The sequence below is a fragment of the Ostrinia furnacalis genome, unplaced genomic scaffold (assembly GCF_004193835.3).
Source record: "Ostrinia furnacalis isolate ACB-3 unplaced genomic scaffold, ASM419383v2 OfSCF2967, whole genome shotgun sequence".
NCBI lineage: Eukaryota > Metazoa > Arthropoda > Insecta > Lepidoptera > Crambidae > Ostrinia > Ostrinia furnacalis.
The window spans coordinates 1-117,415 of record NW_021133206.1 but is presented as its reverse complement, the minus strand read 5'-3'; the positions used below and the strand labels follow the sequence as shown (position 1 = coordinate 117,415).

The 117,415-nt window shown below is 39.9% G+C and overlaps 6 protein-coding genes across 6 annotated transcripts; 3 read left to right on the top strand and 3 right to left on the bottom strand.

The window, feature by feature from the left end:
* Window positions 1-2,040: 2,040 nt before the first annotated feature.
* LOC114356833 (inactive tyrosine-protein kinase 7-like) lies at window positions 2,041-8,055 on the top strand (the record flags this gene model as incomplete). Its single annotated transcript, XM_028310192.1, has 5 exons — window positions 2,041-2,215; window positions 5,467-5,578; window positions 6,387-6,482; window positions 7,016-7,141; window positions 7,840-8,055. Coding segments are annotated over 5 exons (647 nt in total), but the record flags the coding sequence as incomplete, so codon positions are not given.
* Window positions 8,056-67,018: 58,963 nt separating this feature from the next.
* Window positions 67,019-76,541, top strand: LOC114356828 (neprilysin-4). The gene is made up of 15 exons (XM_028310188.1): window positions 67,019-67,155; window positions 69,435-69,680; window positions 69,987-70,189; window positions 70,409-70,585; window positions 70,695-70,802; window positions 71,176-71,320; window positions 72,393-72,607; window positions 73,222-73,398; window positions 73,649-73,752; window positions 73,848-73,906; window positions 73,992-74,040; window positions 74,131-74,198; window positions 74,500-74,633; window positions 75,066-75,233; window positions 75,983-76,541. Exons 2-15 carry the CDS (start codon window positions 69,584-69,586, stop codon window positions 76,157-76,159), a joined length of 1,881 nt encoding a protein of 626 aa, XP_028165989.1. The 5' UTR covers window positions 67,019-67,155; window positions 69,435-69,583; the 3' UTR covers window positions 76,160-76,541.
* Window positions 76,542-76,560: 19 nt separating this feature from the next.
* LOC114356831 (probable U3 small nucleolar RNA-associated protein 11) lies at window positions 76,561-77,955 on the bottom strand. The gene is made up of 4 exons (XM_028310191.1): window positions 77,587-77,955; window positions 77,380-77,505; window positions 76,953-77,144; window positions 76,561-76,784 (listed from the first exon to the last, which is right to left on the bottom strand). The coding sequence occupies exons 1-4, from the start codon at window positions 77,815-77,817 to the stop codon at window positions 76,575-76,577; spliced, it is 759 nt and encodes a 252-aa protein (XP_028165992.1). The 5' UTR covers window positions 77,818-77,955; the 3' UTR covers window positions 76,561-76,574.
* Window positions 77,844-83,613, bottom strand: LOC114356829 (sodium channel protein Nach). The gene is made up of 9 exons (XM_028310189.1): window positions 83,473-83,613; window positions 82,150-82,347; window positions 81,372-81,641; window positions 80,765-80,867; window positions 80,372-80,539; window positions 79,490-79,613; window positions 79,086-79,191; window positions 78,481-78,587; window positions 77,844-78,413 (listed from the first exon to the last, which is right to left on the bottom strand). The coding sequence occupies exons 1-9, from the start codon at window positions 83,568-83,570 to the stop codon at window positions 78,262-78,264; spliced, it is 1,326 nt and encodes a 441-aa protein (XP_028165990.1). The 5' UTR covers window positions 83,571-83,613; the 3' UTR covers window positions 77,844-78,261.
* A 1,828-nt stretch (window positions 83,614-85,441) lies between these two features.
* On the bottom strand, window positions 85,442-88,278 carry LOC114356830 (E3 ubiquitin-protein ligase TM129). The gene is made up of 6 exons (XM_028310190.1): window positions 87,762-88,278; window positions 87,546-87,675; window positions 87,215-87,469; window positions 86,616-86,743; window positions 85,760-85,973; window positions 85,442-85,511 (listed from the first exon to the last, which is right to left on the bottom strand). The coding sequence occupies exons 1-5, from the start codon at window positions 88,175-88,177 to the stop codon at window positions 85,793-85,795; spliced, it is 1,110 nt and encodes a 369-aa protein (XP_028165991.1). The 5' UTR covers window positions 88,178-88,278; the 3' UTR covers window positions 85,442-85,511; window positions 85,760-85,792.
* A 296-nt stretch (window positions 88,279-88,574) lies between these two features.
* Window positions 88,575-117,253, top strand: betaCOP (coatomer subunit beta; the record flags this gene model as incomplete). The annotated part of the gene is made up of 18 exons (XM_028310187.1): window positions 88,575-88,723; window positions 89,132-89,223; window positions 89,311-89,540; window positions 90,597-90,766; window positions 92,050-92,257; window positions 93,070-93,207; window positions 94,047-94,245; window positions 96,415-96,560; window positions 97,930-98,070; window positions 99,693-99,848; window positions 100,782-100,879; window positions 109,159-109,343; window positions 111,174-111,259; window positions 111,402-111,497; window positions 112,532-112,664; window positions 113,577-113,723; window positions 115,563-115,724; window positions 117,108-117,253. Coding segments are annotated over exons 2-18 (2,532 nt in total), but the record flags the coding sequence as incomplete, so codon positions are not given.
* Window positions 117,254-117,415: the final 162 nt, after the last annotated feature.

Sequence of the window (117,415 nt, the reverse complement as noted above, 5' to 3'; positions counted from 1 at the left end):
ATTGTTAGTTTTAACCATTAGGTGATCTAGGCAATTTGTGTTTCTAGTAGCAAAGAGATGAGCCGGTAGCATGGAATGCGAAGCCAGTAGATTTAGGTACGAATTTGTGTTCTGATCGACGCAATTCGGAGAAATATTTATATTTATGTCGCCAATAATAGCTATGGTTTTAAAGGGACGCAAAGTTATCAATAAAGAATCTAGTGTGTTTGTAAACTTTTCAATATTTCTGTATGATGGCGAACGATAGATAGCGACGATGACAACACTATTTGAAAGTTCTATGGTCAGACAATTAGCATCCGCTATAATATTTGGTTCAACAACTTTTGCTTGTAAGTTAGCTTTTATGTAAACCACGACCCCATCATTTTGGTTGTTGTGCTTGGTATTATGGGTTATGTAACCCGGTAAATTAGGCAAAAAGGAGCACTTGCTTAACCAACACTCTGATAGCACGATAATATCCAGGTCAAATTTGATTCGTTCTAAGAGAATAAGCAGGTTATCAAAGTTAATAGAGTTTCCTATGCTTCTTATGTTGACATGAAAGACTTTCAGGTAGTGATTCGGATTGGTAAGAAAATCTGATGTTTCTTCGGGTAAGCACAAATATGACCTACTTAAGGAGACACTATCAATCTCAGAGGTTACATATAAGTGATCATCCATAAAATTTGGAGAAAGAATTACAAAATAAACAAGAACAGGAACACAAAACATATTTACATATTACGTATTCCGTCACAGTAGCCAAGTTATTTGGGTGATTTGCAAAAATAGGTGTGGCGATTATGTAGATTAATATTAAGGGTAAAACCTTAACCTGTAATGTTGCTAACGAGATCAGTGTAGATGTGGTATTAGTGAAAGGTACAAGTGTTCTTTCGAATTTAGTGTTTGTGGAAGTGTCCAAAATTGAACATGTTGGTGTGTTTATTTCGATACTATTCATGATTACACTATGTATTATATATGTAATTCCAAAAACAAGCCATAGAAAACAAACAGATAAGTCACAGAGAACAGAAAAATACAATATGTTGTAGAAACCTGTTATATCTAGTCATTTATCTTTGCTGCATTTAGAATATGCTGGAATTAACTAAATTAACACCAATCTAACCATGTTCTTGCAAATAAATGATTTTATTATTATTATTATTATTATTATTAATGGTTGGGAAACGGCTAACACTCAGCATCATCATCATCACCACCTTCATCATCATCATCATCATTGTGAGACCTTTATTGTCCGGACCTGTTTGGATGGAAAATGGCTCACTGACAATTTGTCATCATCATCATCGTCATCATCATTATGGGAACTCCACGTTCGCTAGATATCACCAGCTTGCTCCAAGAAGAGACTATCACCACCATGATCACGAGTCCGAAGAGTATCTATCCCGGGCGGGCACCGCGCACCCGCGGCCCGTGGTCTCTCGGGCCGCGCCGCCGCTGTCCGCGCAGCATCGGGCGTTGCTTGCTGCTCATTTGGCAGCCGCTGCCAGCCGCTTAGCTGGGAAACGACTTACGCACAGGTGAGAGACCAAGATGGTGACGTCATCATCATCATCATAGGGACTGCTCAAACTTGACTAACTGCTCACTCACAGGTGATGCATCATCATCAAGGACTACTCACTCAACCTTCAGTCACCAGTTAGAAAGAGCTCAATCACAGGTCAGTCTCTTTAAGATGGTGGTGATGATGATGATGACGTCATCATCATCAGCATTCTAGACTGTTCATGCTTCACTGCCTGGGTTTCAACATTATTTAGTCATCATCATCACTATCATCATCAATCATCATCACCATCATAAAAGGAGTAAATATTCAACCTGTCAAAGTTGGTTGGGATTGTTGGGAAACGGGATACACAGCCTTAACATCATCATCACCCCTTCATCATCATCACCATCATCATAACAGCAACTCAACATGCCTGGATGTGAAATGGCTCACACCAAAGTCAGTTTAGGTCATCATCATCATTGTCACCATCATCATCACCACCCTACTCCTACTAGAGACCATCAGTCATCATCATGAGTCCGAAGAGTATCTATCCCGGGTGGGCACCGCGCACCCGCGGCCCGCGGTCTCTCGGGCCGCGCCGCCGCTGTCCGCGCAGCATCGGGCGTTGCTTGCTGCTCATTTGGCAGCCGCCGCCAGCCGCTTGGCTGGGAAACGTCTTACGCACAGGTGAGGCACCAAGATAATGAAGATGATGACGTCATCATCTTCATCACCACCACAATAGGGAGACAATTCAACCTTGACTGGATGGATTTCATTGCTTTATCAGGAAAAGGCTTACGCACAGGTCAGTGCTCATCATAGATACTACTTCAGTGGTACTACTTTTCTAACTAGAGGGGTTTCATTGCCTGGCTGGGAAACGACTTACTCACAGGTGAGGCACCAAGATGATGACGTCATCATCATCACCATAGGGACTGCTCAAACTTACAACTTGACTGGATGGATTATATTGCTTTATATTTTCTTGCCAGGAAGGGGCTTACTCACAGGTGAAGCTTCATCATCATCATCATTATAGACTACTCAACCTTCAGCCGGAAAGAGCACACTCACAGGTCAGTCTCTAAGATGATGATGATGACGTCATCATCACCATCATAGAGACTGTTCATGCTTCATTGCCTATATGGGCGATTGCAACATTGTTTAGTCATCATCATCACCACTCATCATCAATCATCATCACCATTATCAAAGGTGTAAGTATCTATAAAAGTTGGTTGAGAAAGTGAATACACTCAGCCTTAACATCATCATCACCCCTTCATCATCATCACCATCATCATAACAACAACTCAACCTGTCTGGATGTGAAATGGCTCACACCAAAGTCAGTTTAGGTCATCACCATCATTGTCACCACCATCATCACCAGCTTACTCCTACTAGAGACCATCAGTCATCATCATGAGTCCGAAGAGTATCTATCCCGGGCGGGCCCCGCGCACCCGCGGCCCGCGGTCTCTCGGGCCGCGCAGCCGCTGTCCGCGCAGCATCGGGCGTTGCTTGCTGCTCATTTGGCAGCCGCCGCCAGCCGCTTGGCTGGGAAACGACTTACGCACAGGTGAGGCGCCTAGATGATGACGTCATCATCATCACCATAGGGACTGCTCAACCTTGGCTGGTTGGGTTTGATTACCCTAACGAGATACGACTTACAGCTGAATTTGCGTCTTCATCATCATCAACAACATAGTTGGGTTAAAGGTGGCTGCGAAGCGACTCTCTTGGGTCAGTTATCATCATCATCACCAAGACCCTTATCATCATCACCATTGTAATTACTCTCAACCTATCTGGATCTGAAACGGCTCACGTACGTGTTAGTTAGGATCATCATCATCATCATCACCATCATAAAAGGAGTAAGTATTGAACCTGTAAAAATTGTTTGGGAAAAGGAATGCCCTCAGCATCATCATCATCATCACCACCTTCATCATCATCATCACCACCTTACTCCTACTAAAGACCATCACCACCATGATCACGGCAACGGCTTACGCACAGGTGAGGCACCAAATGATGATGATGGTGACGTCATAGTCTGCTCAACCCTAACTGCGTGGGTTTCACTACTTGAACAGGAAGCGGCTCATTCACAGGAGGAAAACTACTTACTCACAGATGAGTTTCATCATCATTGTCATCATCGTCACCATCATCAAGGACTGTTCAACCTATCTAGATCTGAAACGACTTACGCACGTGTTAGTTGGGATCATCATCACCACTTTCATCACCAACATCAAAAGGAATATTCAGTCTTCACTGGTTGTGTAAGTTTAGTGATAATGGTGACGTCATAATCATCATCGCCATCACCATCCTATGATAAGTATGATAATAGTCTAGTCCCTATAATCTGCTCATCTAACACTGCTTGGGTTCCATTACCTAGACCAGTCTTTCCCAAAGTGGGCGATAACGCCCCCTTGTGGGCGCTGCAGGCTTAAAGGGGGCGGTAAGACACCCAGAAAAAAAATCGGGACGTTGAGTAGAGGCTTGGGAGGCGTCATCTACTAGGAGGACTCTTAGACATCGACTGAGCTCGACTTCTGACTGCAAAAATGGGGGGCGCTAAAAATAATTTATTCTCAAAGTGGGCAGTAGACTAAATAAGTTTGGGAACCGCTGACCTAGACGAGAAACGCACACGCACAGATTGAATCTTCATCATCATCACATCATCATTGTGACCGATCAACCTTCAATGAGTCGCCAGCCGAAAAGCAGATCACTTATAGGTAAGTCGCGGTCATCGTCTTCATCATCATCACAACTTTTATCATCATCACCAACATCAAAAGGAGTATTGAACCTTCACTGGTTGGGAAACGGATTACATTTAGCATCATTTAGTGAGTTTGGATCATCAGCATAAAGACTACTTCAGAGGCACTCAAACTACCCTAGATGGGTTTTATTGCTTGGCTGAGTAGCGGCTCACTCACAGGTATGTCGGGGTCATCATAATAGTCATCGTCATCTAATAATGATGACGACGTTATCTCTAACACCATCAATTCTTCATCATCAGTAGTACAGTAGAAGCCAAACTGTATTGAACTGTAGATCCAGGCCATAAAGAAGTGCGAAATAGCGGTGGAATTTTTATTTATTACATAGAAATTAGTCAGATATTTATTACATAGAGCAAGCCACGAAGTGAACCGTCAAGGCATTTGAATTTTATAAATGGCCTTATGAATTTAGTATACTTTTCCTTTGATTTCCAAAATCTGTGGCCCAACGTCGCAANTTATTTATTACATAGAAATTAGTCAGATATTTATTACATAGAGCAAGCCACGAAGTGAACCGTCAAGGCATTTGAATTTTATAAATGGCCTTATGAATTTAGTATACTTTTCCTTTGATTTCCAAAATCTGTGGCCCAACGTCGCAAGTCTAAGAAATTTTACTCATCTGGAAAATCGATTGGGCAAGCCTGATATACAGTCTCTCTCAATGATTTACACATCGCTCGGTTAGCGCGTTCTTTCTACCTTTATGACGTCGCTTGTCACTTTGTAGCCTCCACTCAAGAACCTTGCTGCCCCATCGGCTGTCAAGTCAATTCTGCGTACTATGTGCCCTGCCTATTACCACTTCTGTATTAATCTGTCCCAGGTATTAATCTTTCAAATCTTTCAAATAAATCTTTGAACAATTTCACACAGCGCCAGCTAGCCCCAAAGTAAGCAACTCAATGCTTGTGTTATGGGTGCTAGCTTAACGGATATACTACTTATATACTTTTTTTTTATTAAATACATACATATTATACATATTTACACCCAGACCCGTCACAGAAATTAAAATTCATCATTTCAATTTCTGCCCGGCCGGGAATCGAACCTGGCCCGGGAATCGAATAGGTATTAATAAATATTCTGTACCATCCACAGGGATATAGCGGCTCGCAACTGCGTGCTGACTTCCACTCTGACGCTCAAGCTGTCTTACCCGGCGCTCTCAAGGGGACCCGACTCGCACGAGTATTACAAACACCATGAACAGGTAACATTTATACTTAAACTAATTATGCCCGAGACTTCGTACGCGTGAAAATAGTGAATAATTTTTCAAATCGGACCAGTAGTAAAGAAACAAACTCTTCAGCTTTATATTATTAGTATAGATTTTAGGCTGAGTTGCACCACCTAACTTTAACCGTAACTGTAACGATAACCGGTGTTTTTGTAGAGTTTGACAGATTTTTGACGTTTGTTAAGGGTGCAACCCAGCCTTTGCAGAAAATTTTAGTAAAAATACTTTAAAAACTATAAAAGCATTTAAAAAAAATGTTTAAATTTAATTTTAAATTTTACGCTTGATTTCATCCCTCTTGCATAGCTCATAGTTAAGAGGTCGAGATAAGGCAATTGTTTATAATGTCAATTTGTCATGAGCTTTTCTCAAAGCGCTAGTGATGACCCCAAAAATAAGGAGACCCAAAAAATACAGGCTACCATTTTAATTATTTGACCAAATCGTGATTCAAATTGAAAAAAAAAGATAATTGAATTTCTAATCATATTATCTCTAAACATCACTGAATGCTCTATATCAGGGTTTCCCAAATTTTTTTTTGCCAAGGAACCCTAATTGATTATACTTTCCTAGCGGAACCCCCGTACTACTCCGCCCGCACGCCCTGCCCCTCCCTTGTGCGTAAACAAGTCGGTGCGAGCGAACAACGTCGGTCACGAAACGTGGGATAATATTTTTTTACGGAACCCTTGCGGCCTTTCCACGGAACCCCAGGGTTCCGCGGACCACCATTCGGGAACCGCTGCTCTATATTAACCTCACTCTTCCCTCTCAGGTGATCCCACTGCGTTGGTTGCCCTCCGAAGCTGTGTTAGAGGGAGACTACTCCACCAAGTCCGACGTATATATGTTCGCAGCTACGGTCTGGGAGGTAAGATATAAACTTATTTATAAGTTAGCTTACGGGACTATTCCCACCTCTCGTTCCCACCGCTGCAACTCCTGTATAGCCAGGATCTACAGCTTGACCGCCATAAAAACCCAACCAATGAAGGTCAAGTTTGTCCCGGGGAAAGTGTCATTGGACCCGCAACGAAATTAATCAGAAGAACGTAGGAGGAGTTCGAAATTAAGGTTCGTCTTCCCCCCATTGCAAAGCGGATGACAGGTGACAAACAAGGGTTTAAAACCTTTAAGAAAAGATTATGCACACTTATAACTTAGCTTATTTTTAACCTGTTTGTTGAAATTAAAGTAAAAAATCTCAAGTTGCTATTTTTATTTTGGTGGACCCACAGAATCTGAGTTTGGCCATACAACGACTATTCCCACCTCGTTCCCACCGCTGCAACTTCTGTGTAGCCAGCATCTACAGTTCGACCGCCAATAAAAACCATACAAAAGAAAATTACTTTTCCTGTGCTCCAGAATATCAATACATAATATTTTTGTTTCATTTACCAGATCTACACAAAAGCAGAGCTTCCGTTCTGCAAGCTGAACGACAACTCTGTGCTGGAAAGACTTAAGGCGGGCTCGCTGGACTGGCCGATCCCGGAGTCGATGCCCGAAGCGCTCGCCGACTTACTCGTAAGTACAAGTTGAATCGACATTCTTTATTAAACATTTACTTTTTCTACATTCTCCACGATCTAAAATGGGATCGGCACACTCAAACATTAGCGGAAGAATGATGGGGCGCGTCTTCGTGGGTGAAACGATCTATAATGAGTTAACGTCGTCCACTCAACACACATGTCCTCCAAATTATGAAAGTAAACCTAATATACTGACTGCTCTATCAATACACAGCTCAAACCACTGAACAGATTGCTCTGAAGTGTGGCGTTCTGATATGATACACCCACTAAGTAAGAATTTTCTAAAATACGCAACCAAAGGCGGAAACCGCGATCAAAAGCTCGTTCGTCATGAAACATTTTGTCATAAACAATTACTTGCGAGACATAATAATAGAGTGTGACGAATTTACACAAGTTTACCTTGTGACGAGTTGACAATTCTACGTTAGGCTGGTTTTAGAGTCACGCTGACGCACGCTGACCGTCAGCGCTGACAGCCGAAATGTATGAAGCGTCGGCGCCGAGCGATCAGCGTCACTCAGGAACGTTCCCTTCAATTACATACTTGATCTGTCAGCGCCGACGATCAGGGAACGGTCAGCGCGACTCTACATCCCGCCTTAGAACAATGAGATACATATCAAATAAAAAAAGAAGTAAAAAAATAAATCAGATACTTACATATTTTTTTCATTTTTTCCTCAGAAACGTTGCTGGAGCAAGTCACCAGCCGACAGGCCGCAATTCTCCGAAATTTGCGAGGAGACGGCCGCCATATTGCAAAAGATCACTACCGACAGCGCTGCGCAAGCTTCGACGGAAAAAGAAGAAAATGAACAATAGGTATGCATTACAAAGATAGAGACAGATTTAGTATGACAGACTTATGCCCGTTTTCACCATCAATTCATTATTTTTAGGTGACCCCTATGACAGCAAAATTCTTCTTATTTGTTACCATAGGGGTCACTTAAAAATAAGGGATTGATGGTGAAAATGGCCATTAGTTGTTTAATTTTTAGCGTTAAGAGTCGCATCTCAAACTAATTTGAAAATTATGACAGACTTTTTTAAAACTGTATTTAAATTATGGAAGCGAATTAACCGTAGGTATGCATTACAAAGAGAGAGACAAATTTAGTATGACAGCCTTTTTTAAAGCTTAAAAAGGCTATTTAAAACTAAGGAAGCGAATGAACAATAGGTGTGCATTTTAAAGAGACAGATTCAGTATGACATAATTTGTATTTAAAACTACGTAATTATAGGTCGCCCAGCAAGAGGGGAGGTGATCAACATAAGCTAAAATTTGTATCAGTATATTATTATTATTATGTCAACATAAAATTGTGAACTCCGTCAGTTTATAATATCACGCGTGAGATTGTAATCTAACTTGAGATTGTAAGCCACGACAGCCGAACGGTAAAGGGGTCGGACTGGCCGACTCGTAATCCGGTGAACGCGTGGAGTAATTTGTGTTATAACAAATTACTAATAATCTTTAAAAAAAACTATGTCAGATTATCATCTGGCAAAATTCATAATTTTACGGTGACATAATATACTCCCGTCACGTTGACATCGTGCGTAGTCACACTGAAAAGTGCTTTCTGTCTCGCTTGCAGACATTTAGCAAGAGCGAGGTAGCTAGTGTATTCGATGTTTGAACGTGAAATGTTGTGTGTTTTGTATTCAAATATTACATTTCTTTTTTCTTTATTTACATCAGTGTGAGTCTGACTACCGTGTTTGCCTCAACTTTCGTTGTGCGACCTATAAAACTATATCTCAAGCACTGACCGAGTTTATGTATTAGACGTATAGTAAAAGTCGCGGGAAACACAAATTTTTCAAAATGTCTCCATAGATTTTGTAAAGCAAAGGTGACTCAATTGAATAACTTTTATTGATTTAAAAAAAAGTCGTTTAAAGCATTTTATAACGATATTTATGACTTGGAAGTTGAAATTATTGATCATTGAGGTTAGATAACTAATAACTAAAAGTATAATCATAATTATTTATAGTTTAGTTTTAGTGATAGAAATGGATGGTCGCGGTGGCAGCCAGCAGATATACTTATTTAATAGATATGTCAACGTGAAATTTTGAACGCCGTCATTTTTTAATATAACGCGTTAGATTATAATCTAACAGTGGATTAGGTTAAGTTGGATTGTAATCTCACTTCGTCAGATTATAATCTGACGAAATTCACAATTTTACGGTGACAGCTACATTTTCTAAAGTGAAAATGTCTGTATGTAGATTTTATTTGTATTTTATAGTTAGGTTAGTATCTTGTAAAGCGAGTCGAAAGTTAAATTAGTAGATATTTATATTCTGATGATGATTATTTTATGTGTTTTTTAAATACAAAATTCGATTATTTATTACACAAAAAGTAGATTTTAGGCTTGGATATTTTAATAGGTTTTCTGCATTTATAAAATTTATAAATTATGGGCACTTTAATTCGTATTGCTGGTTCAATTGAACATTTATATTAGAATAAGTTAATATAAAGTTATATTTAGACTGACTGCGTATTTCAAAACGTCTTCTGTACTGTGCCAATCATTTTTCCAATCCGGTAGGTTTAATCCGAACCCATTTGCAATGTTTTTAAATTATTATTACATTAATTTAAAAACAATTTAATTCTACGACCTCGTAGATTGGTATTTCCATTTAAATTGTATATTCTTAATAAAAATAGTTTTAGTGAAGTTAGTCTACACTTATACATTAGTCTAAAATTATACTAAGCGAAAACTAAAGCTAAACGATACTGCCATTATGTATATAAATTAGCATCTAAGACTGAATAGCTATTTAGTTAGCAATTATATTATACATTTAGTTTATATTATATGTATAACTTTCGTCCGAAATTGATGTAATATGTACGTCCTGATTGAATCGAAATTTTTAGTATAAGAATGGAATATAAGTAATTGCGTATATCTAATAATTTAGTCTTAGGTCTGTATTATAGTGTAATCTTTAAAACTTTATTTACTCTCAATCTTAGACGTGTCTAGTCGAGAAGTAATAAAGAATTTTAATTGGTTGAATTTAAATATTTAAACTAATCACTAGACAACATCTATTACTAAGATTGAACAAAGTTTTGAGTGTTATTTTGCAAGACAGATCTTAAACTTTATCGAACTTAAATTGATCTTAAAGTTTATGCTTATATTTAGTTTAGAAAACAAGACTACATATTTTGACCAGTGAACAAAACTTTAAAATAGTTTTAGTGCATAGAAACACACGATAGTTTAAACTTTGATAATTTTGAGATTTAATAAGATCTCAATTTGTAATAGAAAATATTGGGAGAATATAACTAATACAGAACCAGATCCTAATACAGAGTAAAAACAATTTTCGATGAAACTTATATAACCTAATAAAATTGAAAATAAATTTCATTTGATTCTATTTAAGCTTATTTTGATATCTTCAAAAATATGTGTATAAATTTAAACTAACTTGTACATTAAATTAGGTGATACCAGACGATGCATTTATAGCTTTTAATTTTATTAATTAACATAGATAAGATAGTGGTTTCTCATTCTACCAAAATATCAATTAGATCGAATTAACAGTTAAACTTCAACCAAACCAACGCGTGCAGTGGGTCTAGACAAAGTGCAAATAATAATCGCAAACCAGTCGAAAAGTGGTCGAAAAGCCCCTTTTTTGTATGGAGTTTTGACGGATTCTATTTTCGATTCGATCAAAAAGTGCGTTTTGTCTAGGGGGGCTGATCACCATCGCCGGCGCGATCAAAGGCCAATGACAGGTCGCGTGAACTGTCATAGGTGTGGTTGAAGCATTAGAGGATTCGTCACACTGGATGCGTTTTACGGCCTGCGATCTTGTCAAAGTGAACGCAGCCCGCATCATGTAGGTATTAACACAGAATAATAATAAGTACTACGTACAGAAGTTTTACTTCGCGAAGGTATTTAAAAAAATGTATGCTCAATGTCATTAACAATATGGTGTAATTTAGCCTGTCTCAAGAGTCAAGCACCATTTTGTTAACAATCGTCAGTGATCGGCACTGCGCCGAAGCTATATGGCTGACTTCGGTAAAATGATGTGACGTGAGGTGCCAAACTGCGGAAAATGGCGGAGGAAATACATGATTTAGCATGAATTATCATGAATAATATTAACTACTTATTTACCTCTCAGTGTCTTGAGGCAACTTAAAAAAGTACATTCTGTGTTTTTATTATTATTTAGGCAGTTAAATACTGCACAGTATTTAGTACACCATTTTCTTTATTTTGTTCCATCATACACAAGAATACGCGTGCGTGAGTCAATGTTCGCTCGTATGTGAGGCCTTGTCGAATAGTATCCTGTAGGTGGGCCATCGTGCGTGTTTTGTTTTCGATGTAAACTCGCGGAGATGAACAGGCCTGGTATTAACAACATTTTCAATCTCTATACATCCTCCTCTGTGGTCTAGTGGTAAGACCACCTGCTTCAGACGCAAGAGGTCCTGGGTTCGATTACCAGTGGGTGCAGATTTTTCTGTTCGGTTTGGTTGGTGGTAGGGCTTGTTCTAAGTCCGCCTGGCTAGCTACCACCATCTTACCTAAGTCGCCATAACAACAATGTTAACAGCATTATTGTGTTCCGGCAGTTAGAGGTGAGATAGCCAGTTCCTCCGTGGTTGAGGATTCCGGGTGAAGCTCGCTTCCACCTTCGGCCTGATCATCACTTACCATCAGGCGAGATACAGGCCAAGAGCTTCCTCGTTGTGAATAAAAAAACATTTTGTATTGATGCGATCATTGGCCTGCCTATCTAGCTAGATTATTAAATAGAGTAATTTTTCAGCACCCTAGATTTTCTCCTTCTAAAATTTGCTGGAATAGGCACGAGAATATTGACAAAATGTTTTTTCAGATTAAACTGATAATTTGGTCAGATGCTAAGAAACCTGTTTAGTTGTAAGTAATCTCAAATGTATTGGAATCTCAGTAAAATCTAAGCTTTGAAAGACTGTTTCAAGTCATTTTTAGATTTATTATTAGTAAAAGGCCTATGGCAGGCTTAAGTAAAATTAGTAAGAAAATCCGCTCTTGCAACAACTGACAGACGAAAATATTATTTTTAATTATAAACAAGTGGTTAAAAACCACAGTAGGTTAGGTTTTTGTATTTCAGCTTAGTGCCAGTTAGTGTTAAATGTAAGACACTTTTGTATTGAAAAGACTTCAGTCAAAATGAGAAAATGTAAAGTTGTGTGTGTGTGTTAAGTGTCTCCAACACTTTGTACGTTTTTTTATCTTAAACTAAAGCCCGGTCCGTGAGCACGTAGAATTTTGTCCAATGACCCCTAGCTACCCATCCTTATCGCTCGCGCGTTATATTGCTGTCGCGACTGTGCGACTGGCACCCGCAGTGAGTGTGCGAGCGCGACAGCAACATAATTACGCGCGAGCGATAAGGATGGATAGCTTGGGGTCATTGGACAAAATTCTACGTGCTCACGCACCAGACTATAGTATTCTTAAAGAGATGTGTGAAAAATGTGTGTACATGATAATGTTAATATTTCGGGCAGCGACAGTTCGGCGACTTACGCCCGTATTCACAGACATTACTATGAGGTGTCACAGTGCGCGTGAACGCACAGGGTGACACACGAACCAATCACAGAGCTCTATTCAACGCTGTGTGTTAGATTTGTTGCTTCACTTAAGCAAGCATCGTTTGTGAATACGGGTGTTAGAAACGACGACCGCGGCCGACAATTTCATATATTTTGTTCAAAGCTTCGCACACTTAGCGTCAGACTCGCGAAGTCACGACAAACTAATATCATACTCGTATAAAATTAGCGGCCGCCCGCGACTTCGTACGCGCGAAATCTCAGAAACTACAAGTGCTAGGAGTCTCAAATTTTGCATGGGGATTCCTTTTAGAACTTAGGTGCTCACTAAAAACGGATTTCAAGAAACTTCACCCCTAATAGGGTTAAGGCTGGTTTTAGTGTCACGTGGACCGTCCGGTGCGGACCCGCTCCGAACGGCCAATCTGTATGAACTTCTAGGGAGCGTTTTGGAGTAATGCGGTCCGGACTCCGGAGGAACCGCTCCGCTCCCTAGCAGTTCATACAAATCGGCAGTCCGTGACAGTCCGCGTGACACTAAAACCAACCTTAACCCTCTTAGGGGTGGAGTTTCTTAAAATCCGTTCTTAGTGATCACCTACGTTCTAAAAGGAACCCCCATGCAAAATTTGAGAGTCCTAGCACTTGTAGTTTCTGAGATTTCGTGATGAGTGAGTCAGTCAATCAGTGACCTTTCGCTTTTATAAATATAGATTGTCTAGTCACCGAACTGTTGCTGTCGCACGCCGCCTAATGTGCGCCGACACTTAAAGGACATTCACATGGCAGTCTGTGTGAATGCACCTTAACTTTATGTCAATTTTGTCAGTGTAAAGCCATACAATTGTCGTGTATTTATTGTTCAATGAGGGTTTTCGCGAATGAAAGATCCGCTAGATGGTGGGACGTGGATGTGGGGTCTGACTGCTGCGTGATTGGTGGATTTTGACATATCTGTCAATGTCATGTCAAAAATAACCAATCATGCAGCATTTGGACCTCGCGTCTACGTATTGCCATCTGGTGGATTTTTCATACGCGAAAACCCTCATTGCTTTACTGTGTGATGTTTAAAACCTATAAAATGTTTAGTGACCGACCGAATATTCGTTTTCGTTTACGTTTTCGGCCATTTTCGGCCAAAAAATGGACATTCGGCCATATTTTCGTTTTCGGCCAAAAACCAGCCGAAGCTTCGGCCAAACCGAATATCAGAAATACGTGAATAAGATGGGGACGTTTATCGTGCCGATATCTTCGGGAGTGAATCTGATGCACTCATGGTTCCAATCAGACTTGAACGGACGCGGTATTGTCACACTCTTTTGAAGTTTTGAAGTGAGGTTACGTTGTAAAGGGTGTCCAGCGAAAATTTTCCAAGTTCAAAATTGAATACAAATAAAACCAAAGAGTTTTTGAAGTTGCAGGAAAATTATTAGCGCGATTTGCTTTCGCATAGTTGCGAATGTAAGGGTCCGGCTGTGAGAGTGCCTATAGTAAAACGGGCATCATTTAAAAGACATTGCCTATAAAAAAATAAATCCGCATTGTTAAACTCCAGTTTGCATTAATAGTAATAAATAATAAAAAAATCATTAATTTATTTGTATGAATCATTTTTGAAAATGAAAAATTCCCACTGGATCCCTTTATTTCTTCTTCACTTCCCAATATTTCAATATACACCGGAAATAATATTCTACTAAGAATTCATAATTCAATTTTTTGTGTTTTAATGCCGGTTTTCTTTAATCAATCCTTATCAAAAACAACTGTCAAACGTCATTATGTTTTTGGTCAAAACATTAACGGTTTTCAAAGTTTTTACATAATTTCAGATTGAAATTTGAGAGTTGAAGGTCATTTTCGTTTTCGTTTTCGTTTTCGGCCGAAAATGAGACTGCAGCCGAAGCTTCGTTTTCGTTTCCGTTTTCGGCTGAAAATCCATATTCGGTCGGACACTAAAAATGTTGCTTGATGATGTGAAAGCAGGACGCAAATATGACTCTCCTTAGTAAGAAAGAGACAGAGAATTCATTTGACATCTGTCATTGCGATCAAGATATTTTGCATGGTATTTCCATTTGGATAATAATGTAAAAATTATAAATAATGTAGATATACTTAACGTTTTAGATCGTAAATTAGTTTTAAACCGCCTAGAACTTGTATTCATTTATTTTGCAATGAGGGTGATATTTTAGTTTTCATACTCAAAATTATGAGTATGAAAAAGTATCCAAACAATTTAAAAATATCCGTTTGTCGCCATTTTTAAAGGACTTGCCACACTGATTGTGTTCTGCGGTCACCGGTCAGAGGGCTTAGAGGCACACCGTTGATTTTTCGTCGGCCGATAGTTGGGCCCGATTTTAATTTGTATGAAGAATCGGCCAAATTGAATCGGCGTAGTGTGCGCACTCCCATACATGCCCATACTGATCAACTGCTCGACTAAACTATCGGCCGACGAAAAATCAACGGTGTGCGCCTACTCTTAGTGTGAGTACATGAAACGTCGTCACTAGCGAGCGCGATAAAAAAATGTATGAAAATTTTAGTTCTTGAAAGTTTCCGCTAGGGGCGCTGTACAATCCTTCATACATTTAATGTCACTTTTTTACGACGTTTGATGTAAACTCACACTAAGCCCACAGGTCGAAAGTGACCGCATCAGGTATGAACATCTTTTATAAACAAGTTACATTTTGTCATATTTCCCATACCTACATAACAAACCAGAGATTAAAAAGTAAACGTTTTTTTTGGAATGGGGCACAAAGCAGTCAACAATATTTTCAAAATCCAAATAACAAATTAAATGCTATAGAATTAAGACTGTATTTGATTTTTACTACGATATTCATAGTCATATGATGTGCTATATTATAGTTAGGTAGTTTATAATCTTAAAACTTTTGTATAAGCTTTATTTTGTACTCTTTTTTTACGTTCCTTATTATTTTATAAGAATTGCAAGTCAAAATATTTTTTAAATTTTCTGCTCAGGAATATCTGTCATTTTACATACTTTTAACAATATCAACGGATTTTTTGAGTAATTTAAAATAATATTATTTTATTAAAAAAAACTACGAACGCCATCTTTTTATATTTTATTCATATTCATTTTGTGATATTGACTGATTTTTATTGAAATTCCTTTAAATTAGTTGTAAGTTTCTACTTTTTATACTGGACAGTAATTATAGCGCATGTATTGAAACGACGGAATGCATTTTCAATTTTGAATAAACATAATTATTAGATAAAGCTGGTTTTATTCAAAATGGAACCCTAAAAAAGTAGCCCATCATAAGAGGCACTTTACATGTCTCCTTATCTTTTGGGCCATCGCTTCGAGACAAACATAATCCTACTAACTAATATTATAAATGCGAAAGTTTGGATTTGAATGTCTGGATGTTTGTTACTCTTTCACACAAAAACTACTGAAAGGATTTTGATGAAACTTTACAGTATGATTGTTTATAACCTAGAATAACATAATATAGGCTATAATTTATAATTATTTTAACGATCTGTGACAAACGACATTTCACGCGAGTGAAACGGCGGGCAAAAGCTAGTATGCCATATTATGGCAAGTGCTGAGAAGAAATGAGATTTTGCTCTTGATTTTTTATGTGTTATTGTCGATTTTCCACAAAGACAATCCGTCATACTTTTTTTTATTTGTGCCTAATAAAATCGTCCCTTTCTTATCTAGTAAAGATAATTTCAACATTTTTGTCCATCCTATTTTGAATCAAATCTAGCTCTAACCACTGGAAGACCAAGAAGGTACATATTCATAAATCAATGAGGACTATTAAATGGGTTACAGTTCCATCTACCCATTTCCGGTTATGTCGACTATGTCGTCTCGTTCTATCGCAAAGAATCGCTATTTGATGAGAGCGAGAGAAAAAACGGAAAAGGGTAGCTGGAACTGTGGCCCACTATACTTATACTATAAGTATAGTAGTACTAATGAATCAACCAACTTAAATAGCTATAAGTCTTATAGCTATTTAAATTGGTTGATTCATTAGTAAATTAACTGTAAGGTAATTAATTATTTTCGTATGAAACACCTATGTATGAAATTTAATTTTATGCTAATAATAAGTATGCTAAATTAAGAAATTCATTAATTTTTAATTAAAGAACTTAAAACTCTAATCATTGCCCCTCGTATGATGTACTAGCTTTCCGCCCGCGGAATTTTGTCTGTCACAGTAAAACTTTATCGCGCGCGTCCCTGTTTCAAAAACCGGGATAAAAACTATCCTATGTCCTTTCCCGGGACTCACACTATCTCTATGCCACATTAAAATCGGTTCAGTGGTTTAGGCGTGAAAGCAAGACGGACAAACAGACAGACAGAGTTACTTTCGCATTTATAATATTAGTATAGATTTTAATACTGTAGTATGAATGTATGTCAGTTTGGTTTTTAAACTATCTAAGCTAAGGTACTTTAACAAAGTTTCGCCTATTTGGAGGCCTTTGTCCAGCAGTGGACGGGATCAGTAGTAGATAATATCTTTATTCATAGTCTTTATTAGTTACTTTTTGTATGGGACCGCCATCATCTCCCAAAAATACTTATCCATACTACAAGATCAACATTATTGTATTAAATACAAGATGCAAGTTCACCACTTGTTTTTTACCACAATCAAAACACCTGCGCGTTCTAATCCACAGACAGCGCCATCTCTCCGTCGCTTACGCAACTAGTTCCACGTTCTTTTCAAACGAGTAAAACCAGAGCGGGTTTCTAGCTACAAATATTTGTTAATTGGACATAATTTAAACAATCTCAACTGCCACCCTTTAATCGATTACAGCAGGTTTAAATACATTAATTTAGCGGTTAGAACACCAGTCATCATGCGCGTGGGCATTCTTGCGCTTTGTGCACAACTCGCATGGATCATCACCGTTGCAGATTCTAGATACGACCGGCAGGATGTGGTAATTCTTCTTCTACGTTAACTCCATTTGTCACCAACCCCTTCTCTTCCCGTGGGTGTCGTAAGAGGCGACTTAGGGACTACAGATCAAACAGAGAACGGGCAGCAGAGCTCTCTGAAAAACATCAATCTTTTAAACTGCGATCTCCAACCCGCCTGCCAATTAAGCGTGGGGATTATGGCAAACCCCTCCACTATAGTGGAGGAGGCTCGTAGTCCAGCAGTGGACTGTAAATGGCTGTTGATGACGTCACGACTGCCACGTACGCAGTTAAATCACCTAAAAAATCTTACTAATCGCCGCCGTCGCCGAGCACATAATTTCGTTCAATGACCCCAAGCTCTATGTGCTCGGCGACCGGACTTTATTAAATGAGTGTTACCTACTTCATTTTCACATAAATGAAAATAATCAAATTTTCAGATTCAGACCGGACCAAGCTTCTCACATGTAAGTTCCTTCATCAATTTCAGGATTTGCAGGTTGTTAAGACCGGGGCTTAATGACCGAGCTAAACTATCTAAAGATCGCTGGATCATTTCAATGAAAAATTAATGTGTTTGTATTTCTGTTTGTATAGTCAGTGATCTCGATGGCTCTACTATAAGTATTTCAGGTTTACTCTCGAATCTTCTTCAACAATTTAAGGTCTTCTTCACTAAGCCCTACTTACCACTTCTTTGACCTATGTAATAAAGTTTTATTTATTATGTTTCAGGTAACAAAAAAGGTATGGAAATAAAGTACTTAAAAATCCAAGAAATACCTGTTTGTTACCATATTATAAAGAGCTGTGGTTTTCTGAATAAAAAAAAAATAAAGTAGGGCAGCGAGGTTCTGGGGTGGAGGCACTTACCGCAAAGCGCAGTGTTGGGGCGTCCACCACAAGGTGGACCGACGAACTCATAAAAGTAAAGTCTGGTCGCCGAGCACGTGGAATTTCGTCCAATGACCCCAAGCTACCTATCCTTATCGCTCGCGCGTAATTATACTGCTGTCGCGCTCGCACGCTCACTGCTGCCGCCCGTCGCACAGTCGCGACAGCAATATAATTACGCGCGAGCGATAAGGATGGGTAGCTTGGGGTCATTGGACGAAATTCTACGTGCTCGGCAACCGGACTTATTGCAGGAAGGTGCTGGACATACCGGAGGATACCGGAACTGGGCGATGTGAAAATCATTGTGGGAGGCTTGTTCAGCAGTGGACGTCTTGTGGCTGAGATAATGATGATGATGAAATTGGAGAGGATGTACAATGGAGACTAAATGACCTAATGATGTGAAATCATACTTATTATTATTTTGCAGCCTTTTTACAACGACGCTAGATTTTGGCAAGCATTAAGACATGGTCGAGTAAGTCCTTAATCTTATTCGGTTAAATCGTTTGAATTTTTAAAAATCCGCTTAGGTATTTCAATACCATGCGCGTATACAGGGTGGAAACGATACATAAATGATCTCACTCGATTATTTCTAAATATTCTAGATGGAAACAGAATTTTCGGATAGATCCAGTTTATTCTGTAACTATTTTTGGTAGGTACATACCGTTTGGTAGATTCATGAATTTTCCCCTAGGAATCAATATTATGTCTCTTTAGAGAGGCATCACAGAAGCCATGCAATTCGACTAGGTACACAACTAACCTCAGTGTGGACCCATCTTGATATTTTAACTGACTCCAACAGGCTAGGTACCTCCCGGCACTCCCGAACCTGGTAAGTAAACCACTCATCCAATATATTTGTCGATACAGCTTCATCCCACTCAATCCCTGCTAACCATAGCTTCTGAATTGGTATTTTTTATTTTATTGTGTTTCTTTACGAGATCGAATCAGAAATGAGGAGATCCGTAAACGAACTAAAGTTGCTGACATAGCCTGACGGAATAGCAAGCTGAAGTGGCAATGGGCAGGGCACGTAGTACGCAGAATTGACGGCTGATGGGGCAGCAAGGTTTTGGAGTGGAGGCCACGTACCTACCGGAAAAAGCAGCGTGAGACGTCCACCCACAAGGTAGACCCACTACATAACGAACGACGAAATGCGCTAGACGCAGGCCGCTACCAACCGGGCAACATGGAAAGCATTGGGGGAGACCTATGTTCAGCAGGGGACGTCCTGCTGAGGCTGAAATGATGATGATGATGCTATTATTATTATTTTTAGTTCCTTCCGCGTTACAAGAAAATGAATAAGGTAGGAAAAAAAATTAATAAGCCGTTAATATTTTAAATAGTTACGTCATTATCTGTTCCTTCCGTTCTCCTCTTCTAACATAAAAATATTATGTCCTTTCTTTTTCTAATGTTAAACTATATTAACTGCGGCTTCGCCCGCGTGGAATTTTGTCTGTCACAGAAAAACATTATCGCGCGCGTCCCTGTTTCAAAAACCGGGATAAAAACTATCCTAGTACTATGTCCTTTCTCGGGACTCAAATTATCGCTAAGTATGCCAAATTTCATCAAAATCGCTTCAGTGGTTTAGGCGTGAAAGCGTGACAGACAGACAGAGTTACTTTCGCATGTATAATAATAGTATAGATAAAGACTAGTATAGATAATAAATAGTAATAAAGACATCAAATCAAATCATCTATTCAGTACTTGACCCTTTCCAGAACGTTTAAATACACGTCCCAAATACAGGGTGTTAGGTAAATGGGTATATGAGCCGACACTAGCCCATGTTAACGTGGTCATATAAATGGTATGGTGAAGTCAGAAAATTGATATCTTCATTTTAATTATTGAAATTTTCGTACAAATCGGAATTTATAAAATTAATTTTGTATGAAAATTAAAAAAAAAAAAATGATGATATCAAATTTCTGACTTCACTATACCATTTATATGACCATGTTAACATGGGCTAGTGTCGGCTCATATACTTGCTCTACCACCACATCGCGACAACATATTATGGGTTGATGCTGAGAAGAAGCGAGACATTTTTAATCTTGATTTTGAATGTTTCTTTTTAAATGATTTAGCAGAAGAAAAGGGTAAGATAAAATCTATTCTCTATTAAATATACTTAATGATATCATCTAACTAAATTGTTATAAAACTCAGCGATTACTGAATAATATGTAATTTTCCCGTTTTTGCAACGTTTTTCTTTACTGCTTCGCCCCTATTGGCATTTTTTTATATCCGACCAGTAAGTAACCAAACCAACTCTTCAGCTTTATATTATACAGGGTGGCACAGACCAGGTGGATATATTTTATTTTTAGAAAGTTGGACTAGGTAGGGACCAATCAGGCCCCGCCAGGAAAAAAATCGCTTCCTATTCGATTACGAGTTATGATTTTTTATTTGAAGACGACATAAAAATATCTCTTTTTTGTTTTCTAATAATAATTTCAGTTTTTTTATTGCATTTTAGACACTGTTTTCTTTCTTAAAAATCAATGCAGCAAGATATTTTGGAAGTGACTTAGTTCGAACTCTATACGGATTTTGTTGAGCTCGATTGATTTATAAAATAAAGTGATTCTTGCTGGGGTCCAATAGGCCCTTAATCAATCCTAGTATTATTTATTATCTGTGATCAAAAGTTCAAAAAAATATATCCGTCTGGTCAGTGTCACCCTGTATTATAGAAAAGTACGGTAAAATTTTATAAACTTTTTAGGGCAATAGAAAACAAAAGACAGGAGAAGATGGACGAGTAAGTTTTTAAATAAGTAGCCACATTTTTAGGTCAGATATTTTGACTTAGCTCATACAAAGTGACTTTGGTTGCCTCCCCAGCCCCCTCCAAAAAACCACCTCAACTTTTGTTCGCGACCTACTTACCTATGTTGATTTCAATCCTCGCCATATTTAGGGAGTTGATTAAGTAGCTTATTCTGAGTAACAAAAATTAAACCGAACTTTAACTTTAGTTAGTCAAAGAAAAATACCTATTACACTACTTCGTGGCTTCCTTCAGTAGGCTATACGACATGATAAGTGAGCGATCCGCGTAGCTCGATGGTGCCGCAGTGTAAACGTATTGAAGTATTGCGAGCCACAGTACAGTTGATGTCGCACGGAAAATATTCGCTAAAAATTCCACTTTCATTTGTAATTTTTTTTGGTGAATAATGCGTTTATATAAGACACTAGCTTTCCGCCCGCGGCTTCGCCCGCGTGGAATTTTGTCTGTCACAGAAAAACTTTATCGCGCGCGTCCCTGTTTCAAAAACCGGGATAAAAACTATCCTATGTTCTTTCCCGGGACTCAAACTATCTCTATGCCAAATTTCATCAAAATCGGTTGCGAGGTTTAAGCGGGAAAGCGTAACAGACAGACAGACAGACAGACAGACAGAGTTACTTTCGCATTTATAATATTAGTTGGGATTGGGATAATAGATCACCTAAATAAATATGGCGAGGATTGAAATCAACACCCTGTACGAGACTATTTTTAGACTATTCAACTGGCAGAGTTTAATACCCCGAAGACTCTCGTCATATTACTTATTCTGTGCTCTCGTAATCTTTGTTTATCAAGCGATATAAAATTATTTTTCACTTTTTCACATTTTAAAGGCTATTATATCCAGCTTCGAAGATCAGGTAAGGCGATTACACACTTGTACCCTGCACAGTACTTATTATTATTCTGTGCTTGTACACGGTTCTGAAGAATCTGAGGTGCAATCAGTCCTGGTTCTGTCAATAGGCAGTATAGGCCGCGGCCTAGGGGCGGCAGATTTCAGTAGGTACGGCTAACATGAAAAACTTTCTAATTAGAATCGTTTGCCTATTCGACAAAATTCGATACTCAATCTTCGAATTAAACGATAACGTGACAATTTTGATTCTCAAAATAAGTTTCGTGCAACCATTTCTCATACTAAGTTCACTTTACGACACGTTCACAAGGGCGCTGTTGTAGTTTTCATACTAAATCTTTTGATGGATGGCGATTCGAATACGCAAACGATTCGAACTCGAAAGTTTTTCGTGCTAGCCGTACAGTACCTCTAGCACGAAAAACTTTCGAGTTCGTTTCGTTGCGTATTCAAAGTGTCATCGAAAAATTTTGTATGAAAAATTAAACAGCGACCCCTAGGGCGGCTATAATATAGGGGGCGCTGTTTAATTTTTCATACAAAATTTTTCGATGACACTTTGAATACGCAACGAAACGAACTCGAAAGTTTTTCCTACTAGAGGTACCGATGACGCTTACCTACTCGATTTCAGAAGATGTTAAATAAAGATCCAAAGTTTGAAGTTTGTTAAAGTCAAAGTAAGATGGTGCAACCCAGCCTAACTTTTTCTAATTAACTATAATTAAATTAATTTACCCAATTATCCCACTTTATTCACTTAGGTTTTAAATTATTTTAACGTTATTTTTTTAGTTTAGGAGTCATAAGTCCTAAGGCACCCCCTGGTACCCCCCAGGATTTTGGGGTTTTACCTACCGATTCGAAGATTGAAAGACAATCGCACCCCTCCTCCCCCCGTACCATGACATAGACCGTAGATTTGCCATGCAGATGCGCCAGTGAGTACTAATCTGCGCGACTTGTGTCACCCCCTGGTGCTTGGCACCCGGGGCGGACCGCCCCCACCGCCCCCCCCTTACGCCGCTACTGTATGGTACCAAGAGATGAGATAGTGTTTTTCCGTTTTTTTTAATATTTAATTGTAGAGTGCCTCATAGATTAAAATGATCGAATGGTCTTGTAGCACAGAATAATAATAAGTACTACGTACAGAAGTTTTACTTCTCGAAGGTCTTTAAAAAGATGTATGCTCAATGTCATTAACAATATGGTGTAATTTAGCCTGTCTAAAGAGTCAAGCACCATTTTGTTGACAAACGTCAGTGATCGGCACTGCGCCGAAGCTATATAGGGCTGACTTCGGTAAAATGATGTGACGTGAGGTGCCAAACTGCGGAAAATGGCGGAGGAAATACATGATTTAGCCTGATTTAGCATGAGTTATCATGAATAATATTAACTACTTATTTACCTCTCAGTGTCTTGAGGCAACTTATAAAAGTACATTCTGTGTTTTTATTATTATTTAGTTAGGCAGTTAAATACTGCACAGTATTTAGTACACCATTTTCTTTATTTTCTTCCATCATACATAAGAATACGCGTGCGTGAGTCAATGTTCGCTCGTATGTGAGGCCTTGTCGAATAGTATCCTGTAGGTGGGCCATCGTGCGTGTTTTGTTTTCGATGTAAACTCGCGGAGATGAACAGGCCTGCTTATAGCTACATTAAACTAATTTGAATTTATAACAAAAATACACGTAATAATATTATGTATGTTAACACAGTTTTTGTGCCATTAGTAATAGCAATAGGTAGTCTATATGACCGATTTTTAATTGGCCGATAGTTGGGTCAGGCTGTTAATCAGTTGTAGGGCCCGCCGTGTAGGCAGGCAATCGCCGGGAGGGGCTGTGGTAGAGAAGGCTTTGTCCGGAAACCTACAGTTTCCTCCCACTTATGGCGAGTGACGGAGCACCGGGGTCTTTTTAGTGGGTATGCCTCGTCCTTCTGACTTGGTGAGCCCCACATAACCTACCCTGTCCCCGCAGGGTAGGTATGCGATTCAACGCATTTTTTCCCCGTAAAAAAAAGGCTGTTAATCAGTATGGAGATGTATGAAAGTGCGCACTTTACATCGATTATTATTGGCTATCGGCCGAATCTTCGTACAAATTAAAATCGGGTCCAACTATCGGCCAACTAAAAGTCGGTGGTCTGCGCCTAGGCTTTTAAACAACATGTTTTTCCTACTTTTAATTATTTTACAGGATATGCATGACGTACGTAAAAATGAATTCTTTTCATAATTTTTACATTTTCTAATATCTCTTAACACCNATTGCAGGAAAGTGCTGGACATACCGGACGATACCGGAACCGGGCGATGTGAAAATCATTGGTGAGGCTTGTTCAGCAGTGGACGTCTTGTGGCTGAGATAATGATGATGATGAAATATGGAGAGGATGTACAATGGAGACTAAATGACCTAATGATGTGAAATTATACTTATTATTATTTTGCAGCCTTTTTACAACGACGCTAGATTGTGGCAAGCATTAAGACATGGTCGAGTAAGTCCTTAATCTTATTTGGTTAAATCGTTTGAAACTTTTAAAATCCGCTCAGGTATTTCAATACCCATGCGCGTATACAGGGTGGAAACGATACATAAATGATCTCACTCGATTATTTCTAAATATTCAAGGTGGAAACATAGAATTTTTGGATAGATCCAGTTTATTCTGTAATTATTATTGGTAGGTAGGTATAAGTACATACCGTTTGGTAGAGCCATGAATTTTCCCCTGGGAATCTATATTATGTCACAGAAGCCATGAAATTCGACTACACAACTAACCTCAGTGTGGACCCATCTTGATATTTTAACTGACTCCAACAGGCTTTGTACCTCCCGGGACTCCCGAACCCGGTAAGTAAACCACTGATCCAATATATTTGTTAATACAGCCATGCCTCCGTCACTCGCCTATGCCGGCCGAGATAATTACCTACAGCGCGCGACAACTTCAAGTTGCAAATCAGTCAGGGCCGCCAATCGCCTGTAAGCAAACGCGTATTTCTATACACGCTCGGTCGATCATCGTCACAATCAAGGTTTATTATTCCAACAGCACTGTTATCCTTCTTTAATGGAAAATCGTAATATTTAGGAATAATAATAACTGTAGTCATTTAAATAATAAAAAAAAACTACAGTTTTTAAATAATTTTGAAATACTTATGACAAAAAACTGTAGCAAAAAAAATATTTTAGCTAATATAAACATTATCTTTACTTCACCGTATCTATTTTCCGACACTACACCTTTTAAAACTTTTTGTCCAATTTCGAATTATCGCAACATTGAAGTTTATTAATATGTAGGTAGGTACTTTAGAGATGGTACGATTATACAAACACCACTAGATTAAAGTTTACCAATCGTAAATACAATAAATGCTTCTTAAAATTAAGTTTTTATTTATTTTACTTTGCTTAAACAACCCTGGCGATTGAGCTGTGAGGTAGATCAATTCTGAACACAAAAAAATGCGCACTTTTGAGCGTAGTAGTAAGGTGCGATTTCGAATGCACCATGTGCGTTGGATATTTTGCATTATTATTATTACCGTTAAAATGTCGGCATCTGATCCTACACAAGGAGTGCAATTTCTATTGCTACTATTATGTATTCTGTGATACAGCTTCTGCTAACCATAGCTTCTGAATTGGTATTTTTGATTTTATGGTGTTTCTTGACGAGATCGAATCAGAAATGAGGAGATCCGTAAACGAACTGAAGTTGCTGACATAGCCTGATGGATTAGCAAGCTGAAGTGGCAATGGACAGGGCACATAGTACGAACTGATGGCTGATGGGGCAGCAAGGTTTTGGAGTGGACCCACGACATAACGAACGACGGAAGGCGCTAGACGCAGGCCGCTACCGACCGGGCAACATGGAAAGCATTGGGGGAGACCTATGTTCCCAGCCCAATGGATCATAGGTCCTACTGTTTAAAATGCAATATGTAGGTAACTTAAATTTTTATTTATTTATATTCATATTATTATTTTTATATTTGTTTTTAGTACCTTCCGCGTTACAAGAAAATGAATAAGGTAGGAAAAAAAATATTTAATTTAGCCATTAATATTTTATAATACGTCATTATCTGTTTCTCCTGTTCTAACATAAAAATATGATGTCCTTTCTTTTTCTAATGTTTAGGTACCTATATTAACTAAGTATGTCCTTTTCCCACTCTGTTGCAGGGATGTTATGGATAAGATCCGTAATCGTCGAAACTTTTGGATATCCGAAATAAAAAAATATTCGAAACCGTAACCGTAACCGATTTAAAAGTTTCGGATAATTTCGGATTTAGGCAGTTTAAATTGTTTTTTGTATAGCATTATAAATGTAAAGGCATAACAGTCTGATTTACCTTTATAATGCCTTTATTACTTTTTATTCGATGTTAAGTGTGCGGCCAATGCGGCCATAAATGAACCGTATTCGACAACTATTGCAAAAAAATTTCATTCTAAAGCACATAACTATATCCGAAAGCATAACCGAAACTTTCGGATATCCGAAATAAAAAATATCCGTAACCGTAACTAAAACTGGTATAATATTATTCCTATATCCGTAACCGTATCCATAACAGAAACTACATAATTATCCATAACATCCCTACTTTCCAGGACGTTTAAATACACGTCCCAAATAGGTATAGCTTGCCCTACCATCGGGACAACATAATGGGCTGATGCTGAGAAGTGAGACATTTTTAATTATGATTTTGAATGTTTCTTTTTAAATGATTTAGCAGAAGAAAAAGGTAAGATAATCTATTCTCTATTAAATCATTAAGTATATCATCTAAATGGCCGTTTTCATCATCAATCCCTAATTTACGTTCGTTTACGTACTTCCCTAGGTGTCACGTAAAAATTAGAGATTGATGGTGTAAACGGGCATCAGAGTCTCAAACTAAATTATAAGTAAGTAGCTGGAAAAACTCGACCTGCCTAAATTGGTTTATTATTAACTTTCTTAGAAGGTACCTAAGTAACTAAAAGGGTTGTGTAGGTAATGAAGGTAAACTATTATCACACACACAAAAGTATATTTTCCAAAATACTTAGTTGTTCTTATAATATGATTGCACGACAAGTAATTTCATTGTAAAGATAGTATTCGGATCAAGACGACCGCGACGCGAGACCGCGACTCGAGACCGCGACCCACTGCTTTATATGAATTAATAGGAAGTGCTGACGGATGCAAGCGACAGAGTCGCGCGACGTGTGGGCGTGGCCTACCGGCTACTTGCGTCGCGCGACTCGGTCGCTCACAAGGCAGTGCCGTGGCGCGACAGACTGATGCAAAATGGCCGTGTTTTCTTCGCACGAAGACGAAATTTTAATAGAATTAGGTAGTAAGTAAAAACGCACCTGTATTCGATACGAGACTTCAAGCTTGTAAAGATAATACTGTGAGAGACAATATTTGGGAAAAAAGCATTGAATAAAACAAGTAAGTTCAAATGATACATATTTTTATTAGAAAAGGTCCTAATTTTTATTGTTTACAGATGGATGGAATACAACCGTTTAGTTTAGTAACTGCAAGCATACTGAGTTTCGTATGGGTCGCACGACTCGTGTCGCGAAGATTCGTAAGTAGCTGTCGCCCTGCGACCTGCGACCGGTTGCCTGTCGCGGTCTCGGGTCGTGGTCTCTCGTCGCGGTCGTCTTGATCCGAATGCTATCTTAAGACTAAAGTCTGGTCGCCGAGCACGTAGAATTTTGTCCAATGATCCCAAGCTACATATCCTTATTATCGCTCACGCACGCGTAATAAATATTGCTGTCGCGCGCGACTGTGCGACGGGCGGCAGCAGGATAGGTAGCTTGGGATCATTGGACAAAATTCTACGTGCTCAGCGACCAGACTATAGCTGTGCCCGCGACTGAATATGTAATTTTCCCGTTTTTACAACCTTTTTCTTTACTGCTTCGCCCCTATTGACCGCAGGGTGAGCTTTAGGCTATTAACATTAGCCTAAAGCCCGATAAATGGGCTATCCAACACAAAATTATATTTTTAAATCCGACCAGTAAAGTAGTTAACCAAACAAACTCTTCAGCTGTATAATATACAGGGTGGTCCAGACCAGATGGATATACATTTTTTAGAAAGTTGGACTAGGGACCAATCAGGCCCCGCCAGGAAAAAAAACGCTTCCTATTCGATTACGAGTTATGATTTTTTATTTGAAGACATGGAAATATTTCTTTTTTGTTTTCTAATAATAATTTCAGGTTTTTTATTGCATTTTAGACACTTTTTCTCTCTTAAAAATCAATGCAGCAAGATATTTTGGAAGTGACTTAGTTAGTTCGAACTCTACGGATTTTGTTGAGCTCAATTAATTTAATGAAATAAAGTGATTCTCAGCTTTTTTCCTGTGTTGTTATTTATTATCTGTGATCAAACGTTCAAAAAATATATCCGTCTTGTCAGTCTCACCCTGCATTATAGAAAAGTACGGTAAAATTTTATAAACTTTTTAGGGCAATAGAAAACAAAAGACAGGAGAAGATGGACGAGTAAGTTTAAATAAGTAGCCAGATTTTTAGGTCAGATATTTTGACTCCAAAAAACCACCTCAACTTTTGTTCGCGGCCTATCTTTATACAGGGTGTTGATTTCAATCCTCGCCATATTTAGGGAGTTGATTAAGTAGCTTATTCTGAGAAAAAAAATTAAAACGTACCTACTTTAACTTTAGTTAGTCAAAGAAAAATACTTATTACACTGCCTACTTTACGTGGCTTCCTTCAACAGGCTATATCCGACATGGTGAGCGATCCGCGTAGCTCGATGGTGCCGCAGTGTGAACGTATTGAAGTATTGCGAGCCACAGTACAGTTGATGTCGCACGGAAAATTCGCTAAAAATTCCACTTTCTTTTGTATTTTTTTTGTGGATAATGCGTTTATATAAGACATAATAGATCACCTAAATAAATATGGCGAGTATTGAAATCAACACCCTGAAACGCTTTGATAAACTGATTTTTATCGTACGTTTTGAACTGTTAAATGAATGCACCTCTATTATGTACCTAGCTGCCAAACGAATAAACATAATTTGAATTTGTTATTGATATGATTTATTTGTGTTAGGTATTTTTAAATTATTATTGAGTACCTACTTATTTAAGGCTGAGTTGCACCACCTAATTTTGACCGTAACTTATAACGATAACGCGTGTATTTTGTATGGAGTTTGACGTTTGTTAAAGTCAAAGTAAGATGGTGCAACCCAGCCTAACTTTTTCTAATTAACTATAATTAAATTAATTTACCCAATTATCCCACTTTATTCACTTAGGTTTTAAATTATTTTAACGTTATTTTTTTAGTTTAGGACATACATAAATGTTTATTTCTCATTTTCTCGTTGGTTATTATGCTAGCTTTATTTAAATAAATATTTACTAAAATTTTGTTTTAGGGATCTTTTAGGAAGATCACATGTATAGGAAATACAGAAGAAGAGTTTTGCCTAGCCGAAGAGGTGGTATGTACTAAGTATTTTTAATATTTTAACTTAAAAATGAGCTAATTCAATACGAGTAGTTAATTCCAAACAAATCAAATTAAAAACTCATTTTAATTTTGCAAGTAGGCTTTTAAAAAGCACTTTTCAACGTCCCAGTATTAACCCCATCACTGCTTTGAGACAATGACAATGGGCTGGTGCTGAGGAAAAGCAGCGCAAGAAATTCTGTTTCAGTTATGCCCAGAACAGACGGTGAAACGCAACTGCAACGAAACTGCAACTTTGTGATGATTCTGATGAATGAAACTGAAACTGAAAGTTTCAAACTGGTCGCGTCATGTGTGGTCTCTCAACGGACGCTATGGCAGAAACTTAGATGCAACTCAAAAGTAACTAGCAGTTGCAGTTTCGTTGCAGTTGCGTTTCACCGTCTATTCTGGGCCTTAAAATAAATCTACATTTAAATGTTTCCCTTTACTTTTCAGGATGCCGAATATGCTCAGGTACCTACCTACTTATTTTTTATTTATTTTTTATTCACAACGAGGAAGCTCTTGGCCTGTATCTCACCTGATGGTAAGTGGCGATCAGGCCGAAGGTGGAAGCGAGCTTCACCCGGAATCCTCAACCACGGAGGAACTGGCTATCTTACCTCTAACTGCCGGAACACAACAATGCTGTTAACATTGTTGTTATGGCGACAGACTTAGGTAAGATGGTGGTAGCAAGCCAGGCGGACTTTAAACGACTTCCGAGGCCCTTAGTAATGCTTCAAGTACCAGCGAATCGAGCGAGACACAATAGAAATCAATTGTTGCCGCGGTCCCATAATAATGCTACCACTATGGTACCAAGAGATGAGAATAGTGTTTTTCCGGTTTTTTTTATATTTACGAGTTACCAATTTAGTATTCGCAAATTGTAGAGTGTCTCATGGATCGAAATGATCGAATGCTTATACCTAGCTAGTTACATTAAACTAATTTGAATTTATAACAAAAATACACGTAATATTATTATGTATGTTAAGGGTCAATCTTGAAATTGGGCGTATTCGGTTGATTCCCTTGGCACTTTTTAAAACTTAAGAGTTTAAACTTTTACTAACAAAAGGCTAAATATTACACCATTGTAAACATATTTCACAAATAGGCATCACTGTCACATGTTTAGATAAAAAGATATATGACTTTTAAATTTTGGTGCCAGGGGAATCAATATAAGATGCCAGGGGAATCAAAATAAAACATTTTGTATAGAATAATCGTTAATTTTAATTAAACTTATCAGACTTTTGGTTTCATTTTATATGATCATTAATCTTATAAGTAATAAAAAAAAACTATATCTCTCTCTAGGAACTATCAATGAACTGTAAAAAACAAATATCTCTCTCTAGGAACTATCAATGAACTGTAACAAATCAACATAATTATCTAAAAACTATCAAATTATTCTAACGTAAACAAATTCTAACACAAGTCAATATTATAGACGCTATTGTATGCATAAAAGTACAACACCTTTTTATGCGGCAACAATGACGCTATATTATGTAACTAACAGGGATGAAGTTTCTCAAAAACGTATGAACCTGAAAAATTAAATTGATATGATTTGCAAATGGACCAACAATAAATTATTCATCAGTAGAATCCGACTCTTCCCCGCCATAGAGAGCAGACGTTACTACTTTACACATAGAATCGGAAATTAAGACTTTATTTTACTGAAGGCACATTAATCCAGAAGCTATCATCAGATGGAATATGATTATCCGATTGAATGCTCTGAACTTCAGTTGCAGCTAGCCCATAATTTGGGTTCGAAGTAGAAAGTTTATCGAAGTAATTTTCTTTTACGGTCTTGTTTGATTTCGCGGTTTCAGATGTACCAGTGCTGTGCACATTTGAACTTTTGATATTATAAAAAATCTATATGTTGACCATGAGGACAATGAATTGGTTCTTCCGATCATTTTTCTAAATGACAGCTAAGACGTCTCATGGCGAGGACTTCGGGAGTTTTATTGATCCATATCACCTGATGAACATCCATGGTGCCCCGGAATTCTCTTAAATCAGAGGGAATTAGCAGATCCTTCTCCAACATACGATTTTTGAACCTCCGCTATCGTAACTCCCGGACATTTATCTTTAAGATAGCTGATAAGGACATCNACGTGCATAAATACTTAAATAAGCTATATTTAACGAAAACATATTATTTAATAACATTTAGTTACAACTTCAAATATTTGTCACGAAAAACTATTTAAATTAGCAATAAATCGTGTAGCAAATTAAATAATAATCAATTTGCAGTTTTGATTTCGTTTGTTTCTCTTGACGCCATGTCGACATGTGCGTTTCTTACGAATGCGAGGCAACACTGGCTGCACGAAGCTAGCGTGGGGTGCGGTACCAGGTGCGCAGGGTACAAGGTGCATCGACCTGGTTTCGCATTGTGAAGACATTTTATTACTTCCGTGCGGTACCAGGTCTAAAAACCTGGTATTAAGGTAGGTACATCATTGGATTCTATTTTAAGAATACATCATAGATATATATTCATCACTTTCCTACACCGGACCCAATTGAAGTTATGCCTTTCGCACGACAAGGAAGACTATAATTTTCTTAGCCGCACGGTAAGCGAAACGTACACAAGGTCTATAGACCTGGTTTCGCACTCAACGTGTTAAAACTAAAAAATTACATTTTACTTATTAACTAACACTGTTTTTATTCATTGAGTTATAATGTACTACGTAGTAATATTACTTCAATGTTTTTATTATATTTAATTTTCAGTTTATTCTGAGGCAAGGCCGGAAGTTACGTCAATACAAACCAATCTGAATTGATCGAAATGCAAAAAAAAAACAAGAAATAAGAAAAAATCATCGGCTGTTTTGTTTGGAAAACGTAATATTGGGTTAAAAAAATAAATCATATGAAAGCTAAACATTAGTATTATTTTGGTCACTGATAAACGTCCAGTTAATTTTTACAAGCTTTCGTTTTAATGCAATTTATATCTTGCAACTTCCTGACAACCATTGAGCTGAAATCTTGCACTAAATAAAAATATTTTCTTTCTTTCTTTCTTTCTTTCTTTCTTTCTTTCTTTCTTTCTTTCTTTCTTTCTTTCTTTCTTTCTCTCTTTCTCTCTTTCATTACCTACCTACATAATAGGGTGAAAGTACCACTAGTTGACCACACTTCAACTTTAGCTAGACCTTTCAACTCCTTATTGACTTACAGCAACCAAATTGCTTCTGGACTGGTTAGTTTTGTCTTGTTAAGGGTATTATGAACTAAAAGCCTGTTTTTCAATTTTTTTTACTATTTTATTGTGAGTAAAAAGTAACGCTGCTTTCACGTCGCGCTCCAGTCGCGCCGTAGTAACTGCGTAGAGGCTTGTCTAAAGTACGGCCAACGAGAAGCGATACCAAATGTTAACAAACCCAATGTCATGGGTGAACCCGTCTTGACTTTGACATATTTTGGCGGGAGAACAAGACATTACGACGACAAATACACAAGATGGGAAGAAACAGAATATATTGTCAACTCGACAGTCATATCGACCTTTTGTATCGCTGCTAGTTGGCCGTACTTTATGTAGGATTAAAATATTCTTCTTTTTTGGTCCGGCATGGGTGTGAATGGTATCTCGTATCCATAACATTCAGTCATATAACTCACAAAGAGACAAAAAGTCTGATTACGTTGCTGAAAAATATTCAAAAGTATTATACAGGGTGGAATTTTCTCAAAGAAAACATTCCTTTATTTTTGAAAAGAAATAGAACTGCATTTAAAGATTTCCAAAAAATGCTTGCTACACCCGGAAATCGAACCAACTAAAATCTGTTAAAAATTACACCCTGTATTTTATTGCATCGATCGTTAGGGTTAAGTATAAGGATGAAATCTCTCTAACAAACTTGATGAATCAAATGAAAGGAAAACCATGAAATTTTAAATTATCTTAATTATTTACAGAAATTTGTATGGTATTGTAGCGAAATTTGAAATTTTCGAAAATTTATGAATACAGTTCTCTTTCTTTTTAAAAATAAAGGAATGTTTTCTTTCAGTAAAATTTTCTATTAACAGTATTAAGAGTAGTTAATTTCCCTCCAGGTGGCATTACAAAATTCCACCCTGTATAGGTCGGTATAGCAATGAGGAACGAGGGTTTGAATCCCGCTGGCGCCAATCGACTTTAGGTAAAAATGGTGAGCCCACTCGTGACATAAGTTATACATTTGCTTAGTAGGTAGGTAGGGCTAACGGGATATTACTAATTTGTAACATTATTTATAAAAAAAAAATTAAGAAAACAAGTAGAGAGAGAGCGCTATGCTTGGTGTTTCTTTACGAGATCGAATCAGAAATATGGAGATCCGTAAACGAACTAGGGTATTTCTCCGGAGGCAAAATTTTCGATGTCTTTGGGTATAGTTCTGTAACCAACTAACAAAATGGCATGCAATATTTTTTTTAGTATAGCTTAGGTTTATCCCTATCTGGCGCAAATTACATTTTTGAAATAATTGCTGTCTTTTTACATAATAAAAATATTTGAACTGTGATTCTCTGATTCATATGGTGTGTCCGTTAGCCATTTTCCGGAACAAAATGGTTGATGTAGCATTTTTCTTTTGATATATCAATATAAATTAAAATTATTTCGAAAGCTAATGAGTTGTCCTTCCACAAAAAAAATGTGTCATAATTTTAATTAAGTTAGTGTGTTCGCAAAAAAATAAACAAGCAGTGTCCGGCGTAAAATACTGATTCATATGGCGTGAGCTGTCCTTGACCATAACTGGTCAGGTTTTAATTATGAGAGTCTGGTTTCTGGCGTGGAGGCGAGCCCATCTTGCAACGGATGAGCTAGAAGGCAGACGTGGAACTGGTTGGCTTAGAACCCGGTGTGACGAAGGCAAATACTTGATTCATCTGTGCTTGGTTCAGGTGGCATGCTGATTACAATGCCTATTTTATAAAATTACATCATTGCATTAAAAATCTAATCTGTCTTTCTTGTGATGCTTTTGGGTTATAGATTCATGTAGAAAAATGACAACACTGTAGTCTGTATGTATGACGATTTTTGCTTGATTTTAGGGAAAAAACTGATTTATCTGTGCGTGATTCATATGGTCAGGGCCCTATATGAATCATAAAATAAATTGGTTTTTGGTCTATCAAGCACCAAAAAAGGGTTTTTTAGCTAAGAATGACATCCCAGACTGCATCTCACTTATGACCAGGTGCGATTGCGGTCTTGTTATGAATAAAAAAAAATATTATCATTTTTATACTAAGAAATGCTTTTAGAAAAGGTGCAAAATAAATGATATCCTTTATGTGTTTAAACAGTAAATAAGTAGTATATCCGTTAAGCTAGCAACCATAACAAGCATATTTGTTGCTTATTTTGTGGCTAAATGGCGCTGTATGAAATTGCCCAACGATTTATATAGCACATAATAATATACTGATGAGCATAGGCCTCCAATGATTTCGAGATTAACTGATTGCCATTACCACAACCTCTATAACCTCATCTCACCTTCTTCACCTTGTAGGTGGACGTCTTAACAACAATAGCTTGGATAAGTGATACAGCTCGGTAGAGTCATCTAAAATACCTTAGTGCCATAAGATGAAAGTCTACATCCAGTGTGTGTTATCAGTAATGACAAATTGTACTGAAAAGCGGCCTCTCATTGTAGGCTTACGAATCACAAAGTTGCATAATGTACTATGGAGTGGACTATGCTTGTTTTTTTTTATGCAATCGAATCTGAAATGAGGAGATCCGTAAACGATCTAAAGTCGCATGGTGGCATAGTCCGATGTTTTAGCAAGCTGAAGTAATAATGGGCAAGACACATAGTAGACAGAAATGATGGCCGATGGGATAGCACGTTTCTAGAGTGGAAGCCACGTGCCGGAAAGCTCACTGTAGAACGTCCTCCCACAGGAAGGCGCAGGATGCAGGCCGCTACAAATCGGACATTATGGAAATCTTTGGGAGAGGCTTATGGTTCAGTTGAAATGATTATGATGATGACAAAATATTATTAATGTACACTGAAGTTTCAAAAAAATCTTTTTTCACGAATTATTGTGGAATCGTTGCTTTTATTAATAACAACAGATCATTATTTTTGTTATAATATGATTATTTTCTTAATTTAGAGCCAATTGTACATAAAGATTATAAATTTTATTTCTATTTTTGATTAATATGTAACAAATTCTGATTCATATGGGCACAAAATATTTGAACGTCGATATCTTGAAAACTCCTTTACAAAAACGAGTCCCTTATCCAAATATATGTTATTGGGTGTACCTATTTTCATATGAGTCTATGTTACAAACCTAAAATTGAATTTGAAATTTGTCCATATGAATCAGCCGAAGAATGCGATTTCGAAGAAGTGCCCACTAACGTCGCTGACATAGCCTGACGGATAAGCAAGCTGAAGTAGCAATGGGCAGGGCACATAATACGCAGAACTGACGGCTGATGGGTCAGCAGGGTACCAGAGTGGAGACCACGTGCCGAAAATATTAAATATCCTTGGTGTATATCTTTTCATAAAGGTTATTAAGTAAGCCTTTGTTTTTATCACGTGTCTTCCGTTTTGCACTGGAGGCAAGTCGAACCCTAACTTCGAACTCCTCCTATGTTCTTCTGATATTTCGATGCGGGTCCAATGACAGTTTTAACTTTCCCCCGGAACAAACTTAACCTTCACCGGTTAGGTTTTTATTGGACAGAAGTTGCAACGGTGCGAATAGTCTTTAGTTCGTTTACGGATCTCCTCATTCGAATTCGTCAAGAAACACCCGAGTTTGAGGCTTAAGATGGAAAAAAAAACTATTAACTAATTACTTACTTCTTCCATTGTTTCTATCTCTATATTGTACTGTAATGTACCTTTTTCATTACTCTGTAAACAGTAATAAATATGTACAAAATCAGCACTTAGGTAATTTAGTAGAAAAGTTTCAAACTTACTTCACAAATGACATAACTTAAAAATGCAAACCAATATACACAGTTTTCTACTATCATCGTGATATTGTTGATCTCTACATAAAGTCAGTTTTTGATTACTAGTAGAAAAACGTCTATCTTTGAAAGTTATGTTTAATTTGGTATTTCATTAAAACTGCATTCTGCGTGGATAGTCAATGAATGTTGGTGAAATCGATTAGTTTCAGTAAGATTATTCGAATCAGAATCCTGACAAAGTCGCATTCTTGATACAAATCGATATATGGGGTTATTAAATCGGCAGAAAATAATAATATAGTAGTCACGAATTATTAATTAATAATACAATTTCATTAAATTAATTAATAAATGTTTTATTGGAATGTAATTTGTCATGTTTGATTTCTCACCTTTTTCGATAATACATAGGTACTTATCCTACCATAACCATTTATAAAGGTACAGGATAAGTACGTATATGAATAAATGTCATTTAAATCAGCAAGACCAGGGTTTACATAATTACTTATTTTACAATTAATAACACTTGATAACCATATCATGTAACCCTGGTCTTCCTGATATAAATAAACAAATAATAACTAGTTAGGTACACAACAGTTGTTCTCGTTTTCTATAGACCAAGCCAAAAAAGCAGCTAATACCATTAAATTCTTTATTAATTAGTGGCCCTTATTTCAGGGTACATAGACGTCCCAAATTGTAAACAATACTGTCGTCGGCTGATTGCAAGAAGTCATTAACTACTTACAAAAAGTCATTAAGTGTCCATACTAGCATGGCGATATTGGCCGCGACTTATACTATATTATGCAAGAATCAGTAAATGGATATCTGCCGTACTTTGGAAGATTTATTTTTGTAAAACTTGATAAATACAGTTTCGTCAATTTTTATAGCATTAAAGTAATTATTGTCCATTAATGATTTTGTGTCGTAACATAGTCGATACACACACTGTTTTGACTAACTGCCAGAACTTAATAAAGATTTATAATGCGCCTATCTTTGTTCATCCCAGCCGTTCCTTAACTGCGTTTGCTGCACCTCTTCTTAAATCTTGCCAACAGAGACAGTGCAGTGTGGATGACATAGAAAAGACAACACATGAGATGTTTTCTTCATGAACATTTTCTACATGGTAGTGTCTGAGGGAGGATTATTTTGTGCTCGTGTATACCGTATTTTTATCTAGCAATTAGCATCGGTTATGTAAGAATTCGTAGCTATGCTGGTACTACTTATGCTAATTTATCTTAAAATTGGTCATTTATGTGAACTTCAAACTCGTGTCATTTAAATTCTAGTGAACGAAACATATACCGAATTTAGGTCATGAGAAACTTAAATAAATGCATTATTTGTTTCATAACTTACATTTAAATTATCTTATATAATTATTTAAAAACCAAGCATCAAAATGTTATCCATAATATCCTTGAATCGGTAGTGTCACGAAATAGGGGACACCCGAAAAATAATATGTACGCTATTTCGTGAGTCAATTAATCGCAATTTTGAAGGAATTCTACGTTGCCATATAACTTTTTTCTAAGCCAAATCAATTGTCAAGGAACACATGAAACCACTATTACAAGTTTTATTTAAATGGACGTTCCTTCGCCTTTTTATAAGCTTAAGAAGTTGGAGCGCTAACCTTACGGTGAGAGCAGTGTTGTTCCTGACAAATTTAGGGTTGCCGTATTCTAATTCTAAAATTGCCGGATTTTTAAGGAAAACTAAGAAAATTGCCGTATTGTATAAAATGTTTATTTGTAACGTTTAAATTTAACAAAATACAAGTAATGTATTATGTACTATGCGTATACTACTTTTAAACTTACTTATTTTATTCTTAACTTTTTAAGGTTTTGAATAATTTAGTCCAGGAACCTACCCGAATNATTGCTAAAACCAAGTGGCAGTGGGCGGGGCACATAGCTCGTAGAGATGATGGCCGTTGGGGCAGAAAAGTTCTCGAGTGGCGACCACGGGCTGGAAGACGTAGCGTGGGCAGGCCTCCTACTAGGTGGACCGACGATCTCGTAAAGGTCGCGGGAAGAGCCTGGATGCGGGCAGCGCAGGACCGTGGCATTGTGGAAAACCTTGGAGGAGGCCTTTGTCCAGCAGTGGACGTCATTTGGCTGAAACGAACTGCTGAAAAGTGAAAGCACATAGTATAGTATAGATACGTGTTGCCTGTAAGGGTAATTTCTAATGTTTTACCTACTGAATAAAATGAGATATCAAAGCAATTTTATATCTTACTTTAATTAGTATTATACTCGTAATATTTAATTGACCAATGGTAATTAATTTTCCAGATTAAAAAACATAATTGAAATTAATTATGCAATAATTTTGTGCAGTGAGAAGTTGATTGAAATGATTGAGTGAAATTGATAATTAACTGATTTCACGCTTAAATTCAATTTTGCCACCACTTTGTCAATTTATGAAAAAGAAGACTAAATTGAAATCATTGTGAGGAGACCATCTGCAAAATGCAGTTGGCTCTGGTGATAGGTTTTGTGCTATTATGCCTTATTATACCAGAAATTTCGAGCAGGCAGCGCAAGGTTAGTAAAATATAATAATTTAAATAACAATAGTTTATAGTAGAAAACTCCTACACCCACTTTTTCGGTGGATCTTATTTTGTGGGGCAAAATACCGGTTTTGGCCATTTTTATTTTTACACAGTTTGTAATACAATTTAAATTTTAACTAATTATACCTAAAGCATTATGAAATCATTTCAATTTTACAGTATTTTTTAAATAAACTTGAAATGGCCAAAAAAATAACAGTGACCACAAAAGGGGTCTTTACCCTAAATGGCGAAAAGGGGTAAAGAAATAAAACATCAGGCGTCCCCAACCCGTCTGGCCAGTGTGGGGACGGGGAGTTCAGTGTAGGCCAAAATATTCTATTTGTTGGTTTTTGGTGTTAAAATACCCCTGTCTTCTTTCAAGTTAAAATGGTATCATTTTTTACATACATTATTATTTCTAATTAAATTAACACATTGCAGGAAAGGGGCGATGTAGTAAGTAAAATGCACATTTGAAATTACTTACCTACGTACTACATTATAATAATCATTATCAAAATCACGTAGACCAGTACCTCTAGCATGAACAATTTTCGTCTTCGATTCGCTTGCGTATCGACAAAATTCGATACTCAATCTTCGAATTAAACGATAACGTGACAGTTTTGATTCTCAAAATAAGTTTCTTGCAACCATTTCTCATAATAAGTTCAGTTTACGACACGTTCACAAGGGCGCTGTTGCAGTTTTCGTACTAAATCTTTTGATGGCGATTCGAATACGCAAACGATTTGAACTCGGAAGTTTATCGTGCTAGCCGTACAGGTATTTTCTTGTGTTAGCGAGCAATGGGTATCTCATTTTCAGACTTCAGACTTGAGAGAAGACTTTCAGGAGAGTCTGTCTGACCAGTAAACCTAGGACTTGCGCCATGATAAACTTTTATCAATGCATTTTATCGATTTTCCGCGATAATCCCTATATTTTATCACGGCGCGAATGCTAGCCCGGGATAGTCTTTGAATATCACAAAATATTTCAATATTTTTATTCACAATAAAATATATTTTTCAGCTTGAAATCGAAGTAAGATCTTTAATTATATTATTAAACATCTTAGAAGACTTTCTGTAATGACTTTTATTTTTAGTTTGTTTGTTAAACTTACAGAGACATAAGTCCTCTTTCTAATTTTTAGTTAATGTACGCCAAAAATATATTTTTTCTTTCTTTCCCTGGCCGAATTTTAATAATCTCGATGGCAGCGACTGGATCTGCCAGAAGAAGTCCCTCTTAGGCTTACCTAGTAACTAGTTCTTCTATTTCCCACATAGTAGCATGAATTGGGGGTTCTCTCAAAGCCCTTGTTACTTACTGTCCTTCGTTCGTTTCATCCAAATGACGTCCACTGCTGGACAAAGGCCTCCCCCAAGGTTTTCTACAATGCAGCCATACTCTTCCCGCGACCTTTACCAGATCGTCGGTACACCTAGTCCTGGACCTAGTCCTAGTAGTCCTTGACAGGACAATAACTCCGCTCCGTTTCATTGGGCTCCGGGGGACACCGTCGGGTTTACGTAAGCTTCGTAGGGCCTTTCGGCCTTTAGTGGGCAGGCCCTAGTGGGGAGTCCCACTTAACCCACTGGTAGTCCCCANACCCGAATTAAAGTGAAGAATTTACCAAAATGAGGAAATAACGATTTTAGACATTAAAATCTCGGAGATAAGGTTGCATTTTTGGCGTTTCTTTTCGTGGCGCTTCTACTTCATCTATGGTTTACAAGTTTTTGCGTTCCATTAGACGAAATATTTATTTTTTGTTTACTAAAACTCATGAAAAACTCATAAAACTCTACTTTACTCAATTGCCGTATATTTTGATACGGTAATCAAAGTGCTGCCGTATACCGTATTTATGGTGCCTAAGATGCCTGAATGCCGTATATTACGGCAATTGCCGTATCAAGAACAACACTGGGTGAGAGCAACCTTTGCAAGCCGCACGGCTGTTTTTGGCTCTCTGAGAGTTTGAAGCTTCGTATTACTCTCATTTTTGGCGCCACAATGTTGGTACTTGGTTTTTTAGATAGCTTAAATAATAGAGTTTTTGCAGTAATGAAGAATTTTTATAAATTATATTCCATTTGCTTATTATTTGAGCTAGAAAAAAAACTTACGAACTTACGTACTATCACGAACTAGTAGCCGTTTACCTTAAGACTTATTTTTATGTATCGGCATTTTCATTGCGGCGCTACCTATTATATATTTTTTTTAAATGGCTTTTTTCTCTCCAAACTTCATTAAGCTATTTCTCGAAATCATGTTTCTGCTAGTTAATGACTTCTTGCAATCAGCCGACGCTGTACTCATGTCGCCCCAGCTTTGTGCAGGTAGTACGTATTAAACCTTCCTCATAAATCACTATAATCTTTGCTGCAAACTGCATTAAAATTAGTTGTGCCACAGATAATTTATTGTACGTTGGGCACAGACAGCGGGACAACTATTCGCAGATAATTAGCAGGCTACGTTCAGAGTGAACAGCCTTCCGAAAGTTTCGAAGTGTAAGTAGGCCAAATCCTCCAAGTGTAAGAATTTTTGAAAGCGGTTTAATAGGTAGGACGGTACTGGTAGTTTCGGAACCTATTCGACAAAGACAAACAAAACAATCAATAATTCTTTCCTCTTTATAAAATGTCAGATGTCATGATGATTTCACTTCTATCCATCCCATTCATTACAATAGATTTGAACAACTTAACCCATTCGCATTCACTGATAGATACGGTAATGTTCTATTGGCTGTAATTTCTAATGTTTTACCTAGGCACTGAATAAAATGAGATATCAAAGCAATTTTATATTTTACTTTAATTCTTATGTAGCTATTATAATATTTAATTGACCAATGATAATTAATTTTCCAGATTAAAAAACATAATTGAAATTAATTAGGCAATAATTTTGTGCAGTGAGAAGTTGATTGAAATGATTGAGTGAAATTGATAATTAACTGATTTCACGCTTAAATTCAATTTTGCCACCACTTTGTCAATTTATGAAAAAGAAGGCTATATTGAAATCATTGTGAGGAGACCATCTGCAAAATGCAGTTGGCTCTGGTGATAGGTTTTGTGCTATTATGCCTTATTATACCAGAAATTTCGAGCAGGCAGCGCAAGGTTAGTAAAATATAATAATTTAAATAACAATAGTTTGTAGTTGAAAACTCCCACACCCACTTTTTCGGTGGATTTTATTTTGTGGGTTACTTTTGGCCACTTTAAATTTAAAGTAATTATACCAAAGCATTAAACCATTTCAATTTTACAGTATTTTTTAAATAAACTTGAAATGGCCAAAAAAATTACAGTGGTAGTCACTAGGGGGTCTTTACCCTAAAATTCTAAATGGCGATTAAGGGTAGGAATAAAACATCAGGCCTCCCCAACCCGTCTGGCCAGTGTGGGGCCAAATCCTGTGTTAAAATACCCCTGTCTTCAAGTTTATGGCACCATTTTTTACATAATTATTATTTCTAATTAAATTAACACATTACAGGAAAGGGGCGATGTAGTAAGTAAAATGCATATTTGAAATTACTTACCTACGTACTACATTAATAATTTTATCAAAATCACGTAGACCAGTATCTCTAGCATGAACAATTTTCGTCTTCGAATCGCTTGCGTATCGACAAAATTCGATACTCAATCTTCGAATTAAACGATAACGTGACAGTTTTGATTCTCAAAATAAGTTTCTTGCAACCATTTCTCATTATAAGTTCAGTTTACGACACGTTCACAAGGGCGCTGTTGCAGTTTTCGTACTAAATCTTTTGATGGCGATTCGAATACGCAAACGATTCGAACTCGGAAGTTTATCGTGCTAGCCGTACAGGTATTTTCTTGTGTTAGCGAGCAATGGGTATCTCATTTTCAGACTTCAGACTTGAAAGAAGACTTTCAGGAGAGTCTGTCTGACCAGTAAACCTAGGACTTGCGCCATGATAAACTTTTATCAATGCATTTTATCGATTTTACGCGATAATCCCAATATTTTATCACGGCGCGAATGCTAGCCCGGGATAGTCTTTGAATATCACAAAATATTTTCAATATTTTTATTCACAATAAAATATATTTTTCAGCTTGAAATCGAAGTAAGATTTTTACTTATTAAACATCTTAGAAGACTTCCTGTAATGACTTTTATTTTTAGTTTGTTTGTGAAACTTATAGAGAGTATTATGCCCGAATTCACCATCAATCGTTAATTATTAAGTGACCCCTATGGTAACACATAAAAGGCATTTTGTTTTCATAGGGGTCACTTAAAAGTTAGGGATTGATGGTGAAAATGGACATTAGTATTCCTAATTTTTAGTTAATGTGTGCCAAATAATAAAAATTTTCTTTCTTCTTTCTTTCCCTGACTGTTATTAGTCTCGATGGCAACGACTGGACCTGTTAAGAAGTCTTTTTGCCTTAGATAGTAGTTCTTCTATTTCCCACATAGCTATGGCATGAATTGGGGGTTCTCTCAAAGCCCTTGTTACTGTCCTTCGTTCGTTCGTTTCAGCCAAATGACGTCCACTGCTGGACAAAGGCCTCCCCCAAGGTTTTCTACAATGCAGCCATACTCTTCCCGCGACCTTTACCAGATCGTTGGTCCACCTAGTCCTGGACCTAGTCCTAGTAGTCCTTGACAGGACAATAACTCGCAGCTCCGTTTCATTGGGCTCCGATGGACAATATCGGGTTTATGTGGGTAGGCTTCGTGGCCCTTCGGCCTTTAGTGGGCCGGCCCTGGCGGGGAGTCCCACTTAACCCACTGGTAGTCCCCGTGAGCAAAAAGGGCATGAGCCATGACGAGTTTCGGCCTCTAAGCGAGTTTTACCGGTACTTGTAATGCTAATCCATTTATATTTTTAATAGTATGTGCGTCGCGATCGCGATCGCAAAGACGATTATGGTGAAGTCGGAAAAGGTGTAGATGGTCCATCTCGAAGACCTAGAGTACCTGGGGACGAAGAAGATGGAGTAAGTAATGTAGTTTATTACAAAAATATATTTTATCGATTTGTTTTTTCGATTTTTAAGCTAGTCACCTATTTTCGTTTGTGCATATTATCCAGATTTTAATAGTGATATTTAATTTTAACACCTTTTTTCTAGCCTTACGGCAATCTATTTAAGGTTCCTGACGATGTAAAGCCCGTAAGTTTTTTTACTATTAAGCCATATTTTTTTTAAAAGTGCTTTTACAATTCCCATTTAAGTTATTTTTTTTTACTTTTTAAATAACCTTGAAAAAATCGAATTGCTCAAGGACCCACGACCCTTCGCTTGCCGGGCAAAACTACCCTCACTATCTAAAACACTTGGACATTGGGAGAACCCGACGAAATTTTCAAGTGTAACACGCTGTTACTGCCAGGGTTGTTTCATCAATGCTGGGTAGTACTACCCTTATATCCAACAGAAATATTAATACAAGTAGGTATTTGACAGTTGGTTAAGATGAAACAACTTATTTCATAGTTATTAAAATTTTTAGCGTTCAGTGTCGCAAGGTGGGAGTACCCACATTAGGCAATTCGATTTTTTCAATTATTTTAGTTCGATACGACTTTTAACGCTAAAAAAATTTTAATAACTATTTTTTCACTAGGTCGAAAGGCAAGGAAAGGGGTGTGGTGGCTGTAACAGCTGTGGAAGTTGTGGGGGCTGTAAAAAGGGGCAAAAACGGAACAAGGGTCCGTCGCCTTGTGCAAGCGAAGCCGGTCGGTATGGGGGCAAAGGGGGCGCTCCCGGTCAACCCGGCCAACCTGGGGGCTATGGGGGGAAGGGAGGAAAAGGGGGATCGGCTTGGGATAGCGACGAGAGCGACGAGGGATGGTATGGGGGTTGGTCTGGAGGCAAAGGGGGTGGTGGTGGTTGGTATGGAGGAGCTCCCGGACAACCGGGAGGTGGTTGGTACGGAGGGAAAGGGGGTGGAGGAGGCGGTTGGTACGGAGGCAAAGGAGGGGCAGGAGGCGGTTGGTATGGTGGGGGATCACCCGGTTCACCTGGAGGCCATGGGGGAGCGCCAGGGGCACCCGGTCGGCCCGGTTATGGGGGCGGTGGAGGTGGTTATGGGGGCGGTGGAGGTGGTTATGGGGGCGGTGGAGGTGGTTATGGAGGCGGTGGGGGCGGTTATGGGGGAAGACCCGGAGCGCCTGGAGGCCATGGGGGAGCGCCTGGTGCACCCGGTGCACCCGGAGGTTGGGTAAGTAGAATTCTACATGTTTATAATATAAGATAACATATTAAGAAACGGCAGTGATGTCACTAGCACTGTATAAAGGACGTCGCACATTTATCAACCCGCAAAAGGATCGTAACCGTATCAACTCGAGGCGGTTTGTATGAAACGTAAACGCCTTGCCTCGCAATTGACAGCTCGCGAAAGGCGATACGTTGTGGATCCCTTTCCGAGTTGATAATTCTGCTTCTTTACGTTTTACAGCACAATGTATTTAATCTTCTTCTTCTTTTTTTATGGCAACGGCTTGGTTTCGAGAACCATGATATTAAAATCTTGTAAATTTCGTAACATGCTGAGTGACTTGCGCTGCTTCCGCTATTCACTGCGCATATTTTTGTCGCTAAGCAGTGGTAACTAGGGTATAAAAAATGTTGGGAAATGTAAAAGAGCTCTTTTAAAACCAGGTTATTGAAAATCATTGGATTTCTACTTCCATTCATAATAAAAAAGGTCAATTTCTTTAGTACGATTTTTTAAATTTTCTTGATAGCAACTAGGTTTTTTTACACTGAATAAACTTTTCTAAGGCTGAGTTGTTGCACCACCTTGTTTTAACCGTGACTAACCATAACCGTTAAAGGTTAAAGGACGAATCATCACACTTGTCAACCCAGAAACGAATCGTAACCGTATCAACTCGAGGCGATCAGGTATTCATTGTATGAAACTCCGTACTGCAACGCACACTTATCCGCACCGTAACTCCCTCGTGTTGATCCCTTTCCGAGTTCATAAGTTTGGAGGTGCAACTCAACCTTAGAAGTTGTCATTGTTGTCATAATAATTATTGCCATATCAAAGCCGCTTAGTCCCAGAATTTATTTCTAGGGAGGCGGAGGCGGCGGCGGCGGATGGCGGCTAAGGTACCTTATTAATTTCACACTAATAATAATATTAAGAGAAAATATTTTTTATTTGTTGGTTTGATTTAATAGATAGGCAATTGAAAAAATATTTCACATTGCTATGCCTTGATCAGGAAATATTTTTTCATAATTTTATTTATTTATTTTAAAATACATACATATTTTATAACGTTAATTGCCAAGATGCAAGATTTGTTCGTAGTTTTTAATAAATGATCTCAACTTTTTAGAACGAAGGTAAGCACTGGTAGTTTTTATTAGATTTTTCCTTTTTTATATCCTGTTGATTGATTCTTTTTTTTTTATTATGCCTCCGAATTCAAACTTTTGACCTATTTCAGGATGACCAAGTTCAGAGAAGCGGAGAAAAAAGGAGAAATCGCAAGTAGGTACCTTTTATTTATTTAATTAACCTTTTATTTTGTACGATAAAATAATAGTGAAATAAAAAACAAATCCCGCTGCCCACTCAAGTAGCCTATCTACCCTCCATCCCGCTGTACGAGCGGGAACGATTCAAGTACCAGCGAATCGAGACACATTATGGCTGGGTTGCACATCTAACATTGGCTTTGACAAACGTCAAAAATCTGTCAAACTCCATTCAAAAAACACCGGTTATCGTATAGTTACGGTCAAAGTTAGGTGGTGCAACTTAGCACTAAGATTGTTAATGCTACCAAAGGGTGCCAAGGGACACGAGAGAACGATGCAAAAAAAAAAATCGTACTTAAACCATTAGTTACAAATAATGAGCAGAGGTTTGAAAGAAAACAATTTTTTTCACTACTTATTTTATTTAATAAACCATTTATTTTTTTTAGCACGAGAAGAGTAAGTACTGGTAGTTACTATAGTTCATTCGCGATAAGAAAATAATGAAACAGCAGTGTAAGGCATATTTAATTATTTGTGGTTAAAGTTACTAACTTTAATGCAAAATTGAACTTACTTCAACTACTTACTACGTGAACAGGGCTTTTGGCTTTTTGATTTTACTATGGCTACTTTTTATTATATTGCATCAAACAGCTTATAACTTAGAAAGCCACTATTTTCTTAACGCGAATGCAGTATAGTGCCCAATTCAAATCAATTTGCGAGTTTGCGAATTCGGATCGCCATCGAAAGATTTACTTAGTATGAAAACATAAACAAGGCCCTTACGGTCGTAACGAGAACTAAAAAAACAATAGCATGAAACAAATTTTGACAATCGACATCGTCACGTTATCGTTGAATATCAAATTTTGTTCCACCAATGTTAAGTTAAATACGCAAACGATTCGAAGACGAAAGTTTTTCGTGCTAAACATACAGGTCAGAAAAACTCATGAAAATGAGTCATAATAAACACTTTTTTACTTGAAGTACCGGTGGGGCGGCGGCGGCGGCGGTGGTGGCGGTGGCGGCGGCGGTGGTGGCGGCGGCGGTGGAGGAGGTGGAGGCGGTGGCGGAGGCGGCGGCGGCGGCGGTGGCGGTGGTGGCGGCGGCGGCGGTGGTGGCGGCGGATATTATTATTGGAGATGGGGGTATGTGACTAGTTTTCATTTGTACATAATAATGAACCTTAACTTCGAACTCCTATGTTCTTCTGATTAATTTCGTTGCGGGTCCAATGACAATTTAACTTTCCCCGGGACAAACTTGACCTTCACTGGTTGGGTTTTTATTGGCCGTCAAGCCGTAGATTCTGGCTACGCAGGAGTTGCAATGGTGGGAACGAGAGGTGGGAATAGTCCCATTGTATATTATGGAGTTGGAATGTGAACAAATCACTGTGATGTTTTAATAAATAAAATTTTACTTTTTTAGATTGAATAAGAAGGTAAGCCTGGTAGTTTTTGTCTTGACATTAACTAAATACAATCGATCGAGTTAAGTGCGCATGTGACAGCCGTGACGTCACATCGACGTTCTGGTACGGACGGGAGGTGTGCGGGTGAGTGCAAGGGAGAGTCGCCTTCTAGCGTGGTGCGTAGTTAGCTCTATCGGGTTGCACAATACTGATATCTACTTGAATTACAGTCCTCTCAACCATCTCAACTTAAGCTGAGAATTGCATTTGTGTGAGTGCACACCGATAGTGTAGAGTGGCAATCGGCTTGAGGCGCGGCATACTAGTTTATAGCAAGCGGCCTTAGGCGCGGCGCGTCCGCCACGCGTCACTTCCCTGCCGCTCACATACTTCACTTCACCCCCGGTACTGGTAGCAGATAGACGTGTAATTTTATGTGATTGTGTTCGAAATATTAGTAAAATGGCTCCTATTGTAAGTGAATTTCCTGTACGAAAACCATTAAGCAGCCAAGTGAAAGAAATTTTATGCAAATTGAATAATTATTAACACAGGCTCTGACTCTGATGAGTCATCAGCGAGAGTGAAGATGAAGATGCAATGAGCGGAGTAGAAAAGTTATAAGATTCAGTCATTATGAGGTCGAGAATTGGACAGTTGGTCACATTGTGTTTTATGGACTTCCTTTTAATAAAACATTAATTTTATTTGTATGTGTTTTACTAACTGTACTTTTGGCGATCACTCACACAAATGCAATTCTCAGCTTAAGTTGATAGGACTGTAGCTAGTGAGTGATATTCTTGAACTACAAGATAATATTAGTACGATTGTACTTTTTTGAGTTTCTTATTTAATTTTCTTTTTTCATTCATTTTACTTATGGTAGGTATTTTCTATTTTTCTCAGCTTGGAGAGTACCCTAGGAAACGCGTGATATGCCTGATCAACTACCGCGACATGCAGTGCCTGGGACAAGAATATCATTACGACCGACCAAGGCAAAGTAAGCACTAGAAATATAAGAGACTAGAAAGTAGATATAGGTTATGTACCTACCGACTTAAAAATAATAAGGTGGTTTTTAAATTCAGTGGTTTTTGTGTATTTTTGTTAGAACTCCGTCCTTTATGAATGGATTTTATAGAGTTTTTGAGTATGCACAATGATTTTGTATTTTACTTTCAGAACACAGGCAAGCACAGGCAGATGACTTTGACCCAAGTGATTATGATGCGCCTGAGAATGGAGCACCTGGGGAACAAGGATCTGACGATGAATATTCCAATTAGTCGAACCTTACAGTTCCATTAAAACATTGTCTCATTAATATTTTCAGTGTTTTTATTTTAGGTATAGAAAATAATATCTTATCGTCATCATCATCTTAGCTATACGATATCCACTGCTGGACATAGGCCTCCTCCAATGCTTTCCATGTTGCCCGGTTGGTAGCGGCGTCCAGCGCCTTCCTGCTACCTTTACGATGTCATAGGTCCACTTCGTGGGTGGACGTCCCATAAAAAACATCGAATAATAAATACTATTAGTAGGTTCGTTTAAATAGCTAAATTCATCACTTTAGTCTTGCAACTGATAACGGACTTACTAAACTACAACCCGATCGAATTAACTGTGCACTTCACTGGAATGCAAGTGCGACTCTCTCTCGCACTCACCCGCACAAATTTTTCAATTTTTTCGCGCCCCTTCTTTCTCCCCAAGATCCGTGCCTGGCGCTGCATGTACCTAGTTCAAGACGTGAGCAAAACTACGGGTAAAAGCTAGTTTAATAACTAATGACATAAAACAAATACGATATTAGATTGTGAAAGCGGTTGATAGACTAAGAATAAGACAACTTCAGTTCTTATCATTAAGGTTGAATACATCCACGTATGATGTACGTTACACTGTTTGCAGGCAGGGTGTGGACTGTGGAGGGCAAAAGAAAATTGTAGGAACTTGGTCTTAGATTGAGTGTGAGTAAATAACTAGTTACTCTCATAGAGCCTCCTGCCAGGTTTTACCATAAAAAACCAGGTCTAATTCAAGTCCAAAGAAAATTACACCATTTGAACATTCAAGTTAAGCCAATAAAAGACTGAAACCAAGAATACTACCCTGGGAGACTCCTTAGAACACCGGAGCCTCTGCACGTACTCATTTTCCCAATGTTAAATTACTTTGTTTGGTGAGATAATAAAAATACTTATCAATAGCGCCACCACGTTATAAATGCCAATTGGATACCCAGCAACAAGAATCGAAACACTGTCGAATGCCTTAGCGAGGCCCAAAAAGACAGCTAGGCTCTATTCCTCAGAATTTACCTACTTGGGTGATGACATAGTTTCTTATTAGAATGAAAGCATCAAACCATCAACAGTAATAGCTTGATTCTTGAATTAGCTTGTATCTAAGGAAAGGTGCTCATATTTTTAATCCTAAAGGAATGGTAAGCTACAATTATGCTTGTGTTACGAGTAGTGGGTTCTCCATCATTCGTCGTTTATCAAAATGAGTAAGAATTCATAAATTATACGCAATAAAACAATTAGTCAATAATTTCTTACAATTAGAACCTACTTAAAATGATCGTTTTCACAAATTAACTGATTTCACGTTCACGAATTAATAAAAGTTTTTCAACCAATCTTCCTGCAAAAGTCGACACGAATTGTTATTTCTGTAAAAACAACAATTTTAACGCGTTGAGCAATGGTAAAGGACGTAGCACACTTATCTTAATCAACCCGGAAAGGGATCGTAACCGTAACAGAAACACGAGGCGGTCAGTATTCTTTGTATGAAACTCCATACAGCAACGCACACATATCCGCACCGTAACGTAAATGCCTCGCCTCGTGATTGACAGCTATTCCAGAATTCAGAGTTGATCTTAAAAATGATAATAATAATGATTGAATGATTTTGTAAAACTAACAATCGACGGTTTAAAACGCGGCATTGCTAATAAGTAACAAAATTACAGCGTTGCCAATAATATGGGAACCTCAAATTGGATCATATTTTATGTAGGAATGCAACAGAATTATTTTGAATTTTCCGCAAGACACAAATAAAAATCAATAATTTACTGAGAAACTTTTTTGATCACAGTTCAAAAATTATCTGCTTTCACGCATTAACATTTTTAATTGGAAATTTTTCGGGCTAATTAAAGACAGTGATACGAGATCAACTGCATAATGCGGTTGTCTCTAGTCTTAGGCCTCGTGGTGTTATGCCTTTTTATACCAGAAATATCAAGTAATCAGCGCAAGGTAAGTACATATCGCCCATTTGCGACGACACTGTGACATCTCGACATATACGATTTTTTGTTTTACCGAAATTCTGAACCGCGGTCTTGCGTTCTTTTATCTCCAAAAACAGGGTATTTGTTACTCCAAAAACAACAATACTATGAGAGAAAGAGACAAAATATTACGTTATAGCGCTGGCTCGTTCGGCAATCTAGTTGGCTTCGACACTGTGACAGTTCAGTTGCCACCTGCGCTTTGAGATGTGAGGTGCTCTTCGTTTTTAAGAAAAACGTGACATCTCGAGGATACCGCGGTATTGATGACAAAGGTAAGTTTTTAAAATATTTTTATTTTATTCGACAATGTGGCACGTCATACTTATCACAGTGTTCTTCTAAAACAAAAAGCAAAGTAAAAGATACATTATTTATATGTCACGTTATTCTTGTAAGAAAATCGAAGTATCATCGGGACATCTTAACTAGTAACGTTGTAGATGATGAAAATTTTTCCTATATTGGAAATATGTTGTAGGTCATTTGTTGATGTTCTGTTATTGCAGAATACATGTTATTGAAATTGAATGGTATATCTACTTGTCGCGTTGTATACGCTAAACAGTAATACTAAACTCCTGGATGGACTAGCAATGCAAAAAGGCAAAGGTTAACATTTGTGGCGATGCATTGCCTGAAGGAATTCCACAACCTAATCCGACAACATGACTAACAGCGCTGTGAAAGTGTCTCTTTGAGCTACAATAACGTCGGAACTAATATGAGTAGATGTAGACTGATAAACATACATTCGTTTTGAAGAATAGTTCAAATACTAGAAATACAGTGCAAATAAAACATACTTATACGACTGTCTGTTTTTACAGACACAACAAGCAAAATATTTTATATTAACATACGATAGCCTTAGATTAGCTTAATCTAAGACGATAGCTAGCAAAATTATCTATTAGTAGAAGTATGCTAGAATAGCAATGCGTTGGATGACCCCAGATATTTATTTATTTATGTAATTATTAAATGTTACTTAGCTGTATTGGCTATGTTTTGCTTTCTGCAAAAAAAGTATTTTAATGTTTTAATATAATTACAGATAATCAGCAATTGGTGGAATTTTATCGCTTCTTGCCCAAATATACTTTGGCGGGCGCAACATTGTTTTGTATAATAACATTGCAATAGGTATAACTATTTCAGAAAAACTACGCCAATAAAATGGTTACATTATTTATAAATAGTGGTTGTTATTTTTCACTATTAATACATTATTTAAATAACTTTTATAAATTTAATTTTAAATAAGTATAAAAAATTAAAACACCCTAAAAGGTACCAAAATGTCGCTTTTTTGCCATTTTATGCGCCGGAGACGGCGATTTTTGCATTGATAATTTTAGGATTAAATTGTCATAACTAGTCAGTTAAAAAACATCTGTTTACTAACCTACCTACAATATTTTCTTCTGCATACAAACATACTTAGTACAGTTTCTCTTACTGTGTTTTTTTAACTAGTAGTTTACGTGGTTTTACTTTTGAGAGTTTTTCGTTTATTTTGATAAGCATTCGTTTTTAGAATAAGAAAACTTAATGTGAGCTTAAATATTGTATGTATACAACTGTCTGTCTACTTAGATAATATTTTTATAAGTGCAATTTAACATGGCAAAGCGAAATATTCGCCTGTTTCAAAAATTACCTCATTTTTACTGATTGTAATGTTATTAAAATAAAATAAAAATTTTCAAGATCAACGTGTTATCTAAATAATGTCATATATAAATATATTTTTTTACATCATCTTCAACGTGACAACTGAACTTACCATCTTCAAAATATTATTTTTTACTAGAACAACGTGATAAGTTGTCGCTTTTTTTTCAATCGCTTTAATTTCATCAATTTAGACGCAAAGTTATGTCTTACTATAAATATTTAAATTCATTAATAGTTAATCTTTAAACGTTTCATACACAATTAGGTAATCCTAACCTTCTTTTATGAGTTATGGTCATTCAAAAGTTAAAAAGTAGATTTCTGTAAAACCACTCTTTTTGATATATCACAGTGTCGTCGCAAATGGACGATATACAGAATCTTTAAATCTTATTATTTTTATTATCTTTAATCCTTATCTTATCGCATAGTAATAAAAATAAGGTATGATATTTCAGATCACTGACTTTCAGCGGTTATTGTAGAATGCTTTAATGCATTATTTGAGCAAAAATCATTGGAGCATTGTATAATAAATAGTAAAATATTTATATGTGTTATTTTATCGTTCGTTTCAGCCGAAAGACGNGTAGACAAGTAATTAAAGTAAATGCCGTCATTTGCATGTTCGAACGCCACTCACGCGCAGGTGGAGATCTCCGATTATTTCCGCGCATGCAAATCGCATCCGCATAGAAAAAGCCTTCGAAACAAAGGAATATGTCAACCATTGAAAGTCATCGCGATGGTATTGACTGTCATTATGGCGGAACACTCATTCACTTTCTGATGCGGCGCATGTTATGTTGATTGGATCAATCCTTTTTATATGCCTTAGGAACTGAACTCCAGTAAATTGTTTTTGCGAGGTAATTTAACTGCTATTTTAATAAACGGCTAATCAGCAGCTGACATTCATTTAGTTTAAAAATTAAACATAAAGGTAGAACAACGATAAAAGAGCATTTATAAAAGGCTTAGTTAAATGGCGTCGTATTTTAATGAGTTCAATAATATCTAAAAATATTGATCAACGAAATCCTGAAAAGTTCTACATAATTTTGATTACTTATTTTCATGAAAATAAAGAGACATTCCTTAGACATGATGAGGGAGTCATTTTTAATAATGATATTTTATAAATACAAAAATCCCAATAAATAAAAGTTACCTATGATTGACTAACAAAAGACATAGTATTTGCATTCAGTCGTGCAGAGCCTGTCAATGTGATATACTGACAGGTACGAGTATATCGTATGATAAATATTAAACACAAAGGTCGAAGGCCACAAAGAAAGCCGATAAGGCAAATGAATATTTATTGTTCATAATTTAGTCACCGCGTGCCAGTAAATAATTTCCCTTTGTTGAGACGCGCGACGCTTCCTTGCAGGATTGCGGTTTGGCCAGTCATCGTAAATATGCGCAGGAGTTTATTGATTCCAAAGATTATTAACTGCTGCAATAAATCTCGTCGCTTTTTGGTATTTTATCGTGAGCTACAAGGACTTAGTTTATGGATAGCGTTGAAAATAAATCCGAAAAAGCAAGTACAATGCCAACATGCCAACCGTGCCATTGTACCTTCGTACAATGTTTTGAGGTAATATAAAATACCCTTGAGGATTGTAAATAAGTTATATGCTAGTGTACCTATACTTATATCGAATGCCGTTTGTTAGAGCTTGAATACGTACGCGGTTCCCTAGAAGATAGATACATATCTACCAACTTAGAACTTCTGAAATATATCCAATCAATGTAATATTTGCATTTACTTCCAGCTTGAGCTTAAATAAGCTTTTGATGTAGTCAATTATGGGGTCAACATAGTTCTGGCGTCAAAGATTCGAGAAGTCTCTAGTACCCGCCATAATCCATGGATTATAGTGGTGGACCAACATTGCATACCTAAAGGAAATAACGGGAATGTCAGCATAATTATTAAGAAAATTATCAATCAGCCGTAAAAAGCACCGTTTGCTATCAAGCTATCTATCAAAGTCCTAAAAAAGCTAAGTGCAATAAAGTCCACGTGCGCCCATTGCTAATGTGCGTTGTCCACGTGGCGCGGTGAGTGCGCGCAGGTTCATTGCCGCGGAAGCGCGCGCGCAATTAACGCGACGCACGTCCGCGGCTTTCCACCGCAGCCTGACTCACGAGAGATGGCGGGCGGCCATTGTTTTCGCTTGTGACACACGGTTTTTGCCAGTGAAGAGTTTTTGATTACTCGCGTGACATTATGACACACGGTTTTTGAGGTAAACTGCAGTTTGTGACTATTGCAGATACCTAATCGATTGTAGTTTGGGTGACTAAAGTAAACTAAAGTTTTTGCTTTAGAACCTTGAAATCAATCATCAATGACACACCCATTTATGTATTGCAATATTCGCAATAGATCATTATATTGTGTAAATAAATAGTTGTATTAGGTATCTGCAGAACTTCTTATTCTAAGATACTCTAGGTTTGGAATAAGGAATGGCGTGAGCTGGTGAATGAATAATTACTTATCATATTACTATAACACAGAAAACAAAAGGAGATTAATGGCAAGCTTCCTTAGGAGAAGCTACCTTCGCTGTCTTTTTTTTCTGAAAATGTATATAAACTACCTACTCGGTGTACTGCCAATCATCTCAACTTGGACCACACGCCGCAGGTTAGCGGACGCGGTTCAGCACCGTATTACCGCCCCTAATAGGGGTGTCACTTTCGCTTATAATTGCCCATGGTGAACCATAGGTTTCCTATTCGGTGGTGCCATATTAGTGGCTCACGCGCCATAGTGCATTAATAGACAATAATGAGTAATAGTGGGTCTTGCATTGAGCAATGAATGAGCCAAACTGAGCCCACCAGTGCCAACTTAACGATTATTTACTTTACAGTATATCACACATAATATGGGGTGGTCGTTCCAATCCAAAGTTTACTACTACTGTACGAGTAGGTACTATAACTGGATATCATTTACAGCAACTAATGTTCCATATATAAATTGTGTTTACCATATTAGTGCGCTATGGTGAACAACAGCTATTATAAGAGTTTATCTTGATCTCTCAATCAAAATTAAATTGAAATACGCAAATAAGTCCAGATTGCTTTTTATTAATGCAAGATTATTTGTGATGGCATAATGTTGTTGATTGTATCAATGTGACCCTCTTGACGTCAGATATTGTATAATTGATCGATCGAATGAATTAGAAAAGAAGCAAAAAATTGCTTTTAATAATATGCTACACGTCATATACAAATGAAAAAAAAATTACCAGGATTAACCTTGGCTGGAAGAGCTTCATGGCTCTCCATTGTTTGATTTCTCTCTTGTATTAGGTATTGACCATTTTACATGAAAGACGCATTAGACAGATCGGCAGCTCGCACAAGTTAGCACCATTAGAAGTTTTCAAGAGAAAAAAACAGTTTCTACTTGTATTTCGCATGTCAAAATCCCAGTAGCAATTTCGGAACACTTCTGGCACATAGAAAACAAAAGCTAAACCTGTCGACCGAAGCCTTCGCCATAACAAAACCTAGACTAGTTCGGTAGAAAGCGCCTTTATGCATTCAGCCATTCATGCACTCATTGTCCGTTGAGTGTAGTATGCAAATGATATTCCGTTAAACAAACGATACAAGGAATATGCTTTGTCTTTGATGATTGACTAAAAACAATGAAGTGTTGGAAAGAAACGGTTTCACTGGTTTAAAAGTAATACATTCTTGGCATATCTTAGAAATAATATGAAATAAACTGGAGCAACATAAAAAGGTCAGTCAGATAACTTCAGGATAACAGTAAAATAACTTCAAGATAATAAATAAAGGGGAATTATAAAACGAGCGACTAAAAAAAAACTTTGCGACTGATGATGGCATACTGTTTTTAATACCTTGAGCGGTATGAATTTGAGTAAGCGAAAAATTTACCAAACTAACGACGAATATTGATCAGTAATAAAATCCAGAACAAGCTTACAAAATGTGTGTTTTGATTATCGGCCATTCTCACGATTAGGCGTTCTCAGCCTAATTACCATATCATTTTTGAAATTTGGCTTAATTCGCGTAAATGAGACCCAAAAATTTTATGGTCACGGTAATTAGATAAGGCTAATACTTAATCTAACGGTAATTATAAAAAATATGTAAAATAGTAAGAAAACAATATCTTGCATTGATNGAGGCTTCTTAAGAGCAAAATGACGATTTGTAAGAACTATTTATTAGTCCAAACAAATAAAGAAATTTTGACTTTGACTTTGAATGTGGTATGGTTATTTTTGGGAAACGAACAAAGGGAATTTTATTCATGAAACGAACACAGTAAGAAGAAATGTTACATGCGCAGGTCTACAATAATTTCTTTACTTTAATGTAAGTACTCAATTTTTAAGATCTTTGTTTATAAGTTAGTTACCTACTAATCATCTTGTCATTAGGATACATACGTATTTTAACCGACCGTCATTAATCAAGTTGCAAAGAGCAATGAACATGGTCATAATATTTTATTATGATCAAATCTTAATCTTAATCATCAATACATCAAAAACAGGCACCAGTCTAGGAAATGAGACTCTGATTGGCTTAAAAAAAGTCGCTACCAAACCCCTAGTTAACCCTAGGGTTAGTTAATAGTGAAAAGATTTTACATACCTATTGTCATTAGATTCATATTTTTGAAGGGGCATATAAACATTACTAAGCAGATTATAAAGTAGGTACATGATGAGCCTAAAAGTCTAAAACTTTAGGTATCCATGAACTCAAAGAAATGTCCCCAAACGAGCAAAACAGATGAGTCACTTGCGCATAGCGCGTGTCAGTCACTGCGCGTGAGTGGAATATCTAACCGAGGCAGTTACCGTAAACGATTGCGATCTATGACGACGCGTTCCGCAAAAGATGCGGTTTTCACACACCTCAGGTGGTACGGCTGCGGTCTTGAAGTCGGCGGATTAAATGATTTTATTTTATTTATTTATTTTGGAATTACAAACAAATGTGTTACAGAAATTAACTTATCTACTAGACTTATGTATTATTTATGTGGTAACACATCCCACTACGTAATCCACATATTGATATATGAAACCATGTAATATAGAGCGAGGCAATTACAATTATGATAAGGATAAAAATTATTTACATAATGATTATATTTATTAATTTTATAATCAATTCAAAAGATGACTTTGTAGAGATTAGATCGCTCGATCGATCGACTCTTGTTAAGTAGTCTGTATATAAGCTGTGAAAAAAAATCTTTACTAAAAATTTTTTGAATACATTATCTCAAAAACATGTTATTTCAATAGCACAGGCACAGTCTCAATTTTAGGTTGCATCTATCCCCAATTTAAGACTCATTAGGGTCAAACAATTGCCGCAACCGGCTTGCGATAGATTTGGATGAAATCGAAATAGCATCTTCAATATCATTAGTATTTAATTTGTACTTTTTACCTATGCGTTTCTAGAACACGCAAACTCGCAATGTACCTACTAATAACCGCTTGCAATCAAAGCACAGCTTTACAAAAATGCATAATACTATCGTGTTCGTGGCATCAATTTTCCTAAAATTTACGAACGTGAATATCCATAAGCTTCAAGAATTCTAAGAACTTGTTAGTTTCGAATGTGCATGTTGCAATTACTGCGGTTTATTTTTAGGTTTCCGTTTTTTTTACTTCAAAAGTTAGAGGAAGGAAACCTTTGACTAAAATATTAAAAAACAACTTTTGAATTTGCCAAAGGATTTGAATGGGTCATCATACTATAACAAAAACTAAAGCAAATACATGGGTCACAGAAGACAAAAGTTAAAAATGTGTGATAAATCATGGGATTTTGTAGAGTACTAGGTAGTAGACTATATGTCGCCGACAAGCTCTTAGTTAACTGATAAGTTTTTACATCTCAAGCAACTTAGTTGCAGCTGATACAAAAAACAATAACAGCCTCCCACGCATCTATCCATCTCGCAACGATCGGAAATCGGTCCGCGGATATCGGCGCATTGTCAGCGAGTCCTGCTTCCGCTGGCGCAAGCGCTGTGCGAAAGTGAAACTGGGGAACAATGCCGTCCACGCCCAAACAGGTGTCGCAGATCTATTGATTACTATGTTGGAATAACGCATTATATTCAGTTCCGATATCACTTGTTTGTTATATCATCTACTAGCTATGCGCCCGCGGCCTCACCTGCGTGAAATTTTGTCTGTCACAGAAAAACTTTGCCGCGCGTCCCTGTTTCAAAAACCGGGATAAAAACTATCCTATGTCCTTTCCTGGGACTCAAACTATCTCTGCCTTTCATCAAAATCAGTTCAGTGGTTAGGCGTGAAAGTAAGACAGACAGACAGACAGAGTTACTTTCGCATTTATAATATTAGTATAGAGTAAGTATAGAGTATAGATAGATTCCGTCCGATATCACTTGTTTTGTTATATCATCTAATTTACCAGTTTTGGCCTCAAATATACACTTTATACTTTATACACAATAGTATGCGAACCGTTTTTGCTTGAATTTATGCAGCCCTAACTTCACCAAACGCGGAGGTTGAGAGCATGGATAGTCAGTAGCGTTGAGCAAATAAGGTAAAAGTAAAATTAATTATGGATTACGCCATCGCACTGTTACCTTTTTCACTCAACTATAGGCAGATACTTGGCGGTAGGCGGTAATAGGTGTGTACCTACTTATCATTAGGCGAGTTCCAGTACCTTCATTTGAAGATTAATTTTGAGAATTACTAAATATGTATTTGAAAACATTTTATTTAATGAAGAAACAATATTAGTCAGTGTTTTACACCCAATAGGAAATAAGAATTTTAGGACTCTATATTTATATCCGGCATTAATATATTGCATAAATCTGTACAGAGTAGAACTCGGATCTTAGCAGGTTACGTAAATGACGGTTTTATCTAAGAGAATTAACAATTTCCTATCGTGCATGCTATAATTTTCTGCTTACTGTCTTTTAGCCCCGAGATATTCCGCTATTGATTTTAACTGGTGTTACACAAACTTCGATCAACAACTTCCTTTCAGCAAGTTTGGACGGATAATGTTGAATTGAAACGGAAACTAGAATTACCTACTTGATTTTTTTGTTTAAAACGTTATCTAGTCAAGTCTACAAGAATACAAAAGATTAATATTTATAAGTATTGACGCATTATACTCGTACGTACAGTCAGCGTCAAATAATTAGTGACACCCAAAGGCCCAGACCAGATGGTGAAATGCAACTTCAACGAAAATGCAACTATCTGAAGATTCTGATGAATGAAACTGAAAGATTCAAATTGGTCGCGTCATGTGTGGCCTCTCAACGGACGCTATGGCAGAAACTTGATGCAACTCAAAAGTAAATAGCAGTTGCAGTTTCGTTGCAGTTGCGTTTCACCGTCTGTTCTGGGCCATAGTGGCCAAAAAGTTGACAAGACAACCTTATTCCAATTGTATCAAAGACATGTTGCGAACTTTTTGGCTACTTCGGGTGTCACGGACTATTGGACCTAGTTTTCAATATTTCTAAATCGGCATACTTAAACAGAGNTGGGCTACCCTACACAAGTTACTTTGATGTATTTAAGTCACTAATCGCAGAGCACTCGTGATTTAAAAATATGACAATTTTAAGGATTCTGTGCAGGACCCCCTTAACAAAATATATTTCAGAAGCAAGCAATTACTTCATCTAAAGTAGCTTTTAATATTTTCTTCTAAGGAATTTTTATTAGATATGAAATTGTATAATACATGAGTTAAATGACTATTACTCTTAAACTAACTGACCTACCCTAACTGTTATAGTTTTCTTGAAAGTTCATAAAAAGCAGTTTATTATGAATTTTTCCAGATTTTTCTATTCTACAGTCTAGTTTTTAGAGGGGGGGGGGGGGACGATTTTGCTAGATTATGTAGAAAGGAACAATAATTAGACTAGGTACTTCTGTAAAAAAAACAATGAGACCCTATTACTAACCGCTGTCCTGTCACTACACGTGTTTTTCTGGATCTATTCGTACCTAATCAGTGGGCTTAGTGCGACTTTATATCGATCGTCATCCGCTAGCGACTGCGTAAAAAATGACATGCATTAAATGTATGATGATTGTACAGCGTCCCTAGCAGATACTTTCAAGAACTAAAATCTTAAACTTTATAGATCTTTTTGATTTGATGCACTCGTTAGCGACAACGGTAAATGCAAACTCGCACTAAGCACACAAAAAAAAACTTTCTCAGTTAAATTACTCCAAAACTATTAAATTCCGGATGTTTTTAAATATCACGTGAGATTAGGGGGTGGGGGAGGGGGTCAGGCAAAATCTCACCAAATCTCACCAAGGGGGGCGGGGGGGTTGAAAAATAGCCAAAATTGTCTCACGTAATTTATGGACGCCCCCTGACTTCACCATACCATTTATATGTCCATGTTAACATGGGCTAGTGTCGGCTCATATACCCATTTACCTAACACGCTGTATAAAAGGAGAAACTGACTGATTTAGTGACAGATCAACGCACAGCCTAAACGGCTAATCGTAGGCACTTGAAATTTGGAAGGGACGTAACTTAGGTACCGTAGAGGTGCACTAAGAAAGGAATTCCCGAAATTCCCACAGTAACGGGAATTATCGAGAAAATATTTTTGTATGAAAAATCTAAACCGCTTAAGTTAGACGCTTGAAATTTGGCATGCAGGTACCTTAGTAAACTTAAAGCTTAGTTACAACAGGATATTGCAAAATTCCCACGGGAACGGAAGTTAGCGGGAAAAAACATTTGTATGAAAAAATCTAAACCGCGTAAGATAGATGTAGGGGGTAAACGGGATCCACGCATACGAAGTCGCGGGCGGCCGCTAGCTGGACATACGAGTAGAACCGAAACTCGACCGAAACCCGATGATAGGAACTGACCTGCAGTTGCACGTCTGGCACTGTTGCGGCCCGTTGGCGGCCTCGAACTGCGGCGGCGGCGCCAGGCAGCGCCGCGTTAGCTTCACGTCGGCTGTGGCCTGCATGCAGCCGATGCACGCCTCCAACTCCTGACATAATGTAAAAGATAATTATTTGCTTCTGAACTTCTAAACAATACTATTTACCTGTAAATTAAAAAAAAAACACTAAAAATAAAAATGAATAAGGCAGTTATCACACTGCGCCGCGCTCCGCCGCGGAGCGCGTGATTTCATATAAAAAATCACGCGTTGTCAGTGTGAAGTGCCGCGCGTGTTTTCTATACACACTGAGGTACTTGCATAAAATGATTAAATCTGTCGTCCCGCGCTCCGCAGCGGAGCGCGGCGCAGTGTGATAACCACCTATTTTCAAACTGAAAAAAAAAAAACTAAGAACAAAAAAACAATGATACATTTTATCATTCAAGTAGGTACACAATCGCACATTTGCAAAAGAATTCACTAATACTTGTCTTAACATCACAATAGGATGTTGATGAGATCACTAATACAAATATTTTAAATTTTTACTTAGTCTTATTAGTGAACCAACGTAATCTATATATACACTCGCGAGCAAAACTATGGAATCACTTACATGAAGTTGTTTCCACGCGATCTTGTGTACTAAAGAATTTGTAAGAAACAAAAAAAGTGACACCATTTTAAAGATTAAACTTTTACTTTTAAATTGATACCAAATTCATTTAAATCACAACGGGTTTTAAAAAGATATCCCAGCTGATGTGAAGAAGTAAGGAAAAAGACATGTATCAACTGTTATATACGTCGCGAGTTGCGGCCTACTTACCCCCTATAAAAACACGTGTTTTCGGATTTTTGGTTTCACACGTTGATCCATACACATCTCCGCTTTTTTTGACACTTTACCTGGGATTCTACACCTACAGAAGCAGCACAAATCGTTGCACTATTGCAAGAAGGGCTCAGCCAGCGGGCTGTCGCACGTCAGCTCCATATAAGCCAGTACTGGGTTTCGAAAGTTTTAAGACGCTTTCGGGAGATTGGTGTCTTTATCCCGAGNTGGTATACCTACATAAATATTAATTCGTCCTAATAAATAAGTAGGAAATTAGTAATTATTTTTCTACTTTTTAGTGTAGGTTTTTTGGAGTCGGTTTTATTTTTTTTTATAATTTTTTTTATGTAAAACGTTAAAGATTTCCTGGCCTGGACTTGGTATTACATGGATCTCACAACTTTTTACCGTAGAACAACTGAGTTGCGAGACTTGGTTTTTTTTTACAAGTATTGTTTTTGATGGGATATTAGTATAGAGTAAGTATAGAGTATAGATAGATTCCGATATCACTTGTTTTGTTATATCATCTAATTTACAAGTTTTGCCCTTAAATATACACTTTATACTTTATACACAGTAGTATGCGAACCGTTTTTGCTTGAATTTATGCAGCCCTAACTTCACCAAACGCGGAGGTTGAGAGCATGGATAGTTGTAGCGTCAAGCAAATAAGGTAAAAGTAAAATTAATTATGGATTACGCCATCGTGCTGTTACCTTTTTCACTCAACTATAGGCAGATACTTGGCGGTAGGCGGTACTAGGTGTGTACTTATCATTAGGCGAGTTCTAGTAGGTACCTAATAGTTTTTTTTAGTAGAATTACTGAATATGGATTTTAAGAAATTTCATTTAATGAAGAAACAATATTAATCAGTGTTTTAAACCCAATAGGAAATAAGAATTTTAGGACTCTACATTAATATCCGGCATTAATATACGAGTATTGCATAAATCTGTACAGAGTAGAACTCGGATCTTAGCAGGTTACGTAAATGCCGGTTTTATCTAAGAGAATTAACAATTTCCTATCGTGCATGCTATAATTTTCTGCTTACTGTCTTTTAGCCCCGAGATATTCTGCTATTGGTTTTAACTGGTGTTACACAAACTTCGATCAATATCTACCTCTGAGCAAGTTTGGACGGATGATATTCCTTCCTTAACCAAATAAGATTCAAACTCTGACTAAAGTCAAAATATTTCCTACATAATTAGATTAAATAAACTAGAAGTACCTACTTGAATTTTTGTTTAATACGTTATCTAGTCAATTAAGTATAGAGAATACAAAAGATTCATATTATTAAGTATTAGCGCATAACACTCGTACGTACAGTCAGCGTCAAATAGTGACACCCAAAGTGGCCAAAAAGTTGACAAGACAACCTTATTCCAAGACGTGTTGCGAAATTTTTGGCTATATTGGGTGGCACGAACTATTGGACCTAGTTTTCAATATTTCTAAATCGGCATACTTACACAAATATTCATAGGCTTAGATTAATAAAACCTAGATGGATAGTCTTCATACAAATGCTTCGTCAAGAGTGAGGCAAAAATCTTATGTCATTAGTGTCAATTTTGTTGGGGAGTGTAGACAGTGAATGCGATTTTCCCGAAAGTAGGGAAATTTTTAATACGTTTTTAATTATTTTATAACTAACAAAAACAAAACGCATCATGTACTTACTTATTTATTGAATTCAAAGTACCTACCTAATTACAATAAGATAAATCGACTTAAAAGTCTCGATTTCATAAAAAAGGAAGTGTATTTGTACGGCGAACAATTGGGAAAAAAATTTTCTTGTTACTGGTATCATTCCCGTATTTAATTTTTGAAAGCCAAATTCAAGCAAAATACGCGTCGAATCGTAGTACTTACTTATGAAATGTAACACTGGTCACTTTCTTTAGTTTTTCTGATGTGTTTAGACACCCTTTCACAGCACAAACCGTCTTAATTAATTAAAAGTCGTCGGACGTGTTTACCAATTTTTCACTTTGACAGTTCATGTGACGTTTACGAGTAAGCCATGGCTCACTAAAATCTGCCTCACCTTTCGTGCACTGACTATCTATCTAGGTTTTATTAATCTAAGTTCATAGGTATTTGAATAGTCTCCATAGTTCTTGAAACGTCATCTCTCCCATGACTATAGCTCAATATCCGCGAAAGTGGATTGCATCACTAACGCATTGTTGCAGCTTGCAAGATGCGCCTGCGCTGTACTTAGCGGTCGGTGAAAGGCTTATGGTTTCGTTAGCTAGTAGGTTTTGTTGTTTACTTTATTTATCGTTTCCTCTACACTACAATATGTAGGTATTAGGTACGGGGCTCAAAATTGTGAAAACATGTACAGTGACATTCATACTTAAAATAAGTAGTATGTAGTAGATAGAGAATATCAACTCCAAAGTTCGAGGATAGAAAGAAGAATCAATAAGTAATTGAAAGTAAAAGCAAAGTTCTCTCCAATCCAACATAGTTCAATTTCGCGACTAGTGTCCACGGTGTTTGACCTGACAATCCGCATACACGTGAAATCGTAATTCGTTATGCTCATGACCATACCATTAACCATTGATCATAGTTCGTAACACCGTAAGTGCTGCTATGCGTTTATTTATGCAACGTATCAAAGTGTAGCACTTGGAAACATGTCGCCCATTAAGCCTGCCTACAAATTGATAAACTTTATTTAAGTACTTACATTGTTTTTTTACGTAGTTTATGTACGAATAGTATAATCATCATAAGGAAGTGATCATTTATGTATTAGCTAAAATATCTACTGAAGAATAAATAACATACTTATCGGGATTTGTATCATTTGATCTGTCACTTACTTGGTCACATATCGGTGGTTAATATAAACATTTTATTGATTTCAAAATAATTCAACTACTCAGTGTTCAGTAAATTGAAACAAATTGATAAAATATGATATCATTATACCCCGACACAGTTTTCACATTACGGGCAAAAAACATTACAGATTTAGGTAGTTAGAGCAGTATGGCAAAAAACCGCTTTCATTGTTCAACCTCAATCGCGGCCGCTTTCAATGCTTTCGATTGCGATTAAAATTACAAAAGCGTTAGCATGGCGACAACTAGGTACATTTAGATTTTGACCTTATATTCCTAAAGTTATATGTACAGGTCTTGTAGGACGAACTCTACCTTCGCATGAGACACATATCGGATTATTACGATTTATTCATATTTTCGATAATTTATGATGCACAACCCTCGTGGGTACATTTTAGTAATATTATAAACGTGAAGATTTGTGTGGAAAATGGAAATGGAAAAACAAACATTTGTATCAATTTTATTCAGCTATAAAGATATCTAAATCTATGTATGTTGTAGCCGTAATGAACTGAAATCAGGAACTAAAAACTTTCAAACCTACATAATTTTGTCATGAAATCATAAGGTCATAGTCAGAGGTCATAAATCCGGAAACGATAATGTATTCGATTCGATACTATCAGTCTTATTTTAGGGTATTACTTAGTCGGTACGCCCACGTACCTTACTGTACATATTTTTGAAACAGTGAAATATTTTAATATACATAAATACATACTTATTTATTTATTTTTAGTGTCTGTAACCCTAATTTAAAAGCTCAAAAGTGCTAAGACTGTCTAGTGCGAAATAAAAATGCAACAAAACTATGTCTCCATCATGACACAGAAATGTTTGTTCCAGAGAGCGCACAGTGCGATGTTCCTCAGTGCTGATCGGAGCACTAGGACTGTCACTGATCGCCCTGGCGGTCTACACCACAGTGCTGGTCCTCACGGAGTATAAGAGCCCTCGACCTTGCGTCAGCGAGGAGTGCGTCGGCACAGGTGAGATGACATTATAAGAGTAGCTCTATTCACTAATTTGTTTGCGGGTTCCAAGACAGTTAGATCCCCCGGGACAACTCAACCTATACTGGTTGGGTTTCATTGGAAGCTAAGGTGGAGATCCTGGCTATAGAGGAGTTGCAGATAGGAAAGTGTAGGGGATAAACCTCGGTAGCTTTATACACCATATTGCAGTGCATGTTTTCCCAACAGATTCTAAGTTACAATATTTAGGACACTTTTTATGTTATTATTATTAAATTCGTTGGAGATTCTAAAACACTAAGCTATCATTTGGAATTATTAAACCTTTATTACATTCGTAAGGCGTTATAGTAGTGGGATAGAGAGGTAGGATTAGTCTCATAATACTGCCATCGCCTTAAAATTGCCTACGAAGTTTAATGCTCTTAGGTCTAATAGGTATATAAACCGGCGCGTTCAATGCACGAAAAACTATTTTCCCACCAAGCTGTCGCTCTCGCTAACATTCCAATGAACTATCGACTCAAACTCTCAATGTTAGGTTTTTAAACTAATTAATCAAGGTCGTGAATTTCCATTACCAGCCAAGTATTACTAAAGACAATACCTACTTTGCCACGGCTCCACTATGCGGCTTTCACAGCAAGGCAACCTTGCACATTATTCGTGGATAAAACATTTTTAAATCGGAACATTAGTTCTCTATGTAATTCTAATAAAACATAAAAATAATTAACTTTTAGGAGATTCATTGACTAACCTTTTTCCGCTGACCCGTCGCATCGCACCCAGCTGTATTTGTAGGTTTTTCGCTTTGCAGGCTCTATACCTGTGTACAAAAATATTATGTTTTGAGAAAGCTACAAGTATTATTTATCACATAAAAGATCAATTAAAAGGTATTTTTATAACTAGATTGCCTACTTTATTAAACTTACAAACATAATAAGTACTATTTATTATAATAATATTAGCGTAGAATATAGACGCATGTCACAATTAATTACCTACACATTCCATTGTGGAAAACATAAACAGAGATACGAGGTGATTATTCCAATAGTTAGCAGAAAAATAGAGGAAAACATGTCGGCAGCTAATTGCTTCGTCAAAAACAACAAACGCACAAGAACATCGCAATTGATGATGAAATAACTGTCAACAAATCGGTCATGGCACGTGGAGGCAATGAAATAATTGTATCAGTCTTACATGGCGCATGTAGAAGCAATTTTCACTTATATCATCAAGACCAGTATGTAAATTAATTAAGGTTGGTAATTATTCCGAAGTCATCATCTCATAGAAATCGTTTCTGGAATCTGAGATCTATGGCGTCGACGCAGAAATTATGCATGCCAAACAAAACACCGATGAGTTATGGAAGCAAAACAACGATGCTATAATAGTTTAATTGCATAATAATATAAATAATATTACGTTAAAGATTATGCAGTAGGTGTCCGCTGAAATATAAGAAAAGTTTTCAACTTCAAACTCAAAAATGAAAAATGAAAACCTCATTTTCGCCATTTTCTCTGTTACCCGGCCTTAACTAAGCTTAGTAAATGCAACAATGTAAAATGCAAATGACCGATCGCGGCACGTTATTTACATTTTGTCAAGCAATTAAAAGCTTACGGGATTAATTTATGTAGCGTTAACATAAGCTTGATGTGTGGTTGTTGAAAAACCTTTGAATGATCTAATTTATGTGTGACGAACCTGTAGGTTTAATTTATGGGTCAAGGAAAATCAAAACCATATCATTACTTATATCGATCGCTCGCTACTGCGTATCTAGATCGTAATGCAAATCCACGTGGTGCATCAGAGGTGGTATTACGACGTTTTTGCGGGAAAATGATCCACTTTAATAAACTTTACTCACCCATCAATGACTTAAGATCGTCTAGTGCGCATTTATTCTCATTGTCATAGTACCCGTGGCTTAGCAAACCACATTAGCATGTAAATAGTGCATTATACATAATCGAGATGTTAATTTACTTTTTATAAACTTCCATCTTGATGGTTATTGCTTAACTTGACAGAATCATTAATATTTATCCAACATGGTGTTCATATCAATTAGTTTACGAGTTATTTATGATATTAGCACCTCGATAATTAATAAATTGTTTCCTATAAATCGACAAGTCAATGCATGATTACTCTATTATAACTTCACATCTCTAACTATAGCTACCGTGCTTAAATATTATATCAGTAGATTTTTTTTCTACATTAATAATCCAAGATGATCCTTAATTCAACATTAATTTTTATCACAGCTTCAAGAATCCTGCAAGCCTTGAACAAGGATGTGGACCCGTGCACGGATTTCTATGAGTTCGCGTGCGGGGGTTGGATCAAGAAGAACCCGGTGCCTGAATGGGCCACCTCGTGGGACCAGCTGGCCAAGCTACGGGAGCAGTTGGTAATGGACCTGAGGGAACTTCTGGAGGCTGAGGATGAGGACGGCCTGCCCGCCAGCGTGAAGAAAGCCAAATCTTTGTACAGGACTTGCATAAATATAGGTAAGTAGCTCACCGTACCACGTTTAGTGTAGATGTACGTATGTGTAAGGGGAGGGGAATCTTAGTGAGTTCAGAATGCGGCCTTTACCACATTTCTTAAACTTTATTTTGTATAACTCTCAAATAAAGGAGGTACCTACTATGTATATACCACAATGAATAATAATTGTTGATAGCCTGCAGTAGTTGAATGAATTTTGGGAGATAGTGATTTGTGGCCTAGGCTTACGCCTAGCAGTGGACCCATAGGCTCAAATGCAGCAGTACAATGTCTGATTAGGCATTCATCAGAACCTTTTTCTTCAGACAAACTGGAAGAAGACGGCATCAAGCCCATACAGCGGCTGCTTGCCAAACTGGACCTACCGCCGCTACCACCAACGGAGGCCAGCGCCAACTTCTCGTGGGTGACGAGCGCTGGGCGTGGCCGCCGCCTGATGGGGCTCAATGTGCTGCTCAGTGTCCAGGTTGCAGAGGATGTCAGGAACACCAGCAGGAATAGAGTTGTGGTGAGTTGTCGACGAAAATGTATCACTTGAAGTACCTGTTTGGAACTAAGGGACCACCGATGAATCAATTGCAACAAGTCCATATCAAATTATCAACCTACTAGCTAGACAGTTTATGAAACCAGAAACTCCTAATAAAATTTTAAACAAATATTCGACTATACATTTTACATTATGCCACATTTAGCTAGCTTGTCTTTACAAAGATCTCGTCCACAGATCGAGCAAGTGTCCCCTGGATTCAGTGAGCGCTACCTACTTCAACCAGAGCAGTTCGCGCTGGAACTGGCGCAGTACCGCAAATACATCCGCGATATGATCGCCATCGCTGACAATGACACCGACGCCGACGACTTTGCCGCCGACATCGTCGACTTCAGCAAAAGCCTTGCTAAGGTAACCAGAAACTCCCCTGTGTAGTAAACATCTCTACGATCGAGGAATTAAAGTTAGACTTTCCAACTCTTCTAATCCTAAATAATCACAAATCTCGTTTCTGTTGCAGATAATGACACCTGTGGAAGTCAGACGCAGTGGTACCCACCTGTTCCACGAAGTGAGTGTCCAGCAGCTCATACAAGGTTCCAACGGAGGTCCAGCGCAATGGAAAGAGGTAAATAGACACTACTACCCTTATTTTACTTAATGCCAATCTCTTAATCAGTTATTATACACTCCAGCCATCCCTTGCTTAATGCAGTCCTATCACAAGATTTGATTCGTAACTAAAGCCTGGTCCGTGAGCACGTAGAATCCCGTCCAATGACCCCAAGCTGCTCACGGACCAGGCTTTAGACGTAACTTATAATCTACTGGTTACCTACATAAACAGTTTTCGAGATTTCATGTAAAATCTACCAAATGTATATGTAATAATATTGTTTCTTTGATAAATTGGAGAAGGTTGTTCTGCTGGAGTGGCGACTAAAAGACCTGCTGGTAATAATTAGTTATATTTCTGATAACAAGAACAACGTCCCTTGCAGCACGACTGGGAGCGGTACCTGCAACTAGTGTTCGCCAACACAAGCGTGGCGCTCAACGCGACCGGCGACCGTGTTATCGTCATGGACCTGCCCTACCTGCAGAAGCTCTCCATCCTGCTGTCTGACACCAAGCCTGTCGTCATTGGTAAGCAAGGAAGCAATCATTGCTAGATGTCTATTACATTTTGATAGACATCACATAGGTACTCTTCCATCAATACCTAGTTACTAGATTTTATGACAAATCCAAAGCTCTCTTTCAACAGCCTAGCTTTGTATCGGTGTACCTACATACTAGCATCTACTAGGTATCAAAAGTCTTGGTTGTCACCAAACAAAGTCAATTACTGGATTTGATTGCAAAAGTAGGTATCTAGATTCCCGTTGATTCTATTAAGATTTGACGATTAACTGCCATACTTTAAAAAAGGTGATGTCATCACGACTCTCAAAAATAGAGCTCCGATGATTTCACATAAGAAACGTTGATAATAATTAAGATCAAACACTTATTGATCAAATTACCAACTTTGACGTTGAGAAGTGATGAATAAGATATAATTACTTATCTGATCATGTCAAACACTGAAATGGTTTGGCAATGATTGTAATCATTGTGACTTGCTATTTTATTGATACTTTATAGATTCATGATGATGATGACAATTCGAAACAATGAAGATCTTTATTCAACATAACTGATGACCAGACAAAGGCTTCACGCAAATGCAAATAATTTTATAACTTTCTCCAATTTCATAACTTTGCTTGCATGAGATACGTAAGAATTTTGATATTATTAGATAACTACGATTACCTTCAACGTAGTAGAAGTAGGTAATTAATCTTGGAACAGTGGGTAAAGAATAGTATCTTAGTAAAATTATAGGCACTCAAATACCTACACGATTGAACCAGTGTTGGTAAGTTCTATTCTGCTGATACATCGAACTTTAGGAGCGAGTGTAACAACTCTATCATGAGATAATAATCTCAAATTATATTTTCATATGTGATATGCCAGCATTGCCAGCACACTGCTAATGAGAGTACGTGGCTGAGTGTGGCTGGCTACATGGCAAATAAAATCGCTCTAGATTTTCAACACATGCCTCTAAAAGTCAAATCACATCAAAGACCCAAGTTTCAAACCCATTTGCCAGCTCTCTAGAAGATCCTCATGTTAAGAACCACCTAAGTCAATTGTTCCTTTTCAGAACGTTTCCTATGGTGGAGCGTGTTCTCAACCGTAGCACCGATGACGCTGGGCGCGTTCCGCGAGCGTGGCTTCGAGTTCTCGCGCGCGGTTTTCGGGTTGCAGCAGCGGACTCCGAGATGGAAGAGCTGCACCGCCAACGTTAATGCCAACTTCGGGGTGGCACTCAGCTACCTTTATGTTAAGAGACACTTTGACACGCAGTCGAGGCAGAAGGTCTGTTTTCATTTAACTAACACAGTTTTCTCCGTTCACAATCCTACGTCAGTTTCTATCAAATCTATATATATAAAAGAAAGTCGTGTTAGTTACTCCACTTATAACTCAAGAACGGCTGAACCGATTTAGCTGAAAATTGTCAGGGAGGTAGTTTAGAGCCAGGAGAAGGACATAGGATACTATTTATCCCGTTCGAAATTTAAAAAAAAAGTCTGCTTATTTATTGCCATTAAGGCGGAACAAAGTTCGCCGGGTCAGCTAGTAGGTATTAAGTAAAACAATTTCATTTGTTTAATTATGATGGGTTATTCTAAACCTATATCCCAATGCAGGGCATACTTAGACGTTACTTCAACTGCAGGGTGGCCCACGGTTCGCGAGTGGATTGGTGGACGATCAGAAATACTCAATTATAAATCCTATCGATCCTACCAATCGATCAACGTGGAAAGCATTAGGGGAGGCCTATGTTCAGCAGTGGACGTCCTATGGCTGGCTGATGATGATGATGAAATCCTATCGAGTTTGCTGCATAAAAAAGAAAAGAAAAAGTAAAACCTGCTTTGTCGCCTGATTCACCATGCCAACTATAGGAAACTCTTTCATTACAGGCCATTGAAATGGTCGAGGATGTGCGGGAAGCGTTCGCAGCAGCAGTACAGCAGCTGGACTGGATGGACACAAGTACGCGGCTCAAAACGCTGAGCAAGCTGCGTGCCATCCGCAACTTCGTCGGCTTCCCCGCCTGGCTGCTCACAAATGAACAGCTCGACAAACATTATAAGCATGTAAGACCGTATACCCGTAAGAAGAGAAGAACAGTTTGTGGAAGATGCTATAGCTGTTGAATTGTTCCATGTAACCAAACAAATAAAATTACATCCCTAACCCCAAACTAGGCTAGGCAGAGCTTAGAGTTCGGTAAAGTAAATGACATCACAAAAATACTTAGTATTACATCAAAAGACATTACATAGCAGAAGTAAACAAATTCAGCTGGGGAAAACATTACCTACTAACGATAATGTAATTTTTCAGGCTGAAGTTGTGGAAGGAAACTTATTTGAAACGTATCTGAAATTGACATGGGCAGCAGTGAAAAAATCTTTGGAATCGTTAAGAGAAAAGCCAGATCGAAACAGGTAATGCAGCAATTTAAGGCATAAAATTATGTGGTGGTATGACAGTGGCTGGTATTTGAAAATAACTGAAAATTAAAAATGTCTTTGTTTCACAGATGGGTTGCGACTGCTACAACAGTGAATGCGTTCTACTCAGCAACGCTCAATTCAGTCAGTAAGTAAAATTGGCTTATCACATTAAGATTTTTCAAATCATCACTACAAAAAATTGAGCATTCATTTTATCTATCTTTTCTTAGCATTCCCTGCTGGTATTCTGCAACCGCCATTCTACGGAAACGGGATAGAGTAAGTAAACAATACCCAGAACCGATTAGGTATGGCAGTTTAATTACACCCAAAAATATAAAAAAACACTGACCGATTTACTATTTTCAGAGCCATTAACTACGGATCAATAGGTGCCATAATGGGACATGAAGTCACACACGGGTTTGACGATCAGGGTAAGTTATCTAGAAGTTATTTAAGACGGTGATTTTTGAACATTCATAGAAGTTACAATAGGAATGAAGTTCAAGTTACAGCCTTTGATAATGACATGACACGTTTGTAAACGTACTAGCTTGCAGGTCAGTCATACGCTGGCTGTAACTCTGAAAATCCCTTATGACACAATTTTCGAATGAATGACAATATTATCCAACCTACAAATAAATATAAATTCCATCTAACACAACAGGGTCTTCTGCAAGGAACAACACTTTGACCTAAACATTTCTTTATGTTATTTTTTTTTTGTAATAGGTCGTCGATACGATGAGGAGGGCAACCTGAAGCAGTGGTGGTCAGCCGCCACGCTGGAGCACTACCACGGGAAGGTGCAGTGCATCATCGACCAGTACAGTCACTACCACATGCCGCAGCTGCCTAACTACACAGTAAGCACATACTGTTTTAAATAGAAGTTAGTTCAGTTCATCAGTCGCCTACGATTCCAGTTCAGTTATATTTTTTGTCAAAGAGTTCATAAGTGCCACTTGTGGTCTAAATTGAATAAATATTTTTTGATTGATTGATTGATTGATATCAGCTCGCATTGTAAACTTTGAAGCGAGAAAGTTTATAAAACTAATTTATTTTTGTAAATAGGCTTTTAAAAAGCACTTTTACGAGAGAAGAAGAAAACCCTTCAAAGAAATCATAACCCAGAAATATTACCACTAGACCACTACATGACCATGAATTAGGTAGGTAATTTTGTGTAGTGTTTTGCCAAACTCCATATTTTGCCTCGTAAATTGGAGTCGTGTTTCTGCAGTAGAGGCTACATGACCTAATGGATGATGACATCATGACCTATATCTGCGCAGGTGCACGGCTTCAACACGCAGGGCGAGAACATCGCGGACAACGGCGGACTGCGCGCGGCGCTAAGCGCCTACCGCCTACACGCGGCGCGACACGCCGGCGCGCGCGACGCGCTGCCCGGCCTGCCGCACTACAAGCCCGACCAGCTGTTCTTCTTGGGCTTTGCACAGGTACCCTAGTAACCCCACACCAGGTACAATCCGGTCGAGTTAACTACGTTTAGGTGTGCACGCTAGACTACCTAACATCACTCAACCCCAAGGTTTATAACTTTTTATACCGTGTAATAGCTATGCTCACGTGACATTGGCAAACGTGAAAACACAATAGCCATAGAGGAGAAGAAGAAGAAGAGTTAACTGCGCTCCTGGCAGCGGTGACGTCACATCGACGCTCTGGTACGGACGGAGCGCACGCGGGGAGGTGTGCGAGGTGCGCAGTTACCTCGATCGGATTGTACCATTACCGCACGAGTAAAGAAAGTGAACTTTTCGAAAACCTAACTTTACCGAAATCAACTTGCACCTAACGACGAAAACATTTCTGCATGCCACTGGATCTTAACGCACAAAATCCACTGGTATGCCAGAAAAGTTCATCAGGATTACTTTCTGTTGTTCTGCTGGTAGTACCTACTTGAAACAAAATCTTTAGTATCATTGGTCGTGTACCCTTCAAATTACCACAATATTACAGCTACAGACAGGACTGCTACTGGATCCATAATTTCCACTATACCATAACAGCGGCAAAGATGGTAACCAACCTACCTGTATACGAATAATAAAAGTTTCCCCTCTCCTTCTATATTCTGCAGTAGGTTAAGCCTGTTTTGTAAACAAGACAAGAACCGCTAAACAACTAACAAACAATAAATAGGTGGGTAACCTATATTTAACCAACTTCGTTTATCCCACAGATATGGTGCGGCAACTCCACAACTGGAGCGCTCAAATCCAAGATGGTGGAAGGAGTCCACAGTCCCAACAAGATCCGAGTGATTGGAACACTCAGCAACTCCAAGGAGTTCGCGGAGGCCTGGCAGTGTCCCAAAGGCTCTCCCATGAACCCAGAACACAAGTGCATATTATGGTGAAACACTCTAGGGAGACTCAAGCAAATGTGATCTTAGTTATAAGTTGACCAAAGACATTCACTCCCCTAGGTTACCGTAAAGTTACCGCCTTAGCTTCTAATGTACAAAAGTGTATTTTTATATAATGTAGTGATGCACTTTGTTAAGGCAGTTGAGCAGGACTTGACAATTTATGATCTAGGTGTATTTGAGGATCTAAGCATTGGTAACAATCAGATTAATTCACTGACAAAGACTGAAACAGTTTAAAATTCATAAGTTAAGGACAACTAGATGTGTGGTGTAAATATTAAGTTTTTTATACTGTAGTAGAGTTAATAAAGAAAATGGCTTAATTTTTAGTGCATCTCTACTTGGTGGAAAAATAACAAAAACTATTTATTTAATAAAAGTAAATTACGTAAATAACAGTGTTTTATTTCTTTCTAATATATGGGAACTCATATACAGGTGCAGAATGCTTAGTGCCTCTTTTAATTTTCTTGGGTTTGAGGACTTTAGCATCTTGAAGGTGACGCTTCAATTCCATTTTTTGCTGGATAACAGTCAATTCTTTTTCTCTTTCTATCCTTTTGGATACCTCTTTGTATGCTTGTTCTCTTTTCTTCTTCATGCTTTCAGCAGTCTGTAAAAGAAACAAACATAAGTTTTCTAACATACCAGGTGAAGTACATAGAAGCATCACCAAGTCACTAATATAAGTATAGTAAAGATGATGGTGATATTGAGAAAAAATAGTCTTCAATACAAATAATAATTTTTATCAAACAGAGAGATCCTAAGAACATCCTACCTGTTTATCAATACTCGGCAAATCCAGCTTGCCCAAATCCGACAGCCTGGGACGGTTGGACTTCCTGTTGAGCAATGAAGGATGAGTGTCGAGCCTCTTGGCCAGATCAAACGTCTTCTCTTCTCCTTCATCCACAAAGAACACATGTGTGTTGGGAGTGGAATCTGCTATCTCAGTCATGTGGAGCTGGGACTGGAAAATAAAATGAATAAATAATAAAAAGAAGCAGGCACGAATTGGAGAAAATATTTATTTTTAAATTATTATTACTCATCAACAATGAAATGCTCCCTTCTTCTATCATGTTCATTTTAGAACTTTAGAAGACACTTTTTAAGCATTGTTCATAAAATTGAACATACATATGAAATGAATCTAATATTCAAATGTAATGTAGAATTTAGACATTACAGTACAGTATAAATACCTGAAGTCTGTTAATCCGTCTGCTTTCAATAGTCCGTTTCATATTGATATACTTAATATCTTGTGTCTGCATCAACTTTATCTGTTCTGGTGTGAACTCATCTTCTTTTTCTACCTCATGATGGACCTAGAATGTAAAGATATTTCTTGAATATAGCTTGTTTCGTCACTTTTAGTTATACAGTAGGCAAAATGTTGGAATACTTACACCATCCTTAACCCTAGAGTTTATCATGTGAAAATAGAACTCATCTGGGTTTTTGTCAAGCGTGCGCTTGCGGAGTAGCTTCAGGGTCTCTCCCTTCTCATGGTAATCATCAGCACGCTTCTTGTAATCCTTCTTCTTTTCTAATAAACCTAAATGTTTTCTCGTCGCAGGTTGATGACGTTCTCTGTGAGTTTTCTGATTAGCTTTCGCAGCTTTCTTCCACGACGACATTTTGAATTATTTGTTTTTTCCTCAAATTACATTTAAAACTATTCGCAATGAGTGAAATAATCGGTACAAAGATTTAAAAATAAAATAAACACGAAATGAAATAATCACACGTGTGGCGAACAGTAGCAGAATGACAGCAGTGACAGCTGAGTGGTGACAGCCATGACATTTTATTTTTTTAAAGTGGCACTGACATTAAAGTTCAGACCGCTTTTGAATAGTTTAGTCGATTGTCAATGAACCATCATGACTAGCGCGATATTTGCAATGTTGATGAATTAATGTTTAATGCATTATTTGTTGTAGTCGCTGATCAATAAGTTGGCTTTACTAACTCTTTAGGTATTTAGAGTAAATCAAGAAATTTTCCATTTCTATGAACAAAGTAATTGTAAAAAAATACAGTTCCAAAATACTTTATAAAAAATAATTAGTTATCAATATTTAGTCGCCTCGATTAAAAACTGAAGTTGGTGCATCCATTTCAGTTGACCGCCTTACCGCAATGGGTAATTTTACAAACAAAAGGAACAAAAATTCAAGTGCACTAAAAAGTCCAACTCCCAAGAACATATTGAAAACGCCACCCAAAGAAGCTGCAAAATAAAAATATTTCCTAAAGACACAGCCCGCATTTTAGTTTTATTTTACAACAATACTTACACAACAAAGTGAGCCAAGTTTCCGTGGGCATAAGAGAAAATACTTTAGAGACAACAATATTCACTCTTAATCGGAAAACTACCACTTCTGTAGCATTCAAACCGGTGCTGAAATAAATAAATAAAATACATAGAACAACAGCTCACTAGAAGCCCTATATTCGAACATAAAATAGCATTAACTAAAAATACTTCGCATTGCAAACTATTCAATTGATTCTCGTGTGAAAAAAGATAGTCGTTAAGAATAATAGTCGATATAATTCAATTTCAGAACAAGTTGATCAGAGACCGTATGACCGCAAGATAGGCAATAGAGATGGAGTGATAAGTACTTAATTGCAAATCACTGTAAATCGATGTCTTATTTCCATATCAATTTGCTTGCAGTTGGAAACCAAAAGTACAACGTAAAAAACTTCATACTTGACAATAAATAGAGCAACAACAACTGGTCATGACCATGAGCGAGCAACAAGGGCAACCCATATAAATTACTACACACAAGGACTGATGATGAATACTAGATTACTTACTGGGAGCTTGTGTAACAGAAATAATATTGTCTTATCTAAATAGTATACTAAATAAATATAACGTACTTACTATAATGGATCTACACAAGATTCCAATTCTCTTAGTGGAGAAGACTCCAAGTCCAATCGAGTTATTACCTTCTTACATGATGGCAGACAGGAGCAGGTTGAATTACCTAAAATTATCATTTGTGCATTGATAATCATTCACTATCAAAGACAAACATTATTCACACAAAGTCAAGCGCTCGAATAATTATAAATATCGAAAAAATACCGAAACACCGTATCCTGGTTTTGTTAATACCGCATCTCCCTAGTCTAAACCTCGAGTCGGAGGTTCAGGGTTCGATTCCTAGTTGGATCATACACCAATCGATCTGATTTTCAAATAGGTCAGTCTCTCTTACGATCGTGCTCGTTGAATTGATATTTTCAATAATGCTATAACAAAGAAATCGAATAAATAAGTACCTCTAAGTCCAAGAGTCCTCAAGCATGAAATGCGCTTTAAGTCGCATGTTGGAAGTGAGTTCTCTTCGCTGCCAATACTTCGAAGTGGGTCCGAACATCCACACTTATGTGCTGTACATTTGAGCTGTAAATAAGTTAAAATAAAGCTGTATTGAGCTCTAAGCATACGGCAAAAGTATTTCACTAGGAGTGCAGGAAGAGTCAGAAGTAGGGGAAGAAGGAGAAAATCTCGTGCAATAAAGATTATCTTGAAATGAAAAATAGAGATGATGTACACATGTCACGGACACGATGATGTAGCTGACGTAACTATACATATAGGTAAAATGACGTGGCTTTTACAGCTGAACAAATAAAATATCGACGCGTTAAGCGACGAAAGGTCAGCGTACGTATGATGGCCAATTTCTAAAATTTACTTCAAAATATCTGCTCTAAATGTAGATGTGATCATCATCATCATCCGGTTCTTTTTCACTGCAGGAGAACGACCCTCTTTAATTTACCAAATACTCCCCTATTTGTTTGTTCTACATTCCTCACGTTGGTTATACGCTTTGATGAGGACTGGTGTTCGCATATTTCTCCCTTATTCGCTTCTCACGACATCCTTATTCCTAGGGCCTATTTTTTAATTTAATTTAAAGACTTTATTGCACACACCACAATGTTCCGTACAAAAAGGCGAGCTTAATGCCATAAGTCATAAGGCCTATTCGATTCTCCCGGAACCACACGGATAATCAAAATCACAATCAAAAATATTTTATTCAATTTAGACCACAAGTGGCATTTATGAACGTCAAAATATATGAATAAAGATATATTGCTAAAAGTAGATAACACGAATATTATAAGTTCTCCAAGACAGTTGAGTCCTACCAAGCAGTGGCTCCTGGAGTAGCCGCTGGCACTGACGCAGGTGCCGTCGACCAGCTTGTCGGCATCGCTGTCCTGCTCCGACGTGAAGGTCAGGTAGGCCCAGTAGTTGCGGCCCGGCGTCAGCCGCGTCGGCGACACCCACTCCTCGCCCGGGTATTTGGTGAAGAACTACGTACAAACATAGTTCTTGGGAGATGCACAAGCTGTCAAAAGTGTACTATGCACATAGGTTTCTGATGAAACAGAAGATTTTAGGGAAAAAAAAGGGTTAAAGGTTTTTCCGAACCAATGCGTGCATCCTGCGTGCGCGATGGAGATGGCGATCACTGCGACGCCATTTCCATCGTGCGCGCGTTGGTTTGGTCAAACCTTAAGTGATGCTAAAGTGCATACCTCACAGCCGCGGGCAACTGAACCGTTAGCGCATTGCAATGCCATGTCCAGCTGTCGAATCACGTCCAATTCTAACAGCGCGGGGATTGAAATGTTTGCAAATCTGAAAGAAGCATTTCCTTAATGATGTATTGCCAGGTAAGTTTTACAATACGTAGTACCTACAGCTTTTTAAATAGATAGGTACTTATTGTAGAACAGGATCAAGGGCAGATAAAAGAAGTGATAAGAATGAGCCGCATGAATGAAACGCATTAATGATTTACTTACTATAAATAAAGCACCTATACCCACAACGATACAGAATGATTAATGGCGGTAAATCAATGAATGGAAGTTATCAATAAATCCATTTTCTGTAGATATTACAGAAAGAATAACAAGCTGTCGTTAACGTAAATATTGACCATATCTGGTCTAAGTCGAGCAAAAAAGCGGCACGGCCGTCAATAATTTATGTAAAACTTAAAGATTTCCTGGCCTGGACTTGGTATTACATGGATCTCACAACTTTTTACCGTAGAACAACTGAGTTGCGAGACTTGGTTTTTTTGACAAGTATTGTTTTTGATGGGATTATTCTATACATTTATGATGAAGTAATTACCTTGAAGGAGTAGCAACGCAACACACGCCCCATCTCGTCAGTTCCTTCTTGAACAGTCTCTCGCAGTCCACCGGCGTGTGTCTCCACCGACACCTCTTGATCAGGTCGACGCAGTCCGGTGAATACTCATAGAGAACTTGCTGCAGGGTCATATCGTTGTTCGTGAGCAGACCTTCCAGGAGATCCACCTGAGACTCGTCAGTTGGCTTGCCTTGGAGAGCATTCGTGAGCGTTGTCGGGAGCCTGCTTGTGTTCACCCCGTTTGTAGTTCTATTGAAAGGGGGATTAAGGTTACCCAAGATCCTATGGAGTAGTAAGACTAAAGGTACATGCATGGACAGTAAAATACCGCAACCTAAGTTTTAATTTTATGTAGCCGCCATATGGTCGTCCAATATAAGGGTCGATACTTACTGGTGAAAAAGCCAAAACTCTTAGTGTGTGTTTGTAAAACTCTTTGCCCCCAGTGGCATCAGTTGGTAGCACTCGCGTGGTCTTAAGTGGGCTATGTTTGTGTAAGTAAGTCAGCCCCTTACGGAATTCGCACCGCAACCCGTCAGTCGTAGTTCAAACAAACAAAGCCACCGCCGTCAATTCAAAAACCTACCTGCTGTATGATCTGGTGAAGGTCAAGGGAAGGTACCTGGATGCGAGCAGCGTGGGACCGGTCGTTGTGGAAATCCTTGGGGAAGGACTTTGCGACTCCGTGGACATCATTTGGCTGAAACGAACAAACAGTACGTACCTATGTTCTGGTAGTAAGAATGGCGTTACTCACATGCGACTCAAGAAGTTCTCCACGACAACATCTGGCGGCTGGCAGACGACCACATTGGGTATCTGCTGGAAGTCGTCGGCGCTGCCGAGGTCTCGCAACTGCAGCAGCGCCGGCACCTTGAGGAAGCGCTGCCACAGCACCACGCACAGCACGCCCGCGCAGCACGCGCTGGCCAGGCAGCACAGCGCCCATCCGATACTTGGGGAAACACTCTAGTTACACTGCAGACCCACGATACCCCTGGTGGTATCGTGGGTCTTGTTAAAGGCCTATTCAAACCTGAGCGATATTCGCTGCCGCTGTGGGTAGAGGTACATACCGCGCGGGTTTCGCTCAGGTATTTAGTATCAAGTACCGCGGCTAGAGCGACCTGAGCTTAGGTATGAACAGTAATATTACAGCATACCCACTGGGTTTTCTCTGCCGCAGACGGTTACGAATACCGCTTAGGTTTGAACAGTATTATTAACGCATACCCACTGGGTTTTCTTTGCCGCAGACGGTAGCGAATACCGCTTAGGTCTGAATAGGCCTTAAAGAACTACACTTCAGACCCACGATACCCCTGGGAGTAAAGTTGGCAAACGAGGACCGGCGCGGGCGCGGCGGGCGGGGAGGAGGGACGCACAGTGCATGCGGCTAGTGCACAGTGTTGTGGAATACCTCTATGAATTCTAAATTGATTTCATTGAACATGCAATAAAATTTATATCGTTAAAAATAAAATAACTAACCTAATCCTCGGTGGATATGTCTTGGTGATTGGTGAGATAGCAGAGCGCCCACCCGATACTTGTGGAAACACTACAGTTAGATACCACCTACTCCACGGAGTATTAAGTCTCAGGTTGATCAGTGGCCAGAATAGCGATCACCCAATACTTATGGAAACGCTCTACAGTTGGGCACTACACAGTAGTCCTCAGCGTATTACTTTTTTTCCCACTAGATCTATCCAGATGGTCAGCTGTCATAGCTCCCACCTGATACTTGAAAAAACACACCAGAGTAACCTCCTCTGTTTTCCAGGTGGGTTTTGGCCAGCAACACCCCACCCAAAACTTGCCAAAATACTCGAGAATCACATACTTCTCTTTAGCGTTGTGGTTCTCAACAATGTGTATGCTGTACCCCTGGGGACACGGTCGAAAAGACCCCCTACACTAATAAATTGTGAATTTAAAAAACAGTAGGTAAATTAACGAGGGGGAAAAGCGTTTCAAAATATTTTCAAAAATGATTGCAAAAAGCTGAAAAGTAATCTCATACAATTAAAGATCAGAAAATACAAATTCGATACGCCGAAATAACATAGTTGCTTACCGATCATAATAATATTGGGATACTAAATACTTAAACCCATGCAAAGTCGTCGTCTTAAAAAACTTTGCGATTGCATTGCTGAGAGATGATTGTTTCATATTGGTTCACTTTCGAAGTGGCGCGATATCTGTACGAATAATCAGCTGAATGGCGAGTGCTAGACTAACCCCAAACATTAGCTGCTGCCCTGGACATGAAGGTGGTTGTTAAGTGAACAATTCCGATCGTTATCTCCGTGATCGCATGGAATTTATAATCGATCAGCGTCAAGTATACGCTCTGCGGACGCCCACTCGTGACCTTACCCCTGACTACTTCAAATTAAGTCAATCAAACATAACGATACAATAATGCACCGCTGACCTTCGCTATCAGAATAAATCAAAGTGAACGTACACGTGGCATGATAAATGTACACTAAGGAGTAATCAAAATTATCATCGCTAAAGTAAAAGATAAACTTAGTAAGGATTTAGGGAATAGGAAGCTTAAGTCGCAGTCTGTCAATTCTGCCAAAGAACGACAGTGGACTGGGTAGGCTGATGATGATCATGATCATTACAAAACGCACAAAATACATAAGACACATTCATTTAATGACATAAATTCATCATTTTTTATTCATCTACTTATAAATAATATGTTTTCAAAACTATTTTGTCTATAGGCTATCTATAGCTGAAGACACCAAGAACCGGAATTATTTGAGTATATGCTACAATTGCGATCTACGTTTTTTATTAGACACCAATACAAAAAATATTTTAAATTTTACAATAATTATATATTTTTCTTGGTAAGTATTAACTACAAATACAATCAGTACAGTATAAAAATAATATAGTAAAAAAAACAAGTACATACGTATTATAAAAAGATGGAACGTTAAAGATATGATTATGTATTATTATTATACTATTTAAACATACTGTTGAGTAGATACAATAAATGTGAATATTATTAAGTATTAAACTTGATCAATCATTTTATTCTATTTCATGGAATATGCATGCAGCCAGTTGGCATAAGTCTAGAGCTTTATTAAAATATGTATAATATTTAGAAGCTATTCAAAGGTAGAATCGATAAAAATATATTTATCACATAAATTTTGTGGCACTATAATTATTAGCATTCTCGTACCAGCTATTACTAAAATAATTATAAACTAAAAAGTCTCACTAAGTTTAGTTAAAAATAAATTATGAGTAGCGTTTAATGACTAATGAGAATTGCATAATCATGATCAATTTGGTAAAAAGTCCAAAATGATCAAATTAGTTAATGTGTAAAAATAAGCTTTGGCTTTTGAAGTTCATTTGAAAAAAAATTAGAAAAAAACATAACAGCGTAAAAAAATTTGGGCAATAACCAATATAATTCAGTTTTCACTGAGTTTAACAATCATGATTTTTAAAAATATAATAATGGTTTCACCAGACTTAATTCTTAAACTATTAGCTACAACACGTAACATTAAAGACACAAATATTACATTTATCGCCGACCAATATAATTTTGGCGACGTTTCTAAGTCTCCGTTTGATAAAATACCGATTCCGTAACTTAACGTCAATCGTTTTCAATCCATAAACAATAGCTCCAACCATAGTATAAATGGAGTAAGTTGATAATTTATAGTAAATATGACTCACGCTGAACTGTCCCACCAAACTCAATGACAGGGGGGTGCTACCATCGTTCAACTATATGGTTTCCAACATGGCAAAAATCGGAACCAGCGATCCGGTATTGACAGTGGCGCCCCGCTGTCAATGTCATGGATAGGACAGTTCAGTATTTTGGAACTATAACAATGGTTTTATATATTTATTTTTCTGTTTAATGGCGCGCATTTGATTGAAGCACACTGGTTTTGCCAATGTCGAGTGTTATAACAATGTTTTTATGTAGGCCGCAATCAAATCGAGGTGCTTGAAGAAAATGTATTTTTTTAAGTTACTCCTTGTTTACGGCCAGAGGATGTAGGTCCACAAAGCACCACCTCCTTTAAATTGTCAAGTGAAATGTTAACAGAACTCACACCGCAGCCAGACGCGGTAGGTGCGGCGCTATGTTTTTTTTTTAAGTTGTTACTTTTGTTTACGGCCAGAGGATGTAGGTCCACAAAGCACCACCTCANCGAGTGTTTAACAATGTTTTATGTAGGCCGCAATCAAATCGAGGTGCTTGAAGAAGGCTAAGAAAACGTTATTTTTTTTTACGGCCAGAGGATGTAGGTCCACACAGCACCACCTTAAAATTGTCAAGTGAAATGTTAACAGAACTCACACCGCAGCCAGACGCGGTACGTGCGGCGCTATGTATCGGGCGCGGTGGGCGCGGTCGCCGCGGGCGCGTTGGTGGCGGGACACACGTCGAGCAGGCAGAAGCGCGCGCGGCACACGGGGCACGTGGCGCGCCCGGCGAGCCACTCGCTGGGCGGGCCCTTGGCGCGCGCCGCCCACCAGCGCGCCATGCACGAGCAGCACCACAGCACTCTGTGACGAAATAGGTATATTTTGTGGAGGTCCAAAAGTGCCCGTTCTCCTTTTTTCGCAATACCAAAATTGTAATTTTCATTGCAGTTTTCATTAATTGTATAATCTAGACACGCGGCAGCGTGTCAAGCCAAGTTCAAGAAAAGGAACTGGCTAGCCAGCGCCGAGTGTAATATTACACGTACCACTTGGTGCCACTTTTGATTATTCATGCAGCAGATAGGTATCAACATTTAATTTTCTAACAATCGTCATCATGTATCTACTGCCTACACTCCCCATGCTGGCGGAAGTAACAATGCTATAAATAAGTAAAGAATAAATAATTAAGAAATAATATAAACCTTTTATTGGACATAGAACCGAAACTCGATTTTTTTTAAATTTTTTTTTTAATAAAAAAAAATTAGTAATTTGTATTGCCCAAATTACTAATAGTCCCGTTAGCCCCTCGTGTTAAGCTAAATGAGCTTGTGTTACGAGTGAGCTCACCACAATAGTCGAGCGGCGCGGTGGGATTCGAACTCTCTAAGCAAGTTTTCAGAACCGCTTACTAATTGTATTTAAAAACATGAAAATAAATTAGTAATAAGCTTCCCTTCAATCGATATGCCAAAGGCCTTAATAAAGATAGGGACTGACCTGCAGTTGCACGGCTGGCACTGCTGCGGCCCGTTGGCGGCCTCGAACTGCGGCGGCGGCGCCAGGCAGCGCCGCGTCAGCTTCACGTCAGCCGTGGCCTGCATGCAGCCGATGCATGCCTCCAACTCCTGATATAGCACAAGAAATAATCTATAAACATAATACTCATAATACTTTTAAAACTGCTACAAATTCAAACAACAACAAAAGCCAAGATTACACATTTTTCATTTACACAATCGCTTTTTAAAAAGACATAATTCACTTAATATTATAATAACTTAAATAGTAAAATGAAAATTGGTCTCAACATCACAATAGGATGTTGATGAGATCAACAATACAAATATTGACAACTAGCGGCCACCCGCGACTTCATACGTGTGGATCCCTTAGGGGTGGTTTCATAAAATCCGTTCTTAGTGGGCACCTATGTTCTAAAAAGAACCCTAGCTCTTGTAGTTTCTGAGATTTCATGATGTCAATCAGTGATCTTTCGCTTTTATAGTGACGCATTTTACTTGTGACAATAAAGTTAAATCATCTTTTTAACAAGATTCCTAGGACTGTATGAAAGTTTTTAAATGCTATTCACATACCTGATCAACATAATATGTAGGATTCTGATCAACATATTGTTTGAAAACGCTCACAAATCTCTCAATCAATGAAGGAAGCAATGAGAGATGTTCCGGCACACGCACGGGGTGAATCAGTCTTGGTTGCAGGTCTCTCAGTGCAGCGGTTGAAATGCGGAAGGAGAAGCGCGGAATGTTGTTATCGGTGGGTATCGCTTCAATCTTGATGAACTGGATTTCATCCTCAGCTGATCTGGTCAAATAGTGGACATCTGTCTGTTGAAAAAGATAATTCGCCATTACGTAAGTATTAATGTATGAAATCAAGATTTAAAAGTATAGATGCACTTACTGAGGTGGCCACTAAAGAACATTCTGTTTGCTTAATAATATGTAGGTTGTATTGAGTTACTTTTATGAGCCATGTTTCAGTGGCTACAAACTTGCTGGTAGCTGTCAAAGGGATTGATACTTTATCCACACTGTAACAAAAAATTAAGGAACATGAAATGTTAAGAATTTTGACAATATCCTTTCACTTTTTACTAAGATAATATAGAATACATACCCCCTAAAGTCCATGTTCAATTGGGAGGCCACCACTCGCCAGTCGCTGTCAACAGGTGCATATCTGATCAAGGGCCTCACCACAGGATGCTTGGATTTATCGTGCTCCCACCAGGTCACCAATCGGTAGCACATGAGCAGCGGGATTATTGCGGTCGCGGCCGCGGACGCCGGCAGCCATTGGTTGGTCACTCCACCGCACCACAGCGTGAACACATACCCCAACGGCAGCAACGAGTGAATGAAAGCAGTAATTGAGATCCTCTTCATATGATAACCGACAAAATTCACATTCTCCGACCCTAAAAACCCTTCGAAGAGCTGCGCGATAGTAAATCCAGCGGACACGAATTCCGTGGGAGGGTAGATTATGCAGATAGATAAAAGTACATAAAACAACGTCACCAACACCGCCATTGTATAATTAGTTATTTCAATCCATTAAATTAATCAAACATTATACTATTTTGCTTGAAAACGATAAAATACAAGCATGACCAGCTGCGACGTCAACTGAAAATTCATGAACTCTGACATTTCTAGGGTTGTCCAACAATATTTAATCAGTTTAGTCGATTTTTATTCAATCCTACGGAAATGTAAAAACTGGAATATTAGCGCCGAGATAGATGATGAGTACAATTTTTAAACTTTTTTTAATAAGGAAAATAGCGTTTTTAACATTATGCATAGCATTTGGAACTATTAAATTCTTGCTTTTGATCAATCGTCATAATTATGAATTCGAATATTATTCGTCATAACATAGCGTACTCATCCATCATAGCGGTGGCTCATTCCTAGAAATGTCAGTTTGACGTTTGACATGTTTGCTGTTGGATGTGGACACGTATCGTTTTTGTGAAATAAATTGTTTTTTTGAGTAATTCTGAATATTCTATTCAGAACATCAAATAAAATATACAATTCGGTTTAAGTTTCCGTATTTTAATATATTACCAGGTAAGTTTTTTGTATCCATTAAGTACTATAAATGGTCGCCGGATACTTAATTGTTTGATAAATTCCACAGTTTTCCAATCATTTATCGCTGTAGGAAACTTTATAACCCTTTTTGAGTATGTAACACCAGCAGTATGTATTCATCAATACTATCGGTACAAGTTGATCATGTGTTCTAAACCTTTACCTTTTAATAAGTGATTACACATTATTTTATTTGTATCGTAAAGGTTAGTAGTTAGAATCAACTTGTTTTATCAAATTGCTGAATTTACTTTTGTATCTGAGTTAAGTACTTAAGTACCATGTATTCAGCAATAGTGTGGCAAGACCAGTTATGACTAAATATGACATACTGTACCTGCCTGTTGTAAATTACTTTGTTGAAATGTAATTACTTATTTTCAGCATGGCGGGAGTGGAGCAGCCATGTTACACTTTGATCAACTTCCCCACCGACACAGAGCGCCACAATGAGATGCAGCTTAAACTGGATCTTGGTAATTATTTCAGCTTTGGCTATACTATTTCAACTAATAAACAGTCTGGTGTTTTTAGTAAACCTTTTTACTCATGTTTGTCAATAGAAAAAGGAGACACGAAAAAGAAAATTGAAGCCCTAAAGAAAGTGATTGGCATAATCCTTTCTGGGGAAAAAATCCCAGGATTGCTTATGATTATAATCCGGTTTGTGCTGCCGCTGCAAGACCACACCATCAAGAAGCTTCTGCTTATTTTCTGGGAGATCGTCCCGAAGACTACAGCAGATGGAAAGCTGATGCAGGAGATGATCCTTGTTTGTGATGCCTACAGGAAGGTATGTCACTGAAATTAGTGCCACTGTGACCTTTATTTTTGTCAATAATCCAACCAATTCTAATTGGATAAGATTCTTGACTCATGGCCTTTGTAACTGCCAGAAACCCAAAATATTGCATCTTTTGAGGCTACAACCAATATATTTTTGTCTAGTGTAGTCTTGATATTAATTTTTATTTATTATCATTGTTTGTCAACTTTTGCCTTGGAAAAAGTTAGAAAACCTTTAACACTTGGGCATGCAAAGGCTAGTTTCCTCCAATGACACCATAACAGTTGGACATGTATAGGGCTTCCTCCAATGATACAATAACAGTTGGGCGTGCATAGGGCTTGCTCCGATGATACAATAACAGCTGGGCATGCAAAGGCCTTCCTCCAATCCTACTAGTATTATAAATGCGAAAGTTTGGATGTCTGGATGTTTGTTACTCTTTCACGCAAAAACTACTGAACGGATTTAGATGAAACTTTACAGTATTATTGTTTATAACACAGAATAACATATACAGTGTGATACCGCCATAGTCTATAAGGCCTTAGCCTCGAATTTAGCGGGCAGCAGCGCAGGAGCGGGACGGGCAACGCAGACCCGTTCTCGAAACAAGCAGGCGCAGCTCGCGCGGCGCTTTAGCGGCGAAGTGTTGTGTTCGGGGTTGTGTTGTCGAGATATTTGTTTTTATTCGCAAACGAAATGTCTGAACAACGGCGACAATTTTATTTCGATTCAAATTTATACCTAACGCTCGATTTATTGTGGGCTAAAGAAGGAGTGCGCTGCCCGCTCGTTGCCCGCTCCCGCACCGCTGCCCGCTCGTTGCCCGCTCCCGCACCGCTGCCCGCTCGTTGCCCGCTCCCGCGCCGCTGTTTTTGAGAACTGGTCTATTTGATTTTACGCATAAGATCCTGCCGCTCCCGCGCCGCTACCGCCGCCGCCCCGCTGCCCGCTAAATTCGAGGCTGAGGCCTAATTTATGACGATCTGCGACAAATCACGCGCGGGTGAAGCCGTGGGCAAAAGCTAGTGATACAATAAAGCATCATATTCGTCCCAGGACCTCCAACACCCCAACGAGTTCATCCGGGGCTCGACGCTGCGGTTCCTGTGCAAGCTGAAGGAGCCGGAGCTGCTGGAGCCACTCATGCCCGCCATCCGCGCCTGCCTCGAGCACCGCCACTCCTACGTGCGCAGGAACGCCGTGCTGGCCATCTTTACCATCTACCGGTGAGTGTGGGCATATTTCTTCTCAGTACTTGCCATATGTTTGTCTCGAAGCGCTGGTAGGGCCCAAAAGATAAGGAGACATGTAAAGTGCCCCATAAGGGCTACCTTTTCTTTTTTTATTATTTTCTATTGACGTTCATAAGTGCCACTTGCCACTTGTGGTCTAAACTGAATAAATATTTTTGACTAGCAGACCCGGCGAACTTTGTTCCGCCTTAATGGCAATAAATAAGCAGACTTTTTTTTATTTCGAACGGGATAAAAAGTATCCTATGTCCTTCTCCTGGCTCTAAACTACCTCCCTGACAATTTTCAGCTAAATCGGTTCAGCCGTTCTTGAGTTATAAGTGGAGTAACTAACACGACTTTCTTTTATATTATAGATTTTTGATTTTGATAGCCTGGGACAGTCAGGGCCCTGCCACACTGGCGAACACGTCGCGGATGCGCACTTAGAGTAGGCGCACACCGTTGATTTTTCGTCGGCCGATAGATTAGTCGGGCTGTTGATCAGTATGGGCATGTATGGGAGTGCGCACTCTACGCCGATTCGATTTGGCCGATTCTTCATACAATTTGAAATCGGGCACAACTATCGGCCAACTAAAAATCAACGGTGTGTGCCTACTCTTACACTCGATTGTATCGTACGCAGCGGAAACGTTGCGCACACGTGGCATGATCGCCGCGCAGTTACGACGTATTCGCCGCGCCGCTTTTATAAGGTTTGCAATCCGCCAGTGCTACAGGGTTCTAAGATGGAGCCGCCGATGAATGTCCAAGTTAGGACAATAACTCGCTCCGTTTCATTGGACTTCGAAAAAGTAGCCATAACATGAGACAGAGTCGCGGACAAATGTCCAAGTTAGAACAGTAACTTTAGCTCTGTTTCATTGGGCTCTGGAGAACACCACCGTCTACACCGGTTTTAGTGGATAGACCCGGTCCTTTTGGTAGGGATAGTCCCATAACCACTGGCCGTACCATCGACGTCCCCAGTGGGTATGCATAAAGCATTTTCCGACGTAAAATAGACCTATAAACGCTAATTTCATTTCAACATTCAATGTTCAACCGTAGTGCTTAGAGTCTACTTTAATTACATGGCGAAGTTACACTGTGCGGAAAAATGATCGGGACATAGTGTAAACACGCACTTCAGTAGTTTCGCCGTGTGTCGCCCATACTTTAGTTTCCGTGCTCGCGCTTTTGTTCGATCAATTTCACGCATAGTGTAACTGCGTCAATAATGATTCAATTCACAATCACCATTACCTTTACAGCAACTTCGAGTTCCTAATCCCCGACGCTCCCGAGCTCGTCGCCAACTTCTTAGAGAGCGAGCAAGACATGTCGTGCAAGCGGAATGCCTTCCTAATGCTGCTGCATGCCGACCAGGAGCGCGCGCTGGCCTACCTGGCTGCTAGGCTGGATAACGTGCACAGCTTTGGAGATATCCTGCAGCTGGTTATTGTGGAGCTGATTTATAAGGTCAGTTTGTTAGGATGAGGGATGACTTGATGATACCTTTAACATTAATATTTGTGATGATCTATGATATGATTTGATAGAGATAGATGAGACTTGGCAGAAAAGTTCTCGAGTGGCGACCACGGGCTGGAAGACGTGGGCAGGCCTCCTACTAGGTGGACCGACGATCTGGTGAAGGTCGCGGGAAGAGCCTGGATGCGGGCAGCGCAGGACCGTTCATTGTGGAATACCTTCGTGGAGGCCTTTGTCCAGAAGTGGACGTCATTCGGCTGAAATGAACGAACGAACGAAGATGAGACTTGAGAGAAGGATAAAGGCTGCTTTGTGTTGTCGATCAATCACATGATCCAAATCTGAGTTGATGTAGCCGTAGAATTTATAGCCCGTAGTATATTATAGCCCGAAAACTTCGTGTGTGACCGTTTTGCCATTATTTGACAGACGGTGGCGGGGATAAAGGAGCACGTAGCAATTACATATGTTCCTTCCCCGCTACACCACCCACCTACCGGTTTAAACGGTGACGGTCGCTCAGAAAGTTGACGAACTATAAGCCTTTATTGCTCAGCATTAAAAACTAAAAACGTGAGATTCAAATAATCACTAGCTATACTCGTGACTGCGTCCCGCAGGTGTGCCACGACAACCCGNCACGCCAACCCATCGGAGCGCTCGCGTTGTGACTCAAAATCAAAAATATTTTATTCAATTTAGACCACTAGTGGCTCTTATGAACGTCATAATACAGTAAAAAAAGGTAGCCTTTAACTTTCAATGAATCACCCAGCTTTACTCGTGAATGTGTCCCGTAGGTGTGCCACGCCAACCCGTCGGAGCGTTCGCGCTTCATCCGCACGGTGTACGGGCTTCTCAACGCGCCGAGTGCCGCCGTGCGCTACGAGGCCGCCGGCACGCTCGTCACGCTGTCCAACGCGCCCGCTGCTATAAAGGTAACCATTTGTTACAGGAGATAAGGCTTAGTGAGTGCGGTTTTGGTCCCCAGTTGTTGAAGTCACATATTTTATGTGTATAAAGTGACATCTAGTATCAAAAGATAGTACTGTTGTTTATGTTGGGTTTTAGTTGTTACAAAGTGATACTAGATGGCACTGAGGGTCGATTAACACGCGGTTCAATTTGATTTTTTCCATTTCCTTGGGTCAAGAGGAGCCCAAAATTACGTGTCTTTCTAGGTCTATAGAAATGTAGAACAATGTAGTAGAACTAGTTTGAAAGCGAAATAGAATGATATTATAGTAGTACATACAGTCCACGGTTTTATTGTAGTTACCTAGTACAGACCTGTTCACCAGTTGATGAAGCACATGACGTCCGATGATCCGGAGTTCGATAGCCGCTCAGCTTTGCCGCGATTAGCATCAACACTGAGCCAGCGCTGTGTCGATGCTACGCGGGCGCTGACAAGACGATTACACTCGAAAGACACTTGTGTAGGGGTCCTGAAGGTGTGGACGTCTCGCACATGAATGAGGGTTTTCTTGAATGAAAGATCCGCTAGATGGCGGGACGTGGATGTGGGGTCTGACTGCTGCGTGATTGGTGGATTTTGACATATCTGTCAATGTCATGTCAAAAATAACCAATCATGCAGCATGTGGAGCTCGCGTCTACGTATTGCCATCTGGCGGATTTTTCATTCGCGAAAACCCTCATTATGACGTGCGTGACGTAGACTTTCGTCGGTGATACAAGTTATTTGTGTTTGTGTGCGTTTGACAAGTTTTTCAGTGCCACTGGCTGAATCGGACTTCCATTGTTTCACCCCCAGGCGGCAGCTGCGTGCTACATCGACCTGATCGTAAAAGAGAGCGACAACAACGTGAAGCTGATCGTGGTGGGGCGGCTGGCGGCGCTTCGCGAGGACGGCGGCGAGGCGGCGGCGCGCGCGCTGCCCGACCTCGCCATGGACGTGCTGCGCGTGCTCGCCTCCTCCGACCTGGACGTGCGCAAGCACACGCTGCAGCTGGGTGAGTCATGCTGCTTAGTGATGATGCAACAACAGCTGCGATACTAAAGTCTGGTCCGTGAACACGTAGAATTTTGTCCAATGACCCCAAGCTACCCATCCTTATCGCTCGCGCGTAATTATGTTGCTGTCGCGCTCGCACACACACTGCGAGCGCCCGTCGCACAGTCGCGACAGCAATTTGTCTGTGCGATGCGCGCCCGCAGTGAGTGTGCGAGCGCGACAGCAACATAATTACGCGCGAGCGATAAGGATGGGTAGATAGGGGTCATTGGACAAAATTCTACGTGCTCACGGACCAGACTATAGTGCTCGCGGTGGGGCGGCGCGCTGCCCGACCTCGCCATGGACGTGCTGCGCGTGCTCGCCTCCTCCGACCTGGACGTGCGTAAGCACACGCTGCAGCTGGGTGAGTCCGCTGTCTAAGTGCTTGTTCACGTAGGCACGGGAAACGTCGCGAGCTCGTGTTCACATTGACGACCAGGCGTTCGCGCGAGTGTGACGTACTATCGTTTCTAGCGACAAGTGAAACGCGCGCGCCGCCGCTAGTTTGACATGAACACACACAAACATCTTCACACGTTGAAATTACCGCGAGCGCTCCGCGCGCGCCAGTCGCTAGCTTGCCCGCTAGTTAGACCGCACCTGCGTTTCATACGTGAACACTTGGAATCACTACATATGTTTGATATTTCTTCATCGCGCCCGCCACTGCGCCCGCGAGTCAACGTGAACAAGCACTATAGCCCGGTCCGTGAGCACGTAGAATTTTGTCCAATGACCCCTATCTACCCATCCTTATCGCTCGCGCGTAATTATATTGCTGTCGCGACTGTGCGACGCGCGCCCGCAGTGAGTGTGCGAGCGCGACAGCAACATAATTACGCGCGAGCAATAAGGATGGGTAGATAGGGGTTCGTTCGTTCGATCGTTTCAGCCGAAAGACGTCCACTGCTGGACAAAGGCCTCCCCCAAGGTTCTTGAGTGGCGACCACGAGCTGGAAGACGTAGCGTGGGCAGGCCTCCCACTAGGTGGACCGACGATCTGGTGAAGGTCGCGGGAAGTACCTGGATGCAAGCGGCGCAGGACCGGTCTTTGTGGGTAGATAGCGGTCATTGGACAAAATTCTACGTGCTCACGGACCAGACTATAGTGCTCGCGGTGGGGCGGCGCGCGTGCCCGACCTGGCATGGACGTGCTGCGCGTGCTCGCCTCCTCCGACCTGGACGTGCGCCGGCACACGCTGCAGCTGGGTGAGTCATGCTGCTTAGTGATAATGCAACAACAGCTGCGATACTAAAGTCTGGTCCGTGAACACGTAGAATTTTGTCCAATGACCCCAAGCTACCCATCCTTATCGCTCGCGCGTAATTACGTTGCTGTCGCGCTCGCACACACACTGCGGGCGCCCGTCGCACAGTCGCGACAGCAATTTGTCCAATGACCCCAAGCTACCCATCCTTATCGCTCGCGCGTAATTATATTGCTGTCGCAACTGTGCGACGCGCGCCCGCAGTGAGGGTGCGAGCGCGACAGCAACATAATTACGCGCGAGCGATAAGGATGGGTAGATGGGACCAGACTATAGTGCTCGCGGTGGGGCGGCGCGCTGCCCGACCTGGCATGGACGTGCTGCGCGTGCTCGCCTCCTCCGACCTGGACGTGCGCAAGCACACGCTGCAGCTGGGTGAGTTGCAAGCCCGTGATGATGCAACAATAGCTGGAAATCTTAAAGGCTGTACGCTAAAACTTGGGTGCGTGTGCGTGGGTGCACGGAATGGTAACGTTACCTGCACTCCGCGGCGCTTATTAGTTGCATCGCTAGAACAAACCCTCCTCACGCGCACGCGTCCGTGCCACTCTATTCTGCTTTCTGCTTATTCAATTTTACGATACAGATACGCGTACGTGCGCTGGCGCAACCTTTAGCGTAGGCTCTCAACGACGAAATGACGAAATAACAAAAGCAGGGTTAGGGATATCGAGTGACATTGCAAAAGTTAGAGCTGTAACAATATTTATCCATAGAGACCCGTAAAGTAGACCGTCGTCTGACAGTTGTTTTGTGGCAAGAGGAGGAAGAGGAAACCAAAGTCAACCTTTTCTAAACTATACTGTATGTATTCCGTTGTATCTTCAGTATTTGTTATATGAGTGGTTCAATTCCAGCGCTGGACCTGGTGACGCCGCGGCACGCCGAGGAGCTGGTGCAGGTCCTACGCAAAGAGGCGGCGCGCTCGCACAGCGCCGACCACGACGATGCTAACAAATATCGTCAGCTGTTAGTACGGGCCTTGCATCGCGCCGCACTCAAGGTAAAACTCATAAAACTCATTTATTTTTGCAAACAGGCTTTTAAAAAGAACTTTTAAGCGGCCCCGAGACGATCAATCGCGATTGTCAATGTATTTACGTTATTGACAACTCCAATTGACGGAAACGATTGTCAATGGCTCAGCTAAACGATCAATATTAGCTTCAAAGGCACCTCAATTGGGCTTCAATTAAAATTATCATCAATTTGCTTCAATCACGTAAATTGAAATTCAATTGACAATCGCTTCAATGCCTTTTGTAAACGATCAATGTCAATCACGTAAAATTGACAATCGCGATTGATCGTCTCGGGGCCACTTTACACGTTCCAGTATTAACCCAACTACTGCTTCGGGATAATAAATGGGCCAGTGCTGAGAAGAAGCAGCGCAAGAAACTCATTCACTATTCAGCACTACTCAGTCAATAGACAGTAAGACGTGTTTTAGGCCGCTTGTCCACTAGCTAGAGGCAGTCTCGGATTAAGGCAAAGCAAGTCGGGACGCTACGTCAATTTGCAGCACGCCGCGTCCTGAGGCAAATTCGTCGCCACCAGCCATACCAAATCGTGTCCCTTGGAACGAGGCAGCCGCTCGGCCCGAGGCTACCTCCAGTGGATACGTGGCCATATATGTATGTAATGACCTGAGTGACGCTGATCACTCGGCGCCGACGCTTCATACATTTCGACGATCAGGGTGCGTCAGCGCGATTCTAAAACCGGCTTAAGACTATATGTCTCAATTCCAGAGGCCTATTTCTATATGCGGTTGATTACTTATAAGGGAGAGTCCGCTAATTTGGACCAGTTTTTTTCAATCCCATTTTACACATAGTTTTCTTTTGTTTTTGCTAATGTCCATGGTATATAATAAAAGATACATTATTCAACTTACTATTTCATAAGTATTAATTAACATGATTGTTGTATATTTAGCACAAATCAACAAAGTACGAGTTCAGAGCTTCGGTCCAATTTAGCCAACCGGTTCGATAATTTGTACCACAGGGTTACTAAATTGGATTTCAATAAATTTACTCTCCCTAAATGGCTAAGCAGATACATAATTTAAGGTCTCATTATTTGTATTGTATTGCTGTTGGTTTTCCTAATAAAAAAAAAGATGATTTTAATTGATGCTTGTTTCCATTTTTGATTTGATTATAAGATAAATAAAAGTGTGTTGACCATGGCCATGACCATATACCTTATTAGCTTTTGACTCAGGAGAGGACAAACAACTGCCTTCTCTCCGCCTCCCCTCACCCTCGGTATTATTTATTTTATTTTGTTCGGAAAACATACTAATAACCACTGCTTAAGAAACTACCCATGGTTCTGACATAAAATATCTTGTTTACCGTCAGTTCCCGGAGGTGGCCGGGTCGGTGGCGCCGGCGCTGCTGGAGCTGCTGGGCGACGGGGCCGAGCCGCACGCGCACGACGTGTTGCTGTTCCTGCGCGCCGCGCTGCACACTTTCGCTGATTTGCGCGACACCATCTACGAGGTGAGTGCGCTTATTGTCCGAGTGGTCCGTTCATCACCATTATCATTTATTTATTTATTAAGGCATACACAACAGGTAACAATCAAGGGATACAATAGTAGTTACAAATAATTGCAATTATTACAAAATAATGCTTATAAATCTAGATTGCAACCTAAAAACGTGTACACACAGCATGCAATAACAATCACGTAAACGTTGTGTCACAGAGATAAAAGTAACAAAAAAGTAAGCTGCGCCTATGAATTACCCATAAAGACAAGTAATCCACAGGCGCAACCCATTCGCTTTAAAATCATAAAAGTAAAACAATAGTAACAATATTGAACAGGTGGGCGTTCATTAAACTTTCGCGTTCCATTTCAATTATAATAGTAAGACACGGGTCTTAACGCGACGTTTATTAATGAGTTTATTTATTTATTTATTAGGTACACCAACAAAGTCACATACATAATACAGTTCATACATTTTAACATGGTTTAACACATGATGCGTATATGTCCTCAATTACAGGTATACACAGCATTTCTTTTTGCAATGTTAGGATACTTATACACTAGTAAAAACAAAAATCAATTGAATAGAGTTTAAGCACCGAAAAATATAAAGGTTTTAGTAATTGTTCATTTTGTTCGGTGCCTAAGTCGTTCCGAATACAGGCTTGAGTTTTGACTTAAATTTAGGGAGGCTGTCACCGAAAACGTCAAGACTGGTGTGTGTGTCGCCAGCCACCGCTTTATTATACGTTGCACACAACCGGTTAATTGGCGAGTTTTGGCCTAGCTTAGTTTTGCACAAGGGGATGTGCAAAACTAAGCTAAGCCAAAACTCATAGTGCTTAGTGTTAGCTTTGTAGTTTCTTTAGGGTCTGAAACTTGCGTGGGTGCCCGCTCTGGTCTTCCGATCCTGGTCTACGCTCCGCGGTGGCATGCCTATTAAGGCTGGTTTCAGTGTCACTCGGACTGTCAGTGCGGATCGCTCCGCACAGCCGATCTGTATGAACTGCTTGGGAGCGGAGCGGTTCCTCCGGACCGCATTACTCTAAAACGCTCCCTAGAAGTTCATACAGATTGGCCGTGCGGAGCGGGTCCGCACCGGACGGTCCGCGTGACACTAAAACCAGCCTTAGGGTGCTTGCGCAGGTGCATGAAGCAGTTGCCCGCTCCAATCTTCCGACGCGTCTACGCTCCGCGGCGGGTGCCTCCTGCCTATTACTGTAAATTCTTGGCGTGTTTCGTTGTCGTTGTCGTCGATTGAACCAAAGACGTCCACTGCTGGGTAAAGGTTTCTTCCAAGGACCAGGAGCTACGACGATTGGTCATGTATAGTTAACATCTAGGTGTTTGCCGTGATATTCACCGATCGCAATCGTCGGTCCATCTAATTGGAGGCCTACGTATACCACGTTTTATGGTTTTTAGTAGCTACGGCCATTAGTTCTATAAACTATGTGCACCGCCTACTGCCACTTGGTTAATGAAATTAGTGATTCAGTCGTCCATATTGCTCATTGATAACGCAGTATAAAATTGGAGTGCTTTACAATGTATGCTATGTTGGAGTAAAAAAGACAAATGTCTTCTATATGCCTAAAAAGGTAACTATCAATGTTGTTCCAGAAACTTCTGGAATGCATCTCTCAAATCAAAGTGGGCAAGGTTGCCCGCGCGGCGCTGTGGCTGCTCGCAGAATTCGCCGACACGCCGGCGCGCGCGAACGCCGCGCTCGACGCGCTCGCCGACGCCATCCCTGCGCTCGAGCAGAGCGAGGAAAAGGTAATATAAAGTACGGCCAACGAGAGGCGATACCAAATGTAAACAAACCCAATGTCATGGTCATTTGGAATAGCAGGGGTTTGAATTTGACATATTTTGGCGGGAGAACGAGACATTACAAATTCAAATTCAAAACGTTTATTGCATGTCACATTACAATTTATATGTTGTTGCAAAATAGAGGTAGGTATACATGTGACGCCCTGCAAGGGCACAGCAAAACATCAGAGAGAGGGTTAGTATTTACCTTAAAAATAATTTTAAATAACATTAATTACAAAAACAATTTGAATTGAGACGTCGAAGCATTCCAATATGTCAGAAAATGATTAATAAAATTTTAGTCAAGCTCAACAACAAATACACAAGATGGGAAGAGACAGAATAGATTGTCAGTTCGACAGTCGAAGCGACCTTTTGTATCGCTGCTAGTTGGCCGTACTTTAGCTCTTATTACAACTGAATAAGATACCAGTTGGGCTTCTTGGCGGGAAAGTGAAGCGTCATGTTTAGCAGCTTTGTTTTAGTTTAAATTCCAGATTATTAATGAGTGATAATGGTGGATTTATTATCCACTAGCGTCCGCCCGCGACTTTGTACGCGTGGATCCCGTTTTACCCCCTTAGGGGTGGAGTTTCGTAATATCCTTTCTTAGCGGATGCCTACGTCATAACATCTACCTGTATGCCAAATTTCAGCCCGATCCGTCCAGTGGTTTGGGCTGTGCGTTGATAGATCACTATGTCAGCCAGTCAGTTACTTTTGAATTATTATAATATTTAGATTAAGTGTTTGGGAATGTGCAGTGTACCAATTTTCAAGTTCTCTCAAGATCAACTTCTCCATCCATTTGCTTCAAAACTTTACAAGGTCGCGTGACGTATTTTTATTTTTCGCCTGTACCAATATATTAAGTGTAATATTGTGTTGTAGGACGAGGCTACGGCACCAAAAGTGGACACGTCTGCGCCGCGGCAGCTGGTGACCAGCGACGGGACCTACGCTTCGCAGTCCGCCTTCAACTTGCCGCAGTAAGTCATATACAGAGTGAACTTTTCAGTGTGTGGGGCTGACGAAGCCCATAATTAAGATAATATTCTTAATTAATCAGCAACATTTGATAATTCAATAAAAATTGAATTGTATATGTCAACGTGAAATTGTGATCTCTGTCAGTTTATAATATAACGCGTTAGATTGTAAACAAACAGTGGGTTAGGTTAGGTTAGGTTTATGTCACCGTAACTTAGAAATAAATTAATATCGAAGGATATTAAAAAAAAATCAATTTACTAATGACTTTTCATTCAGACAGGGCAGTCGTTTAGCAATCAAAAGGTTCTTAGTGNCAAAATTTTTTTTTAACTAATTTTTTAACATATTTAAGTCAAGTTATACGTTTTGCTAGATGTTCACTATTAAAAACCAAAAAACATTTCATTCTTAAATAATCAAACATCGGAAATCAATCACCGGTAATTTTTTGGGTATTCATAGCACCGTTGCTCTAGAAGAGATGCCCACCGCCCTCTTGCGAGAGGAAAAAACCACTGAAGAACACTGATGATAATGACTACGACTTAGGTTGTACATCTACTTTTTTACGTCTTTAAATTTAAATCATAATTGTCATTTTTATGAATAAAGATATATGAAAAAAATTGGGTGCATTTTTTCATATCATTTTTTCGAAAACTTATCGATACATCTATGTGAACCGTACGAAACATACCCATCACTAGTCACATTCGTTTGACAGCCGTCATTCTAATCAAGCTATATTGGATAGACTATAATAAGACTTTTCAAGGCGAGAGTGAATAAGCACTTACAGGGCATACGTACCATCCTAGACAGCATCTCACTTAACATCAGTTGATATTGCAGTTAAATACCTGCCTTGTATAAACCGCATTCTCCCGCCCCCATCGAGCGTGAAACCCGTCACACGCGATACATGACGTTTGCAGTTAATCCTGCAATCGATGTGATTACGAAAAGAAAAAAAAAGAGATTTAGAGACCCCCTATACTAGCGTCTTTCGAACGTCGTCTCACCGGCGCCTGCGCAGCGTCGACGCAGCGCACCAACTCTTTAACTAAATATCATGACGCCAGCGCTGCGTAAATCCGGTGTTCGGCAGCCGGCTTCGCGGTGACCCTAAGGCAGTGCCGTATCGATGCTGCGCGGGCGATAGCAAGATAAGAGCCCTAAGCTCTAAAGACGCTAGTGTAGGGGTCCTGAAGATATAAACGTGATTTTTTTTTAAAGATTATTAGTAATTTGTTATTACACAAATTACTAATACTCCCGTTAGCCCCTCGTACTAAGCTAAATATGCTTGTGTCACGAGTGAGCTCACCACAATAGTCGAGCGGCGGCGGGGACCGAACCCGCGTTCCCCGGATCACGAGTCGGCCAGTCCTACCCCTTCACCGCTCGGCTATCGTGGCAAGTATCGTGGCAAGCAAGAATTATAATGTGCGTGGACGTAGGCCTTCGTTGATGACACATGATATTTGTTCAATAATACGCTTGCGTGCGTATGACTGGCTGAATTCCTTCCATTGTTTCACCCCCAGGCGGCAGCTGCGTGCTACATCGACCTGATCGTAAAAGAGAGCGACAACAACGTGAAGCTGATCGTGGTGGGGCGGCTGGCGGCGCTTCGCGAGGACGGCGGCGAGGCGGCGGCGCGCGCGCTGCCCGACCTGGCCATGGACGTGCTGCGCGTGCTCGCCTCCTCCGACCTCGACGTGCGCAAGCACACGCTGCAGCTGGGTGAGTTGCAAGCCCGTGATGATGCAACAATAGCTGGGAGCGCCGACGCCGCGCCCCTACAGCTACACTGTTCATACGCGCCGAGTAAAGTCCGCTGCCGCGCCGCCGCCGCGCCTCCGCCGCGCCGCCACCGCGCCGTCAAAGCATAATTTCGCCGGCGGCGCGGCAGTATAAACAGTGCAAAGGCTGTACGCTGAAACTTAATGTGTGCAAAAAGCGGGCACCCGTTTCGGAAATTCGACGCAAGCTACTGCGTTTCGCGACGGCTATCCACTGTGCACACACCTATTATTTATTTATTTAAAATCTTTATTGCACACATAAAAATACAGTGGTAAACAGGCGAGCTTAATAACATGTGGCATTCTCTTCCAGCTAACCAGAAAATTAAACAAAACAGAGAATTTAAGTAGGCGGTGCAAAATAGTACAAATACAAAAAAATAAAATCTAATATAATACATAAAATATTATAATATAAATTAATACAAAATATATATATACCTACATAAATACATGCATATACATAATATACGGTGGATAACGAGAAGGTTTAAGAGAGATCAAGACGACGAGATATGTTCAAGGAAATGCTTGCGCACAGAGTATTTGAACACAAACTTGCTGGGAGCCTGCCTAATGTTCTCGGGAAGAGCGTTCCAAAGGCGAATAGATTGGAGAAGGAATGAGTTAGAGAGGAAACCAGTGCGGTGGGATGGGGTAGAAAGAAGAAGTTTGTTGGAGGAACGAAGTTGCCTTACGTGAGTTGAACTTAGAAGAGTATACTGAGATTTCAGATAGGAAGGAGCATTATGGTCGTTTAAGATGGTAAAAAGTGTAGTGAGAATTCTGGCATTACGCCGTAGAGGAACAGGTAGCCATTTGAGCTCAGATCGGTAGGAGGAGATGTCATACTTACGTAGACAAAATATGAACCGGATACAATTGTTGAGAAGGCGGTCCAGTTTGTTAAGGAGAACTTGATTAAGGTCCGGATAACACACATCAGCATAATCTATGAGCGGGAAAATTAGGGCGTAGACAAGTAAAATGTTGGTTTTGACAGGAAGGAAATATTTTAATCTGCAAAGAGAACGCAATGTAGCAGTGACCTTCCGACTAATCTCAGAGACCTGAGTCGTCCAGCCAAGAGTAGAGTCAAGGTATAGGCCAAGGTTCTTAACACTAGTACAGTATGGTATGTCCACACTATTCAAAGTGACAGTTGAGACACTATCCATGTTTAAACGACAGAGTTGTCGCTGGCTTCCGATTATTATCGCCTGGCATTTGTTGGGATTAACAGCAACGCCGTAACGATTTGACCATTCCCTGATATGTTCAAGGTCATCGTTTAAGCGGTGTACAGCCTGGTCAATTTCGTCAAAGCGGCAATGTCGGTAAAGTTGAAGATCGTCGGCATACAGATGGTGAGACGAGCCAATACCGAAGGTGATGGAATTGATAAAAATAGAGAAAAGGAGAGGGGAAATTATGTAGTTGCTCGCATGCGGCGTGCATCCTCTCGCGCCTATTGTGTAGAAACCTGTACGGTGTACATATTGTATTACACTCAAATCATTCCGTCAGTAATTCCGCCGTTTGTACGTTCTAATTCCGTTCAATAAATCAGTGCTTTCATCGCATTCATAGCAATCACACGTCATTCTTAGCATTAGCATAACATTGTAATTTACGACATATAGCAATAAACTCTTAACTATCTCAATCTCCAGTATTTCATTTAGCATTCTTTAGATGTACTTCTCTCACGGTACAAAACCCGTCTCGTATCACGCGTCCGAACCACGCTGCGCGATACATTTTTTCGATAGGCGTGTCATGCGTGCATGCGCTTGTGCAAGTTTTAGCTTAGGCCCTCATTGGTGATGTAACTGCAGCAGGATTATGTATATTTAATGACATTGCGACAGCTAAAGCAGTAACAGACACCCATATAGTTGACCATCATCTGGCGGCTTTGCGGGAAGCAGTGGTAGAGTAGGTCAAAGTTCAAACTTTTTTTGAACTATCTTCATTCATCATCACATCATATCAGTTACAGGACGTCTGCTGCCAAACATAGACGTCTTCCAATGATTTCTAGACTAATCTATACATATTTTGTTCAGTATTTATATCTATTGTTCCATTCCAGCGCTGGACCTGGTGACGCCGCGGCACGCCGAGGAGCTGGTGCAGGTGCTTCGCAAGGAGGCGGCGCGCTCGCACAGCGCCGACCACGACGACGCCAACAAGTACCGCCAGCTGTTAGTACGGGCCTTGCACCGCGCCGCGCTCAAGGTAAAACCACAGAATAATAACAAGTACTACGTACAGTAGTCTTACTTCGCGAAGGTATTCAAAAAAATGTATGCTCAATGTCATTAACAATATGGTGTAATTTAGCCTGTCTCAAGAGTCAAGCACCATTTTGTTGACAAACTTCAGTGATCGGTACTGCGCCGAAGACATAGGGCTGACTTCGGTAAAATGATGTGACGTGAGGTGCCAAACTGCGGAAAATGGCGGAGGAAATACATGAATAACCATGAATTATATTTTGTGTTTCTAATATTATTCAGGCAGTTAAAAAATACTACACAGTATTAATTACACCACCGTTTTTACATATTGTTTATTGTCTTTACAATGCAAATGGGTGAAGAATACGTGCGTGCGTCAATACTCGCTCGTGATTGTCCTGTCGATTAGGTATCTCAAGAGGGGTAGTCGCGCGTGTTTTTTTTATGAAAACTCGCGGAGATGAACAGGCCTGGTAAAACTCGTTTATTTTTGCAAACAGGCTTTCAAAAAGCACTTTTACACGTCCCAGTATTAACCCTACCAGTGCTTCGGGACAATAAATGGGTCAGTGCTGAGAAGAAGCAGCGCAAGAAACTCAGTCACTATTCACTACTACTCAGTCAATATTCAGTAAGACGTGTTTTAGGCCGCTAGGCCAGTGGATACGCGGCCATGTGTATGTAATGATGTGTCACGCTGATCACTCGGCGCCGACGCTTCATACATTTCGACGATCAGGGTGCGTCAGCGCCATTCTAAAACCGGCTTAAGACTATATGTCTCAATTCTATTCCTATATGCGGTTGATTACTTATAAATGGCTAAGCATCAGATACATAATTTAAGGTCTCATTATTTGTATTGTATTGCTGTTGGTTTTCATAATAAAAACAAAGAAAAAAAAAGATTATAAATAACTTGAAAAAATCGAACTGCCTAAGGCGGGAATTGAACCCACGATTTAATAACTATATAAAAAAAAGATGTTTCTAATTGATGCTTGTTTCCATTTTCGTTCTGATCATAAGATATAAGCATAACATCCTGGTAGCTAAAACAAAAGAGTGTTGACCATGACCATAACCATGAACCTTACTAGCTTTTGACCCAAAAGGAAGGGAAACAACTGCCTTCTCTCCGCCTCCCCTCACCCTCGGTATTTATTTATTTTATTTTGTTCGGAAAACATACAGTGAAACAATAACAGACTAATAACCACCGCTTAAGAAACTGCCCATGGTTCTGACATAAAATATGTTGTTTACCGTCAGTTCCCGGAGGTGGCCGGGTCGGTGGCGCCGGCATTACTGGAGCTGCTAGGCGACGGGGCCGAGCCGCACGCGCACGACGTGCTGCTGTTCCTTCGTGCCGCGCTGCACACTTTTGTCGACCTGCGCGACACCATCTACGAGGTACAGTCATCATCACCATCATCATCATTTCAGCCATAGGACGTCCACTGCTGAGCATAGGCCTCCCCCAATGCTTTCCATGTTGATCGATTGGTAGCGGCCTGCGTCCAGCGCTTCCCTGCTATCGCGTCGGTCCACCTTGTGGGTGGACGACCCACGCTGCGTTTTCCGGTACGCGGCCTCCATTCCAGAACCTTTCTGCCCCATCGGCCGTCAGTTCTGCGTACTGTGTGCCCTGCCCGGTACAGTCAAGTCAACGTTAAATTGAAGTGTATTATTAATTGTTTGCTCGAGTCCGTATGTTACGTGCATAGCTGCGGTGACGTTTGAACTGTATTGCCCACCCACCTTGCTTTTCTAATAACACATACTTCTGAAATACAATCTAGATTAAGCAAAATTTTTTTTTAATTGTAATTTGTCATGTGTTTTATAAAATAAAATAAAGAGCTGTGATTTTCTGAATAAAGAAAAATAAAATAAATAGGTTGTGACACCCAAAGTAGCCAAAAAGTTCGCAGTTGTGTTATCAACTTTTTGGTCACTTTGGGTGTCGCGTCACGAACTATTTGACGCTGAGTTTACGTTGCCCTTGGTTTCTAGAGGTGGCGCCGCTGTACTTGCTGGGTCACGCGTCTATCATATGCAATGGTAGTTGATTAAACCAAAGATGTCTACTACTTGGCAAAGGCGCTTCTTGAGACCAACCTTTATTGACCACGAATGGGTCCTACTTATATAGGAAGAGACCTACTAATAAAAATTGGTCGCTCCGGCCGTCAGTTCCACAAGCCATGTAACATGCAACGCCCACTGCTATATTTTGCTTAGTGGTTTTACAGGCCGCTCATAATAACAGCAAAAAATCGAAGCGCCTTACAGGTACATATCACAGCACATCAGAGTCATCAGACTACCTACTTTTGTTGCAAATTCGCTCTTATTACAACTACACAAGGTCCCAGTGTTTAACTTAATGTACTGTCGTCTATCATCTATATTGGAGTTAGCTATCGATTTTGTTCTAGAAACTTCTGGAATGCATCTCTCAAATCAAAGTGGGCAAGGTTGCCCGCGCGGCGCTGTGGTTGCTCGCAGAATTCGCGGATACACCGGCGCGAGCGAACGCCGCTCTCGACGCGCTCGCCGACGCCATCCCTGCGCTCGAGCAGAGCGAGGACAAGGTAATATAAAGTACGGCCAACGAGTGGCGATATAGATGACCCACGCTGAACTGTCCCACCAAACTCAATGACAGGGGGGCGCTACCATGGTTCAACTATATGGTTTCCAACATGGCAAAAATCGGAACTAGCGATCCGGTATTGACGGTGGCGCCCCACTGTCAATGTCATGCATAGGACAGTTCAGTATTTTGGAACTATACCAAATGTAAACAAACCCAATGTCATGGTCATTTGGAATAGCAGGGGTTTGAATTTGACATATTTTGGCGGGAGAACGAGACATTACAACAAATACACAAGATGGGAAGAGACAGAATAGATTGTCAGTTCGACAGTCGAATCGACCTTTTGTATCGCTGCTAGTTGGCCGTACTTTAGCTCTTATTACAACTGAATAAGATACCAGTTGGGTTTCTTGGCGGGAAAGTGAAGCGTCATGTTTAGCAGCTTTGTATAAGTTTCAATTCCAGACTATTAATGAGTGATAATGGTAGATTTATTATCCACTAGCGGCCGCCCGCGACTTCGTACGCGTGGATCCCATTTTTCCCCTTTAGGGGTGGAGTTTCGTAAAATCCTTTCTTAGCGGATGCCTACGTCATAACATCTACCTGCATTCCAAATTTCAGCCCGATCCGTCTAGTGGTTTGGGCTGTGCGTTGATAGATCACTATGTCAGTCAGTCAGTTACTTTTAAGTTATGCATATTTAGATTAAGTGTTTGTGAACGTGCATAAGTGTACCAATTTTCAAGTTCTCTCAAGATCAAATTCTCTTTTCAGAACCAGCCATTTGCTTCAAAACTTTGGAAGGTCGCGTGACGTATTTTTATCGCTCGCTAGTACCAATATATTAAACGCATTATTGTGTTGCAGGATGAAGCTGCGGCGCCTAAAGTGGACACGTCTGCGCCCAGGCAGCTGGTGACCAGTGACGGCACCTACGCTTCGCAGTCTGCTTTCAACTTGCCGCAGTAAGTCGTATACAGGGTGTACTTTCCAGTGTGTGGGGCTGACGAAGCCCATAATTATGATAATATTCTTAATTAATCAGCAACATTTGATAATTCAATAAAAATTTAATTGTATACATTAATATCGAAGGATATTTTGAAAAAAAAAATCAATTAACTAATGACTTTTCGTTCAGATATCAGGGCAGTCGCCTAGCAATCAAAAGGTTCTAAGTGTAATTCCCATGTAAAATTACGCGGGTAGCGACGTGGTTTACACAGACACGCCCCGTTGCCGCGCCGCTATTTTCGAGGGCAGGTCTATTTGATTTTATGAAAAAGATCCTGCCGCTCCCGCGCCGCCCCATGACCGCGAAATTCGAGGCAGCGGCCTTAGAATTGGTCAAAATTAATGCATTAGGTATAGATGACCCATACTGAACTGTCCCACCAAACTCAATGACAGGGGGGCGCTACCATCGTTCAACTAAATGGTTTTCAACATGGCAAAAATTCGGTATTTACGGTGGCGCCCCACTGTCAATGTCATGGATAGGACAGTTCAGTATTTTGGAACTATAGGTCAAATCCTCCTGTCGTTTCCCAGAGGATTGTGTTCCGGTAATGAAAATTCAATGACTCGATGATGACAGACGTTCGTTTCTCTCACAGATCGTCCAGCGCAACAACAGACGCCGAATCCGGTCTAAGCACAGCATTGCGCAGCGGCGAATCGTTCACGGCAGCGTGTGCGTGTTCAGCGCTGGCCAAGCTGGCGCTGCGCCTGCCGCCTGCCGCCGCCGCGCGAGCGTTGCACCTGGCCGCGCGACTACTCGCTCACCACAAGCTGCGAGCCAGTGAGTGACGTCACTAGTGGACATTGGCAGGGTACAAAGTGGGTGGAGGGAGTAGCCTAAAACTATAGGCAGGGTGCGAGTGGAAGGTGTAACTTAAACGATCACAGCGCTGGCAGCGGCGAATCGTTCACAGCGGCGTGCGCGCGCGCTGCACCTCGCCGCGCGTCTGCTCGCGCACCACAAGCGGCGAGCCAGTGAGTGACGTCACTAGGGAACTATAGGCAGCGTGCAAAGCGAGTGGAGTGAAGGGAGTAGCCTAACCGGTCACAGCGCTCGTCACACTCACTGCGGGCGCCCGTCGCACAGTCGCGACAGCAATATAATTAGCGATAAGGATGGGTAGCTAGGGGTCATTGGACAAAATTCTACGTGCTCACGGACCGGGCTTTAAAAGATCACAGCTCTCGCTGCGGCGAATCGTTCACAGCGGCGTGCGCGCGCGCTGCACCACAAGCTGCGAGCCAGTGAGTGCACTCACTAGAATAGTTCCCTATAGTATAGGCAGCCTGCAAAGCGAGTGGAGTGGAGCGAATAGCCTAACCGGTCACAGCGCTGCGCAGCGGTGAATCATACACGGCGGCGTGCGTCTGCTGGCCCACCACAAACTGCGAGCCAGTGAGTGACGTCACTAATAGTGGACTATAGGCAGGGTGCGAGTGGAAGGTGTAACCTAAACGATCACAGCGCTCGCAGAAGTGAGTCGTTCACGGCAACGTGCGCGAACTCATCACTGGCTAAGATGGCGCTGCACTTTGCCGCGCGGCTGCTCCTTCACCACCTTGTGGGTGGACGTCCCACGCTGCGTTTTCCGGTACGCGGCCTCCATTCCAGAACCTTGCTGCCCCATCGGCTGTCAGTTCTGCTTGCTATGCACTATCCTTATCGCTCGCGCGTAATTATGTTGCTGTCGCGCTCGCACACTCACTGCGGGTGCCAGTCGCACAGTCGCGACAGCAATATAATTAGCGATAAAGTTGGGTAGCTTGGGGTCATTGGACAAAATTCTACGTGCTCACGGACCGGGCTTTAAAAGATCATTCACAGCGGCGTGCGCGCGCGCTGCACCTCGCCGCGCGTCTGCTCGCGCACCACAAGCGGCGAGCCAGTGAGTGACGTCACTAGGGAACTATAGGCAGCGTGCAAAGCGGGTGGAGGGAGTAGCCTAAACGATTACAGCGCTGCGCAGCGGCGAATCGTTCACAGCGGCGTGCGCGTGCTCGGCAAGATGGCGCTGCGACTGCCGCGCGTATGCTCGCCCACCACAAGATGCGAGCTAGTAAGTGACGTGACAAGGGAACTGTGACTGGCCGCATATGTTGGCGCCAACGTTGGGTCAAAAGCGGCTTCTTCAACGTGTGGCCTCAATCAAACTGCACTAGCGGGTGGCTCGGGAGCGGTTGCTTCAAACTTTTGAATTTCATTGCGCTATATCACTGTGAGCGGTACGGGCAGCCAATGGAAATGCCCGCTCCTACCACATGCAGACGTGCGGCTCGCGTGAGCACGGTGAACGGCTAAACGCAACTGACGTCTACATTAATTTTAATTTACACGCGCCCGCGCTAGCTTTCGCGCCTACCTCTACTCTAAATGAGGCCTGTGGATCTGGAAATTTTCATCGGTCCCAAAATGTTCACAATCCGTCTAAATTTTGATAGAGTCATGTCATTAAACTCATTTGTCTAAAAGTTGAAAGATCAATATCCCACAAAAATTAGATTCCCGAATTTAAACTTTATTGGCTCTCTTTAAAATTCAAAATGCAAACATGCAAATTGATAGGTTTGACCTTATTTCGGCACTTTACTTATTAATATCCTTTGTCGGCAGACACCAACGGCACCCAGTCGGGCCTGACTGCTGATGACCTAGAGCATGCCGCGCTGTGCCTACAGGCTGCCTCCGCGCGCCCTGAGGTAAGTGTTGTCATGTGTAGTGTAGTAGAGTAGTAGTAGTGTTGCCATAGTGAATGACAGTGAAATGTTGTTATAAATAAATATGTAATTTATATCATTATTGTGCATTATGTATCTCATAACTAACTAGTAATTCCCGCAGGTGGTAGTAGACGCGCTGCTGACGACATCTCGCTCCGCGTTATCCGCGCTGCTGGCTCTGCCGGACTCGGCTGCTCATCTGCTTGAGCCCTCACAGGTGAGTGACGTCATGTTACGCCGCATGTCATGGGCCGGAAGAGTCTGAATGGCTCTTCGCGAGCCATAGGCTATTGTTTGCACATACTCTTTGTTTTGTCCGTCATAATTATGAAACTTTTTTGCAATCGTCGTCTTTATAACTTAATTCAGGTCTATTAGTTTATTATGTAGTAGTGCCTGGAGTCCACTGATCACCTGGGTGATCTAATCCAGAAAGTGGACTCCAGGCGATACTTTGGTGTCCTTTGATCACCTATGGATAAGATCACTTAGGTGATCAAAGATCAAATCCAGGTGTTCAAAGTAGACTAGATCTCAGTTCAAGGTGTTTTATAGTTTAGTCGTGTTATTGTGTTCTTTGAATTACATGTCTTATTCCTTTAATGATACTTGCGCAAGTGCACGCACTCTCAAGTCGAAAATTGATATGAGCAAAAAAAAGTGGTGCGAACCACTATTATAGGCTCGCCGATGGGGCAGCAAGGTTCTGGGGTGAAGGCAACGTACCAGAAAGCTCAGCGTAGGAAGTCCAATGACCTCATAAAGGTAGCAGGAAGGCGCTGGATGCAGGCCGCTATATACCAACCGGTCTTTATGGAAAACATTAAGGGAGGTCTATGTTCATCAGTGGACGTCCTATGTTTAAAATGATGATAATGATGATAAGTGGCCACCTGCTCCGTGTATCTGCGCAAGTTTCAGCGTAGGCCTTGAAAGTGACATTTCTGTGTTTAATGTAGTTCTTCTTCCCAGGACTATATTGCTACACATATAATACACACAACACTCCACTCACAACACAACACACTAATTCACTCAATACACCACTCATAACACTACACACAAATTCACTCAATACACCACAAAGTCCACAAACACACTAACTAAGAATGTATGTTAATACTTTTGGAAGAGCGGTAACCTCCTACTACAGGTATTCTTATACTTAAAAGGATGGTTACCAAAATATCTTGTTAATCCACTTTATTTATCAAATAAAACATTTTCATTTTTTTTCATTTTTCATTTCAGGAGCGCGAGAGCAAGCGTGTGGAGCCGAAGGTGGAGGTGGAGACGGGCATCCAGTTTGCGCTGCTGGCCGGCGCCGGCGCCGCGCACCAGCACCACGACATCTTCGAGCTCTCGCTCAACAGGGCGCTGCAAGGTACATGATGTATACTAGTCACGTTTTAGGCCTCAGCCTCGAGTTTAGCGGGCAGCGGGGCGGGAGCGGCGGCGGCGCGGGAGCGGCAGGATCTTATGCGTAAAATCAAATAGACCGGTTCTCGAAAACAGCGGCGCGGGAGCGGCGCCGGAGCGGGCAACGAGCGGGCAGCGGCGAGGGAGCGGGCAACGAGCGGGCAGAGCGCACTCCTTCTTTTGCCCACAATAAATCGAGCGTTAGAAATAAATTTGAATCGAAATAAAATTGTCGCCGTTGTTCAGACATTTCGTTTGCGAATAAAAACAAATATCTCGACAACACAACCCCGAACACAACACTTCGCCGCTAAAGCGCCGCGTGAGCTGCCCGCTTGTTTCGAGAACAGGTCTGCGTTGCCCGCCCCGCTCCCGCGCCGCCGCCGCTCCCGCCCCGCTGCCCGCTAAACTCGAGGTTGAGGCCTTAAAACTTTTTAGGCCCGATTCGACCAAACTTTTTTCCAAGAGTAACTCCTGGTGTAACTGGCACATTGACTGTCTCAGTATGGGAAATATGTCAAAATGTCGAATAACTGACGATTTATTCTGAGATTAATATTTAGTCTTGTTTGGTCAAATCCACCCTTAATGAGCTTCAACAAATGTCAACGCCCGCCATAAAACGGGGTCAGCTTTCACAATCATACTTTCTTATAATTAGGTTTATTCAAATGTCAGATGTCCAAAGAGGCATGAAAGATCTGGGCCTGTCCTTTGACGATGCTTACCAGTGAATTGAATGGCGCCGCATGATAAGAACGCTGACTCCGCGCAACATGAATGAGCAAGGGCACTTTACTGCGTGGATTTCTTGGGAGAACTGCGAGATATTGCAGTGTCTTTTTCTGTCTCAAATGTATGTTTTTTGTTTACTCAGGTCGCAACACAACGTCGGCGGACCAAAGCAGCAAGCTGTCGAAGGTGACGCAGCTGACGGGCTTCTCGGACCCCGTGTATGCCGAGGCCATCGTGGCCGTCAACCAGTACGACATCGTGCTCGACGTGCTCGTCGTCAACCAGACCGGTCAGTCGCATCATCAGCATTGAAGGCTTCCACAGACCAAACGCGGGTCAGAAGCAGCGCGGGTCAGTTGCAGCGCGGCTGAGGCACACTGAAAGCAGCGCAGTTTCAAAGCAGTTGCAAGGTGGGCGGTTGTCAAAAATTTCTATATTCGAAAACCGCTTTCAACGCGCTACTACCGTCCTGCCTCCGATGTGTTAAGCTAATATGGCCTCCATAGTAATACAACAGCGCGGGCCCGCGCTCGCGCCGCTTCTGTCCCGCTCCCGCGCCGCTTCTGTCCCGCTCCCGCGCCGCCTGGTTTGTCGTTCGGCAGTTGCAGTGCGGCGCAGCGCGGCGCGGTTGGAGCGCGGGCCAGCGTTCAAATTTGGTGTGACACACTTCAAAGAGTTTCTTGTACAACTTGCACGGGACCTCATTCAAACTGCGCTGCTACTGCCCTGCGTTTGGTCTGTCCAAGCCTCTTCCTCGGTCGCTTCTGAACGTGTTCCCGTTAACCGATAGGATGATCAGTGGGCTGAATGTGAGTTTACATCAAACGTCCTCACTAGTGAGCGCGTTATAAAAATGTATGAAAATTTTAGTTCTTGAACGTTTCCGCTAGGGGCGCTGTACGTACACACGCCCACACTGTTAACTATTCATTTCCGTTTTTGCTCTCGCTCTAATCAAATGGCTCAAAATTCTTTGCGATAGAACGAGATGACATGACTTTCAATGGGCAGTTAACACTGTTGGCGATAGTATATTCCGTATTTCCGTCATACATTTAATGTCCACTAGTGAGCGCGTTTGATGTAAACTCACACTAGGCCCTTAGTTCTGTTCTGTGATGTACAACGTAAAATGTCGCTGTGAAGTCAACCAGGAATTATGTGGGTCTCCAGACCCAGGGTAGACCCAGCCAGAGAAGTGAGACTGTTCCTTTAGAGTACGGTCTCCGGTCTCATGTCAAAGTCAAACGTTCCTGTCAACGTCTGAAAGAGACCGCAAAGGTACATTTTTATAGTAAGCATTGTGACGCGCCCTACGGCTTAGCGGTATATTCGGTCTACGGCGTTTGTAAGAGACCACAGTCTTAAAACCACTGAGCGAATACAATAGCGGAATGACTTAGCGACTTTGAGCCTACGATAACACATCACTTCAACTGTTTGAATTGTAGCCAATACATTTTGAACTTTATTAAGATAGAATAAGGTTGAAAACCAAGGAAATATCTGGTAATCTGTGGGTCTAGTCAAAATACACTTTAAAATCGCAAACCCATCGCAAACCAGTCGCAAACAAATAAACAAATCGCAAAAGTGGTCGATAACGAAAAAGGCTTAGCCAAACGGCCAAAAATCGAATCGCAAAGCCCTACCTATCGATAATCTAAAGACTAGATTGAAATTTCCCATACAAAGGCTTAGCCATCATGCATTTAAGACTCAATCAAAATCGAATCGAATCGAAACACCCGCCATTTTCATTGCGATTACCAAAACCCCGGTGATAAGCTTCGATTCGATCGAAAACCAATAAAAACACTAAGGCTGAGTTGCACCACCTAACTTTGACGGTAATTATAACCGGTGCTTTTTGTATGGAGTTTGACAGATTTTAGACGTTTGTCAAAGTTAATGTAAGATGGTGCAACCCCGCCTTAGGCTTTTATTCGATTTTGAATGAACTTTTATATCGCCGCGTCGATTGTGGTTCAATGTGCATTTTGGCTGCCATTTTACGATCGAATCGAATTACTGGTGACGCGGCGGCTGAAATTATCGAAAGCTTCCTATTGGTTAGCGATGGCATTTTGACTAGACCCACTGATGTATATGAATGTGTGTGTTGCAGACGACACTCTCCAGAACTGCACAGTGGAGCTGGCCACGTTGGGCGACCTTCGGCTGGTGGAGCGGCCGGCGGCGGTGGTGCTGGCGCCGCGCGACTTCGCCACCATCAAGGCGCACGTCAAGGTCGCCTCCACCGAGAACGGCATCATCTTCGGCAACATCGGTCAGTGCGCTATACAGACGATACTCTCCAGAACTGTACAGTGGAGCTGGCCACGCTGGGCGACCTGCGGCTGGTGGAGCGGCCGGCGGCGGTGGTGCTGGCGCCGCGCGACTTCGCCACCATCAAGGCGCACGTCAAGGTCGCCTCCACCGAGAATGGCATCATCTTCGGCAACATCGGTCAGTGCGCTATAACTATAATAGACATGTTGACACCACAGTCAATTGACGTACTTTTTAAAACTGTCAAAACGAAACTCTCCCATAGATTTTGTATGGCTCTACAAGCAAGTGACGTCACTATTTTGTCAACCCAATTAAACTACTTTTTTCAATTACAATTCGAACAAAAATCGAAATTTACAGGTAATTTCAAATAAATTAGGTTTTTAAGAGCATAATGAAGAGTCTTTTTATAACAGTTGTGGTTTCGAATTATTGGCGTATGGTGTCAAACTGTCTATTAGTGATGCAACGAATACACTTTTACGAATACGAATATCTCTACATAGTCATGAAACACTCATAAATTTAACTCTTTTTATCATGGTTAATGTTTTAGTAATTAAAAGTTACAAATGGAATTTTTTTTGGTATTGTATGAATTGTATCACTTTACTTTGTAACTAATCACAAAACAAAATAATACTTGTACAATCGACCTGCTATTGACTGTCAAATTCCGGAAGAGAACTTGCTCACTACTTTGTTACATACTGACAGGGGGTGTCCCGTCATGTCGTTGTGGCTTATAGTGTTCGGAGACACACACGTGTGTGACAAAATTTAAAAAAAGTAGGTATTCGTATTCGTTATTATTATTTCACCGAATACGAATATTCGGTAAATGTCTACTATTCGGCGAATACGAATATTCTTATTCGTATTCGTTGCATCACTAGCTATAATGCTCGAAATTACCTACAGCTCGGCTTTGTGGTCTCATTTGTCTGTTCTATCCTATTCACAGATTTAAAATCAAAACGTCTCTAAGGATGGGTTCCACCATCTTACTTTAACTTTGACAAACGTCAAAATTTGACAAAACCCATACAAAAAATACCGGTTACCGTTATAGTAACGGTCAAAGTTAGATGGGGCTCAGCCCTAATCTCTTACGTGAGATCAGATCGTCTTTAGATTTTTAATTAAACACAAGTCCGTAGCAGGCCTTTCACTAGATGGACCTACTGGTGAAGGTCGCGGGAGGTATCTGGATTCGGGCAGTGCAGGTCGTTATGGAAATCTTTAGCGGAGGTTTTTTTAATCAGTGATGAGAAAAAGTTTAAACTATAATTTTTGAACCTTAAGACTAGCCAATAAGGTTTAAAATACTGAGCATTGCATTCACTGTGCATGTTTATAAGGGTGAATTGGTCCGCAGTGTACGAAGTGTCGGGCGCGTCGATGGACCGCGGCGTGGTGGTGCTGAACGACATCCACATCGACATCGTGGACTACATCCAGCCCTGCGCCTGCAGCGACGCCGACTTCCGCCAGATGTGGGCCGAGTTCGAGTGGGAGAACAAGGTGATGAAGCTCTTGAGAAATAATGTGGCTGAGCGAGATATTCTGGCAATATTGTCCGCTATATTGGAATGAGGGTTTTCGCGTATGAAAGATCCGCTAGATGGCGGGACGTGGATGTGGGGTCTGACTGCTGCGTGATTTATTTATTTATTTATTTATTTT

Coding starts and splice junctions, on each gene's coding strand:
- LOC114356831 (XM_028310191.1), bottom strand. CDS start 77,817: ATGTCGTCGTGGAAGAAAGCTGCGAAAGCTAATCAGAAAACTCACAGA. Junction 77,506..77,586: donor ACTCTAGGGTTAAGGATGGT/GTAAGTATTCCA, acceptor TTTACATTCTAG/GTCCATCATGAGGTAGAAAA. Junction 77,145..77,379: donor GACGGATTAACAGACTTCAG/GTATTTATACTG, acceptor TTTATTTTCCAG/TCCCAGCTCCACATGACTGA.
- LOC114356829 (XM_028310189.1), bottom strand. CDS start 83,570: ATGAAACAATCATCTCTCAGCAATGCAATCGCAAAGTTTTTTAAGACG. Junction 82,348..83,472: donor TCCCAATATTATTATGATCG/GTAAGCAACTAT, acceptor TGTTTCCCCAAG/TATCGGATGGGCGCTGTGCT. Junction 79,614..80,371: donor ACTCCAGGAGCCACTGCTTG/GTAGGACTCAAC, acceptor ACTTATTTACAG/CTCAAATGTACAGCACATAA.
- LOC114356828 (XM_028310188.1), top strand. CDS start 69,584: ATGGACCTGAGGGAACTTCTGGAGGCTGAGGATGAGGACGGCCTGCCC. Junction 72,608..73,221: donor ACACGCAGTCGAGGCAGAAG/GTCTGTTTTCAT, acceptor CTTTCATTACAG/GCCATTGAAATGGTCGAGGA. Junction 73,753..73,847: donor GAAAAGCCAGATCGAAACAG/GTAATGCAGCAA, acceptor TTTGTTTCACAG/ATGGGTTGCGACTGCTACAA.
- LOC114356830 (XM_028310190.1), bottom strand. CDS start 88,177: ATGGCGGTGTTGGTGACGTTGTTTTATGTACTTTTATCTATCTGCATA. Junction 87,470..87,545: donor GTTCTTTAGTGGCCACCTCA/GTAAGTGCATCT, acceptor CTTTTTCAACAG/ACAGATGTCCACTATTTGAC. Junction 86,744..87,214: donor CTACATATTATGTTGATCAG/GTATGTGAATAG, acceptor GTGCTATATCAG/GAGTTGGAGGCATGCATCGG.